At 43.5% G+C, this 144179-nt stretch overlaps 3 protein-coding genes across 3 annotated transcripts; 2 read left to right on the top strand and 1 right to left on the bottom strand.

Annotated features, from left to right (window-relative positions):
• Nucleotides 1-1735: 1735 nt before the first annotated feature.
• med18 (mediator of RNA polymerase II transcription, subunit 18 homolog (yeast)) lies at nt 1736-4567 on the bottom strand. The gene is made up of 3 exons (XM_084336144.1): nt 4258-4567; nt 3855-3965; nt 1736-3716 (listed from the first exon to the last, which is right to left on the bottom strand). Exons 2-3 carry the CDS (start codon nt 3925-3927, stop codon nt 3160-3162), a joined length of 630 nt encoding a protein of 209 aa, XP_084192270.1. The 5' UTR covers nt 3928-3965; nt 4258-4567; the 3' UTR covers nt 1736-3159.
• Nucleotides 4568-37299: 32732 nt separating this feature from the next.
• Nucleotides 37300-92768, top strand: LOC311246135 (cytochrome P450 4B1-like). Its single transcript, XM_084336244.1, has 12 exons — nt 37300-37596; nt 51996-52140; nt 52245-52289; nt 52419-52546; nt 52768-52892; nt 55610-55764; nt 56013-56119; nt 64210-64400; nt 78602-78735; nt 84439-84503; nt 84932-85014; nt 90696-92768. The coding sequence occupies exons 1-12, from the start codon at nt 37396-37398 to the stop codon at nt 90871-90873; spliced, it is 1557 nt and encodes a 518-aa protein (XP_084192370.1). The 5' UTR covers nt 37300-37395; the 3' UTR covers nt 90874-92768.
• Nucleotides 92769-112430: 19662 nt separating this feature from the next.
• Nucleotides 112431-142801, top strand: LOC311246504 (cytochrome P450 4B1-like; the record flags this gene model as incomplete). The annotated part of the gene is made up of 13 exons (XM_084336654.1): nt 112431-112560; nt 117238-117284; nt 122422-122566; nt 123319-123363; nt 123500-123627; nt 123780-123904; nt 124782-124936; nt 126118-126224; nt 127029-127219; nt 131615-131748; nt 133804-133868; nt 134290-134372; nt 141402-142801. 13 exons carry the CDS (start codon nt 112431-112433, stop codon nt 141577-141579), a joined length of 1533 nt encoding a protein of 510 aa, XP_084192780.1. The 3' UTR covers nt 141580-142801.
• Between the last annotated feature and the right edge of the window lie 1378 nt (nt 142802-144179).

The raw sequence follows: 144179 nt of genomic DNA, 5'->3' as shown, positions 1-144179 counted from the left end.
GAAATCTATAAATAAAACAATTAAATACAAATTGAATGCAGTATTAACAAAAACGTATTTCCTCATATTGAAAAGGCATTCAAATTGTACTACAAAGGCAGAGTGCAGTATCTGCATGTTTGGGGTCAGAGGTCAAATAATTGGTCATTGGCATAAAAACTACTTCATAAACACCTACTGTATGCATCACTACTTTTCTACCTACAACACCTTTGGCTGAGTAATTTTCTCTCAGTTCCAGTGTCAGTGTAGTTAGTGTGGTTAGCCTTTGCAGGGTAGCATACTAAGCACACATTTAAATGGAAGGAAGCCAGCAGACTGTAGTGTACGAGTGCTGGACATGTACAGCCTTGGGCAAGGAGGCATCTGCCTCTTTAATACATAATTCACTTACAGCTGAATCATTGTGCACTTGTCCCGAGGGCCAAAAGTCTGCTTTTGGTAGTTGGAACATAAAAACAGTCTCCATCAGATAATCTTCCCTCATTGAGTGTACTTGGCGGAGAACAGATATGCCTTTGAACAAGGGAGAGGGAAAGAAAAATCACAAATTATGCATATCAGCATATGCAAAGTGTAGCTTTCAAGGTAGATCTATGTTGGAAGCAGTAGTCGTCTCCTCACCTTTCCACCCCAGTGAGCTTGTCCTCATCAGCGCCGACATGCAGGTAGGTCAAGGAGAAGAGAAAGGCCACCTGCCCTCCGGCCGTCCCTTCAGACACGCGGGTCACTTTACATTACAATCCCTGCACATGCATCTCAGCAAAACACCTATTATTAGCAGCACTCGCAACATATGGCACTCATTATTATAATAACTGATAGGATGTGCATTAGATAGTTACTTCAATATTCTTCATCCTAGACTGGACATAATGACGACACGCCAGGAGGAAAAGGGGGCATTTCTTTTTATTCTGCATGAACAGTAAGCAACCTGAGGCGGCTGTGGTGCTTTCATGTGTAATGGCATCGGCTCAGGTTGCCGGGAAAAAAGGTACTAATGGGTTAACGTCGGACGGGAGGGAAAATCAATGCTTTTGTGAGGGGAAGAAAAGGCGGCTTTCACAGGTCTATGTATCATTAAGCAATTGAGAAAGCTAATTAGAGTGTGTGTGTGTGTGTGGGGGTGATGTGCAGATCTCGTGGCTAATTATTTCCATGGCAACTAAAGCTCATGTGTGGATGATCTGAGGTGGCTGATGGGCTGGGTTACAGCAAGAGCAAGGGAGACCCCTAGTGGGAATAGAATGGACTTGGATGTTCATAAAGGCCTGCAGTGCCAACGAATGACTGATGGGGAAAAAATACTTTGTTAGGAAAATAACCCTTTTTTTTTTTTTATAAAATTGGGGGGTGGGGACAACATAAACATAAAACTAAATCTGGACCGAGCTAAATGAGGCATATAGTATAGGTAATACACTAGTCAACGGGAACAGCTGTTGACTACTGTCTCATTCAAAGCCTCCTATTTACCACATAAAATCAATCCAAATAGAATATACTGTTTCAAAACTATTTAGTTTTACAAAATAATTTGCAATGTTGAAAGAATGCAGTAAGGGATGCATTCTACTTTTGTGTTTTTGCCAAGTCCAGTGACATCTCAGTTTAATAAAAACTCCAAATCCAGAAATCCTCTTTGAGGACAAGAAATGCACTCTCAGAATGAAAAGATTTAAATTCTGATTTGATGAATGTATACAATTAAGATACATGCACAGCAGCACACACGTGATCATTTCTGACTCATTAAATTACACAATTACCACAAACATCTTCTGGTGAATTGAATTTAGATGTTCCCTTCAGGTATTAGAACAATGACAATATTGGGGGGCCTGTTTCCAACATGCATCTGATCTGGGTCATCAAATGACAAGTGGACAGCTCCAAGTACAGGTTTGAACGCATTGGAACACATTGAGATCCGATCACTCAAAGTGATCAGAGGTGGTCTGGGCCGCATGTAGCCACATTCTGTTAGCAGTGTGTGCGTACACAAATGAGTCCTGAAGCATAACATTGAAGGACCATCTAGTCTAGTCAACTGTGTCCTGAAGCATAACATTGAAGGACCATCTAGTCAACTGTGTCCTGAAGCATAACATTGAAGGACCATCTAGTCAACTGTGTCCTGAAGCATAACATTGAAGGACCACCTGTGCATCACGTCCTCTGGGGTCTTATAGAATTATTTTCTATAATAATGAACACAGAGAAGGTGAAAGCCACTGCTCTCCCTTTCTTCCTACTTTTTCTCATTTCCAGTTGGTACTCAAATTGTGCAAGCTGGCTTTATTTACAATGTCTGAATTTTTCTAAACACCCATGTATAGGCTACATTTAAGGCTGCCACAAAAATCAAGTTGAACAAAAAGTAAAGGAGTTTTTATGTCATCAGAATGCACCTCTTCGGCAGCCCCACACCTTTTCATAATGGCAAGCATCCACAAAACAATCATTAGCCTAATTAAAGAAGTTTCAGCATGGGCTCCCACTGTTCACAAATTCCCAGAGTGATGTATTTTATAGATACATTCATTCATACAGGCACTACTATAACTATAATACAGCGAGTGTCATCACTGGAGACACTCGCTGTTCATCCTTCTAACTACAGTATTGCTTGAAAATATCATTCTGATCTTTCTGATGTTCTGTATTGGCATCGCCTGGAGAGTGGTTTTATTATCTGCATCGTGTTTCCTATGTCTTCCTAGCTTTCGGATCGTTTGGATGATGGAAAAGCTAAATTCATGCAGAATGCAGGCCAGGTGTAGGCTAATATCCACAATGAGGATAATGAGTGGATAGTCCACATATATGCATACGTAAATGGCACTATTGTGCGTGGATCATCTCGTTTGAAACGTGAAGGTAGTTGAGAAAGAGAGTCTTAATGTAGGCGTAGGCCTAAGTGTTTATTAGCATACTGAGCGTGGAAGCGAAACCTGATCACAAGCGGTCACTCGAGACGAATGTGTAAACATTCTAATGCCAGGTGTGAACTGATGTACTTCAGAGCTGTCCACTTGCGATTGGATCGCCTGAATCGCATCTTAATGCCAGGTCGAAACGGGGCCAAAGTAAGTTCTAATGTGTCCATAAAAGCAATAGGAGGCTGATGACTTCACCCAGCCTAGTCGATGCCAGTCAATGTCTCTGCTTGCTGGGGTCGATCTTCTCCAGGTGAACCAGAGGTTTGAGCTGCTCGGCGAAGCTGCGCATTTCCTCCGACATAGTGTCCTGGCCGGCAGGAGCCAACACACTCAGCTCCACCAGGTAGGAGAGCGACAGGCGCTCAGTGTTGTCCGTGTTCCCCGGCACCAGGATACGCGAGAGCTTACTGACCACCATTTTCATCACACCTTTGCGGAATATGTGCCCGTTGGCCACAAACTCGTGGTCCATGCGGAAGCCCATCTCATTGAGAAAGTCAGGCAGGCTGTGCGAGGCGGCCACATCCACACAGTTACGCACAAGGGCGTGGCGGCTCTTGTCTCCTACCTCGGGCTGGCCAAGGTAACGCAGGTGCCAAGGGGCCGTAGGCTGTGAGAGTGATCGCCGGGCACGCAGGATGAAGGGGTTGCCCTGTGGGCCTTTCAGCAGGTAGACCAGCTCGTGATCGATGAATGTCTCGGGTTCCATATTGTCACAGAGTCCACGGAGGCGATGCAAGAGGCTGTCAAGGGCCTGGTCTAAGACGCTTCCTGCAATGAGACAGTATAGAGCAACTAAGTTGTAGAACGACAGCAATAAAGAAAAACACAACATAATTGATCAAAATATTAATTAATCAATCATAACCTCACTCCACTTTTTGGGGGGAGTGGATATCCCTGTTTTACCTTGCAACAGATACTCCATCATGTTGACTGTGCCCCCAGTGACGGGCATTACTGAGACAGGGGGCGCCTCCATCACTTCTCAGCTCTCCACAAACCTTGCTGAATTTGAACCTGAGAATACAAATTCCTCATTATGCACAAAAACCCTGCTCCACATTAATAAATGGCTTAGACAGGTTAAACCCATATTAGTCTATAAATAACAAAGTAAGTTAATGAATGAATGAATGAATGAATGAAAAAAAACTTTATTTAACAGATTGCAGAAGGGTACACAATACAGTACGGCTCAAGGTACACACGTGTGCAACAAGGTATATATTAAACTAACGTATATTGTTTGTGCATTTGTTTGCAAAGCTAACCTTAATTCAGAAACACAGAAACGTAACGGCTCACTTACTTGTGAACAGCAGCTGTCGCTCGTCTCCTCTCCGGCAGTGGCTTCTCACTACAGACCGTGGATGTCCAGGCCCCACGGCTCTACCGTTCCGCAGATGAATGAATGGCGAGCTCGTAGAAGCACACGACGCAGAAGCTACGTTAGCTCTGCAAGCTGTCGTTGGTTTACAGGCTGAAGTTAAACGTTTCCTTGGGAAAAAAGTGGGAACAATGTAGCTAACAAAAAACAATGCAAGTATAATACAAACAAAGCGGATTCACAAGTGTCACTGTACAGACAGACCGCGAGTTATATTACTATTAAGCTAGTCCTGTTGTGTTGTGTCCAATCTGTGGCACGCATGTATACCAAACCCAGCCGCATTTCTCGGAGACGCTCTCTGATTGGCAATGACTGACGCTCTCTGATTGGCCACTGACGCGTTTGCCCAATCCGTGACGAGCTGTGTCTTTGCCCATTTCCACGTCAAACAGCCTGCAAACTACCTGGCGTTCTATCGCCATGCTCTAAGTCTAAGACAAACTATAACCTTAACCAACTTCGAAAGAGTGCCTAAGCTTAACCGTCGAAAGAACTTGCCGTCACGCTCTAAGACAAACTCTAACCATAATCAACTTCGAAGAGTGCCTAAGCTTAACCAGTGTAGAAACAGGCGTCGGCCAATCAGAGAGCGTCTCCGAGAAATGCGGCGGGTTTGGTATTCACGCATCTGGGCACTGCTTCCATATATCTAGAATAGACTGCTTCGCTTCCATCAGTGCGGTATGATGTAGTCATTTTAGTGGACGCTAGATGGTGCTAGGGTAGAGATTGATTGATTGATTGATTGATTGATTGATTGATTGATTGATTGATTGAAAAGTTTATTAACAGATTGCAGAATGGGTACAGTACAGTACAGCTCAATACATACAATTGTTAAGGGGGATGCAGACCAGAGAAAGACTTTCGTCTTGTTTACATCATGGTCCCCCATTTTCAATTCATCATAACATATATGACATACATGACATACAGATAGACAGTACTGCTACATGACATCTATACATTTATGACATATCAGATGTGCAAATACAGTACTGTTTGTGATACAAAAGTGTCCAGAAAAAGAGTGTATATACATTTGACGTAGAAACTGTACATTGGAGGACGTTGGGTGGGTGGGGTGGGGTTGGGTGGGTGGGTGGGGGCTGTACATTGGAGGTGGGGGACGGTTGGGTAGGGGGGGGTGGGGGGGGGGTGGCGTGTATAACTTCCGCAACGGATTTAGTCGGATTTCGGTTTCCGGGTTCGCCTGATTGGCCGCGACTGCCACGTGGCACGCCCCCGCGGCAGCAGCAGACTTCACTGCCGCTTTCCCACTTCAACGCCAGAGCAATATTGTCGCGCCATCTTCTGAGTGCAGACGCGCTGCTGTTTAATCACTTTTCCCACTTCAATGACAGAGCTGCTGTTTAATGCTCACTTTTCCCACTTCAATGACAGAGCTGCTGTTTAATGCTCACTTTTCCCACTTCAATGACAGAGCTGCTGTTTAATAATATTGTCGCGTTGTGGAAAGCAGGATGAGAGAGCGTAGATTTCAGTGTGTATCATTTAATCATTTAACATTTGAAAGGCATACATTGTTGTCATACAGAAGTACAGAATACTTTTATCCAAAATGCTTCTTACTGTTACTGTTAGAGACTGTGCTAGACAAGATAAGTATGAAATAAAATATCAATCAGACTCGATTCTGATTGACAAGCTAAAAGCAATTGATTTTGATAGTCTATCAGTGACCTGGATGCAATCCTACCTGGAGGGGAGAGAACAGATGGTGGAGGTAAACAGTACACTGCCCCCCCCCCCCCTCCCAGTGAGCTGTGGTGTTCCACAAGGAAGCATACTAGGACCGCTACTGTTCCTAATTTATGCAAATGACATGTCGTCAGCTTGTGACTGCAACTTCTTCCTGTTCGCGGACGACTCAGCCCTGCTGGTCTCTGACAAGAACAAGTTACAGGTTGAAAAAACCCTCAGCTCGGAACTAGGCAAAATCTGCATCTGGCTCGCTGATAACAAACTATCATTACACCTGGGTAAAACAGAGTCCATTCTCTTCGGTTCAAATAACAAACTCAGCAAGACCGACGGCTTCTCAGTTACAGTGGGTGACATTATTGTCACAAGGAAAGATGAAATTACATACCTAGGTTCCATCCTAGAGGCAAATCTTTCCTGTGACAAAATGGCATCCAATGTAATTTAAAAAAGTCAACCAACGAACTAGATTCTTGTACCGGATCTCCTCTCTGGTAAATAAGAATACCCTGAAGACTCTGGCAGGAGCACTCATTCAAGGGTACTACGACTATGCTTGCACCTCATGGTACCAAAGCACCTCAAAGGCGCTAAAAATAAAATTACAAACATCTCAAAACAAACTGGTCAGACTACTGCTTGACCTTACTCCTAGAACCCACCTCACCCCTGCCCACTTTGACAACCTAGGATGGCTTAGAGTAGACGACAGAGTTCAGCAACTTGCAATGGGCCTGGTCTACAAGATACACTACACGACTAAGGTACCCATGTACATGTCAAAATACTTCCCAAAGGTCAGTGAATACCACAACCACAACACCAGAGGGAGCTCCACAAAACATGTTAAACCCAGATTTGGCTCAAACAAGGGACTAAACACGTTTTGCAATTATGCCACATCAATGTGGAACGCCCTACCCACAGCTGTAAAGGAATGTGAATCACTACCCACTTTCGAAACCACTCTCAAAGAGCACCTACGAGAGACTGCAATTCGAAACTGGTCCCTGTAAATGTCCTAATGCAACCCCCTCCAATGTACAATAAATGTCCTATTAAACCCAATAAAACACGAGACCCTCTTCTTGGGACCTACCCAACCCCCCCACCACCTCCTATGTACAGTTTCCCCCCCCACCCCACCTACCAACCTTCTCCAATGTACAGTTTCTTCATCAAATGTATATACTCTCTTTTCTAGACTCTTCTTGTATCAAAAACAATACTGTATTTGTAAATCTGGTATGTCATAAATGTATAGATGTAGCAGTACTGTCTATCTGTATGTCATGTATGTCATATATGTTATGATGAATTGAAAATGGGGGACCCTGATGTAAACAAGACGAAAGTCTTTCTCTGGTCTGCATCCCCTTAACAATTGTGTGTATTGAGCTGTACTGTATTGTACCCATTCTGCAATCTGTTAATACAATTTTCAATCAATCAATCAATCAATCAATCAATCAATCAATCAATCAATCAATCAATCAATCAATCAATCAATCAATCAATCAATCAATCAATGGTTCTCACCCAGGCCTAGAAATGAAGACAAAGAGAAAGAATTAACTCCCTGAGAGAAGAAAGAACTATAAAGAAGGATTTTCGTTGTTCCCCATACTTAATACAGTCCATCAGGACATGCTGCACTGACTCCGCCCCCCCCCCCCCCCCCCACACTCACACAACCCAGAAGGATGTTTCCCTACTGTACACAACGTCTGATTAAGCCCACAGTGCCCCAACCGTAATCTACAGATTATAACAGAGTCCCTTCTCGCCCCCCCAAAAGGGAACATGTCTATGTTCCCTGGGTTCTATGTCCCCCGCTCGCGATAAAAAGGGTCCTATGTTCCCCGGGTTCTATGTTCCCCGCTCCCGCTACCCGCTCCCGAAAAAGCGACGAGTTGTGTGAGGGCCAACCATGTCAGCTTGCTTCATTCTCTGTCATTACGGTAGTGTTCTCAAACGTACACGTCACGACAAAAAAAAGGTCATATGTTCCCCGCTACTCCCGAAAAAGCGACAGAGTTGTGTGAGGGTGTAGAATGTAGATAGATGGTGCAACAGATTCGCACGTAGGCCTATCAAAGATTATATGTTCAATACACCATAGTATTATAAATGGGTCTTAACAAGATAGCCAACATCACATAGGCCTATCAAAGATAATATTGTAGCGTTCTGTCATACCGTCATTGAAGAATGAGGAGAGTTTTATGTTTCTTTTGTGTCGTTTAATTCCAGACTCAACTGTTACATACAGGTCCAAAACACTTCGCTTGTTATGTCCACACAGCTGTTCTCTCGGATCGCGCACAGGTTGGTGTCCTCAAACAGGCCGACCACATAAGCGATAATCAATTCAAAATAAGCTTTTATTGCTTACACATACACACACACACATACACACACACACACACACACGCGCGGCTCTCGGCTCTCTCTCGGCTCTCAACACTGGCCCCTGTAAATATCCTAACCCAACCCCCTCCAATGTACAGTCATTTACCTAGTATGGTTTTGTCAATAGTCCAATGTACAATTTTGTTTGTTTGTACAGTGTCCCCCCCCCCCCCTCAATGTACAGTTTTGCTTGTATATACAGTGTGCCCCCCCCCCCCCCAACCACCTCCAATGTAGATTACCCAGTATGGTTGTCAATATCCCAGTGTACCCAACCCCCCCCCACCCAACCTCCTCCAATGTACAGTTTCTACGTCAAATGTATATACTCCCTTTTCCTGACTCCTTCTGTATCACAAACAGTACTGTATTTGCAAATCTGGTATGTCATAAATGTATAGATGTAGCAGTACTGACTATCTGTATGTCATGTATGTCATATTATGTCCTGATGAATTGAAAATGGGGGACCCTGATGTAAACAAGACGAAAGTCTTTCTCTGGTCTGCATCCCCTTAACAATTGTGTGTATTGAGCTGTACTGTATTGTACCCATTCTGCAATCTGTTAATAAAGTTTTCAATCAATCAATCAATCTCGCTCTCTCTCGGCTCTGAGCTCGGCTCTCGCTCTTTCTCGGCTCTCGCTCTCTCGGCTCTCGGCTCTCGCTCTCTCGGCTCTCAGCTCTCGCTCTCTCTCGGCTAGAAATGAATTAATATGAAACTGTGGTACAGCGAGTGACTGACGGACATTTCCCGATAGCGTGATCTATCCAAGCCTGTATATAAGTACATTAATATGAAACTGTTGTTTCCCCCCCGGGATATATAGGAGGGGCACCGGAAGTTATGTTGTTGTCATGGTTACACGCAAGAGAACCGCTGTGTAGACATAACAAGCGAAGTGTTTTGGACCTGTATGTAACGGTTGAGTCTGGAATTAAACGACACAAAAGAAACATAAAAAAAAAAAAAAAAAAAAAAAACTCTCCTTCAATGACGGTATGACAGAACGCTACAATATTATCTTTGATAGCCCTACGAGTACGTGCGAATCTGTTGCACTGCCGGTAGCCGGTGCGCTCTTACGGGCAGCCTTGGTGGCGAGCTGCGGGGAATATAGAACCTTTATTTCAGCGGGGAACATAGGACCCTTTTTTTGTTCGGGAGCGGGCGGGACCGGGGAACATAGAACCTTTATTTTGGGAGCGGGGAACTTAGAATTTTTTTTTTTTTTTAACTGGGAACATAGAACCCGGGGAACATAGAACCCGGGGAACATAGGGATGACCCCCCCCCAAAAGGGGCCCCCATCCTCCTGACATATATGATTAATTGAAAATGGGGGACCCTGATGTAAACAAGACGAAAGTCTTTCTCTGGTCTGCATCCCCTTAACAATTGTGTGTATTGAGCTGTACTCTAGTGGTTCCCAAAGTCGGGGTCGCGACCCAAAGGTGGGCCGCGAGCAGCCACGGGTGGGCCGCGAGATGATTTAAAAAAAAAAAAAAAAAAAAATGTTTTATTTTTTATTTTTTTATTTTTTTTTATTTTTTATTTTTTGTCGGGCCACTGAACTTAGAAGCAGGCCAGGACAGTGTTTCTAGTTGTATTCTAAAATTCTATTCTATTGTATTCTAAAATGTGACTATATGGTTTTATATTAACTTAATAAATAAACAAAAACGAAAAATCTACTTATTTCAACGAACATTTCAAACTAAATAACAGATTATGCACATAAAACGCTGAAAACAACCGAAGCAACAATAGTATTTTAATGAGGCTATTATTATTATCATTATTATTTTGCAACAAGTTAGCCCTCTCATAAATAGCACATATAAATGAATAACTAACTTGAACTAACTTAATAGGATTGAAGTGATATTTGGCTTAAAAAAACGGTCGCCTGGCAAAAAAAAAAAAAAAAAAAGCCAGACGATGTGCATTGGGCCGCGGCTCTCTGACGCCTTATTTTCTGGGCCCTGGCCTGAAAAGTTTGGGAACCCCTGCTCTATTGTACCCATTCTGCAATCTGTTAATAACATTTTCAATCAATCAATCACAGAGGGCTGGATAGAATAAAAGTGCCTGCCCTTGGTCTCCGAGTCCCACCTACACTGCTCGGCCCCCCCTAACTGTACAGACAGATCAGGGGCCGTCCTATCTAATGAGCCTTTGGCTATGCCATCCACAATTTCGTTCTCTTCAACTCCTGAATGCCCTGGGACCTAGCAGAACTTTACCTCACAGCCAACCTTCTCCAGCCTAAACAACACCATCAAAATCTCTTGGATCAGGTCAGGCCGAGCCTTTGACTTGCCCTCTCTCAAGGCCACCAAAGCTGCTGCTGAGTCCGAGCACAGAAGCACCCTCTCCGGCTTGACATCCTCCACCCACCATAATGCGCAGAGGATAGCCAGCACTTCTGTCACAAAGACTGAGCTCCCATCTGAAATCCGAAGCCCAGCCCACAGATCCCACTGGGCCACATATACTCCAAACCCAGCCCTCCCAGAGACTGGGTCCCTGGACCCGTCTGTGAAGACCCCCAGGTACACCTCCAATTCCTGTTTTAGGAAGGATTCCACATCCGCCTGAATCCCATCCCTATCCACCTCTAAATAGGACAGGTTGATATCCAGCTCCTGTATCAGCCAGAACGGCACCAGAGTCCAGCTCCTACAAGGAGGCGGGTCCTCCTGAACCAGCCCCAATTTACCGGCCCACTGGTTCACCTCATCAAAGAAAGGCCTGCACTTGACCCTACCCCCCGACTCCCATGACCCCTGAAGCAGCCGCCTAGCAGGAAAGGCCGGGCCGGAGGCGCTCAACTTCACCCAGTACTGTAGCCCTAGCTCAACCCGCCTCAATGCCAAGGGCATCTCACTCATTTCAACCAGCAGGGCAGGGACCGGAGAGGACCTAAAGGCTCCACAACAAAGCCTCAGAGCCCTCGCCTGGAGAACGTCCAGCCTACGCAGAACCGTCTCAGAGGCCGCCCCTTAACCTTAACATAGCTTGATAAATTAGGGTCAAGGACCCCCTGTCCGCCCCCAGTCACACCCTGCCAGGCACCTCATGGTGTTAACGACCTTCTCACCCTTCTCCACTAATTTGCTGACGTGAGTGGACCAGGTCAACCTCTCGTCTAGCCAGACACCCAAGAACTTAAACACCTTCACCCTCACTCCTTAGCCCCCCCTCCGGCAGCTTCCTTCATAAACTTGGACTTCGGGGCCGAAAGCCTAAAGCCCCACTTCTCCCCCCAGGCTTCCACTGAGTCCAAGGCTTTTTGGACCTGCCTTATCACATACTCCACGTTCCTCCCTCTCTTCCACAAGGCCCCATCGTCCGCAAACAAAGACTGACCGAGCCCCCCCTGCACGTCACTGAAAATATCATTAACCATCACATTAAAAAGGACCGGGCTGATTACGCTCCCCTGCGGGGTTCCATTCTCCACCTCCACGGTCTCCGAGCAGACACACCCAACCCTGACCTGAATAGTCCTCCTTCTCAAAAAATCCTGAATCCAGTTGAGCATCCTGCCCCTGACACCCAGGTTGAACAACTTAATCAGTAGCCCTTCCTTCCATAGAGAGTCATACGCCTTCTCTATGTCAAGAAACACCCCCACCACAACTCCTCCTACCCCTCTCCTCCCGAGACTCTCAGAGCTATGAACAGCCCTGAAAGCCTCCACCAACATACTAGCCTTCTCCAAATTGGACACCTCCTCCACCCCCCCTGAGGTCATTACTGGAATAGACCTCTTTTTATAGGGTGTTTAGGGTGTTTCCTCAACCGCCTGTAAGCGAGATTCCGGTTCCTCACCGCACCATCACAATATTTATTCCACCAAGGGACCCTGCTTCAAAGGAACCGCCTTCTGAGCTGCCCTGTGAATCATATCCCCCAGGGAGGAGTTCCATGAGTCAATAGAGCTGTCACTGTCTACTTCCCCAACTAACTCTATGCACACCTGCTGAAACTCTTCCCATTTAGCAAGGGAGAAGTTATACCTTACTTTTACCTCGTCAACCTCAACTATCATTCCCCTGCCAAACCTACTATAGATTGGGTAGTGGTCACTCCCCATTGTATATCTGTCCAACACATTCCATTCCCCACCCTAGCTAAATTAGGGGAGGAGAAAGTGAGATCAATGTGACTACTAGAATTAGAGAGAATATGGAACCTGGTAGGTCTCCCATCATTAATCACCACCAGATTATTCCTATCCAGGAAATCCTCCACCACAGCTCCATTAAGATCCTTTCTCCCGCTGCCCCATAAAGGGTTGTGAGCATTGAAGTCTCCCACCCATATACATCCACCATCACACTGCCCCATAATCCCATCCAACCCTGCTGCTTCCAAACGCTCGCAAGGATTATAAAAATGTACCACTTTAATTGAACCAGATTCTGTCCATACCTCCGCCACCACACTCCAGGCTAGTTCCCACGTCCATCCCCCGATACTGAATCCCATTCCTTATAAATGTTGCACACCCCCCTCCTGATCTTCCAGGTCTGTCCACCCTCAAGCTGTCATACCCTGGAATGACAAAATCCAAACATGGCTTCAGCCAGGTTTCCTGAATACAAATTAACTCAGGCTTATCCCTAAAAGCCGCCACAAACCTCTTTAGCTCCTGACCATTTGCTGTCAGACTCCTAGCATTCCATTGAAGGATGCACAACATTGTAACTAGTCAGATTCACCACCCCCAACCGCCATCTCAACCGGGGCCTCTTTGCTCCCAAGCCGCAGAGTCAGCGAAAGTCCCCTTTTCTTCCCAGCTATCAAATCATACAGCTTCTCTGGACACAACTGCTTGACCCCCAAATAATTCTCTGCGGCATCCACCACCATCCTGATTGTGTCTGACCGAGACCCACTCACCTTTGCTCCCACCAGCACTTTGACCACGAAGGCTAGAAAGGACTCCTTGCTAAAGATCAGAGAATCTGGGGGAAGAACTGGCCCGGCCGGGGGAGAAGCACGCTGGCTCCCCCCGTCCACAATAGCCGCACTCACAATATTAGCCCCCTGAACTACTCTGATTGCATCAGCATAGGAAGTCCCATCCCGCTCCCTCACCATCACAACCTGCAGAGTCTTGCTGGAGGCCACACACCCACGAAAGCTAGCAGGGTGATCCCCGCTACAATTGCAAAATTTAGGAACATCCGCTTTGCACTCCCTGATGTCATGACACTCACCACACTTCATGCACCTCCGCTTACCCCTACAGGATCCAGCACTGTGGCCAAACCTTTGGCAATTGTAGCACCGCAAGGGAGGCCTAATATACTCTCTGACCCTATAGGACATGTGGCCAATAGTTACTCTCTCCGGAAGGGCACTGTCAGAAAAAATCAGCAGCACAGGGGAATCACCCCCCCCCCCCCCCTCCCTGGGCTTAAATCGCACCACTTCAGTCACCTGCCCACCCCTCACATTTTCCAAAATCTCCTGGATAGAAAGGCCCTCATATACTCCAAAAAGCATTCCCTTTAACCCCTGCTCCTGCCTATGCATGACACCTCCACATTTGCAACTACCACTTTGGTCACCTTAATAACTGCATCAAACTGTTTTTGGTCAATGCATACCAGCTTAAGCTGACCATCTGACTTCACTGTAGCCTGGAAGCCCTTTCCTACCTTACCCTCCAATGAGGCTGAGAGCCGCATCGGGTGGAGATTTTTAAACCCTCCATCCCCCAGCCCCTGGCCTCTAACTTTGATCAACACAGCTAGCTCCCCCTCCCCAACCTTCCTCACCGCTATCCCCTGGTATAGGACTGGACGCTAAGCGCTTACCCCCCTTGCTCCCCATCCCTCCACGACCCCCTCCTCCTCCTCCCTCATCCTCCATACCCTCCCACGCTGACCTCATAACACTTCTGCAAAGTTAACGTACTGTATAGCAAGTCCTAAAAATACTAGGAACATTAGCTGAAGAAGAAAAACAGACTGAAATTGAAAACACAGAGCAAGAAAAGTCAGGAAAGAAAGACCTAGAGAGAACCACCGACTGCCAGACCAACCTCAATACTCCTGATAGCTTCTTTGACAGCTAGTGTTCAAATCGCAATCAAAACACCACAGGGGCGGCTTCTCTCAAGACGTCACCACTGCAACGACAAAGTCTGTCGATTACAGTCAAGTGAGCACACTTTCCCCCTCCTGCTTCTCCGCGACTACCCAACAACCAACAGCTATATCCGAGTAGAAAGTCCCCGCTCTGTTAATTAGGTCCGATTAGAAATACGAGACTACTGTCAACATTGTAAACAACGCCCGACCAGTCTCCTAGCAACTCTCCCCAGTTCAACATTAAATTAATTGAACGTTTTAATAACAACACAAAGAGCATAAAAGCATAGGCTACTGTTTACATTTACATTTTGTCATTTAGCTGACGCTTATAGGGACTTACAAGTTCTGTACGACAAGTCAGCAGGAAGGGTACAACTCTATCAGCTGAGTAACAATGTTCATCAAAGTGTTGGTGGAAACAAATTAGTGCAATTAAAGCAATTCATAAAGTGTCTTTCAGGTCCTAGCAGGGTATTCTCTTGAGCCACTTGCTTTAAAGGTCCATGTTGACTTAATAGTAAATTAATATGCATGTAAAGGTGCTGCCTGTGATAAAGTAGAGCATCTTCTGAATTCCTGCCACACCACAAGTGTAACTAAGTGGAGAAGAAGGTGTGGTAAGGATAGGGCATGCTGCAAGTTTGTCACATACTCATCAGCCATCAAAGAGTATGACACGTATTTCCCTTCCAGTGTCGGCATTCCAAAAAGGCTTGCTGTTGCTTCTCCTTTTGATTTGTACACTCCTGCTAAAATGAGCAACCCAATGTAGGCTTGCAAGTGGGTCCCATACAACTCATTCCAACTGGCCCTGTAGAGCATTCACTATATGCCTTTTGATACACGGTTATAGCGGCCACCGTACCGACTACTGTTTAATGTGTACTCTCAGTAGAGCCTGTGTTAAGCCATGTCTCGTGGTAATAAACATAATACTTTATAAAGTATTCCCTCCGTCTGGTCATTCAACATGGTGTCAGGAGTAAAAGCGGACATACTGGATTATGCACGTTTCGAGAAAGACGAAAAGAAAAGAAAAAACAAGGAATGATTTCTTTTATCGATTGAGAGGCTAACAAGCTAACGTTGAACTTGTAGCCTACTAATTAGCCACGCACATTATCATACAGTGTCGTCATGGCAGATGGATTCCGCAGACCCGATCCCCTGGTATTTGATGGGAACATCGCAGAGAACTGGCGAGTGTTTGAACAAGAGTACGACATTTTCATTGTCGCGGCACACTTTGAAAAATCAGCACGCACACAGGAGTATATTCTACTCAATCTGGCAGGATCAGAAGCCATTGAACGTGAGAGATCATTCACATACGCAGCAGAGGTAAGAGCACCCGGTGAAGGTGGAAATGTCATCACTCCCGCGGAGTCTAAGGAGAACCCAGTATGTTTAAAGAGAACATTTCTGGGAATTTGCAATCCTCAAACCAACATTACAATGGAAAGGCACAAGTTTAACACAAGATGCCAAAACCAAGGTGAGACAATTAAATCATACGTTACTGATTTAAGGATCAAAGCTAAGAGCTGCGGTTTTGGAATATTGCGAGACGACCTCACCAGAGATAGACTTGTATGTGGCATAAGTGACGATGGTCTGAGAAAAGTATTGCTGCGTGATAGTGAACTGACTCTAACTAAGGCCATATCAGTGTGTCGAATACATGAGCTGTCTGACCAGCACACAAAGACACTATCTGCAGTACCGCAAATGTCCATTAAAGTTGACAGCATGCAACACAGAGTCTCAAGAAAACAGAGATTTGAGACAAGACAGAAACCACAGTCAGAAAATAACACGCATATCACAAATTGTAACAATTGTGGGGGCAGTCATGTAGCTAAGAGGGAGGTTTGCCCTGCATATGTCACACATGCAAGAAATGGAACCACTACAAAAACTGTTGCAGATTAACACAGCAACGCTCTAGCACACAGAGGCAAAGGAGATCCGTCAACCAACTAGAACCAGAACGAGCCACAAGTGGTAGCGATGAAGAATCATTCTATGTGGACGGAATAACACTGGAGAATGTTGACACAATAAACTGTAATGCAAAAGGGAAAAGTGAAACATTTACCACTGTTCATGTAAATAGCAAGCCTATCGAGATGAAAGTCGATACAGGAGCAAGGTGCAATGTCATGTCATATGATGCATTCAAACATGTGGAGAAAGGAGAAGAAATCGACCTTTCAAAAACTTGATTGCATATGGAGGAGATCAGATCAACACTGTGGGTTCAGTAACACTATCATGTCACCTAGCAGGCCAGCCATATGCACTGCAGTTCTACATTGTGGAGAGAAACGTCCAGCCACTGCTAGGCTTACCAGCATGCTTACGCATGGAACTAGTAATACTAAACAAGGAGGTTCACCAACTCAGTGTGAATGACAATGCTAACCTGCCCCATCAGATCTTTACAGACTATGCTGATCTTTTCCAGGACAAACTTGGCAAGCTACCAGTCAAATACTCCATGAAACTAGATCCAGATGTACAGCCTGTCGTCCGTCCAGCACGCCGTATTCCGTTAGCCATGCAGGACAGAGTCAAGGCTGAGCTTGACAGGATGAAGGACCTAGGCGTCATCGTTCCCGTCTCGGAGCCAACGGAATGGGTGTCATCCATGGTGGCTACAAATAAAAAGCAAACTGATGACATAAGAATCTGCATCGACCCCAGAGATCTCAACAAAGCATTAAAACATCCCCACCATCCTATGCGTACTGTTGAGGAGGTTGCATCACAAATGACAAATGCAACAGTGTTCTCAGTCCTAGACGCCAAAAGCTCTTTCTGGCAAATCTCTTTGGACAGTAAGTCATCACTGCTGACCACTTTCAGCACACCTTTTGGCTGCTACAGATTCCTCCGGATGCCATTCGGAATAAATGCAGCCAGCGAGGTGTTCCAGCGCTCAATGGAGCAGATATTTGCAGGATACCCCTGTGCCATCATCGACGACGACATCCTTGTCGGAGGCCAAGATGTAGCAGAGCACGACAGAAACCTGGTGAAGATACTGAACCGCGCACGTCAGGTGAATCTGAGACTCAACCCCCTCAAGTGCAAGTTTCGACTGGCTGAGGTCTGCTATGTCGGTCACGTGTTCACCAGTGATGGCCTAAAAGCAGACCCATCCAAGACCAAAGCCATTGCCGAACTGCTAATCCCAGAGGACGTCACAGCACTCCAGCGCTTTCTCTGCATGGTCAACTACCTCTGGAAATTTATCCCAGGCTTCAGCGAACTCTCAGCTCCGCTGAGACAACTCACACATAGGGACACAGTGTGGTGCTGGCTGAAGCAGCACCAGGATGCATACGACACTCTGAAGGAACGCATGTCTAGCCCACCTGTCCTGTCGTACTATGACGTTCATCGATCAGTCACACTCACCTGCGACGCTTCACAACACGGACTTGGAGCAGCATGCTTACAGGAAGGCAGACCAATTGCCTATGCGTTACGTACGCTGACACAGACTGAAACACACTACGCGCAAATAGAGAAGGAACTCCTAGCGGTTGTGTTTGCATGTTCGAAATTGTATGATTATGTCTATGGAAAACCAATAACTGTGGAAACCGACCACCAACCCCTGGTCACAATCATCAACAAGCCGATCTCCACAGCTCCAGCACGACTCCAACGTATGATGCTACAGTTGCAGAAATATAACATCAACCTCGTCTACAAGAAAGGGAAAGACCAGCCATTGGTCCTTTCTTCCCCTTCCGGGACGAGCTGACCATTGAAGGAATCGTAATGAAAGGTCACCAAATAGTCATCCCTCAGTCCCTACAGAGTGAATACACACAAATTGTACACAGAGGCCACCCGGGGGCAGAGTCAACCAAACGCAGAGCCCGAGGCATAGCGTTCTGGCCCACCATGAGCAAGGACATGCTCTGTGTGCAACACAACCAGCCGAACGAACCACTCCAGCCACACCCGGTTCCTGACCAGCCTTGGTCTACAGTGGCAACAGACATTCTGGAATGGAATGGGAAACATTATCAAGTGCTCGTGGACTCATATTCTGGATGGTATGAGATTGCCCAACTCAAGGACATCACGTCAATTTCAGTCATCACAAAACTCAAACGGCACTTCTCGGTCCATGGATCACCACACACACTCATCTCGGACAACGCTAGGCAGTATACCAGCCAGCAGTTCAAGGACTTCGCCACACAGTGGGACTTTAAGCATGTCACAAGCAGCCCAGAATTACCATAGAGCAACGGTCTAGCTGAGAGGGCAGTCCGTAGTGCAAAACAGCTGATGGAAAAGTCGAAAAGGGATGGAACAGACACGTTTCTAAACCTACTGAATCTGAGAAACATCCCTTGAGATGCACAGCTAGGTTCACCTGCACAGAGACTCATGTCAAGGCAGACACGCACCACCCTCCCAGTCAGCAAACAGCTACTGGAGCCTACCACTCGCGACACCCAACAAGTCAAAGCCCAGCTTCAAAAGAAAAGACTCTCAAAAGCTGATGTGACGTACATGGGTACGTGGGTTGGTCATTACCATTATTACTGTATTTATGACACCATCTGAACATCAGGTTAGTATATGTAAATATGATATGTGTTGGATGTGATGTGTGTGTGTGTGTGTGTGCATGATAGCTAATGCTGTCTCTTTTTCTCTTGTCAGGTGCCGCCCGTCCCTACACTGAAGAGTGCTGATTGCCTAATGAATGACAGCTGATGGCAATCACCTCAAGAGGGACGGGTGGACAAATGCCTGACAGCACACACACGTCCGGGCGCCTCATGGAGTCATTTGCCAGTGACCATAGAGTTGGAGGTTGCCATTGTTTACCACTGCTTGTGTGGAATAGTTATTACAACACTGCCCTTGAGTTACCACTGCTTGTGTGGAATAATTATTATAATACTGCCTTTGTTTCCACTGTTGTGTGGGACTGTTTCATTGTGTGTTCTTGTTGTTCACACCACTTACCTGGTAGGCATTGTATTTGTGTTGGTGCAGCTACCAGGTGAGTATATATTAGAGGTGGGCATAGATTAATTTTTTTAATCTAGATTAATCTATCTGCAATCCTGGATTTAATCTAGATTAATCTAGATTAAAATGGCTAAAAAAAAAAAAAAAAAAAAAACCTGCCGAAGGCATTCAAAATATGTGTGTTCTACCCAAATAATGACCAGAAGTAAGTCCTTACTTTTTCTTTCCTCCTTATGTTTCTCAGGCCAGGTGGCCCATTACACCATGAGCCCATCTCCCGTTTCCAAAATGCATTACAGACTGTTTGAAAAAGCTGTTTTGCTATGATAATTGGTAATGAAATATCAAAATAATGTTCAATAAAATGGTAAATGGTAAATGGCTGCTTTTTTATATAGCGCTTTTATCCAAAGCGCTTCACAATTTGTTACTTACATATTACCCATTCACACACCGACGGTGGAGGCAACCATGCAAGGTGCCAACCTGCTCATCGGGAGCAATTAGGGGTTAAGTGTCTTGCTCAAGGACACATCGACACGCTGCCCAGGAGTGGGAATCGAACCGGGAACCTCCGGATTGCCAGACGACTGCTCTACCTCCTGAGCCACTGTCGCCCCAATAAGATGTACTTGTGTTTAATAAATTGTTTTATTCAGAAGTTAACACAAATAAATAATATTACCAGTACAGTACAGTATCTAGCACTCTCAGGAGCAAAACAGAAAGAATCATTTCAAACTTGAACTATGTGACATGGCTTGAATCAACTGCTCCAGCGGAGTTGCTCAGTGGCCAATGGTGTCAACTGTGGTTGTACTGGGCAGCTCCCAGGTGTGAATGGAACTGTGTGAATGTGAAGCAGGGCGTTCCTTTTTTTTTTTAGATTAATGCGTTAATTATATTATCGCGCGATACTAGCAGTGGAGGCTGCTGACCAAATTTTTAGGTGAAGCACAAATTATTATATTATATTATATATTAAATTATATTTTTTAAACATCCCCAACGCTGCAACACCCCCATTCCTCCCAGGTGTCAGGCTCCTCATTCGCTTCCATTCATTTTGGGGACCATGTTTAAATATCATACTTCTGAAGTATAAACAAACTATATTGCTGTGACGATTTCAATAACACAGACCATTCTTAGAGTCAATGGTATGCAAAACTGTACATTGGAATATCTAACATGTCCATTATCAACCTAATAATATCAACCTGATAATATTGAAACATTATCAATATAACGTTAGCTACCAACTTTAGCAGAGCTCCTAATAACACAAGATACATTTCACTATGAATTGAAAATGGGGGACCCTGATGTAAACAAGACGAAAGTCTTTATCTGGTCTGCATCTCCTTAATAATTATGTGTATTGAGCTGTACTGTATATTGTACCCATTCTGCAATCTGTTAAATAAAGTTTTCATTCATTCATGCCTTTTGAAAAGTGACATGGTCGATGTAGGAGTTATGATGCGGTTTCAATTCGGTTACAGTAACGTTACACAAACTGACATTCTAAAGCCAAGAAGACACGACTTACCCATATCGTTGAATAGTGCAGCTTCTCCATGTGACGAGTCCGACTCGAGCCACTTGCATTAATCCCATGGAAAATGTAAACAATAGTGCATCGCGAGCCAGCTTGTTGCATCAAATTGATGTTTGGCTTTTGTCTCCCGAGTGACGTTAGAACTACTACACTTCGGCTGCGTCCAGGCTAAGCACTGCAGGCTTTCGTTTTACAACGACTGAGATAAAAAAAATATATATCATCAAACGATGCACAATGGAGAGGCATTGTTGTTATTGATATCATCTTCATCAATGTCATCAGCCCTGTTTAGACATTCACAAGACTTGCGTAACGACAAGTTATCTTCCTGATATAAAAATTATTTTGAAAACAAGCTCGCTGCAGAGCCACAGTACGGCACAAGAGAAACCATTATCTGATTGGGCCACAAGGCTGTCAATCATGCTAGCTGCAGAGCCACAGAACAGCCAAAGAGAAACCATTAGCTGATTGGTGGATTGAATGATTGACAGCCTTGTTATCCATTCAATGGCAAGAGTTTAACTGCACAGACCGTGCTTAGATGAAGTTAATAGCCTATTTTGATTCGCTGTTATTTATTATTTATTAACAATGGGTCACACCCGTGAAGTTTTCTTCACGAATAATTACTGCAGGCAATACTGCAGTGCAGGCCTGCTCAGAGCTGTCAATTTTGGCAATTTTTGAAGAAAAAAAAATTCACTGGAATTTTTTTTACAGAGGAAAACATTTATAATAAAAAAAATAATAATAATAATAATAATAAAAAAAAAATATATATATATATATAGGTATATGTAAATTAATAATAATTATGAATTATGAGTGAATTTGTATTTCACGTGTTGTCATAGAGAAACCTCCACTGGATACTAGTATAGCGTTAACGCAGCACGTTAACGCCGTTAACGGCCCAGCTCTAGTATATATATATATATATTGTGGCCTCTTGCCTTTTTGCCACTGCTTGTGTGGAATTAATATATATATCTATGTATTGGGCCTTCTGCCTTTTTGCCACTGCTTGTGTGGAACTATATTGTGCTGTGCACGTTGTGTACATTTGCTGGGGGATTCCCAGACTGCCAACCGCAGGGCTTGTGGTTGTGTCCTGTGACACTAGGTCACTAGGGCTTGTGTTGGCTCTTGTGCCTTACTTTATTATATTTGCTTGTGTGTTCTCCAACTACCCTTTTCCCTATTTGTTATATGTTTGTGGGATTATTTCCCCTCTTTCCTCATCCTAATTCAGTGGAGGTTTGAATTCCTGCCACAGCTAATAAATATAATTTACCTTTTGAAAGCGCGTTTGTGTTGTCTCCCGGGACCGTGCTTTAAAAGCATCTACTGAGGGGGTTGTTTTTGTTCATGTGCAGCCTGCTTCAGTTTCTATTCTATGTGGTCATTAGACCTTGGTACATGACATGGGGGCTCTATGCCGGTCTTTCATGTCCTTGTGACATGGGAGCTCGCTAGTTTGCACAATTGTATAGTTCCTTGTTGGTACATGACATGGGCATGTGACATGTGGACTTGTCGATTGGAGCGTGTCAGGTAGGTTGCGTCTTTTCATTTGGTGAGTTGTATTATTATATATCCATATTTTCGTGCTGCACACTTGACTGTTGTAAACCGTTGTTGTGAGTTATGCTCTTAACCATTCTATTTTTTTCCACATAGGTAAAGGGTGGATCACCTGCTTGGTTAGGGGGAGTGGGGCACGCGTCGTCTATTCCGGTGGAGTGCGCAATGAAATCTGTAAGCGACTGAAGATATGTGTAGTCCTCATTCCGCTAGGGAAGTAGTTTAGACGGGGTAGTTAGTGTTACCCAGTGTGATCCTAGTTAGGTGGTTAGAACCAACATTTATTGTTTTTATGAATGTTAGATGTGGACATTAAATCGAATTGGTTAGGTTGTCATACTGCATAATGTGGCTGTTAAGTGTTGCACAGGGACATTGTTGAGTACTATAGGTGAGTGGCTATTTTGTAGGGCTTGTTGAAGTCTGATTTGTGGGGTAGTATTGTGTGTTGCTACGGGAGTGTACTTTCTTTCATAACTGTATTCTGTGGTAGGGAGTAGAGCTATGGAGGTTTGTGATCAGGATATTGGTATGTCGGATCTTGATGGTGTTGACTCTGCACTAGGTTCAGAACATACTAGTGTTACTTCTGCTGGTGACTTGAGCGCACTGAGCGCTGAGCTGTGTTTAGCCTGTCTAGAGGAGAGGGCGGCTTTGCGCAGGGAGGATAGAGAAGAGAGAAAGGAGGAGAGGGACAGGCAGGACAGAGAGAGAAACAGAGAGAGAGACAGAGAAGAGAGAAAGGAGGAGAGAGAATGGGAAGAGAGAAAGGAGGTGAGAGACAAGGAGGAGAGAGACAGAGAGAGGGACAAAGAGGAGAAGGCGGCTGATAGGGAATTTCAATTGGCGATGAGGAAACTGGAGTTGGAGTGTGGTGACGCTAGGAGTAGCGCCACTTCCTCTCCAGTATTTTCCGACTCCCAAGCTTTGACGTTGAGTGACTCTGTCGGTGGCGAGGCTCTCGCTGAGGACAGGGGGCCATCTATTGGAGAGATGGAAGAGGTTGCTGTAAGTAGCGTTCAGGGGAATCTGGTAATTCCCAAATTTGCTGACGTATCACTACCACTGACTCGTCAAGCATTGATCACTGCTCAGCACAGTGATTCCTCCCTATCAAGTTGTTTTGCGGCAGTGGCCAGTGCTACTGCTAGTAGGAAACAGACTTTTGTGATAGAGGAGGGGGTGTTGCACACCTAGACCGGGTGTTGTAGATTTGAGGTGTGGAGAGGACTGGAATACAAAGCGTCAAATTGTGTTGCCAATGATATGTGGACATCACATGTAAATGTTGGCACATGACCATGTGTGGTCTGGCCATTTAGGTATTGCTAAAACTTGTAATAGTGGGGACGCCAAATCAGGGGGTGCATCCAGCTCCCCTGCGCTCCATTCCGGACATGGGGGAACCTTTTGAACATGTATCTGTCATCTGCCTAAAACGAGAGCAGAAAATCAATACATGTTGACAATTATGTGTGGTTCCACCAGTTTCCCAGAGGCGATACCTCTGAGGAAATTTATTGTTCCGGCCGTTACCAAGGTTCTAATTTGAGTGACACCATTTTGGGTCCTGTTGATGTTATTTTTACAGACACCATTTTGGATCCTGACAATGTTATTTTTGTGACGCCTTTTTGAAGGGAGATGGGCGCTGTGATGGTGCCAGGGAAATGTGCTGATTTTTGTTTCCCTGTTTGCTGTCCTGTTACGCGCAAGGAGATAATTTTTTATTTCTTTCCCAGGAAATGTTTCCAGTTTGTTGTCTCCTGTTGACAGGTTGGTATCGGTGGAGCGGCCTGTCAAAGTGAAGTTTGTTGTCTCCTGTTGACCGATTGGTATCGGTGGAGCGGCCTATCGAAGTAAAGTTTGTTGTTTTTTTTCACAACATTTGGTAATCCACGTGTAGACCCTTAAAGGGCAACACAAAACAGTTTAAGAAGTATTTCCAATAGTTCAAACTATTTGTGAACATGTTATTCTCTAGAGTTCTACACACCATGGGGAATTTTATGTGTGGCTACATTTTCTGTTCCTGAACTGAGAACACTACCAGTCTACCATATGCCAAATACTGTGTTGGTGAAGGTTGTGGTTTGGGGTGGGGCTGTGCCATTTGTTCTGTTTGTTATTAGGGATGCTAAACAGGAGTCAAAGTTGTGTTTAGCCCTGCAAAGCTGGTGTGGTCATGGTGTGCGTGGTCCATTAGCAATTAGCAATTAGCGTTCGAGCAATGCTCGAAGAGAAGCTGTTGTCTGGTTCTTCTAATTCAGGTGTGTTTGATTTTGTCTCCCAGAGTAGGGGGCACTGTGCGTCCTCGTTGGCTAGGGAAGCCCTCGCTTCTGTCCGGGGGAACATGAGGATATAGGATCCTATGAAGTGGAGAGAAGAGTGTCGGGCGCTACTTATGTGAGATGTACATTGTTGGTTTTGGATTTGATGTGCTTCATTGCTGAAGTTTACAACTTGAGTCGCAAGTTGCAGTACTGACGGCAATGTAAAGAGCTCTACCGGCCTGCGTGGACCAAATATGTATTGTTGGCCATTTTAGATTCATCCTACACTGTGAGCTATATGGTTAGAGTGGTGATTCATCCTACACTCTAAGTATTAGGGTTAAAGTGGTGTTCATCCTACATTGTGAGCTACATGGTTAGAGTGGTGTTTCTTTGTTTATCCAGGTGAGCTTGATTGTGTCTTATGGCACTTATGATTATTTGTGAGTTGGATCTCACCATGTTTTGAAAACAGTGTGCATACGGTGGCCAGTATGTACTACATACAGTTTTCATGGTTTGATGAACTCTGCCTTTCGTCATGCAGGCTTGTTTGCCAAGATGAGGTGACATATGGCCTCCGGTGATCCTGTGGTTATGCCCAGGGACGGCCTGGTGCGGCTTCTAGGTTACTTTGTTTATATGCCTTGGGGAAGTACTGTGTGTCCATTTTCCTTTTTGAAATTTGACTCAATATAATGCGCTGGTGTTTGCTGCATCGGCGGGCTGGGATTTGGATTATGTATGCTTTTCAGGATTCCCAGCATAATATTTTGAGTAGGGATTAGACCCTAATGGCCTAATTGACCCGCTGCATGTGGGTGACGTCACTGCGCGTCTATTGTACATATGTCGTTGTACATGTTGTGCATGTTTCAATTGTTATGTTGTCTGTGTTTTCCAGAACGACCATCCTGGAGCACGGTGTTCGTGTTGGGGGTGCGAACTCCCTTTAAGCAATACGCATATCAGTGTCCGGTGGCGATGAGGGAGGTAGTGAGAGGAGAGGCTCTGTGCACCCTGGACAAGGGGCTAGCTGAGCCTAGCCATGGTCCCTGGAGCTCTCCTTGCCTTCTGGCTCCCAATGCTAATGTGTCTCTCCATTTTCTGTACTACAGGAGGGTGAACGTAATAACGGTGCCTGAGTCGTTCCCGTTGTCCAGGATGGGCCCGTCATGGCCTTCGGGATAGGGATTGCACCGGCCACGTTCCGACGGCTGATGCGTCTGGTGTTGGGTGATGTGCCTAGGGGCATTGTGTGTGTTTTGGGTGAGGTGGTGGTCGACCGTGTGGGCCCAGAGCGGGGCCTGTGTGGTGCTGATGTAGCCCAATTGGTGGGTGATTTTGTGGAGGGAGAATTTTTTGTTGTTGTTTCTATTCTCCCTGGTATGTGGTACTAACCTCATGTTGGGTAATAAGTAATAATGTTTTGCTAACCCTGCAGGTTCGCTCTTATGGGGGAGGTGTGACGTACATGGGTACGTGGGTTGGTCATTACCATTATTACTGTATTTATGACACCATCTGAACATCAGGTTAGTATATGTATATGTTATGTGTTGGATGTGATGTGTGTGTGTGTGTGTGTGTGTGCATGATAGCTAATGCTGTCTCTTTTTCTCTTGTCAGGTGCCGCCCGTCCCTACACTGAAGAGTGCTGATTGCCTAATGAATGACAGCTGATGGCAATCATCTTAAGAGGGACGGGTGGACAAATGCCTGACAGCACACACACGTCCGGGCGCCTCATGGAGTCATTTGCCAGTGACCATAGAGTTGGAGGTTGCCATTGTTTACCACTGCTTGTGTGGAATAGTTATTACAACACTGCCCTTGAGTTACCACTGCTTGTGTGGAATAATTATTATAATACTGCCTTTGTTTCCACTGTTGTGTGGGACTGTTTCATTGTGTGTTCTTGTTGTTCACACCACTTACCTGGTAGGCATTGTATTTGTGTTGGTGCAGCTACCAGGTGAGTATATATATATATATATATATATATATATATATATATATATATATATATATATATATATATATATATATATATATATATATATATATTGTGGCCTCTTGCCTTTTTGCCACTGCTTGTGTGGAATTAATATATATATCTATGTATTGGGCCTTCTGCCTTTTTGCCACTGCTTGTGTGGAACTATATTGTGCTGTGCACGTTGTGTACATTTGCTGGGGGATTCCCAGACTGCCAACCGCAGGGCTTGTGGTTGTGTCCTGTGACACTAGGTCACTAGGGCTTGTGTTGGCTCTTGTGCCTTACTTTATTATATTTGCTTGTGTGTTCTCCAACTACCCTTTTCCCTATTTGTTATATGTTTGTGGGATTATTTCCCCTCTTTCCTCATCCTAATTCAGTGGAGGTTTGAATTCCTGCCACAGCTAATAAATATAATTTACCTTTTGAAAGCGCGTTTGTGTTGTTTCCTATCTGCCGGGACCGTGCTTTAAAAGCATCTACTGAGGGGGTTGTTTTTGTTCATGTGCAGCCTGCTTCAGTTTCTATTCTATGTGGTCATTAGACCTTGGTACATGACACTGAGCTATGATAAATCGAGCAGTCCACTACGGGCTCTTTATGAAGGTGAGGTAGTCAGGATGCAGACCCCCCATGGGTACAATTGCATGGGCATGATAAAAGAGGTGTGCAAAGAACCAAGATCTTACCTCATCCAGTCTGAAGGTAGGGAGTACAGGAGAAATCGCATATCATACATATCCTACCTGTAGCTGAGCCACTTCCAGGACAGTCCGACGATGCCGACCGGCTGCACTTCAGTCCAGCTGTAGAGGAAACTCCCACTCCCTTTGCAGAGAGACTTAAGCTCACAGACAGTGAGACACCCTTATCTCAAGAGCCTGTAGCTCTGATGCCCACACGCACCATTGAGAGCACATACCAAACACGCTCAGGTCGCAATAGTAGGCCAAACCCCAAGTATTTCGACTGAGTATGCTGAACTTGGTGTGGACTTTAAGCACCACACACTCATTGTTAACCCTCTACTGCATGACTTTTAATTTTCTGGGGGGAAAAAATATTGTGGATTATGGGTCCCTGATAACATATCAATAAAAGAATTTACCCCCACACCCCCTCAAACTGATATTGGTTTGTGTCTTCAAAGACACGCTGTGCAGTAAGGGTAGTAAAACACCAAGGTTTTCTATAACAAGTTTTATTAATAAAATACATAGAACATCATGTGAATATTTAAAGAGAATTCTATTTCCAAAAACAAATACCATGTAGTATACCCTGTACTACCATATAATACCATGTAGTACCCTGTACTACCATATAATACTATTTAGTACCCTGTACTACCATATAATACCATGTAGTACCCTGTACTACCATATAATACCATGTAGTACCCTGTACTACCATATAATACCATGTAGTAACCTGTAGTACCATATAATACCCTGTAGTACCATGTACTACCATATAATACCATGTAGTACCCTGTACTACCATATAATACCATGTAGTAATCTGTAGTACCATATAATACCCTGTACTACCCTGTACTACCATATAATACCATGTAGTAACCTGTACTACCATATAATACCCTGTAGTGCCATGTACTACCATATAATACCATGTAGTAACCTGTACTACCATATAATACCCTGTAGTACCCTGTACTACCATATAATACCCTGTAGTAACCTGTAGTACCATATAATACCCTGTAGTAACCTGTAGTACCATATAATACCCTGTAGTAACATGTACTACCATATAATACCCTGTAGTACCCTGTACTACCATATAATACCCTGTAGTAACGTGTACTACCATATAATACCCTGTAGTAACATGTACTACCATATAATACCCTGTAGTGCCATGTACTACCATATAATACCATGTAGTAACCTGTACTACCATATAATACCCTGTAGTGCCATGTACTACCATATAATACCCTGTAGTACCATGTACTACCATATAATACCCTGTAGTACCATATAATACCCTGTAGTACACTGTACTACCATTTATAATACCATGTAGTGGCATGTAGTACCCTGTACTACCATATAATATCCTGTAGTACCCTTTACTACCATATAATACCATATAGTACCCTGTACTACCATATAATACCATGTAGTACCCTGTACTACCATATAATACCATCATGTAGTACCCTGGCCTGTACTACCATATAATACCATGTAGTACCTTGTACTACCATACCATGTAGTAACCTGTACTACCATATACTACCATAAAGTAACCTGTAGTACCATATAATACCCTGTAGTACCCTGTACTACCATATAATACCATGTAGTACCCTGTTATATAATACCAGGTAGTACCCTGTACTCACCCTAACAGTCTGCTTTCTTCCATAAAACGTTATTGTGTCCATGTTCTGCAAGTATCGATGGATTGTAAAGGAAAAACATTCACTATTGCATCTGTTGTAAATTCCCCATTACTTGTATGTTATTTGTTATGCTGTGTATTATTATTTCCAAGGCACTTCTTTGGACAGCCCAGGGGTGTTACTATTTCTAGTCGGGCATCTCTCTGAACAGCCCAAGGGTCCTTAGTCTGGTAATTAAATGCAGTGGCCATCTTGCCGACCCATGTGTTTCCACTGCTGTCTGCTGTCACAGCAGTGTGTTCGTGAAGAAGTAAGTCATCAATAGCCTCCAATGTAATGTCTATGGTTGTATGATAGATAAATGTCATATGTAGCCTATATTATGCCGCTAAGTGACTTATCTATACGACTATGGCTTGGGTTTGCTAATTGGTGCTATGTTTGTTCCAAGCTGCTAATTGAGCTAATGCACTGAGCTAATGCTATGCTAATGTGAATATGTTATATAGCATTGTTTCAGTTATGTGTATCTTCTAGATGCCAGCATGTTATGACTACTAAGTATGTATTCTGCGAATTCCCTGTATATTCTGCTCATCTGTTGCAGAATACCACTCGCTCACTCACTCAATATCTCACTACTTCATCCAGCCTTACAACCTGGATGGAAATCACTCACTCAATTCCTCACTGTTCATCCAGCCTTACAAACTGGATAAAAACCACTCACTCAATAATTGGCTAGATTCACCCAATACCATTCTCATCCTTGTGTGGATGCTCATTGTTTCATTCAGCCTTATGAACTGGATGGAAATCACCTGTACTGAAGAAACCCTATCATCCTTTGATCCTTTGATACCAACATTAAACTACAAAGGACTGTTCTCTGTGTCTGTGTCCGCTCTCTGACCGGGGTGTGCCGTCTGGATGAAGTGGCTCCAGCAAACATTGCAAACAAACATTATATCTTCAATAGCATCACTTATTATCAGGTAAGTAACAAATACTATAGGCTAATAATACCTCAGTTATAACAGTACTATCATAGTAATAATATGTGTGTTTGTATGCAGAAATGACATATTGCTAACAACACACTCAATGATCATTCATGCAAACAAACACACGCTAATGCATGTTATTGCTACAGCATGTCCACACTAGTGCACTGCAACCTTGCCCAGGCCCGACGGGGCCCGGCCCGGCGGGTTCGGGCTGGGTAGGGCTTTTTTTTAAATAAATAATTCGGGCTCGGCCGGGCCCGGGCACCGCAGTTTTTTATTTTTTTTATTTTTTTATTTCGTTTTTTTTTATTTTTTCATATAACTAGGGTTATAGGATAACCTTCGTTTTAAGATTCGCTTTCTCTTTTGCGCCAGAGAAACATTTGGATGTCCGCAGCGCGCAGGGAGAACTCAGGGGACAAGTTCAACTCGATTGGTTGTGTTGGAATATAGCCAGTTGGCGAACGTTTTAATTTGTTCTTGGGATGTATGTAGCCGGTTCAACGCGTTGCTGACGTCGTGGTGAGTGCTGTTTATTATTTGCTGGGTCGACTCGCTACCTGTTTTGTTGTGCTTTTCATTTGTTGCTCTGCTCGAAATCTGATTTCTGTTTTCTGTTTGTTTGTTTGACTGAGTAGGCTATTGTGTGTCGTGTGTGTGTGTGTGTGTGTGTCAAAGAAGATTCTATAGCCTTCAATACGTTTTACGAGGCTGATGTGCGAGTCAGTCTATAAGCGAGCACTGGGAGAGACGGCATTGCGAAACAGGCTATGTAAATGCTTCTTAGTTTTGTTTATTTATTACGTTCATATAAAACCGTGTTTCGAATATTTAAAACAAATACAAAAAAATTTATATTTTAATAATAATAATAATAATTTTTTTCAGGTTTTCACGCGGGCTAGGGCTTAAAATATTATTTACAGTCAGGCTTATTTTCGGGCAGGGCCTGAAGTTCACGGGCTCGGGCAGGGCTCGGGCTTTATTTCAAGGCCCTTGCAGACCACTAGTCCACACACACACAGCCTAATTGGGAACCAAATTGGGCTAACTGCATGGTGTGTCTTTGAAGACACAAACCAAAATTAACAGTTTTACTCTATATATAAAAGCAAAATATGTATCTAAACTATAATATATGCTTATTTACATGTTCATAGTCATGAACATTTTTTTTTCTGCAGTTACTCCATTTTAAACAAGTTTAATAGTGATATTCATCTTACCTACTAGAGGTGAGCTGCTCCAGGTGGGGCTGCTTCATGAAAAGAGGGACCCTTCCCCCAAAAGAAATGACACACTCTCTTGGACTCATCATTTCATTGGTCAGATTGTCTGGTACCATTATTTGAAAAAATACATATGATTTCTCTTAAAGGGTCAGTGTAGGGTCTCCAAACGTAGTTTGTGTCTTCAAAGACACACTATATGCAGTAGAGGGTTAATTACAGTACACCTGTAGTGTTGTTTAAAAAAACTTTTTTTACTGGGTATCTAAAATAATTTGTGCATTGAGTCATTGGAGTTAAATGAGATACCATGTTTTTATTATTTTACATATTTCAATCAACATATTCGATGATTCTGTTCTGAAATGGCATTGTTGTTTCCAGTTAACCATATTCTATCTTGTTGTCAGGACTACAAGTTAAAGAGAGAGGATGTAGACTAGACAGAGCATTCACTATATGCCTTTTGATACACGGTTATAGCGGCCACCGTACCGACTACTTAATGACGTGCACTCTCAGTAGAGCCTGTGTTAAGCCATGTCTCGTGGTAATAAGCATAATACTTTATAAAGTATTCCCTCCGTCTGGTCATTCAACAGGCCCCATACACAAGCCTCCCCTCAAGATTCATCATCTCAAGTATATTCTTTTCAGTTAATGGTGTTGTGAATTGCTTGAATGCTGACTTCATGTCTACAGTCTTGGACATGGCTGACAACACATCTGGTGGGGCCTGGAACCATTCTATGATATTAACAGTGCTAAGCCTACCCTGTTGTTCCAGTACTAATTAGAGCTAGAGATTTAAATGCATTTTGGCTGAGTGTCAGCGACCGTAAAGTGTAGGGAATATGATGATCAAAATAGAACTAAAGGCTGTTTTAAGGGAATATGATGATCTAAATATAACTAAAAGCTATTTTAGGTATAATGGATAGTTAAAGTGAAAAAGCAACCAATGAAAATCTATCCTAGGGTGAAGTGGTAGCTATAGTTAAGGGTTATCATACATGATAGGTGTTCTCACTTTAAGAGTAAGTAATTGACCTCTAAGACTGCATTCACTTTATTCCTAATAAAATCAATATGAAACATAAACGGAAATTCTGAATCAAACCAAAGACCCTGTTGACAGAGTCAGCTATGGGGCGACAATATGTTCATGAGGCATGGTTTCTCTCTTTAGCCATTAAATGGTGTGGTTTATTTCACATTGGTACACAGCAGTACATGAGAGTCCTTCTCTTGTGAGAGCGACGGTGGAAGAGACAGAGGGGGAGTCGACATCTCCTTTTATACCTCTTTACCTGGCGGCAGCATTAGCAGCTCCGCCTATAGCGCCCTCTTGTGGAAACAGTTAGACACAGTTAGACAGTTACTTGCAATCATACATAACATCTAACTTTAACACTCCCACTTATGGTTGTCTAGTATACTGTACAACTCCTTCAAAAACAATTTACAAAGAAAATAATACAGTTCAGAGCATCAAAAAGGATATGGCAGTCAATACTACATAACAGTCAATATTTACACACCAAACATGACCTCTGCAAATCTTTTCAATTTCAGTTTGGAAACAGGCTTCGTCATAGCGTCTGCTACCATGTCGTCTGTTGGACAATAAATCAGTGTCATTCTTTCTTCTCTGATGACTGATCTGATGAAATTATATTTTATATCCACATGTTTACACCTCTGTCGGCACACAGGGTTTCTACTAGCAATCGCAATGGTTCCCTGGTTGTCTTCATAAACAACAGTTTTGTATATATCCATTCCTTCGAGCAGTTGTTCTAGATAAATACATTCCTGTATTGTCATAGCTAGAGCCATGTATTCGGTTGTCGTGGCCTTCAATACCCTCCTTGATTGAGTACACCCATTTCCCTCCCACTGTCTGTCTGCCCTCTGGTAACTTGGTTAGAGTAAAGGTGTGGTTGTCCTCTAGGGACCTCATCTCCTCATCCATTGCTCTCTCCCATTTACTTGATTCAGGGGACACTATGGCCTCTTTAAATGTCTGAGTACTTACTACTCTGTAGCAGTAATCAATGCTGGTAAGTGTACTGTCATCCTCGTCACTTTCTCTCCGGGCATAGTCTGTCAGATACTTTGGGGGTTTGTGTTCCCGTGAGGGATACCTCCCACTGCTTGGGGCACGTGACGTCACCCTCGGGTGCTCCTCGTCATCGTCCTCTGGGGGTTGCTGATTGTCTGTCTGCAAGACCGTGTACACTAGGCTGAGGTGTCTGTTTCTTCACACCTTACTCTGGAGTCTGGAGTCCAGCTCTGGCTCCTCTGTCTGTGTCTCGTTCTCACATGTTGTCTTTGTGACAAATTTGACTAGCCTGTGTGCCTGCACTTTCCCTTTACCGGGATAATAGACTAGGAACGCGGGGCTTCCTTTGTCGTGCCCTACAAAGAGTCCTTTTTCACATCTGGACTCGAGCTTTCCTCTGTCCTGCTGGTAAGCATAACACACTGATCCAAATTGGTGCATTCCAGCTAGATTACACTTCTTTCCTGTCAGTGCTGTATACGGGGTGGTGCCCGTGTGCTTATTAAAGCACCTGTTTCTGGTGTAAGTGGCTTCTTGCACCGTATAATGCCATAGGCTCTTAGGTAGGTTACCAGCTATTAGCTTACACCTAGCCATTTCGAAAAGAGTACGTCCTTCCCTCTCTGCCACTCCGTTCTGGTGTGGGGAGTATGGACATGACGTCTCGTGTCTTATCTTGTTCCTTCTCAACAGTGATTGGAAACTCTCTATTTCAAACTTGGTTCCGTTGTCGGACCTCAAGCATCTTATGTTACCATAAGGGGCTACATCTGCAAGGAATTTCTCCGTAGCCTGGAGTGTGTCACTCTTTGCTTTGAGAAAGTAAACAAACACTGCCCCTGTACACACATCTGTAAAAGACTGTACATATCTAAAGCCTCCTATGGACTCGTTGCTTACTGGACCGGCTAGATCTGTGTTAACTAGTGCAAGCGGTACCTTTACTTTTTCTGTGGGATTTCTGTTTCTCGATTGAGTGAACTTCCCCTTTATGCACACTACACATTCTTTGTCAGGTCTACGCTTTTCTTTTTTAAAACTTTATTTTTTTAGCGTTTATCGCTTTTTCTGGTCAAGCATGACCGACAGAAACAGGTTGAATGGGATGTAGAGTAGGGGAAGACACTCTGAGAAAATACGGCGGGTCCGGGAATCGAACTCGTGTACCCCAGATCCGTGACGAGCACGGTTGTCCCCGACGCCGAAATAGCGCCGAGATACGCGGTGAGCTACGGGTGTGCATGCCTTCTGTCACTGCTTGCAGTTTCAGTAAATCCTCGTAATTACAATGACCCATAATCTCATGCCATGTCTGAATATCGTGACTGACAGTCACATTACACATATCATTATTATTACACTTGTCGTTGTCATTACACTCTGTTTGTAGATAATACATTCTCTTGTACACCTCTATGTTAAATTGCGTACCGTCAGGCTCTACAAGAAAATGTTTACCTTCATTGAAGAACACTTTGGCACCGTTCGCAGTAGCAGATTTTACAGAGAATAGTTCTTGTGGGAACGAGGGTATGTAGAGAGCGTTCTTTAACGTCACTGTACGCCGGCGCCCCTCACTGTCTATGAGGCATACCTGTGCGTCTCCTCTCCCTTGCGCCAACCCGTAGGTGCGCTTCCCGTCTTCCAGCTCCATGCTGTGTCTCTCCGGGTCGAAGGTGTTGTCAAAGTTCTTGAATCGATTCCTGTCGTTGATGACGTGGGACAACGCACCTGTGTCCATGATCAGTCCCTTCCTTTGGGCCTGCTGCAGCTGCGTTGGCCGGGTGACGTACGCTGTCTACGCCCCGAAGATGAAGTCCTCTTGTCTCGCTACTCTTCGGGCGTCGTCTCGATCCGTCTCATGTCCACCGTCGTCGCCATCTTGTCCACTGCCGCCATCTTGTCCATGCGCATACCGCGCGCTCTGGTCGTGTTTCTTCCTGCACACTTTGTCTGTGTGCCCCGTGGATTTGCAGAAGCTACACCAAACAGTCTTTGTGCAGTTATCTTTCCGATGGCCTTTTTCTCTGCATCGCCAACACGCCAGCTCCGTCGTGGGCCTGGTCCTCTCTCTCTGCGTCGTTCGGGCCTTCAGCACCCTCTCTCCCGCCTCCGCGGCGGCTGGGTGGGTATCTTCCGAGGCCTCGAAATTTCGCAACTTGGCCTTGAACTCTCCCAGCGTCATGTCCGCTGAACCGTGTTTTACCAGTAGTGTGAACGGTTTGTACAGCTCCGGTAGTCCTCTCATCACCATCGCCATCATTAGTCCATCGCTTGGTGCTTCTCCTGCACTCTTCAGCGCCGTAATGATCTGCTCAGCTCTGATGACGTATTCGGTCACAGTCTCGGTGTGCCCCTTCTTCAGTGCTGTTAGGGGGTCTTCCTTGGGGTCTTCCTTGTCCGATATAATGTTCTCTCAACACTTTCAGGCTTTCTCTGCCTTTGTCCTTAGTGTCGCGGAATATCAGCCCCAAGCTGGTGTCGTCGAGCAGTGGTGCTAAATCACAGTATGCACCTGCATTATGCTTGTTGTCCAGGGCTCACGCGGCCGCCGTTACTTCTCCCGTGGGGGCCGTCAAGATCGTCGTCTTCAGTCCCACACCGTGCATGCAGCACAACATGCGCTCTTCCCAGAGCTCATAGTCCTCGGCTCTTCCGTTGAACGAGGGCCATTTGCTCTTTCCTTTTGTCGCCATCCTCTTGTTGATGGTAGGCGTAGCTTTAGCTCTTGTTGGCCTAACGTCTAGCCACGCGGTGCTCCCGGTGCTAACCTAGCCTATACTTCAGCTAAACTTGCTACCCTTTATTATTTCGCCCCTGCGTGATCTGGGCCCATAACCTGTTGACAGAGTCAGCTATGGGGCAACAATAATATGTTCATGAGGCATGGTTTCTCTCTTTAGCCATTAAACGGCATGGTTTATTTCACATTGGTACACAGCAGTACATGAGAGTCCTTCTCTTGTGAGAGCGACGGTGGAGGAGAAGGGGGAGTCGACATCTCCTTTTATACCTCTTTACCTGATGGCAGCATTAGCAGCTCCGCCTATAGCGCCCTCTTGTGGAAACAGTTAGACACAGTTAGACAGTTACTTGCAATCATACATAACATCTAACTTTAACAGACCCAAGTGTTTAAATTTGTCAACTTGAATAAGTAGAAACCTATCAGTAAAAAATAATAGCTAACTTCATAGATTAATAATTGAAACTATGGATTGTACCAAACAACTTACAACAAGACATCTGCCCTTTTACACAGAATTAATTGCACATGCATTTACAGTGGTAGCTGGTGGTAGGTTAAGGAAAATGTCATTTGTTTATCTCATAAAATGCATTATTTACAGAATCATGGTCTAGTCACTAGTGATTTCAGAACAAAATCTTAAATTCAGTCAAAATAATTGATTCAAATACATGAAATCACTCATGAAGATGGTCAATATGTTTGCCTATTTTCATTCGGAAGAGGTCATATTGGGCTACTTGTGCAAGTTGTGCAACAATCCCTGACCTATAAATTATATAATACGGGGAACAATGCAAATACTAGCATGGGCATTGGGCTCCACCCACAGTGAGCAACACTGACGTGATACTCCATTATAAATGGTTTGCGAACTCTCATTGTAATGATCGTGCAACCTACTATTTTTTGCCTTTCAAGCGTCCGTTAGTAGATGCGCACAGCCTCGCCGAGATGTCAATAGTTGAAAGTGTTAAGAACGTGACTCAATTTCCTCTGGATTTGCCTCGCATTCATCACTTGTTTGCACTAGTCTGTCTAATCGCTTTCACCTTTAAAATCACTAAACTGGTCATCAAAAGAAGGCAATGGATTCGACATTTAGAAGATTTTCCAGGACCACCGTCCCACTGGCTTTTTGGACACGTGAAAGAGGTAATTCGATATAGGCAATCGATCCGATACGTTGTAAAAACACTTCTTGTAGTAATGTACTGTACGATGCAGACTCCAACATTGTTGAGCTGCATTTTATCAGACTTACTAGAGTAGCCAGCTTGTGTATGCAGTATGCTACTTTTGCAACTGCATTCGTTTCCGTCTCCTAGATATATTTTTTATACTGATGCTCATTGTAATGTTTGTGGTGCACAATAATGAAGAGATGGTGGTTTTATATTGGAGCGTTTACTGAGTGTAGTTCAAGGTCACAACACAACTCTCAACTGTCAAACCTTCTCGTAACCTAGGCTACTGCCTATGAAGTCACTGCGTAGTACAGTAGTTTGGATTATTACTACACTCATGCACTTCATCTCGACTATAGTCTAGATATATTACATTACATACACTGTAATGATTGGGTATTTTCGTCACTCTGTTTTGTTCATATAATTCTGAAATTGTAAATAGAATGAATGAGACTGTAAAGTAAATTTCGGGTAATAATGTGTTGATAACTGCTCCAGAAGAGCTGCAACAGTAAGGTCAGGTTGTGTCATATCATGTGTTTAGAGACAACACATCTAAGGTTGATTGATTAAAGTTGATTAACTGGCTTTCAGGCTCATATGAAACTAGAGATAGAGATCTTGAGGAATATTATGTAGTAGATACCAATGGGCTCAATGGAGTCTTCATAGCAGCCATTTCTGTTACGGTTCAAAGTTGTACTGTACCCCAAAGCAGAGACGACACGATGAGCACAAAAGTTCACCAGAAATACGGAAAGTTCAACCCTGGTTACTCTACTGATGAGACGGAATTATCTGGCACTGGAGTGGAGGTCAAACCAGGGTTTTATTGTCTGGGAGTTTGGATGAGATGAGTGAAAGCCTGTCATGCTGTAGGAGAGGAGCTAACAGAGAAGGGAGGGGGAAGCCAGGAAAAAAACACACTAATACACAAAGGAACAAAACTACAATCATCACACATTTCAATGTAGTGACATACTTTATTTTAGGTGCACTTCGCATCTATGACCAGTATATGGTGTCCACTGGCGGACTCAGGGGGGGGGGGGGGGGGGGGGGGGGGGGGCAGATCGCCCCCCCCCCCCCCCCTGGTGCCCCCATGGTTGAAAAACGCACGCTAAAGTGCCCTTTTGAGTGGAAATAATTAGAGGATGTGCCCTATTGGTGCCCCTCTAATGGTTAAACGTGACCATGTGCCCTCACCCACAGTTGAAAACATTGCGCTAAAGTGCCCTTTTGAGTGGCGAAAACTAGAGGACATGCCCATTGGTGCCCTTCCAATGGTCTAAACTTGACCATGTGCCCCCACAGTTGAAAACATTGTGCTAAAGTGCCTTTTTGAGTGGCAAAAGCGAGAGGACATGCCCTATTGGTGCCCCTCCAATGGTTAAACTTGACCATGTGCCCCCACAGTTGAAAATATTGCGCTAAAATGCCCTTTTGAGTGTCGAAAATGAGAGGACATGCCCATTGGTGCCCTTCTAATGGTCTAAATTTGACCATGTGCCCCCACAGTTGAAAAACATCACGCCTGTTCGAATCCAGCTCAAAGCTCCGGGGTTGTCACCAGCTTGGCTGGCCGTTCACACTAATACAATTGGCTGTATTAGAGGGTGGGAGAAGCTGGCGGGGTGGGTCCGGGTCGTTGTAAACAGCGACTCCTACAGTTCGGTCGGGGCGCCTGCTAAGCGCGGATAGGACCTGAGTGGGATAATGTGATCCTTCCACACGCTACGCCCTCTCAGGGAGGATCCGCGCTGCCAGGTGAAAAGAAGCTGTTGATTGGCTGGACGTGTGTCGGAGGAAGCGCGTGATAGCCTCCACTCTCCCAGATGATCTGACTGTGGGGGGTAAGTGCGCAGCGACCAGGAAGGGGATTGGGAATTGGCATACGACTAACATTGGGATGGGAGAAAATCGGAGAAAAAATGGAGGGTGAAAAAGACCAATAAAAAAAAAAAGGAAAAACATCACGCAAAAGTGCCATTTGAGTGAAAAAACTATAGGGTGTGCCCTTCCAATGGTCTAAACTTGACCATGTGCCCCCACAGTTGAAAACATCACGCTAAACCTAAAGTGCCCTTTTGAGTAGCAAAAGCGAGAGGACGTGCCCATTGGTGCCCTTCCAATGGTTAAACTTGACTATGTGCCCCCACAGCTGAAAATATCACGCTAAAATGGCATTTTGAGTGGCGAAAATGAGAGGACGTGCCCATTGGTGCCCTTCCAATGGTCTAAACTTGACCCATACGGTTAAATAATGTCACGCAAAAGTGTTGAATGAATGAATGAATGAATGAATGAATGAATGAATGAATGAATGAAAACTTTATTTAACAGATTGCAGAATGGGTACAATACAGTACGGCTCAATACACACAATTGTTAAGGGGATGCAGACCTGAGAAAGACGTTTGTCTTGTTTACATCAGGGTCCCCCATTTTCAATTCATATAGACATTTATGACATACACAACATACATGACATTTATGGCATAGGGACATATAGGTGTTTAGTACTGATACATTTGTGACATAAACGGTATTCAAATATACAGTACTGTTACCCCTAGATCCTGACAGAGTATATACGGGGAGGGGACTGTACATTAGGAGGGGGTGGGTGGGTGGGTGGGAGAGAAATATACATACGGCGGGGAGGGAATATATACATGCGGTCATTGCGGTGGGGAGGAGATTGTCTATTAGGAGCTGGTGGGGGTTTTGGGCATTTACGGTGGCCAGTTTCGAATTGCAGCCTCCCGTAGGTGCTCTTTAAGAGCGGTTTTGAATGTGGGTAGGGATTCAAATTCCTTTACAGCTTTGGGTAGGGCGTTCCACATTGATGTGGCATAATTGCGAAACGTGTTTAGTCCCTTGTTTGAGCCGAATCTGGGTTTAACATGATTTGTTGAGCTTCCTCTGGTGTAATGGTTGTGGTTGTCAAAGTGGGCAGGGGTGAGGTGGGTTCTGGGGGTAAGGTCAAGTAGTAGTCTGACCAGTTTGTTTTGTGATGTTTGTAATCTTGTTTTAAGCGCCTTTGAGGTGCTTTGGTACTATGAGGTGCACGCATAGTCGTAGTACCCTTGAATGAGTGCTCCTGCCAGAGTCTTCAGGGTATTCTTGTTTACCAGAGAGGAGATCCGGTACAAGAATCTAGTTCATTGGTTGACTTTTTTTATTACATTGGATGCCATTTTGTCACAGGAAAGATTTTCCTCTAGGATGGAACCCAGGTAGGTAATTTCGTCTTTCCTTGTGACAATATTGTCACCCACTGTAACTGAGAAGCCTTCGGTCTTGCTGAGTTTGTTATTTGAACCGAAGAGAATGGACTCTGTTTTGCTACAACTCTGAGCAGCCCCGTCACTACAATCAATATTCCATCCATTTAAATGTTCAGTTTTAGACACAGAGGGCTTAATGCAGTCTGAGCTGTAACCCTGCATCCTACTGCTCAAGCTTTCTTTGAAGTAGCAAAGATTGAGTTTGTTTTTACCAATGATGCATTACTAAATACACGTAGTATTTAGTAATGCATAATTGGTCAAACAAACTCAATCTTTGTACACTGCAAGTGCTTTTATTGACGACAGTATGTTTTAGCCTAGTCTAGCTGTATTACTACTGTAGCTAGCTAACTAAACAGGTACCTTGCTTAGCTGATTCTATACTAACCTGTGTTCTCAATTTAGAAATAAAGTGTACAAATTATTTTAGGATTATTTGCACAAAATATACCCACTTTAAAGTCCAGTGTGAATAGCTTTTTAAAGCTCATTTAAGAGTGGTAGTAAACCCCAAAATTGGCAATTTTAGTTTTTGAGGACTGCATACTTTTTTTGCAAACCAAAATACTTTATACCCCATGCATGAGCCTGGTCTCTTTTGAAAGATGACATTCTGGAGTGTCTGATACAATAAGGAAGACTCACCTTTAGTGCTAATGAAATAGAGTAACATAGGTCTGAACTTGAGTTGTAGATAAACTTGTTACTCACGTTTTTCTGTAGTAGTCCAGAAGTAGTATTTCCCCAGAATGGCTGGAGGCTTAAAAAAAAAACGAGATCCATAGCCTGAAGTCTGTAGATCATAAAGATCCGTTCAGAAATGAGTGATTAGGAGTGATTTTGGTAAACTGTGTACAAAAGAAAAGCTCAGTTTTCTCATAGAACTAATTCTGCGTTTTTTCTCTTCCTGTTTTCGCTTGTGATTTTTCACCTAGATCCCTGATTCGTACATCCCCAGGTGGGGTATCATTGGAAAGCTACACTCATTGGATACAACCCTGTCCAATCATTTAATTCATTTTCGAGATCGCCAAATGATTGACGGAACTAGAGCCCCAAGAGTCAGGAGTAGTATTTGCGCAATACCGTGTACTTCGCGCAAGCCTCACATATGGGCCCCCACCTGATAAGAGGTTAAAAGTGGGTTTAGCATTGGCCTATATTCTATGATTACAGAATGCCAAGGAGAGAAAGAAATGGGAAGAATATTAAAAAGCAGCTGAGAAATGCTGCGAGAGGCAGCTTCTCTTGGGTACAGACGCTTCGAAAAATTGGGTCCAAAGCAACAATAGTAAGGGAGGAGATAAGGATACGGGTATGTATTTGTAAGTCCTCACTACTAGATACAATTACAAGCTTGTCTCACAGAGCCATAGCTTGGATTATAACTGAGAATCTGGTGCTAACATGGTCAATAATGCTTATTTTGGACAGAAAAATGTGTCTTAAACATTTAAATTGACCAACCATAGACCCTTTTTATTCCAATCAAGGCAAGAGGGCTAGTGGTGGTAGTGCTATATGACATATTATTTTATAATGCAATTATAACATTGTAGGCTACAGTACGAATATTATATACAGTACAATTATATTACTATTATAAAACAAATATTATTTGCTCCACCTTAGATAAAGACAGTACAGACAATGAAGGTGGAGATATTCAAGAGGGAAATAATGATATCAGGAAGAGAGATGGTGAAGAAGTGGAGGAAAGAGAAAATGCAGATGATTCTATGGAGAGAAATGATGAAGAAGTGGAGGAAAGAGAAAGTGCAGATGATTCTATGGAGAGAAATTATGAAGAAGTTGAGGAAAGAGAATGCAGATGATGCTATGGAGAGAAATGATGATGAAGACGGTCATGGAGATGCTAAAGAAAGCGAGGATGAAAATTATGATAGGGAGAGAAATGATTCAAACGACACAACAACAAATAACTTGAATGCTCTCCTGTTGCCATTCAAATATCCCACTGATCCAGCCAGTATCCAGGTACAATATATTAACTTTAATGGAGAGAATGGGGAAGATAGAGAGGGGGGAAGGAGAGATAGAAGAGAGAATGAGAGGACAGGATGAGAGAAGGAGAGGAGAGGACATGAGGAGAGAAGGAGAGGAGAGAAGGGGAGTACAGGAGGAGAGAAGGGGAGTACAGGAGGAGAGAAGGAGAGGACATGATGAGAGAAGGAGAGTTAGGAGAGAGAAAGGAAGAAGCTCAACAGCACTCAAATTAACTTTAACTGTTAAACTGTGTTCTGAAGGTCCAGATTAACACATAAAGTCCACGTTTATTATTTTGTATACCTTATATATTGTTTATATATATAAGAGATATATTTTCACGTTGTCTATTTACCTAACAGTATTTATCATTCGCTTCTTTGTATATGTTCCATTCTTAACGCCGTAGGCGCGCGTGCATGCACCTGTAGACAGCGTGAGCGCATGCGCAGGGTTTTAGAACATGCCCGGGCAGAGTGGGTGAGAGAGAAGAAACTTTTGGTGCAGCAGTAAACCAGACGGCAAGCAACGTATCTTGATAGAAAGCTGTACAGCTAATTAGATACCACTATAATATTGTCGAGCCACCATTCGCAAAGTAGAGTGACTTGTTCGAGCAAAGTGAAGTAAATAGCCATCTCTGTAGATTTGCAGACGGGCAAATAAGGAAGTAATGTTGAGAGACTTCTAGCTGAACCCAGCTGCGTTCTGGATTCAACAACATATTACGGACTACATGCGGGTTAGCCTTAGCATACAAGGGCTAACTAGCTAGCGACCATGCCAACAGGCGTTTGGAATATTAGCTATTAATCCTGCCATCGGGCGCTTGGAATACAGGAACCAGGTCCGTACGAGACCCCCCCTAACCAGCGACGACAGGATTATCCCACGTTGGTTTACAGCTCTCTGGAGTAGGAACTCAGAGAATATCGTCTCCATCCGCCATCTTGCTTTCCCCGTGCTGTTCGCTCCTTCTCACTCCATTCAGAGCTCCGGCGGTCGGGTACTAGTAGTCCAGGACTATACTTACCTCTGACATTATTGCATTGACATTAACTGTTTTATATCCTGTAAAATATATGTTGTAAATAGCTTTTAAAGAATAGGTTCACTATTTTTCAACCCAGACCGTTTCCCAAATATTTCACTGATATCTTTAGCATTGAGAAATGTACCACTGCAGCAATGGTTTAGGCCTTCAAACACCATAATCTACTTTTCAAACACCATGATAAATCTAAGGCCCTGTTTAGACGGAAACGCTAGCAGGTGAATCCGCAAAAATATTTTTTCGGATGTGCCTTTCGTTTATACGGAAACGGCGTTTTTACGGGGAGAAACCGCAAAAAAGTGAGACCACCTTCCTGGGTGGAATTCCTAGAAACGATAAACCTATCGCTATCATCTAAACTGTCAAACCGCATAAGACGATGACGAAAGGGTTGTCAAGGCTCTCGTGAGTCGTCGCGCGTACTGCTTACATCACAGGCATGCGCCAGTAGCCTAGAAGCGTAAACAAAGCATGTCTGATTCTATCCATGGCGATCACCTGAAGGCTACATTGGCAGTACTTTTAAATACACAAGAATCTGTCCCGCGGCTATCACAACTATTAGTGACTGGACCCACTGTCTGTGAGTGACTCTGCTTTGGTCCAATCACATTCCCCACCCACAGTCTGCGAATCAGAGGCAGAGTAGGGCGGGTCTTCACAGCACGTCATGTGACATATGCGCCAATCGTGTGACAGTGGGGCTCCGTCGTCTCGAGTCGTTACAGCGTCGTCTGCACGCAGAATTCCATCCCAAAACACTAGTCTAAACGCAACATTAAAAGTGAGACCGCAAGACGACTTTTGCGGTTTCTGTTCAGACTCTCTCCGTCTAAACATGGCCTAAGTTTCAAACACTATGATAAATCCACTTTTCAAACACCATGATAATTTACTTGTCAAACACCATGATAAATCTACTTTTCAAACACCATGACAATGAGGTGAAAAACATTTGAAAGGTGGATTGTTCCCTGTGTGTTTTTATCATAGAGGTGCGTTATCCTATTAATCTGGATTGTCTATGTTATTCTAATGTTAATCTTAATCAAGGATGAAGACTATCTCACCATACATGACGCATCATATCTTTTTGCTCACTGATGGGGTCCCATGTTGTGCAGTAGGTGCCCTTTTTTTCTTTTCGCCCCTGCCCTTCAAACAGCCTGAGTCCGCCACTGGGTGTAACGGTACACAAAAACCACGGTTCGGTATGTACCTCGGTTTTGAAGTCACGGTTCGGTACAGGTTTTCGGTACAGTGGGGGTAAGTTTGGCTTTCCATGTTGCACTCAGGGGTGATGTAGTGTGCAGTAACTAATTGTACTTGTAGGGCTGTCTGCTGTCAATGAATATTCTATATTGAAATTAATAATCGACTTGTACATTTTTTTTAAAGAAAATAATCAATTAAATTGTGAAAAAAAACAGCCCCCGGTGGCCGGTGGGCGTGGGCCTGAATGCGCTGCATGCATGGCGGATAGGAGACACGCAACGTCATTGACCTGAACAATGTGCAAGTTTAATCAACAACAACAACCGCAACCATCGGTCGCAAAGACAGTGATTTGCACTCTGAGTATCTCAAGCCCCGGTTGGAAATACTTCGGATTTTGATTAAATTGTGGAACCTCAAGACAGCTTGACTATGTAAACTACAGCTGGCATAGGGATGGGCATTTAAAAAAAATCCAGATTGATTGATCGCATGATCATGATGTACTCGAGTAGTGATCGATTACTCGTGGAGGAACACAAGTTACTTAACGTTACACAGGTCGAGCTATGCACGCTTAGCTTGCTAACGTTAGATAATAATAATAATATCTTAAATTTATATAGCGCCTTAGTGTTTATAAGGAGTCGTCTGCCAACAAATATGTTGTTTCAACAAATGTATTCCCAAAATGGATTACCGTCCAAATGTTATTGAAGACTCCTGTGACCAGTAAGTACTACATACGTCTTAACTTTTATTAACAATTTTTTACCGCAGAAATATGCGCAAATGTTCTACGTTATATGCGTAAATGTCCGCTATGTGTCTAAAATCAAGACTCGAGAGTGTGTGTGTCCCGACCCCACTTCTCCATGTCCACACGGAGACGAGTTTGGGTGTATCCGCCAAAGTATTTTATCGTATGCACGTTTCGTCCACACGGAACCTCAACATTTGTATCCTAGACATTTTCAACAAGTCAAAGGAAGACAAATATTAGCTAGCTTAACTAGCGTTAGCTCAAAGCAGCACAGAACCGGACGACACAAGTTGTCAAACAATAATACTTCCGGTCGGGGGGGGGGTTCAAAATAAAAGAGTGAAGTCTAAAACACAAATTTAAGATAGAGTTTTCTCATAGCCGCGAGTAATCGATCGATTGCCCAAGTGGCAAACCACGTAACGCGCTGCGTCGCGAAGCGGCCGACCCGAGTTCGATTCCCGGACCCGCCGTCCTTTGCCGAATGTCTTCCCCCCCGCTCTGTCTCCCGTTCTTCCTCTCTCTCGCTCTACCGGACTGCCCGGTAGTAAAAACAATAAAAAATCTACCAATAACATAATAAAAAAAAAAATTTAAAGAGAGTGATCAACTGTGTCAAATGCTTTTGACAAATCTAAAAACATGATGGCACAATGCTTTCTTTTGTCAGCGTTGGATACTACATGTATATAATTTACAACCAGAGTTGTGGATGTGATGGTGCTATGTTTTGTTCTAAAACTGGATTGATATGGGATTAATACACACTACACAGTAATCTAATTTAAAAGCTTTGCGTTGATTTTTTACCAATGATTCCAGATACGATAGCTTGGATATTGGTTGGTAGTTATTTAGATTACTTCTATCTCCACTTGTATGTAATGGGAGAACATGAACTATTTTCCATATGCTAGGAACTATACATGATGACAACGAAAGATTAACCTCTTATGCATCAGTAAAAAAATAAGGCTAGTTTTGCAAAACACACCTGACGATTGCATACCCAAAGTAATTTGCGATTTATTATACTTTATACTTATAGCACATGCATGAGTCTGGTCTCTTTTGAAAGGAAACATTCTGAACTTTCTTCCACAACAGGATGTTTCATTACAATTTACTCAAGCATAGTACACAATATTTCTGACACTGGGAATACAGTGCTTATTCAATACATAGGTCCATAGATGTTTATATGATACCAAGAACATGCAAATTGACCTTGGAGAAGTGGAGCAATCTTCTATTTACTTTTAGGCAGAATTTCAGAAAATATGGCTGCAGGTTAAAGTTCCTCAGATTTCTTTTGGAGATAGTATGAGATTGCATTACTTTAGCCGAGAGTTTCTAATACATACTGTAGGGACGTGATCGCTGATTCCTACCTCAAATACTCCACAAGCAGAAATGTTGTCACATCTATTTGAGAAAAGCAAATCAATTACAGTGGATTTAGCTAAGTTCTTCAGATTTGGTCTGGTGGGCTCAGTAATCAACTGGGTTAACACGCTGCCCCCGCTACTTCCTGTTTCCGCCGCACCGGCGTCACCCAACCGACCTGTAGGAGTCGCTGTCCACAACGTCCAATCCCCACCCACCGGCTTTCCCACCCTCTAACACTGCCAATTGTGTTAGTATGACGGCCGGCCAAGCCGGTAGCAATGCCGAGAGCTGGGTTCGATACCAGCGTCTCCTGCGTTAGTGGCGAGCGCTTTGCCCACTGCACCACTAAGCCGCCCCCAATATCGATAATTATAGATATCGAGTGATATGATATCGTTATCGATATCGTGATGTAATTTATACTTATAGCACATGCACGAGCCTGGTCTCTTTTGAAAGATGACATTCTGAAGTTTCTGATTCCAGAAAGAAAATTCACTTTTAGTAATAATGAAATATAGCAACATTGGTCTGAACTTGAGTTCTAGAAAAACTTGTTACTCAAGTTTTTCTGTAGTAGTTAGTAGTCCAGAGGTAGTATTTGTATGGCTTACAAATCCATACGGACCCATAGCCACAAATCATGTTAAACCCAGATTTGGCTCAAACAAGGGACTAAACACGTTTAGCAAATTATGCCACATCAATGTGGAACGCCCTACCCAAAGCTGTAAAGGAATGTGAATCACTACCCATTTCAAAAACACTCTCAAAGGGCGTTTTCACACCTAGCTCGTTTGGAGCTGTTGTTCCGGAACCTGGAGCGTTTACCCCCTATTTCGGTTCATTTGGGCATATGTGAACACAGCACTTCCAACCGAACCCGAAGCGACTCGTACGCTGTGAGAATGCAATCGACTTAACAAACCGACACAACTCACTTGCCGTACTGTATACGCCTTGCATGATGACGCTTTTGCATTGAATTGTGGGCGGGATCAGTTTGTAGTCTTTAGGCAGCTAGATCGGTAAAGTTAGCCACTTAGTTAGACCACTGCACTTCCGCGTTGCATTGGGATTGGGGAGGAGATAGCAGGGGGAGCATATGAATGAATGTGGATGAGAGCCGTGATGTAAGTGGTTGCAGCTACGGCTGTGGCCCGGGGGTGCTAGAGACATGATGCAATAGACTTTTATGCGCCTGAGTTTTCTGAACACGGCGCGAGCCATTCCTAATCGATCAGAACTAAATCGGCCGATTTACGTCGCGGCTCTCATCCACATTCATTCGTTTGCTCCCCCCGCTCTCTCCTCCCCAATTTCAATGTGACGCAGAGATTCAGGGTTAGGGGGGGGGGCACACCCCAAAATCTGACCAATGAGTGACAGTTTGCTCGCGCATGCGTTTGTTTTGGTCCGCTGTTAACACAGCCGTGTGAACACAAACAAACTAAGGGACAAGTGCAACATTGTATCATTATAGTCCCTGTGTCTCCCTGAATCGGAACAAAGCAAACAAACTACAGGTGTGAAAACGCCCAAAGAACACCTACGGGAGACTGCAATTCGAAACTGGCCCCCACAAATGTCCTAACCCAGTTGTACAGTAAATGACCAAGTATGGCTTTGTCAGTATTCCAATGTACAGTGTACAGTATTTCTGTATCATCTGTGGCAGTCATCCTGAAAAACTGTGGCCATGTAAGTTAGACCCAAGATAACCTTAATATAAGTTCTTATTCAGCAAGGTAGACCCAATAGAACCTTCATGTAAGTTCTTATTCAACAAGGTAGACCCAAGATAACATTCATTTAAGTTCTTATTCAGCAAGGTCAACCCAAAAGAAGCTTCATGTAAGTTCTTATTCAGCAAGGTAGACCCAATAGAACCTTAATTTAAGTTCTTATTCAACAAGGTAGACCCAAAAGAAGTTTCATGTAAGTTCTTACTCAGCAAGGTAGACCCAATAAAACCTTGTGAATGATTCTGCCAAGGGTTGGTCAGCAATTCATGTCATATTTACATGTAGGGGAGAGTGGGGTGAGTAGTGCCAATTTTTACTTAAAGTGCCTTTAAAGCAAGGGGATTACAGTAATGCCCCCAACTAAAATATGTACATATAGTTTAGGATGTTGTGCATCCCTGGGGACAATCACTTTGGATCTTAAATAAACTGTTTCAGAAATATAGCTTTTGAAAAAAAAGTGGTTTTGTGGCACAACTTGCCCCCGGGGTAAGTTGTGACATTAGAGAGAATACACTGGGGTAAATTGTGCCATTGATAATTTTTAGGGATGCCCCGATCGATCGGCCACCGATCGTTATCGGCCGATAATCAGTATAAATATGCGATCGGGGAATTCCGATAATTAGTCATATTCGCCGATCGCGGAAACTGATCAAGTGGATATCTCACTCGCTTGTCTCAGACGCACAGGACCTGCAAACTGCTCCTCCTCCCTAGCCCCGCCCGTACCCGTGTAGAGTTTGTAAACACAGAGGAGGCGGACCTCCTCTGCTGAGTCTAGATAGTGCATTCGACCTGAGCTAACGTTAGCTACCTAGCTATCGTTACTGTTTAAACAAAATTACCCAGTCAACTATTCACTTTTAGTAGGCATTGTCTAACGGTATTTAGCCGGCTAGCTACTGATAGCTCCGGATATCAACAAATGCCCCAGGAAGTCTAGTAGTCCATGTTGATATCTCCGTTAGCTTGCGTTAGCTTGCGTTAGCTGACGTTAGTTCACAGTTCAAAACGAAATGTCCGATTGAACTAAATAGTTGTCTTAACGTCATCTAGCCGGCTAGCAGTAGCTACAGATAGCTCCTGATATCAATGTCTTATAACATTGATTGAATGCGTATTCGAGCTGAGGGCTTGCTGAATGTGAAATGACCAAAGCATAACGTTACCAATAGGGTCCCGCTGCAGCGCCGGAGAATCCTTTTTGGAGCTGGAGGCTACTAGAGTACACACAGACAGTGGAGCTGTTTGCAGATAGCGAGCATTTTGACTTGTTGCGTGGTGGCGATGTCTCGCAGATAATACAAGTACAAGTCTAATTATATAATATATATATTTTATAAAAAAAAAAAAAAAACGATCGGTATCGGATCGGTATCGGCCGATATGGCTCACGACGATCGGTGATCGGTATCGGTGGCAAAAAACGTGATCGGGGCATCCCTAATAATTTTACGTAAAACAGATCATTTTAATCTCAAAAACGGTAAAAGCATCCTGCAGATCTTCATCTCCTTTCCAACCTGACGTATAGTCTTCCCCTGTTGCACCTTTTTCACTGCTCTTTCCAACTTCTCAAGAGGAGTTGAAACCCTGTCTGTCTTCCGTTTGTATATCTGCGTGGCATGATGGATTTTGGTCTAAAGAAGAAGAAGAAGAATATCACATAGTTTTAGTGATCAAATGTAAGAATACAATGTACAATAACAATAAAGTAATATATATAGTTAATAATTATAAGTTGGGCAACTTAACAAACAGAACACCTGGCACAACTTAACCTAGGCCCTTTGGCACAAATCACCCCAAGCCTACCATTTTGAATAAAATGCATCCCCCAGCTGTTTTGAGCAAGCATCATGCTAACTGTCTAGACTCATGGTGTAGCTTACTAAAGCACTAAAACATGTGTGAACTGTTTTCAAAGTTGTCTATAATTGTTCAAACACAGCAATAAAAAAACCTTGATCATACAAATTTTACTTTGGAGGGCAAATTTATTTATTTGAACTTAAATGTGCTTACCTCTCAAGCCAGGTCTCTCCCTTCTCTGCAGGTTGAGTGAAATGGATGCCTCTTCAAAAATATGTTGTCACATGACCAACTTCTTCTATGGTTTTCTAGATAACAGGGGTGGCACTACTTGCCCCTTGGCACAACTTACCCCACTCTCCCCTACTGTATAAATAGTGAGTTGACCTCTGGCAGCAGGTATGACGCAAGTGTGCAGGGTCACGGCAACCAATGTCTCCATATCTGCTCTCAATTCTAGGAAATAGACTCATGAAATTAGTTCCAAGGTAGGCTGACATACGTTATTTTAACTTTAGGTGAAAAACATCTAATTCAACACAAAAATAGCAGAAATATACTTGGTTTATCACATTCTATGACAAATGGTATTTCTGTATCGTCTGTGGCAGCCATCTTGAAGAATTGTGGCCATGTAAGAGAACCTACATGTAAATTCTTATTCAACAACAAGGTAGAGCCAAGAGAACCTTCATGTAAATTCTTATTCAGCTAAATAATCTTCAGGCCAAATATGGTGCTTGTAGTTAGTTACATGTGAATGATTCTGCCAAATCCTGCAGTTATGCATCTGCTTAACTAGTAAACACAGTAACTAATTGACAAATGTGAATTAGCTATGACGTTCACGTTTCATAAAAAAAAATTCCACTCCTTTTTAACATTAAGGGCAGTATGAACGGTAGGTTGATCTCGACCAAAACATACACTTCATACACCTAAGTCCACAAAATGAGTTAAAGACGGGGACAATCTCTGGTAATGGCCAGAAGTAAAGATGACACTGGTATGGTCCTTTTACGTAAGAGATAAAGGACCATGGATTCTCGGGTGTAAATAACATTTCTCTCTTTTGTCTTGCAGTTTAAACAAGATGGCACAGATTTGCAGAAAGGGGTGACATGGGGGGAGCAATTCCCTTACGCTTTTCAAATGTGGTTTGGTCCTTTTGTTTCGTTCCTCAACATTCACCACCCAGATTATGTGAAAACCATACTGGCATCAACAGGTGTGCATGTGTGTGCGTATCCGTGTGTTTCATCATATCTGATTCAGTCGGTTATTCGGAATGGAATACAATATAGCCAATATATTTTTATAATTTGTCAACAGAACCCAAAGATGACCTGGCATATAGGTTTCTGATACCATGGATCGGTGAGGCTGCCGATCATATTTACAAAAGCCTATTACTGAGTTGCTCATAAAACAGAGATCAAGGCTGATCATGAGCTACTAATCTGAATGATATTTTAGATATTAATTTCTCTCTCTCTCTCTTTCTAGGGGATGGTTTGCTAGTGTCAAAAGGCCAGAAGTGGTTTCGTCACAGAAGACTCCTGACCCCGGGCTTCCATTATGATGTTTTGAAGCCTTATGTAAAACTGATGTCAGATTCTGCCAAAACTATGTTGGTATGTTCTTGACATGTATAAATAATGTATATACTACTGAAAATATAATAATAATAACAACAAAAATAATGGTTATAACAACAACAATTATTACTATTATTTGATGCATTATTGTCAATGAGTTGACTATAATTTGTTGACTGAATTAATACTAACTGTATGGTTGAGTAATTTCTAGAAACTTCTTTGGGTCTCCTGCCTCTGTTCTTCCTCTCTCCCAGGACAAATGGGAGGGTTACGCCAAAACCAACGAATCATTTGAATTATTTGAACACGTGAGCCTCATGACACTGGATACCATCATGAAGTGTGCTTTCAGCTGCAACAGCAATTGTCAGACGGAAGGGTCAGTTGACGCCATGCCTAGATTATATATTTCCTCATTATTCAAAATACAGAAAAAGTACTATTTACAGTGCAGTTCCTTTGTATCTATCTAGTGTATGTCTTTATTTATTTAACCCTTGTGTGGTGTTCGGGACTGTGTGACCCATTTTCAATGTTTACTGAAAGAGAAATTATACAATTATTTTTTAAACCCGAGACTCATTGGCATTGGCTAATCTTCTGCCAAGAACATATAAAAAAACATTTTAATTGAGTGCACACTGCACCTCCTACACATTTAGCAAAGCACTTTAATTGATAAATGCGATCTAGCAAATATTAACTATATATGCTGTCTAGATTGCAAGTATTACACTTCCCACACAAGGGTTAATTATTTTATACAGAAGTAAGAGTTCTGTACAGAAAACATTCTCAATCAACTAGGGGTGTAACGGTACACGTATCCGTACTGAACCGTTTCAGTACTGGACCTAACGGTACGTTAACCACTAACGAACGCACAGAACTTATTTTTTTTGCGTGCAGAATTTAATTCAAAACTCCAAGTTCACCCCTTCCCAAAATATAATTTGCACAAAGGGCCGGTGTTCGTTCAACCCACACACAACACTGAGAGATTACCTGTAGTTTAGCATAGCCTCATAGTGTGGCGAACACACACACACACGCACACACACACTCTCTCTCTCTCTCTCTCTCTCTCTCTCTCTCTCTCTCTCTCTCTCTCTCTCTCTCTCTCTCTCTCTCTCTCTCAGTGCGTGAGGTGGGTGCTAGATTGAGAAGGGGCTGTCTCTCGGACATCAAATGAATGATATGAAACGGGACTTGCATGACGCTTTTTTCTCTATTCAATAACATTTTACCCGGAGCCTAGGGATTATTTACAATAAAGTGCTAAAACAAAGTGGGCTACTTACATTCTTGACGCTAGAACCGATGGTCGCGGTTGTTGTTGTTATTCATTAAGTTGCACGTTGTTCAGCTCAATGACGTCACATGGCTCTTATCCGTCATGCAGTGCATTCACAATTTAATAAAAAGTAAAAAAAAAATGTAACAAGTCTATTATTAATTTCAATATAGAATACTCATTGACAGCCCTACAAGTACATTAGTTACTGCACACATCACCCCTGAGTGGAACATGGAAAGCCAAACGTTCCCCCACTGTACCGAACCGTGACTTCAAAACTGAGGTACGTACCGAACCATGGTTTTTGTGTACCGTTACACCCCTACAATCAACTAGGGCTGTCCCCGACTAAGGATTTGGATGGTCGACTAGGATTGGCCAATTTTTTTTATTTTTTTTTATCATTCCATTTGGGCTGTGGGGGGTGCTTTATGTCTGAAGGAGTTGACTGAAGGCTTCTTGTCCTCTGCAAAAGCATGCAATTGGTCCACTGATGGATACATCTTGATATTTGTCTAGTCCAGTGTGTTCACTAGATGGGTGAAATCCTCTTTCAGTGCCTCTGTGCCTGTTTTCGTAGGCAGTTAGCCTCTGGTATGCGTGCCATTAGCATTAGCCACGCTTCTAGGCCTCTTTTCTTTTGGAAAGAATGATAAAAAAAAATATGAAAAATTTTATTAAAATTTTTTGACTACGGCTCCTTTCGACCGATTAGTCGACTAATCGATTAATAGGGGTCAGCCCTAGTACGTATGCACGCTATATAGGCGATCTTAAAAATCGATTCTCTGATTTCCTCAAAGCGATCGCCCACACACACACACACACACACACACACATAGGGCGAACGCTGAGATCTCAGCGAATACAACTCTGATTATCCCAAGACTTGTAAAATAGATTCCTTACCTCAGATCAGATGTTCTCCAAAACAAAAAGATCATTCCAATTCCTGATCGCCATTCCAAAAATCGATCGCTTTTATTGATCCAACGCTACATACTGTACATATGTATTCCACGCTGTTCTGAGGCTCCACAATGAATCCGATCGGCTCGGGTTACATGCCTGAGAAGTAAAATGTGGATTCCGGATTTTTCTTTTCTCATCCATTTTCATTGAGTCCATTCCAAAAGGGTGCATTACCATCTGGGAGAAGATAGGGGGCGGTTTTTTCACATCTGAGCTCCTACAGGGGCTGCATACCAACGGGAGACTCGGTTGATGAAATATGAATTCAGATCGCTAATAAAAAAATAAAACGATAATAAACGTCGTGGGCATTCAGGCATTGGGCTGATAAAACGTGATATGACGTTTTGGGCATTCAAAGTGTTAAGACATGTTTTTATATGGGTCGGGACACTATAAAAAAGACTATAGAGAATTGTAAAGTTTAAACCTTTTTAAATCTTAGACAAACGAAACACTTTGCTTTTATGAAATATTGTAAGCCGTCATTTGAGGCTTTATAAAAGCAGCACAATGAACACAAATCTGTCAGTGCCGAGTCCGACCTCATCAAAAATAACAAACAGCACTGCTTGTTGTAGTTAACAAAGAGAGGCAGGGTTAATGAGGCGTATGACGTTCGTTCCATTGGAGGCGCAAGATTTTGCAGGTGGGAGGGGGGGATAAAAGAAAGTTATTAAAAAGATAAATGTATTTCTCTTTTAAATATATATATTTTTTAATATATTCAAATTAGATTTTCCCGTTCGAATCTCGTGCTCATCGAACGAAGCTTCGAAGTATTTAAGACAGCCCTAGAAATCTCTAATATTGTTCTCACATTTCAGGGGGACAAACACTTACATCAAAGCAGTGTACGAGCTCAGTTATCTGGTTAACCTACGGTTCCGGACCTTCCCATACCACAACGATATCATCTTCCACCTCAGCCCACACGGCTTTCGCTACCGGAATGCATGCAAGGTGGCTCACAGTCACACGCGTAGGTTATTTTCTTTTTATATATATATACATTTATATATATTTATTTTATTTTTACGCATAGGTTCTGACATCACCAGGGACATCATCCCTGCATGTATGATAATGACTCTAATAATGATGAGCTGGTTGTTACCAAATCTTATATCATTATCATACTTAATCATAGAACACTGTACATATATATTTTGAGAGGTGTCTCACTACAGTGCACCTCCAATGCCTCTAATATTCCAATTTTCTTTGCAGATGAAGTCATAAGGAGGAGGAAAGAAGCACTAAAGGATGAGATGGAGCTTGGCAGGATACAAGCTAAGAGAAACTTGGACTTTCTTGATATCCTTCTTTGTGCAAGAGTATGTCACACATCATCACACCCTCAATACCTTGGTTTAGGTAGAACTCACCATACACCGTTGTCATTTCAGTGCTGCTGTTATGCAGCCATTCATCTGGAAAACCCAGATACTCTTGCAGCTAATTGTGTAGTGTGTGTGTGAGAGAGCTTCCGGGTGCAGTTTACTGACTCAAAGTCGAAGATTATTGGCCGCTAAACCTCTTTCCCTTTCCTGAAATGTCGACGGTGAATGCTCTAGAGCGATTTGGTGTTCTGGTAATAAATGGCTCTGAGTAGGTCTACCTACCCACTGCACAGCACCACAACCTGCATTATGCTTTACTTTACTGAAAAAGTTGTAAAGTTGAAATGCTTTCCTCATGTGGAAAATATGTAAACAAATCAGAATCTTACCATGTTTTTATATGTAAAACATGGCAGTTATTCCACATATATTATTCTTATACAGAATTTAGAGTATCCTCTGTATATGACTGGTAGGCCATAAGGTGAAGCCTGAAAAGTGGCTAGAAAATGATTTTCGTTCCCACGTCTGGGAACTACATTCTGAATGCATTTTTCCATCATGGACATTGGGTTAAAAGTTATCTGCAAGATATCCTGCCGAATTTAGTCAGGGGCCATAAATGTATATGTATGGAAATTACGAAACATTTGTTGGGAAGACAAATCTCTCTGAAATTGACATTTACACATGTACCTAAACATCTTGAGTCAAATATTGGTGCATTAGTATACTTGAATGTGAATTTATACCATGATATGCAGCTCATTTGTATAAAAAAAACGCTTTACCTTGTGATTCCCAACCTGCAATATTTAAGATGCTGGTACAATTTTCTAAAGATTGAGGTTGTACACATAAAACAGTTCAGTGGATAGTACAAAAATAGTACAAAAATACAAACAAATCACACTATACCTACTGTATAACCATAATCCCCTCACCACATACATCCCAACCCCAGTCCACACCCTCATCCACCACTGCACTTCCCAGGCAACACATGTTAATAATCCTCACCACTATCATCTGAGTCATCATCCCACATATCTCTATCCTCAGTTTCCTTATAAACATTTGCACAGTTTTGGCATTGACATAGATCTGTCCATGGCAGTTTGCAGAGACACAGGAACATCTTCCTGTCTCACATTTGCCTTGTTTGCAACCGCAGTGGACTACCTGCAACACACTACCAGGGGCCGGATTTGTAGTCATCCAGGTCACTGTTAACTGCCCATCCTCGACGTGCCACCCATTGCCAACCGGTGAAGGGGCACACATTACAGCTTTCAATGAATGTCTCATTATAGCTGCTTGGTAATTTGCCATTTTGCAGTGTTGGTACAAGGCGTCACTTGTCAGGGGCATAGAGAGTTCTGGCAAAGCCGATGACACCATGCAGAATGCTTTGTATCTTGCATCATTCACATTCTTAGCTGATGGCTGCCCATACAGGTGGCACACATATTTGCTAAGACCATCAAAGGTAGACTGGTGTAGGGTAAAACTGCTACCCAGTTCTGTAAATGCAGTCAGGTACTCCTTTTTCTCACAAACAACAGAAAATGTTTGTGCACACTTTCTTTCTGAACGGACGTAAGATGCATATAACATTGTTTAGAAACCTTTTGCGAACTTTAGAAGATATTTTTTGTCCATTTTCGTCCTCTTCTGTACTCGCCGATATGTACTCCGTGGATTCCATGCTACTGCTAGACTGTTTACACAAATTTGTTGTCATCCCACGTCCGTAACCTGGCAACAAAGCGGCTGCTATTGGTCGAGTGCAAGACACGTGACAGAACTCGCACCACTTACATCAAATATATCGAAGGTTATCCTATAACCCTAGTTATATGAATACTGGCTGAGCGTCTCGCTCTGCCATTATGAGATGTCATCTCATGCACCTATTGTGCGCATGAAAAAATTGCACATGCACGACACTTGCACGTGACCACGCCTACTCCCGTGTGTGCCTACAAGACACAGGGAGTGGTCAGTCACGTCCACGCCCTTCCAAGTCTGAATTCCATGCATGAAAAACATCCAAGGGTCCTCAGGGATTCGCGTCCACCCGCCCGTCCTAACGAAGGGGGGGAGGCAGTCAACTACAACCAATGTGCGAAAAAGTAAACCAGTCACCCTAGAACGCACAGTGCAAGCGGGACCACGTGTGACATAGCACTCCGCGGTCCACACCCACACACACCTGCTAGCCCACTTGATGGCGGGATGCAGGAGAGGTCCCGGAGCCCCCCGGTCATGTCCATGAGGTAAAACCTAACAAAAGAGCCCGGGGAGGACCAGGAGGCCGCAGCACAGATGTCCCCCACCGAGGCCCCCCCAAACAGGGCAGCGGAGGCCACCACTCCACGAGTGGAGTGTGCCCCGACGCCTGCGAGGGGAACCTGTCCAGCCAAAGTGTAGCAGAGGGCAATGCCCTCGCACAACCAATGTGACAGGCGTTGCTTGGACAGCGCCTTAAGGCCTCTGCATGCTACAGAAACTTCAAAGCAACTTCAACACAACATCGACAAAGCAACGGTGTTGCAGACACATTACCTTTATACTTCTGCAAAATCAACGCGCAGCCTATGATGCAACAAAATGTACCCCGGATGTGCGGCTCGAGCGCGCCCAGCCCGCCTGAATACTTTGGGCAGCCGAAGGTGCGCACTCTAGCAATTACAAACGGATTTCCCTTCTCAACCATACATCGTTAGTATAATAATAGCCCTGTTTATGTTTGTTTTCGCTTGTGTTCTTGTATATAGTGTAATATAGTTATATCGCCACATCAACCCAGTCCATCCCCATTGTTTCCCCAATCTCCTTCCACGGATTCATCGTCATAATGCTATCCTTGTAGTCTTTAGACCCGCTATTATATAAATGTTGGTACTTTCGGACCTCCTCTGCAATACGTTCCTGCATTTGATTCATTTTAAACAAACAATTAAACAAGTGTAATGAAACAATACACTAGCTATCAAGCTCCTGTCAGAAAGTTTTCTTTTGGTCTCGAGCCAGGAAAACACTAGAAGTGACAGACAGCCCCGCCCCCATTCACTACCAACCAATCACTGCTACGCAATACCAACGCAACGGGTCTTTAGATTAGATTTTGGAGACAGGTACGCAACGTCCTCGCAACACAGTCTACAAGACTGTCTGCAACAAGCGCGCTGAAATCGCGCCGATGTTGTGTTGAAGTTGCTTTGAATTTGCTGTAGCATGTAGAGGCCTTTACCCGCGTGAGAGCCACTGTAACAAACAACAGTTGATCGTAGCCCTGAGATCCTGCGTGCGACTAAGGCAAACCTTCAGCGCACGGACAGGACATAACAGGAGAAGACTCGCCTCCAACTCACTAGTGTGAGGAGGAGTAAAGTAAGTAAGTAAGTAAGTAAACTTTATTTGTATAGCACCTTTCTCAGATAAAATCACAAAGTGCTTCACAGAAGTAAAACATAGCAACATAGAGATGAACGCACTACACATAAAACAATTCTGACACATCGTAAGCATAGTTACAATTAAATAACTAAATATGAGTGCAACTAAAAACAAAACAACAATTATAAATAAATAAACAACGTATACAACCAGGAATTATTTAAAAGCCTGTCTGAATAAAAACGTTTTCAACTGTTCCTTAAAAGTGGATAGGGAGTCAAGTGAACGCATAGAAAGGGGGAGGGTGTTCCAAAGGGTAGGGGCCATAAATTGGAAGGACCGGTCACCTTTTGTTATTAACCGGGTCCGTGGGACAACCAGGAGATTTTGGTGGGAGGACCTAAGTGCACGACTGGGGGAGTAGGGGCGCAGTAAATAAAAAATGTACACAGGGGATCTACCTTGGAGGGCTTTAAAAGTTAAAACAAGAATTTTAAAATGGACACGATAATTAATGGGGAGCCAATGTAGAGTGGATAAAATGGGGGTGATGTGGGCACGCCTACTTGTCCCAGTTAAAAGCCTTGCCGCTGCATTTTGAATGATTTGCAAGCGGTTTAGCACAGATTTATCCAGACAGGTAAAAATTGAATTGCAATAGTCCAGGCGTGATGAAATAAAAGCATGGATGATCATTTCCATTTCAGCTCTAGAAACAACAAATCTTAATTTGGCAATGTTTCTGAGCTGATAAAAACATGACCGTGTGAGCTGGTTGACATGGCTGTTAAAAGACAGAGAGTCATCAAAAATTACACCTAAGTTCCTCACATGAGGTTTGACACACTGACCTAAGGGTCCAATAGAATTTTTTATAATGGGGATGATGTGGTCGGGAGCAATAATGAGGGCTTCTGTCTTACTTGCATTAAGCTGAAGGAAATTATCAGCCATCCAGCTCTTGATGGCATCGATGCATTCATTAATAATGCAAAAACGATTACACTCACTGGGCTTAAAAGAACAATACAATTGGATGTCATCCGCATAAAATTGATAAAATATTCCATTAAAACGTTTAATAATCTGGCTTAGGGGAAACATATATAGGGAGAACAGCATTGGCCCTAGCACAGAACCCTGCGGAACCCCACAGGACAGTGGGGTAGAGTCCGACATGAACTGACCCACTGACACAGAAAAGCTTCTATCAGCTAGGTAAGATGAGAACCATCTCAGTGCTGACCCAGAGATCCCAAACACATCATTGAGCCTACGCACCATAACCACATGATCAACCGTGTCAAAGGCTGCGCTGAGGTCCAATAAAACTAATAGTGAGTGTTTACCATCATCTGCAGCCATTACAATGTCATTGGTAACCTTAAGAAGGGCTGTTTCGGTGGAATGAAATTTCCGAAAGCCTGATTGGAATGGGTCATGCAGGAGGGTGAAACGCCTGAAGCACAATATCCCTGGAGCGATAAGAGCACCGGATATTCTTTGGCACGAAGGCCGGATTAGGCCTCAGAGTCGCACTGCTATTGGCCCGAATAGACAGGCACTCTGACCGCACCGAGAGAGCACACAGCTCACCCACGCGTTTAGCGGAGATGATGGCCAAAAGGAACGCGGTCTTAAAGACAGACGATCCAATGGCTCCTGCTCAAGAGGCTCAAACGGGGCCCCCAACAGCCTTTCCAGGAACAGTTGGAGGTCCCGACTCGGAGACAGAGCACGTTCCACAGGCTTGAGACACCGTGCGCCAAGCAGGAAACGTCTCATGAGAGGGTGGCTGAACAGTGTTCTGCCCTCAAAGCCCACATGACAAGAAGATATAGCTGCGGCGTATACCTTCACTGTCGAGGCCGATCGCCTATCCAGGATAGACTGGAGGAAGGACAGAACCGAGTCCAGGGGGCATGACACCGGGTCCAGGCCCCCAACCTCACACCATTCTCGAACCATACGCCACTTCCCTGCATAACCGCGGTAGTGGACGGAGCGCGCGAGTTCTGGATGGTGTTAACCACAGTAGAGTTAAGACGCATCCCCTCCAGATTCACCCTTTCAGCAGCCAAGCCATTAGAGGCTGCCCCAGAACAGGAGGCAGAAACAGTGTTCTGCGTGCCTGAGAGAGGGCCCGCAGTGACCACGGAACAGGCCACGGCGGGGCCACCAAGAGCTGAATCAGGGCCGGGAACCACACAGCTGTGCCCCGGTCCGGCGCGACCAGGATCAAAGTCCTGCGCTCCTGACGTAACCGCTCCAACAGCTGAGCTATCAGGTGTATGGGGGGGAACGTGTACAGAATCCCGGGCGGCCACGGACCGAATCGGTCGCCGCCCGGTGGAGACAGGGGGGAGCGTACTCCTCCCTGTCTGTTGATATACGACGCCGACGTCGTGCTGCCCGTCCTGATCAGAACATGCTCGCCCATCACATGATGGCCGAGCTGTCTGAGGACTAGAAGCACTGCCTTCAATTCCAACACATTGATATGTAGTGCAGACCGGGCAGCATGGTCCTTGCCAGCTGCCCCCTACTGCGTCGGTCCGACACGTTCCCCCCCATCCCGTGAGGGAGGCGTCGGTGAAGACCGTGACGTGTGACAGCCTGCTGCCCATGGGGACCCCGCCGGTGAGGGCCCCAGGCCCCCCCCAGTGGGCGAGGTCCCCCAGTACTGACATGGGAACCTTCAGCTGCTTCCACTTGACTCTCACAGGGTCTATTTTCATACTGAAAAACCTACCTCTGTATCCTCCTCATGAAGAGGAGGCCAAGAGGGTGGCTGCACGGTGGGGGGCGGCGTGGGGCCCCAGTCAAATACCACCTGCGCCTCCGTGGACAGACCAAAAAGTCCATCCACGGAGAGGGGAGCCCTGAGGAGGAGAACCCTCCTCTCCTCCTCCAGGGGAGATTGCTCCAACCAAATATGTCTGTGAACAAGAGTCGACAGCATCCTAGCCCTCCCTGCGGTTATTGCCTGCGGCTGGGTCGAAAGCTGAATAACCTCAAAACCTCGCGCGATGGTTTTGACGTCGGCTAGTCCTAAGACCCCATCACTCGACACCATTTTCGACAGAAAAACAGCAAATTGAGTTGCTGCTAAATTCTGTACTGCGGCGGTATAAGCTTCAACAGCCCACTCAGCCACCTGCCGGGCCGACTCGCCCCTTGGCGTCGGCTACCGGGCGGGATACCGCTCTACCATGTCAGGACAAAGGAGCACGGCACACCAGTGGCGGCTGCTGACCAATTCTATTTACTAGTGAAGCACTGCCTCACTAGTAGTTATGCAATAACCTCCACTGCGGCACACCTGTCCTGAGCCCCGTCGTCAGACCGTCCACCCGTGCAAGGGATGAATGAATGAAAACTTTATTAACAGATTGCAGAATGGGCACACTTACCATGGCCCAATACACACAACTGCTAAGGGGATGCAGACCAGAGAAAAACGTTTGTCTTGTCTACATCAGGGTCCCCCATTTTCAATTCATAGATTCATAAATGCATAGGGTAGACAAGCCTCAGATACCGTTTGACCTACAGCAATGCAATGGTTAACAGTGGGAACTGAACGCAGCCCCGGTGGGACAACACGTGGGAGCAGCGTCCCGAAAGGCAACAGAATTAGTAGCAGCTGCGCGCGCCATGATAAATGGAAAAACATTTAACAACGTGTCACAGTCATCCAAATACACAGCCCCCCGCGCCATCACACTGCCCGGTCGTCACACGGGACAACAAGCAGTAGTGAAAACGCTAGTACTAAAACTTGCCGTGTCGGCCCCCCTACCTGTGCGCGGCGTAGCTCGAACGCCGCGCGAAGTCCCTCGGTTCACTGCCAGAATCGAGGACAGACCAGAAAAGGGCCGACGTTCCATCCGGACGCGCCGAGGAGGGTCCGGGGGCTGGCGAACCTCTGGCGAAAGTCCAACATTGCTTAATTTCTCTTTTCGCTTCATGATAACGTTCCACCTGGTTGAAGTGCATATGAACAAATCCACGGATGGAAAAAGACAAGGAGTAGGCGTGGTCACGTGCAAGTGACGTGCATGTGCAATTTTTTCACGCGCACAATAGGTGCATGAGATGACATCTCATAATGGCAGAGCGAGACGCGATTGGCCAGTATGAATATATAACTACGCGATGACCAAAGTATCCGTTCGTAAGGAAAGATCTAGTCCCGACTTTAAAAGTATAATTGCGCAAAACCGGCAGGATAGTAGATGGAGAACTTTTAATTCCTAAATCTACACAAATAGATCTTTCACCCAGAGTGAACATTTCGTAGTTCCCAATGTGGGAACGGGATGAAACGATAACGGGGTTCACCTTAATATGGCCTATGGGCAATCATTTATAAAAATAAATGAATACAAAATAAATAAATAAAACACATACTGTAGCATTTGATGAAATTAGTAAAGTAGTGATATCTGAAGGCGGAAATTATGCCACAGTACTTTTAGTAGACAGTGGAAACACAGTACCTGACGTCAGACTCTTGACTCCAAAGAGTCTGTATGTGTGATACTATGCAACAAAATAAACCTAAACTCATATATTCTTGAACTTTGATTTGCTATTGCACACTACTGTGATGGCATCAACAAAGAGCACATCAGATTATTTACTATATTATTAGTTGACCTCTTCTATCTTCCTGTCAGGATGAACAGCAGCAGGGTCTGTCAGACGAGGCCATCCGAGCAGAGGTGGACACCTTCATGTTTGAGGGCCATGACACCACAGCCAGTGGGATCTCCTTTGCCCTCTATGCTCTGGCCTGCAACCCAGAGCACCAGCAGATCTGCAGGGATGAGATCATCGAAGCCCTGGATGGCAAGGACACCATGGCATGGTAGGAACTGTGTTCAGACAGATCACCATCTTGTGGAAGTCAGTGATTCGTGTATGCTCTCTTGTTTGGGTTAGCTAACACATTGGTTCCCAGATATAACCCATGGGCCCTTGAGGTTGTTAATGTTTGACAACGGTAGTGCAGAGAGATGAGCAACACAACTGAATGGGTTCCAAGGGTGTTTAACCTCTTAACGTGTATATGTCCCGACGTGCCAGTGCGCGTAACGCACAAAAGTCACGGCACTAGCGGATCTGGGCTTCATTTTTCGCCAAACATACAAATTACAGTTAGAAAGATCTATTTGTTGCCGTTAGAACTCCACCTCACTCGACCAAATCCGTGCCTCGGTCCTCGTGCAAGGATTCGATTCCAACGAAATGTGAGGGACTGCAACATACTATGTTTCACGGAGACATGGTTGAAGCCAGCAACACCGGATTAAAACATCATCCCATCGGATTCCTTCTCTGTCTTCCGAGCTGACCAAACTGAAGAGCCAGGAAAGTCCATTTGTGGAGGGGTTTGCTTCCTCACTAACAACGGCTGGTGTAGTCCCAAGGAGGTGAAGATTCTTTCCCGCTCCTGCTCGCCGGACCTTGAACATTTGTCCATCCTTTGTCGCCCGTTCTATCTCCCCCGGGAATTCACAGCCATCATAACAACTGCCGTTTACATTCCACCGCAAGCCGACACCGCCAGAGCTCTGGCCGACCTACAGGACTATTTGAATCAACACCAAAACAAACATCCGGACGCGGCTATGATCGTAGCCGGTGACTTCAACAAGGCTAATTTGAAAAAAGTTATGCCAAACTTTTACCAACATATCAAATGCACAACTAGGGGCGGGAATACGTTGGATCACTGCTACACCCCTTTCAAACAGGGCTATAAGGCAGTACCAGCGCCTCCGCTAGGTAAATCAGATCATGACGCCATATTTCTTTTGCCAAGCTAGAAACAATGAGCCCGAGAGGCTGTTGTGTCACGAGAGGTGAAGCAGTGGTCCGAGAGCTCAGAGGCCACGCTACAGGACGCACTGGATGACGTCGACTGGGGGATGCTCCGGTCGAGCTCCAGTGACGTCAGTGAATATGCTGATGTTGTTGTTAGCTTCATAGCAACATTAGCTGACGGTATTATCCCCACAAAGAAGGTGCGGGTTTTCCCAAACCAGAAACCGTGGGTGGACAATTCCATCCAAGTGGCCCTGAATGCTCGTACCGCTGCTTACAACTTGGGCCGAGCATCGGGAAATATGGAAGAGTATAAGGTAGCAGCCTATATGCTACGCAAGGAGGTGCGGGCTGCAAAACGGCGATATGCGAACAAGATGGAGACACAGATGGCACAGAACGACACGAGAGGCTTATGGCGGGGAGTACGAACGATAACTGATTATAAAGTCAGCCCCCCCTCAATAGTGAGTGCCGATGCCTCTCTCGCGGATGAACTCAACTCCTTTTACGCCAGGTTTGGAGCGAGCAGTGGGGACGTTAGCTCACCGGCTAATGGCGTCACTGACGTGCCAGCTGCCGCGGGAGGGGGGGGCTCATCCGCGGACACACACACACACACACACACACACTCATTGACGGAACACAGCATGATATTAATGTTCATGGGTATAAAATACTCGGAAAGCGGCTGGCCCAGATGGGATAACAGGACGAATACTTAAGTCCTGTGCAAACCAGCTGGCCCCAGTATTTACATCCATATTCAATATATCCCTGGCTGAGTCCGTGGTCCCTGCCTGCTTCAAAATGTCAACTATAATCCCTGTGCCAAAAAACTCTTCTCCAACAGGCCTTAATGACTACAGACCGGTGGCACTCACCTCTGTGGTCATGAAATGCTTTGAGAGGCTGGTCAAGGATTACATCTGTGCCTCCCTCCCTAGTAACATGGACCCACTGCAGTTTGCATACAGGGCAAACAGGTCCACTGACGATGCGGTCTCCCAAGTACTGCACAACACACTATCTCACCTTGACAGTCAGAAGGGGGGCTATGTGAGATTGCTGTTCATTGACTATAGTTCAGCTTTCAACACCATAGTCCCCACCAGACTGGTTGACAAGCTGATCGATCTGGGTCTGAGCTCCGCCATGAGTGCCTGGATCCTGGACTTTCTAAGTGACAGGCCCCAGGCGGTTAGGGTGGGGGGTCATACCTCCAGCAAAATCACCCTGAGTATCGGGTCTCCCCAGGGCTGCGTTCTGAGCCCCCTGCTGTACTCACTGTACACGCATGACTGTGTGGCCAGTTTAAGCTCCAACTCCATAGTGAAGTTTGCAGATGACACAGTGGTGGTGGAGCTGATCTCTAACAATGACGAGAAGGCCTATCGGGAGGAGGTTTACAAACTGGCACGCTGGTGCCGGGACAACAGCCTACTCCTGAACATTGGTAAAACCAAAGAGCTGATCATGGATTTTAGGAGAATACAGCAGGGGACACACGCCGTTGTGGATAAACAGGGCTATTGTGGACAGGGTGAGCAGTTTCAAGTACCTGGGAGTCCACATCACAGAGGACCTGACATGGTCTACACACATAGATTCTGTGGTGAAAAAGGCGAAACAGCGCCTCTATCACCTGAGACAGCTAAGGAAGTTCAGAGTATTGGGGAAGATACTCCACTCCTTCTACTCAGGGCTGTAGAGAGCATTCTGACTGGAAACATCACTGCCTGGTTTGGAAACAGCACGGCACAGGACTTTTTTTTACCATGCATATCTTTTATCTATTTAATTTTTTCAATTTAATTTTTTTCTATGCCTATTTTATTCTATTTTATTATTGTATTTTGCACAATCAATGCGGACATGACTACCCGCATTTCACTGTATGCCCTGGTATGTATGTGACAAATAAACCTCTTGATTCTTGAGTTACATGACGATATGTCAGGCAAGCGTCTTTTTACGCGGCGCACGACAGATGACCACCCCGGACTCCCGACGGTCCAGAATTGTATTCACCCACGTGGGGGGGGGGGGATTTAGTTGAAAGTTGACAAGCGAAAACCAGAAGTCAATCACACTTCAGAATGAACGGCCGTGGATGAGGAAATGGATTTTAGAGAGCCTTTCTTTTTTGTCGCACGGTTTACCCGGATCTCTCTCAAAGACCCATTTCTGAACAGATTTTTATAAGATTTGGACCTGAACTACATAAGACTTCAGGCTATGGATCCGCTGTGTTTTCCAGCGTATACCTATTTTTTAAATATATATATTTCTTTATATTGTGAGTACACAAGTTCAAGTTCAGACCAGTGTTACGTAATTTCGTCAGCTATTTTTTATTTTAGTTTTAGTCTTAGTCATGTCTCAAATGCACTTTTTCATCATATTTAGTCACCTTTATCTATTTTTCATTTAGTCAAGTTTTAGTCGACTACAGGTCTGAGTATTTTCGTTTTAGTCTTTTGTTTAGTTTCGATTTAGTATTTTTTGTTTAGTCTCGCCACTCAGTTACAGCCTCATAAGTTGGCGTGAGCTTTTTCTAAACAAAAAAAGCGAATGTTAGTGCTAGCTGATTAGACTTATGTAAGCTATTTAATGTGTTCTATTGTGGTGGATCAACATAATGTAGCGATCCGTCATGCAGTACTGTAGGGAAGAAAGAGGATAGTTTCCTTTTCTGTATGGTGCTTTATTTACAGCTCAATATGGGGTTTTACATGTTAATACTTCCCTTCTCATAAACAACACAGCTACCTGCTAATACGCTAGCTTCACAACAACAACGTAACATCCGGTCCGTCCTCCCATATCTCCCGGGGGGAAACAACACCCCCAGCATAACCGTGGTGCCCCTAAGACCATACAACTAGAGCGACACACAAAACCCCAGAACATTATAATAATTCACCCACGGAACGATGTGTTGGGGTTAACACATTCGGGGCCATTGGGATCCGTCTAATCCCACTCTATACGGCCAGCATATCAAAACAAACTTTCATTGTGCGTGAGGCTGTTTGTAGAGCTAAATCTATACTTTATATTATTGCTATCTGTCCATTCTCATTGTCAATTGACACTATAAACCAGGGGTCAGCAACCTTTTTGACATGGAGTGCCTGTTTGAAATATAGTTGTAACTAGTGTGCCTCAACAATATTCCATGCATCGTAATTTTTTTTCTCTCATAATCAGGTATTTTTTATGAAATATTTTACATTATTACATCATTATTGTTATTGTTATTATTAACAATATTATTATGATGGTTGTATCAACCCTAAATCTGAGTTTGGGGGGGGGGGGGGTGAAATGCAGACAAACAGCTGCATACAGTGCGACCATTTCACTCACATTTGCCCGTTCATTTTTGGACACATCACCCATCGGTGTGTGTACTGTACGTGTGCTGTCATAGCTCCACCTACAGGCCTAATGGAGAACACCAGGAGAACACCAGGATGTGAATGGAGGGTGAATGTGAGGTATATCGTGTAAATAAGTTTTGATTGATTGCAAGACTACACTGTAAAAAAATTTATTATAATAAGTTACCAGAACTTAAAAATATTGAGTTCAGTTACTGTGCATTAAGGTTTTCAGTTTTCAATCCATAATAAGTTAACAGAAAAATAAGTACACAACCACATTATTTCAACCTAATAAAACTATGTTTATTGTCATTGTTTTAAGAACACAAGTTGACTTGGTAATACTCACATTTTGAGTAAAAGAAATGGCTTTTAACATGACATGTGCAATGTTCAATGAAATAGAAAAATAAATAATAAAATGTGTTGATTAATCCCACTGGTCACAATGGTGACCGTAATAATGTTTTTGTTATAAGGCTCTACAAATGTTACTGAATGATGTAGCAATGTATTTCCAGCTAAATTGAAATAATAAACAAATAAAGGGTCTCAATTAAATATGTGGTAGTAAAAATAACCTGTGGGAGGATTTCAACAAGATAAATGCGACAACAGTGCAAATTTAATTTAACTATGCAGGCACGCGTGCCTAGGGTTGCCTACCCCTGCTATAAACCGTCCCTTCAATATGCCTTAAATAAAAAAAAATTTCATCAATACGTTCCCATTTTATAGCGTCGTGAATATGAACGTTATAGCTGAATGTTCTGGGGTATTTCCTGGAACGCGAGTTACAAGGCGCTAAGCTAATAACGTTAAATTGAATGGCGTTTCGGCTATAGACAAGCTAGAGCTAAAACTCAAAATTAATATTGTCGGTATCATGGTCCACCATGAATGCATGAAAGGGGGGGGGGGGGGGGGGACGTCGTTTCTGATTATTGATTACCAATAACGGCATTAGCCTCAGTAGCCTTATTCGCTGATCGGCTGGTTGGGTATGATAACAAGGCCTGATCAGCATGTAATTTACGTGAAAAAGCTCTTACCTGTGGCCGGTTGGACTGCAAAAAGGATTTCCCAGTTATCGATCGCCATCTGGTAGATCCATATGTCCATTGGCTGATGATATATTCCTTTACTGCATACTGAATTCAGCGTCCCAAAAACTATTCCAGGCCATCGGCTACACGCATAGCTTTAGGCTAACAGAAGGCGGCTACGTGGCGTAGTGGGCAAGGCGCTCGCCACGAAATCTGTAGACGCTGGGCTTGCCTGTTCGAGCCCAGCGCTCCACATTTGCTTTCAGTTTAGCTGGTCGTCCGTACTAATACACATTGGCCGTATTAGGGGGTGGGAAACTGATGGGTGGGGATCGGGCGTTGTGGACAGCGACTCCTACAGGTCGGTTGGTGCGCCTGCGCAGTAGAATCAGGAAGTGTCGGGGGCAGCGTAAGCCTCCCACGCGTTACTCCTCGCCACTGAGAGATCGAGCTGCGCAGGTGAAAAGATGCGACTGCTGTTACCTCAAGTACCGGAGGGGACTTGTGCTATGTATGACTTAGTCCACATTGCAGCCGGCTTGTGGGAGGCAAGAAACAGCGTTCGTGACAGGGGAGGGTTGAATTGGATGATACGAAATTGGGATGGGAGAAAAATATAGAAAATGGGAGAAAAAGTGGATAAAAAAAAAAGCTTTAGGCTAACAGAAAAGCCCATTAATAATTTTTTTTTAAAACACCGGTCTGTAACAGCCTAGGGAACACTGCATTATCAAGACAGCGCCCCTACGAGGATCTGGCCGTTAATGCACTTTTCCGAATTCCAAGAGTAGGGTAAATCTGCAGTGCCACTCGGTGACATTAAGTAGGATATTACAATGGAATAAAAGCTAAAACAACCTTACCACCAGGGCTTGACATTGACACCTGCCCACCCGCCCAATGCGGGTAGAATTCGTCATTGGCGGGTAAATGCGTCATTCTTCCCGCCAACAGGGCGGGTGGCTTTTTTTTCTATGAGAAAAAAAAATTGTAGTCTACAAAAGGCATCTGGAATAATTAAGTCAATCCTGGTGATACTATAGAATACTACAACTCCCACGATGACTGGGTGGGCACAGTGTGCTCATTCATTGGTCCATCCTCTTCGCCCTATCGCGCGTGTCATGTTGCTTCCGTGTGGTGTGTGTGGCAGCTGACAGCTGAACGAACGCTGTTAACATTAATAGCTCAACTGGTTAGTACAGACAGTTAGCTAACTTAACGTTACAATGTGGCAGCATATTGTGGGTGTGAAAAGACCGGGTGAACCAAACCATCAACAAACAAAAAATAGAAAAGATAATGAGGCAGAGTCCGAAAACACGAACAAAGTAGAGGAGGCGAATAAAAAAAAAACTGGTGTTCATTGAAAAGTGGCGCTCAGGTCGCGAGTGGCTAGGATATGATCCACAGCAGAAGTTCATGTTCTGCATTGATTGTCGTATGTATATGGCACTGACAAGTCCAAAAGCTTGTCGTTTGTTATTGGCACAACCAATTTAAAATTAGAAACGATAAAGGATCATGAAATATCAAACGGCCACATACATACTCTAGCTACCAAGCGGGCGAAGACTGGTCTGTTAGAGGAGAGTGTTGCGGTCAGATCCCTGGTCTCAATGAACTCAGCTCAGATGGACAAGTTGAAGCTGCTGTTCTGCAACGTTCACGCAATCGGGAAGAAAGGAAGACCCTTCACAGACTATTTGTGGCTGTGCGAGTAAGTATTAGACAAACTAACATGTATTATGTAACGTGTTTTATTAAACTAATATTACTGTGTTTGTTAGTTAGCCACATTCATTTAACATTAAGAAGCATAGGGGCTCCAGACTAACACAGCCCCATCGCAAATATTCAGCACCATGGACAGCTGCCCCAGATCTCTCTCTCTCTCTCTCTCTCTCTCTCTCTCTAGTCTGGAGCCCATTTTCACATGACCATTTTAATAATAACATTATTACCATTGTTGGGTTATGATCGGCGTATAGTGTGCATGTAAACGCACTCAGTGTTAACGTTATATGAAAAATACATAGCTAAGTCATACTGTTTTTTCTTCAGGGTAGATGAGCAGAAAGGCTTGCATGTTGGCAATACATACCGAAACATAAACAGAGCAGAGGAATTTATGTTCTACATTGCTGAGGCTGAAAGGAATAAACTTAAACAAACTATTGCCAGCACAAAGTTCCTCTCAGTCATGAGTGATGGCTCTACAGACAGTGCTGTGATGGAGGAGGAGCTGGTGTATGTGAGATGTGCAAGAGCAGGGAAGGTGGAAGTGTGCTTTGCTGGGATCCAGTCAGTTATTGGATGTTATTGGATTAGATGTTATTTTATCACACACCACACTACTGACACTTTGGATTAGATATTATTTTAGCACACACCACACTACTGACATTTTGGATTAGATGTTATTTTAGATGTTTCTGTTCAAATAAAATCATATGTCCAAACAAATGCTTGCAGTTACATTGTCCAATTACCTATATTTATAACTTTTTGGGTGGGGGCGCGAGTGCGGGGATTTTTGGCTGGTGAAAATGCTGAGTGGCTAGTGACTTTGGAAAACCACTAGCCACATTGCCAAAAAGTTAATGTCAAGCCCTGCTTACCACGTATATATACGTGGTTGGCCGTCAAGCGTTAGATCCGAAACACGTATATATATATGTGGTTGGCCCCGAATGTGTTAAGGGTTCCGCACGGACAATTATGTCGGCAAACGAGTTCCTGTTAGCTAGCAAGTAAACAGTGTTGAAGTTGATGTTGAATAAACGCTTAGCAAGATTTTATTTTGCAAACTACATTTTGTGTCATAGTTTTTAGTCAACAACATTGCATGAATAATTTTGTCACGTTAGTGTCACATGATCTCCATTAACTCATTGGCTGCCAGCTATTAGCCTTGGCCCTGTGGTAGCGCTGCCACGCTTTAAAAGATAGGAGTGAGTCACCTTGTTTGTAGAGCTATAACTATATTCTATATTATAGCTATGGATACAATACTATGGCCCATTTGACATGGAGTATCTATCGTTCAATATGTGAAAAATAAATATTTTTTTCATCCATACATTCCCGTTTTATACCATGGTGAATATGAGTATGGTTTTAGATTGGTCTGAGGAATAGCCTTATGCGGGTATTATACTATAATCGTTGCCGTTTCTTGCCTGGACCCGCTGTTATTCTCAAATCAAATCTATATCATAGGTATTATGTTTCATCATGAAAGCATGAAAGGGGGCGTTTTTTGATGCTTTGATCGTCACCAACGGCATACGTTGTGGAATAACGTTACACACACACGTTCGGATCGATATGAAGACATGGTTGGGTCAACGCAAGATTGATATCATATAGCCCTTACCTTGACTAGGATGTACCCCAAAAAGAATATTCGAATTATCTGATCGCGATTCCAAGTATTGATGTCCATCATGTCGCCAACATAATCCACCACACATCATGCATCAGGAGCATTTGATCCTTCTCACTCTGACCGTTATAACCGCTCAGCTTGTCAGAAAAAAAAGCCGACCCGGAGACATTTGATCGACGCACAGGCCAAGATACAAGGTTTCAAAGGGTGCTCGATACCACCACCTGGGAGGATCTGGCCGGTACTGCACCCTCTGCGTCGCAGTATGCCTTCTACCGGCAACATACGGGTCCCTGATATTGAATAGGATATTAAAATCGAAAAAAAGGAAAAACGATCAAATAACGTATATACGTGGTTGGCGTTCAACGGTTGTCCACCAAACACGTAAATATAAACGTGGTTGGTGTCCATTGAGGTGACGTCTTGTCTCGTTTTCATCAGGGGGAAAATCTTCGTTGACAACCATATTTAGTCATAATTTTCATTGACTAAATTAACACTGGTTCAGACCTCTGTTACTCTATTCCATTAGCACTAAAAGTGATTTTCCTTTTTTGCATTAGTAACTTCAGAATGTTATCTTTCAAAAGAGACCAGGCTCATGCATGTGCTATAAGTATGATTGATGAAGTATGATTCTCTTAGCCTGCAGGGGGAAGGCTAAGAGAATCATCAAGGACTCCAGCCACCCGAACAACTGCCTCTTTGAACTGCTGCGGTCAGGCAAGCGATACCGGAGTCTTAAGGCGAGCACAGAAAGACTCAGAAGAAGCTTCTATCCCCAGGCCATCAGGCTGCTAAACGAACAATAAACACTATGCAACAACCATCAAATGCACACAGCACACACACCCACACGCACACACTCACTTAAACAAACAACACACTGCAGCACCGACTCTCCACACTTTAGATCACACAAACACACTTTATATTTATTGATAAAGGATTTGCACTACAACTCGTACACCTACTGTAAATTGTACCTAAATTGCACCTCATCCCATTTCTGCCTTGCACTATATAGTATTGTATATTAGTACACTGCATAGTATATTGTATATTATATGGTAACTCAGTTACGTCTATTCTGCATCGAACATTGTACATATGTCTATACTGAACACTGTGACCTCATTTTTTTTACTTCTAATTTACATGCTATACTATGTTATTTTATTTCATACTTATCTTGTCTTGCACAGTCTCTGGAGCGTAACAGTAAGAAGCATTTTGTATAAAAGTATTCTGTACTTCTGTATGACAACTATTAAAGTAACTTGAAACTTGAAACATGCGTGAAGGAAAGGGGGGGGGGTCGTTTATGATTCCTTGATTGTCAGTAACGCTTTTCTTTAGTAAGATCAGATGGATTGCAATGTAATAAATGGACAATCGAGCTGGAAATAACGTTAGATTCCTCTGGCCGATGCGTCTGGAGAATTATTTTTCCAATTATTTGATGTTGATCTGCTAGAGCCATTTTCCGTTTGTATGACGCAATAAACGCCGAAAGCATATTGATTCTTGCGTCTCGAAAGCGATCCCATGCACTCGAGGTGTGTATATTGATCCACGTTACAAATATCTCTGGCAGAGCTTTTTCCCCGATGCACAGAGCGCCACTTCCGGTTTAAAGTGGAGTGTAACTCGCCCGAAATCCACCAGGTGGCGGTATTGAGGCGTTGCAATATCAGACAGGGTACAGCTGGCTCCCGGAGGCTTCCTGGATGAATTATGAATGCCAATAGCGAATAAAAGAAATAACGATCATAAAAACGAGTTTACTCGTTGTTGGCACTCAACGCATGGCAGCCAATAACGAGTAAACTCGTGATTGGCAATTCATGTGTTAACGGCCAATAGTTTTCCCTTTTTTTTTTTATCCTATTCAATGTGTATGTTGCCGTTAAAAGGCATACTGGGACTCCGAAGGTGCAGTACCGACCAGATCCTGCTAGTAGGCAGTATCGAGAGTGCAGTAAACCCTGTTCCAGACCGGGTGCTACGTTTAAACCGTTCCGGACGGACTTTTCTAGTAATGGGAAACCTAGGGCTTCACCCGATTGCATTGAATCGTTTTCGGGACCCCCGATCCATATGTTGTGGTGGGTTATGTCGTGGACCAGATGGACATAGGATGGACCAGATGCAGATGAAATAATTGGAATATTCTTTTTGGAATACCACCGAGCACAGGTAAGGACAATCTGACGTAAATTTCAGCTTGATCGTGCAAGGTTATCATACCCATCCCCCTGATCGGCTGTGTTGTGGTAATAACGAATGACGTTACTGGCAATCAAATTATCAGAAACGACCCCCCCTCCCCCTTTCATGCATTCATGATGAAACATGAATTTTGATGTTTTGATTGTTTTTACTACCGGGCAGTCCGGTAGAGCGAGAGATAGAGGAAGAGCGGGAGACAGAGCGGGGGGAAGACATTCGGCAATGGACGCTGGGTCCGGGAATCTAACCGGGGTCGGCCGCTTCGCGACGCAGTGCGTTACATGGTTCACTACTTGGGCGCCCCTATGATATAGATTTTATTTGAAAATAGTAGCGTGTCCCGGATGCGTCTATGCCAAATACAACGCAGTTCGGTTTCCGGGTTCCTCTGATTGGCCACTAAGTCCACGTGACCGCGCGCTAGCATGCCTCCCTTATCGCCCGCTGTGTATGTCATAAATGTCGATATGAATTGAAAATGGGGGACCCTGATGTAAACAAGACGAAAGTCTTTCTCTGGTCTGCATCCCCTTAACAATTGTGTGTATTGCGCCGTACTGTATTGTACCCATTCTGCAATCTGTTAAATAAAGTTTTCATTCATTCATTCATTTCTCCCCCACTACTCCCAAAAGTAACACTAAATAGATAAAGTACAACAATGCCAGACTCAAGAAACTGTGTTCCCTTTGGCGCAATACACACAATTGTTAAGGGGATGCAGACCAGAGAAAGTCGTTTGTCTTGTTTACATCAGGGTCCCCCATTTTCAATTCATATCGACATTTATGACATACACAACATACATGACAGCTTTGGCTGTTTGTACGATGAAACAAAGAACTTCTAAGATATACATTAACTTGGATTTCAGTGATATTCAGCGGTTATGTCAGTGTTCTTAAAAGCTTGTAGTTGTGCATGTCATAAAAAAACAAACTCGCATCATTCGGGTATTTCTGAATGTTTTGGCATATGAGTCTATATAGGATGCATTTATGTGTAATTGTTTGATCATAATACAGGACTAAGGAACATAGTATTTTTTTATTTCAAATTATATATATATAGGACTATGTATAAAGAAAACATTTCTTCTTTCAGAAAGGCTGATATAAAGCTAATGTTTTGTGTAATTGTTATACTCATTGAGGACCATTACATTTGTAGTATTAATCGTAGAATCATATCATATCAGTACCTTCAATAAAGAGTAGATCTGACTACTTTACTGAATTAACAATTACTGTGAATATCTCCAAACCACGCTCACAAACATTGAGTAACAATACCTTGGATGATGTAACTGATATGGATATTAGTCGCGCTACTGGAGAAAAAGACGCTGGTACCCTTGACAGTTAAAAAAAATAAATCACTTTATTCATTCCAGATGTAGCTTATTTTTCCAATAATTTTTTTTTATCCACTTTTTCTCCCATTTTCTATATTTTTCTCCCATCCCAATTTCGTGTCATCCAATTCAACCCTCCCCTGTCACGAACGCTGTTTCTTGCCTCCCACAAGCCGGCTGCAATGTGGACTAAGTCATACATAGCACAAGTCCCCTCCGGTACTTGAGGTAACAGCAGTCGCATCTTTTCACCTGCGCAGCTCGATCTCTCAGTGGCGAGGAGTAACGCGTGGGAGGCTCACGCTGCCCCCGACACTTCCTGATTCTACTGCGCAGGCGCACCAACCGACCTGTAGGAGTCGCTGTCCACAACGCCCGATCCCCACCCATCAGTTTCCCACCCCCTAATACGGCCAATGTGTATTAGTATGAACGACCAGCTAAACTGAAAGCAATGTGGAGCGCTGGGCTCGAACAGGCAAGCCCAGCGTCTCCGTCATTCGTGGCGAGCACCTTGCCCACTACGCCACGTAGCCGCCACGCTTATTTTTCCAATCATATTGTACTGAACAAAGATTAGCAACACATTTTCTTGCGGTGAATTCCTGCCTGAACATTCAAGACATGCTGTATTGCGTGGGGCTTTTAGAGAGGAAGATCCGTAGGACATCACAACGTCGATTCCTGAACGCAACCTCTTTGATAGAGGAGAGATTACACCCATGCAGCCTCGAGTGTGGTGTGCAGTGTAAACAAACATTGTTTATGAGAACACATCCAAAGGGAATGAACTTTATTTAACAGATTGCAGAATGGGTACAATACAGTACGGCGCAATACACACAATTGTTAAGGGGATGCAGACCAGAGAAAGACTTTCGTCTTGTTTACATCAGGGTCCCCCATTTTCAATTCATATCGACATTTATGACATACACAACATACATGACATTAGGGATTAATAAGAACGAGCCGCCTCGGAAGAAGACGGCCGCTGCTGCTGAAACCACCGCCTCGCGTCGCCTCGCTGGCTCTTCCGCTTCACAGCGCGGCAGCGGGCGATAAGGGAGGTGTGCTAGCGCGCGGTCACGTGGGCTTAGTGGCCAATCAGGGGAACCCGGAAACCGAACTGCGTTGTATTTGGCATAGACGCGTCCCGGATCATTCCGAAATTACACTCGTATTCACCACGGGATAACGCATGAAGGTATTCATGATCAAATTAATTATCTTTTGCATCTTGAACGGAAGATAGTTACTGTCAAATGACCATGGTATTGTATCCATAGCTATAATATAAAATATAGATTTAGCTCTACAAACAACGTGATGCACAGTGAAACTTTGTAATGGAAAGCTGGCCGAGCTATAGCTAGATGGGGAAATCGAATGGCCCTGAATGTGTTAAACGGAAGGTTGTGTACTGTAGATCAGTACTGAATTCCGGACACATGCAACTTGAAATATTATTATAGAATATAGAATATCAGGCCTATAAATCACCTTATTATAGCCAACTTGCACATATATGGATCGGGCCAAATATACTCTTTCCAATCGCAGAGTTCAATTTGGATTTAGTATCACCAGGCGTGCAGCAAGAACCATGAATGAAATCTACTGTAAGTACAGTTATTTTGAATCGGGTTGCAACGCGGATTTTTGCTAAACGTTCACAGAAGGTAGACAAACTAACTGCGCTAGTCTGTAGAGATGGATTTATGGCTTGGTCCGGTACCGGACCCGTCAGGCTTAAGAGGTTAACGCAGTGATCACAGTGTGTTCGCCCCAAAGGCATATTAATTGTGAGTGTTATCTTGTTTTTAGGGAACACCTCAGTAAAATCTCGTACACCACCATGTGCATAAAGGAATCCCTTCGGCTTTACCCCCCTGTCCCCGGAATGGCCCGGAAAATCACCAAACCAATGACCTTCATCGATGGAAGGACTGTGCCAGAAGGTACCTTGTAGTGTTGTCACGATACTGGAATTTCAAACTTCGATACAATACCTTGAAAAGTATCGATATTCGATACCATTTTCAATACCACAGGGGAAAAGGTTCAATCTTAAAATGTAAAAAAAAGATATATATATAAAAATATTTTTTAAATACATTTTGCTTTTGTTGCTGGTTGATTCTCCTCAGCTTCTCTCTGGTACTATAAGATAGGATAAATATAACACTTTTAAAACAACTGTTCATCTCACTTCAATCATTTTTATTGCAGAACATGGTATTTTCTCAAGCAGACAGATGTAAACACTGTAATCTGTGTTGCATGTACCTGTTTGTATTACAGTCATATTACAGTCATATTCCGACTTAACTGAATGCACATGTGTGTGTGTGTGGACTACTGTACTATTACAGGTATTGAAATGAACAATGTAACTTCCTTATACAAAAAATAAAATAAAAATTATGAATATTTAAATATCGATATTTTGGGAAATGAGTATTGAAACCGTTTTAAAGTTACATTTTTGACAACACTAGTACCTTGTGTATTTGTGTCTAACTAAAAAAGTAATGAAGTGCGCTTGATAGGGTTGGGTACTGTTCACGTTTGAACCGATACCGGTACCAGTACCAGTTCCTTGAATTCGGTATCGGTACCCAACGGAAGAATTCCTTGGTACTTAACTCTCTTTTTTTCAGTTGTAAAAAAAAAATAAGTACAAACTTCGCAATTTCAACATTGTTACTTATTTAGAACATTTTGTTATTCATTGTTGTAACCAGGGCTTGACATTAACACCCGCCAAATGCGGGTAGAATTCGGCAGTAACTCCGTCACTCTTACCAGCCACTTTGGTGGGTGACCTTTTGGTAGCATTTTCTATGAAAAAAAATCATTGTAGTTTACAAAAGGCATCTGAAATAATTACGTCAATTCGAGGTGATACTACATGATACTACAACTCCGATGAGCACTGGGTGCTCATTTCATTGGCCCATCCACTTTGCCTTCTGGCGTGTTGCCAGTTTGGTTGACTAAGTTATGACCATGAGATCGACCATGTTATCCTACAACAAAGGAAGATGGACTTAACTTAATGACCAGGACTGGTAGGCTAAACGTTTTACTTATTTTTATATGGCTCTGTCTTTGGCCTCACAAGCCAGAAAACTATATACTGAAAGATTAGCTTGTCAGGCTAATGGAAGCTACAGTAATGGCTCTTTGCTTGCTGTGTGATGTTGTTGCTGGCAAGACTAAGTTGGTCTGATGTTCATATTCAGCAGCCTGGCTGAATGTGTTGTGTGTGTGTGTAGTCCCAGTAGCCATGCTGAATGAGTTTGTGTGTGTGTAGTCCCAGCAGCCTGGCTGTGTGTGTGTGTAGGGATGGGAATCGAGAATCTGACTCGATTGGGAACCGGTTCCTAATTGTCCGATTCCTGGAATTGCATGCCTCCGTGACTATCGATTCCTCTTATCGATGCCATGTTTTTCCGACAGTTGTGTATTTAAAAACAATAACGTTAACGCCACGCATGCAGCCATAGCAGACTATTTGATTCCTTGACTAGGAAAACCTAAAGGGCTCGATATTGCGACCGTTTTGTGTGTGCAGTGAAAACTGAAAGTGCTTTGCATCCTAGTCATTCATTTACATGGTAAAGTAATGTTAGCCGCTAGCTAGCTAAATAGCCATGCTCATTGCAGAGAGAGACAGAGAGAGAACACTGAGCTGGCATGGGTGGGGGCTCGGGGGGGAGGGAGCCGTCTCTGTGTGTGTGTGCGCACACACGTGCGGCATCAAAGGAGGTAGAAGTCTCGGAATTTCGGTAGGTGAATTGCTTTCCTAGATGTTACTTATGTGTCAGTTATGTTTTAACTTTTAACCTTTATTTATACAGGTAGGTTATTGCTAACGAATTCTCTTTTGCAATAACGACCTGTTGAATGCAACTACAGTTCAATAGATTAAATTAGTTCTCAAATACATTATTTTATTTAAGTGTATAGTTAATTTATTTTTTACAGTTTTTGTATTTTTATGACATGGGGGCTCAACAATAAATGATAAATGACAATCAGAAATGTCAAGTTGCATGTTGTTATTCTAACCAGCTTAGTTCTGTTGCATTTCCAATTTATTTATTTAAATGAGAAATGTATCAGGAATCGATAAGGGAATCGATAAAGATCGGATCGATAAGCAGAGTCGATAATGGAATTGTATCAATTCCCATCCCTGTGTGTGTGTGTGTAGTCCCAGCAGAGTGTGTGTGTGTGTGTGTGTGTGTGTGTGTGTGTGTGTGTGTGTGTGTGTGTGTGTGTGTGTGTCAGGCCACGTGAGCGGATCGGCGCGGCCGAGAAATCCGCTCTTCGCTCTTTAAAGGTTGGTCCGCTCCGCTAATCGCTCATGTTGACCCCGCCCCCAAGTCGCTCTCCGCTCGCTCACCACTCACCTTGAATCAAGCGCTCCCCGCGCCAGATCGCTTGGCAGATTTCTTATTTTTTTTGGAGCATGGTGTAAATTAGCTCAAACTACAACAGTCTACACCCCCTGGGCCCCTTAACAATTGTTTGTATTGAGCCGCATTGTAATTGTACCAATTCTGCAATGTTAAATAACGTTGTTTATCCATTCACTAGCTCTATTAAGCGATGATAGCTAGCCGAGCCACAATGCTATGGTCGCTGCCATTAACGTTAGCATGTAAGCTAACGACAACAACAATGGCGTCGATACTTTTTCTAACAGGAGTGAGTGACAAAGCCTGAACAGGATATCACAGGTTCACCCTTCTCATTGGTTGAAAATGGCCTTCATGTTTGTACATCGCCATCTGTTGCTTTGGCATTGTACTACATGTATATTAACATAAGTGTTAAACCACTGTGAGCGGCCTGGAGTGGATTGGAGCGGAGGAGAACTCTCGCTCCGGACGTCGCGCCGACACATTTTAAAACCCACTCCTCGCTCACGTCAAAACCGCCCGCTCCGCTCCCCGCGCCTCTCGCGCTCCGATCCGCTCACATGCACTGGTGTGTGTGTGTGTGTGTGTGTGTGTGTGTGTGTGTGTGTGTGTGTGTGTGTGTGTGTGTGTGTGTGTGTGTAGTCCCAGCAGCCTGTGTGTGTGTAGTCCCAGCACCCTGGTCGAATGTGGTGTGTGTGTGTAGTCCCAGCACCCTGGTCGAATGTGGTGTGTATGTGTGTGTAGTCCCAGCAGCCTGTGTGTGTGTAGTCCCAGCAGCCTGGCTGAATGTGGTGTGTATGTGTGTGTAGTCCCAGCTACACAGATGTTAGATGTTATTTTAGATGTTTCTGTTCAAATAAAATCGTATGCCCAAACAATTGTTTGCAGTTACATTGTCCAATTACCCATATTCATTTTTACTTACTTTTTGGGTGGGGGCGCGAGCCCAGGGATTTTTGCTGGTGAAAATGCTGAGTGGCTAGTGACTTAAAAAACCACTAGCCACAGTGGCTGGTGAGCCAACAAGTTAATGTCAAGCCCTGGTTGTAACACACCACACAAAATAAATCGCATGATCATGTATTATGTTTTAAAATGGTTAAATATCAAATCTGGCCATCCTCAGTAAATACTATCAACCTCCTCTGACCTCGTCTTGTCTTTCCAAAGACCCAAGTGATGGAACAGTAATATATATATTTGTGGAAAAGGCTCCTTCTTGTTTAGTATATTACACTCTTGTACTTTATACTAAAAATGTAAAGGTATGGACATTTGGTACCAATTGAACTAGCGTGAATCGGTACTCGGTAGTATCGATGTCATTCGGTCTCTACCCTTAAAAGTACAGAGTTCCCAACCCTAGCGCTCGATGAGTTCACCTCCATGTGGACACAGCTTATTGAAGTTCTTCTGCCCTAGAATAAATGCACACAATAGATTTTACAATGGCTCCCTCTGTGACCTTTCCCTCACTACCAGTACCAGTTGGAAGATTAACTTGTTTGTTTTGTGTCCACTAGAGCTGTACTCTACTTCACCATGTCAGCCTTGTGCTTCGTATGAATATAGACCACTAACAATGACTTTGCAATATGCATACTTTATTGTGAACTGTTTACTAAAAGAGAAATTATATAATTTTCTGAGAAGAACATATAAAAAAAAAATCATTTCACCCCACCTACACATTTATATATGTGGTGTTTGTAATATAATTAGACACTGGATAGCGTCATGAAGTGTGCTTTCAGCTGCAACAGCAATTGTCAGACAGAAGGGTCAGTGGACGCCATGCCTAGATTCTATATTTCCTCATTATTCAAAATACAGAAATAGTACTATAATACAGTGCAGTACCTTTTTCTGTCTTTCTTCCTTGTGTGGTGTTCGGTTCTGTGGGACCCATTTTCAATGTTTACAAAAATATAAATGATATAAAAAAAGATGTACCTGAGAATCATTGCCCTTGGCTAATTTTCTGTGAAGAACATACATTTTCATTGAGTGCACACTGCACCCTCCGACACATTTATATTACATACGTGCTGTTTGGACCCTAAAGTGTGGAAATTGTAGGTGAAAACAAGTAAATGTGGTAAAGATTTTACAAAAAGGTTCACCGTGTACCTTTAATGTCTGCCGCCACCTTGTTTAATTGATATGTTTCAAGATAAACAGGATTTAGTCCATTCATGTCTTGATTATAATGGATTATTTTTTTTACAGGCATTACATTGTATCAATAGCACTTGTATTGATAAATGTCAAATATTAACCATATATGCTGTCTAGATTGCTTGTAATTTAGATAAGTTAACATCTGTATTTTTACATTAATTGTTATGGCTTCATTGTAAAATCGCAATAATGTCGTGGGTCCACCAGACCTGCAAACATTGGGTGAGTAACACAAATGCAAACACCACACAAAAGTAATCAGGAGCAAGTGCTATCATGCTATCATCTGCATTAAGGGTCCCCTAAGTCTTCTTTTATTATTATGATTTGATCATATACATATGAAAAGTACTTTTCTCCTCAGATATTCAAAATGTATTTATGTTTTATTATTAATATTATATAATTGACTCATTATTTAATTTTCTTTTTGATCTTTTTCCCCCTTCTTTTTCCTCCGCTTTTCTCCCATCCCAATGTTAGTCGTTATGCCAATTCCCAATCCCCTTCCTGGTCGCTGTGCACCTACCCCCTACAGTCGGTCTGGGAGAGTGGAGGCTATCACATGCTTCCTCCGACACATGTGTAGCCAATCAACCGCTTCTTTTCACCTGGCAGCGCGGACTCTCACTGAGAGGGTGTAACATGTGGAAGGATCACACTACCCCCCTTAGATCCTTTCCTCGCTGAGCAGGCGCCCCGACCGATCTGTAGGAGTCGCTGTTTACAACGACCAGGACCCACCCACCGGCTTTCCCACCCTCTAACACTGCCAATTGTGTTAGTACGACGGCCGGCCAAGCTGGAAGCAACGCCGAGCGCCTTGCCCACTGCGCCACCCAGCCGCCCGATGATTGACTCATTATATGAAATGCCCTAGCGTTTGCTTCCCTGCTAGCCCACAAAAGGCCATCATCATAGTGCTTAATGCATTGGAAGCTATGGATTTTTCTACAATGTCAACATCATTCTCATTGTTTGTATGCCAAACATCACATCCTTTGCACAAGCTTAAATCAAAATCTAAATAGTTTTTCTTGCTCACCACAGGCTGTCTTGTTGGAACCAGTGTGTATGGGATTCACAGGAACGCATCTGTCTGGGAGAACCCCAATGTAAGCATGCCTACAGTGCATACAATGCTTTCCTGGTGACCAGTGCTCTCTTATGTTAATTGTACACAACTTTAAATGGATATTTCAGTAGAACTCGTCAAGTTTCAGAAATCTTACCTCTATGTAAGTGCATCTACAAGTAAGCTAGCAACCACTGCTGCAACCACCCCCATCCCTCCCAGGTGTCAGGCTCCTCATTCACTTCCATTCATTTCGGGGCTTATTTAGATGATAGTCTAAATATCATACTTACTAGCTTACTTGTAGATGACCTTTAATGGGGTGTTAACGTAAGACTACAGAATTGACTACTAAAGTGAAATATCCCTTTAAGACTCACTCAAACTGTAATACTATAAAACTGTGCATTTCAATGATGTTACAACACAATGACGTTTCCCCCTTTTTGTTATCCTGCATCGTCAAAGGTGTTTGACCCTCTTCGTTTCCTGCCTGAGAATTCTTCAAAGAGGTCTCCCCATGCATTTGTGCCATTCTCAGCTGGTCCCAGGTCTGTTATGTATTACAGCAACTTAGTATAGCTACTCATTTACCGGGCTGGAGTTTGGAGCCATTGTAACCCGACCTCAACCCTTTCTTTGTGACTGAAATGGTTAGGTTAGTTTTTTATTAGGTATTTGCAAACAATCCTGGCCTGCCCCTGTGAAACGACTGAGCCAAGTGTGTAAATATTTCACAGAGCCAATGGAAATCTGCCAAATGGATATCCCCTCTTACAGAATTGTATCTTGTACTGACAAAACATCTGCCAATGTGGTGTGTGACCATTGTACTTTCAATAATTAGCTTGTTTCCAGGAGTTTTTCAGAACCTAATTTCTCAAAGATAATCCCGTTGGCAAATGTTTTCTTTTTTCTTTTTTTACATTTAGGACTTGAGATCGGAATATGTGACTCTTGCTGCAAATAATAGAATAGAATAGAAAGCTCCAATACAATGAAATTAGGAGTGCTACTCAGTGCAGTTAAAAACAAGGTAAACGGGACAACTACAATACTGTACATATTCATCCCTCCATGCTACACATATCATTCCCTCCATACTAAAAGCATCACTCACACAGTCCCCATAGTTCCTCACAATACACATGTTATTGCTAAAAGTGATTAAAAGTGCAGATCAGTACAAAACAGTGCAGAGGTATAAAAATGACTATATATTAGGACTATATTAAAAATAATAATAATAATCCAACATCATAAACTGTTGAGTGTTGAACTGTTGAATAAACTGAGTCTGGAGGAGCTCTGATGGACTTGTAGCGTCTGCCAGAGGGCAACTGGTCAAACAGGTGATGTGCTGAGTGGGAGGAGTCACTCTGTTGTTATTGCATAATTTATTTTCTTTGTTGACAAAACCTTGCTTGCTTTAGCTCTGTCTACTATTTTATAATATGCATATTAAAAAAAAATTCAGAATCTCTTAATTACATCAATATTGTGTTGTCAGAACAGTATTATGTTTTTTTGTATGAAAAACACACAAACAAAAAAACTAAAAAGAAAACGCATTATGTATTGCCTTTCTCTGCAAGGCAAAAAAAACACAAAATACAAAAAGAAAAACAAGGTTGGACAGGGACAGATATATCCCTTGAATATACTGCAGAAGTCATCAATAACATCAAGCAGGAATACAGTTCAATCACTGAAAAGGAAAATCTTCAATAAAGTCTATAAAAGGACTCCAGGTCAAAGCAAATGTAAAGTGGGCTTTAGACACTTTATATCTAAGCTTTGCTAAAGGATAGGAACTCCCTTAACTCTTTAATTGCCAAACCCGAGATAAGTTGGGTTAACTCGACATGCATTGGCTGCCAGACCCGAGATATCTCGGGTTTTGGTCGTTTATTCTTTTATTCGATATTTTTATTCATTATTCATCCAGGGACCATGGTGTTACCATAGGGAATGAGTCTGAGATCGCCAAAGTGCAATACCGTCCGCATCCAGCTAGACGGCGGTATCGAGCACCCTTTGAAACCTTATATCTTGGCCTGTGCAACGCTCAAATGTCACCGGCCATAGTTTTCTGGGTCAGGCCAGTCGACCGGTTCTCCCGGTTCCATTGAAGCGCGTCAAATATCCCCGATCCATATGTTGTGGTGGGTTATGCCGTGGACCAAATGGACATCGGATGTACCAGATGGCGATCAAACAATTGGAATATTATTTTTGGAATACTCCCGATTGCTTGATCATGCAATGCTTTTATACCGATCGGGCTGATAAGCATTTTTAGTGTTCAATACGAATGCCGGTACTGGCAATCAAATAATCAGAAACGACCCCCCTTTCATGCATTCATGATGGAACATAATGCCTATTATATAGATTTTATTTGGGAATAGTAGTGTGTGCAGGCAAGAAACAGCAACATTTATAGTAAGATTCACGTAAAAGGCTATAACACAGCCTTTCGGGAATTATTTATAAAAAAAATGATTTAACCTTTATTTATCCAGGCAAGCAATTAAGAACAAATTCTTATATACAAAAGCAGCCTGTCCAAAAAGCAAAGGCCTTTTGTGGGAAGGGGGGTGGGAGGCTGTAACAAAAACAAGGTTATGTACATGCATACAAGTAAATAAAATACAAAATGACAGTAGCAATAGTATACAAGGACAACAATAAATAAGGGAGAGAGAAGGAAAGGGAGAGAGGGAAAAAGAGAAAGGGAGAGCGAGAACCAGAGGGAGAGAGAGAGAAGAAAGGGGGAGAGGGAGGGAGGTAGGTGAGGGGGCTTAGGGGGAGGAGAGAATAGTCTGAGGGTTATGCGTGCGATTGGGAGGCAGTCAGCAGGTGCAACAGTCGGTTAAGATCTGTTGCAGATTTTGTTTAAAAGCAGTGAGCGATGTGAGGGCAGTGAGTTTAAGGGTGTTTTGTAATGTGTTCCAGTCAGATGCAGCAGCAAATCGGAAGGCGTTGCGTCCAGAAACCGTGCAGGCTTTGGGGATGGTGAGTTTGATGAAGTTGCTGGACCTTAGGCTGTAGTTAGAAGTGGAGACATGCAGAAGGGAGGAGAGGTAGAGAGGTGTTTTACCAAGTAGGGTTTTGTAAATTATTTGAAGCCAGTGAAGAAGCCTTCTGGTGTGAAGAGATGTCCAGTCCACCAGGTTATAAAGGTCACAATGGTGAGTGGTGAAGGGTGCACTAGTGGCAAAACGGATGGTGATTACCCCAGACCACTCTAAAACCATACTTATATTCACCACGGTATAACAAACGCATGGATTAATTCTTTTTCACATACTGAACGATAGATAGTTGATGTCAAATCGGCCATAGTATTGTATCCATAGCTATAATATAGAATACAGTTATAGCTCTACAAACAAGGTGACGCACTCCTATCTTTTAAAGCGTGGCATTGCTACGACGGGCCCCGTCTAATAGCTGGCAGCCAATGATTTAACCACTGTAGGAATGATGGGGCTTTATTCGACTTCCAATCAAAAATAATAAGTCTGTGGGCTAGCAGGAAGCAATCGCCAGGGCAAGGATGAGCAACCTTTTCCGGTACAAGATCCACTTTTCCCAGGCTGGAGAGATCTACCATCACCAAGTAGACAGTGAGAATGACCACTGCTTTTAGGTGTTATTATAGGCTGCTGCTATATTATATTATATTATATTATATTATATTATATTATATTATATTATATTATATTATATTATAGGCTGCTGCCCCCCCCCCCTCCCCATTTAACCCAATTTATAGGTTCTGACTACCTGGGGAGAAAAGTATTTTAAAGGGGAACTATCTTATAAATGGCCTTTTTGAGTGTTTAGCATTGTTTCCTAGCTATGTGAACTTATATTAATATGATCTATGTCTCTAATTCTCATATTGGCGCATTCTTCCAATTCTCCTCTCACAATATTCACCCTCACTGAACTGAGTCATCTGAAAATGTGCTGATTTGTGATGTCAGAAAGACACCGCTGCATGATAATGGAGAGGTGCAGGATGAGCTGCACACAGTGGTTGCAGCCCAGGCTCAAAACGGCTTAAGATCTTAAAGGGGAACTATCTTATAAATGGCCTTTTTGAGTGTTTAGCATTGTTTCCTAGCTATGTGAACTTATATTAATATGATCTATGTCTCAAAATTCTCATATTGGCGCATTCTTCCAATTCTCCTCTCACAATATTCACCCTCACTGAACTGAGTCGTTTGAAAATGTGCCTATATGTGATGTCAGAGAGACACCGCTGCATGTTAATGTTCAGGCGAAGACGACGCTCCGCAGTGGTTTAGGAGCCCAGGCTCAAAACAGCTCGAAATCTTGAGGTAGAAAAATGCTGTTTTTGAGGACTTGATTAGAAATACAAAACAATGAATAAAAAAAATATATATATTACAGAGGTGTTCCATAGACTCACAGGAATTGTGTAAAAGTGCCCAAATAGTGAAAGAAATAGTAAAATAGTTCCCCTTTAAGGTAGAAAAATGCTGTTTTTGAGGACTTGATTAGAAATACAAAACAATGAATAAAAAAAAATAAGAAATTACAGAGGTGTTCCATAGACTCACAGGAATTGTGTAAAAGTGCCCAAAATAGTGAAAGAAATAGTAAAATAGTTCCCCTTTAACACAATAGCTGCCACGCAATATAAGCATCATTAGCAGCTGACGCCATCACTGTAAACGGTGGGAATCGCTCACCTTGTTTGCAGGGCTATAACTATTTAAATATTATAGCTATATCTGCAATACTATGGCCCATTTGACATCAGCTATCTATCGTTCAAGATGTGGGAAAGTAATATTTTTTCCATTCATACATTGTCGTTTTATACCGTGGTGAATATAAGTATAGTTTTAGAGTGGTCTAGGATCATTCCTAGAACGCTAGTAATAGGCCACGATGCATATTATACTTAATCCATTGGCATTTCGTCTCTAAAAATTCAAATACATATGATCGGTATATATTATGTTGCATCATGCATGCAGGAAATGGGGGGGGGAGGGGGTCGTTTATGATTAATTGATTGTCAATAATGGCATTTGTTAGTACAACAGCATACAATCAATTGCAATTGCAATGGACAATCAAGCTGAAATTAACGTTAGATTGCTCTTACCTCTGGCCGATGAGACTGCAGAAAGAATATTCCAATTATTTGATTGCCATCTGCTAGATCGTATTTCCGTTTGGCCGATGCCATAAGCTCCAAAAACATAATGATTCTTGCGTCTCGAAGGCGATTCAATGCACTCGAGTCTGTATCTGGATCCATGTTACAAGAAAACTCCGCCTGGACGACATTCACTGACGCACAGAGCCAAGCTTCCTGCAGAAAGTAAGTGCAACATCGGCAGAATACCACCAGGCGGCGGTATCGGGCTGTTGCGATCTCAGACAGAGTGCCAGATCTTCTCACAGCCTTGCTGGATGAATTATGAATGGAAATAGCTAATAAAAGAAAAACGGATCCAATAACGAGTTTACTCTTTGTTTGGCGTCCAACGATTGGCAGGCTATAACGAGTTTATTCGTTTTTGGCGCAGAAAGGGTTAAGCATTGATATGATCAAACAATAATAATAATAATAATAATAATAATAATAATAATAATAATAATAATAATAATAATAATAATAATAATAATAATAATAATAATAATAATAATAATAATAATAATAATAATAATAATAGTAGAACATAAGAAAAAATACTTATGGGACATTTAAATAGCTGATGATAGCACTGACTGATCTGGGGAGAAATGTATCAGTTGACAGTTAATCATTTTGTATGGCTGATTGCATTTAAATTATTCTACAAAATCACATTTTGCTTACTTTGCTTTAAAATCCAAGACTAAGAAAGAAAGAAAGATGTACATCATTTGTCAATATGTTTATTTGAGAAGAACAACACAAAATAATCAATATATTGCAGTAATTTTCTCTTATTTGAGAGGCAGAAAAAGAATATCTTCTAATATTCAGGTCCCTCCAGGGATCAAAAAGTGCATAGGTTTTTATGAATGACTGAATAACAGCACCTGCCTTTGAGACCTTATTATTCCGTCATGGTTGTGATCGATCTATACCCATATTTGTCCTGTCCAGGCTTTCTTTAGTTTTGTATATTCGCTTGATCGTAGATTAGTTTTCTGCAAAAACATGACAATAATGTACCTTCCTCTTCTCTCACAGGAACTGCATAGGTCAGAACTTTGCCATGAATGAGCTGAAGGTTGTGGTGGCACAGACACTAAGGAGGTATCACCTGATTGAGGACCCAACTACCAAACCAAAGTTGCTTCCTAGGCTGGTGCTTCGCTCGCTCAACGGCATCCACATCAAACTCAAGCCTGTGGAACTGGAACCTTAAAAGGGAGAAATGTAGGGAATTTCACCTCAAAGGGGAAAGTTATCAGACAATCTGTGCATTTTGATCAGGGACATATTTGTGGAAGTTGAATATTTGAAGATGCAAAAATGCCAGTAGCTTACATTGACACAAAAATGAATAGATGAGAATCAATAATGTTCCATTCATGTCATGATTTCGAATGGAATAGTCTTTTTTGTAGAATAAGTTGCTTTATTACTTTTGTAGAATAAGTTGCTTTAACAAATGTGTATATATATCATTTTTAGTGCTGTCAGGATTTGTAATTAATCTAATTAATCGTATTTTAATCGCATAACCATTTTAGGCCTGATATTCTATATTCTATAATCATATTTCAAATTGCATGTGTCCGGATGGCAGAATTCAGTACTGTATCTACAAAACCTTCTGTTTAATCATCTTCCTTTTATTCATTTGCTTAGATTTTTCAGGTCTGGTCAATTTTAGCATGGTGTTATTCACAGTCAAAGATAATAAAAAAAAAATTATTGATATTCTCATTTGGTTCATTACAATTTACTCACGCCTAGTAACAGACACAGTATTTCTGACACTGGGAATACATTCCCTGAGATCCATAGATGTCCCTAGAATCAGATACCAAGAACATGCAAATGGAAAATGGATGAGATAAAAAAATATATATATATTAAAAAAAAAATCTTTTTTTCATAAATTTTCATAACGCGATAATTTGCTGGGTAATTCATCTAATTAACGCGATAAACTGACAGCCCTAATAATTCCATATTATTGATCAGACACTCACACTTACATTGTCAGATACTTATGTATAACATGTAACAAATAAAATCTGTTATTAAATTATTTCTGTCTAAAGGCATAGATATAGGAACAAATAGAGTATTGGAAGAACAATGTATGGGAATTACAGGCAGGAAAGGCATTGTCTCTGCAATGTATAGGCTATCATGTTCAACCACCCCTGACAGCAATACCCAAACTAAAATCCAATGGGAGCGAGACATGGGTATATTATACCCATAACTGAAACACAATCGGAAGCAGCCGACGGGCCCGGTACAGGGCCGAGATTCATATCGCACCATACATTTATCAATACAGAACATATTAATTAATGTCGCGTTTTTTTCTTCTTCAAATGTAGCCAAGAGTAAAGACCCTAACCCTGTCAAAACAGCAGTCAAAGTGTATATTTTCAGCACTGTTTGTTTACTAATGATTTTAAGTGTTATTAGTGAAATATGATTGCATCGAGTCGGTAAAAGGCGGAGGACTTGGCGCAACCTAACTTGAGTGTAGTCTTTTGAGAGAAGAGACCCAGGGCTTTCGATGGGCTTTTGAATTTCATAAAACTACACTTCCCAGCTCAGGCCAGGTTTTTGCTGCCCTGTCAGGGGTGCCTGGTGGTACTAAATCCAGATTGAACTCTGCCATTGGAAATAATTGATTGATTGATTGAAAACTTAATTAACAGATTGCCGAATGGGTACAATACAGTATGGCTCAATACACACAATTGTTAAGGGAATGCAGACCAGAGAAAGACTTTCGTCTTGTTTACATCAGGGTCCCCCATTTTCAATTTATCATGACATTTATGACATACACGCAGAGTCGGCGCTAGAACCAATCTAACGGGAGGCATAGGGTAACAACGGGGGGGCATAAATTCCCATTCAATAACACAAACAGTGACATAAAATATAGGCTTCAGAAAATGAATTTCCCACAAACCAACACACAAATTTCAAAACATGAGTGCACATAAGAGATAAGACAGTCTCTCTCTCTCTAACACAAACACACTCACGCACACACACACTGAGTAGCATTGAGTAGCACTGAATTTCATTGTATACTTGTATGCCGTGACAAATAAAACTCTTGACTTGACTTGACTTGACTAGCCTACTGTGCACCGTGCGTGTCAGAGCATCGGCGAAACGAAACCACAAGTGACAAGCCTACGGATATTTAAGTAGGTACAGTATAACTATCACCATTGCCATCAATAAATATATGACCACAGTCAGTGCAGCCAGGTTTCCAATAGCGCTACAAACCCCGATCTCAAAACAAAACGTGCGCACAGTGGTATCTCTTGCTCTCTCTCACTCTCACACACACACACACACACACTGTCACTGCAGCATTACGTCACGGTGACCAAATGCGTCCACATTTTTATAGGATTCTATCACATTTTCATAACAATAGCGAATATAACTTACCCTGCACCGTTTTCATTGAGGTTTCTTACAAATTTACAATGTTTTATTTGTCCTTTATATGCGGATAACATTAAAATCTTAAATTGTACCATTATGTTCCCCTTTAGACAACAAACATAATGCTAATGATGCACTTTTGTTAAGATAATTAGGTGACCATTCTCGGTCACTATATTCAGGTCGCATTAATAGTTTAACGCTGTTCAGATCACGTTTTCCTAATCCGGTGCTGACCTGTGAACTAGGTGATAAATGTCTTGGGATTTGTAGTCATTTTGTAGTCATAACATTTTCACCTTTTAAACCAATGCTGCCATCTACTGAAAGTGTTGTGTAAGTTGATTAGGAGAGGCTACCCGCACACTTGTAAACACCGTCGCCCAAAACACATTCTAGAGATTCCCACTTTTTACTGGTACATACGTTCATATCTAATAGTAGATGCGAATAAGTATAATTTCACTTCACCTAGCTGTCGACATGAAATTCCCAAATGCTGACAGTAAAAAAAGCCTAGATGTCGCGCAAAATGGGGCGTGACCGAATTTGGTCTACAGACAAAGAGAGTGACCGAGATTGGTCTACGTTACGTTACGTCAAACACTATACACAAATTAGGCGAAACTGCAAATGATTAGGCCTATACAGTATATACCAAGAATAACTTCAGGCTGGCTTATGTAAATTATACATTATGACTTACCATCAGAAGAGTTGAAGGCGGCGAGTGGCACTGAACCTCCTCAGGATGGTGTCCTTCCACTCAGTTGTACATTTTCGCGTGATGTCTTTCTCAAACTCCAGCTGAACCAATTGGGCCTTTCGTTTGTGGAGCATTGTCCATCTATGGTCCGAAAAAACTTTCTGTAACGTTGAGAACGAGTTCTCGCACATTGCTGTGGAGGCGCCAAAGGTTAATGCGTGCTTGAACGCAGTCAGTGGGGAGACCGGGGCACAGTGGATCAGAAATCTTATATTTCAGCTTTTTTCCTGGCTTGATGACAGCATGGTTCTGGTCTATTGTGGAATTGATAGCAGAATATGTTCTCTATAAAACATGTCTATCATATCCTGCCAACTGCCAAATATGAGATGCTGAGATGGGGTTGAATGTAAAAATATATTTGATCCACTGTGCCCCAGTAACGGGGTACAGTGGATCGCTACCTGGGGCACTGTGAATCAGTCCAGATATGGTACATTATTTTTTCACAAACAGCATCTTTATTGTGTGAACGAAGCAAAACTTTCATGTACAAATAAGACATGTCAACAATAGACATATCAACCACACCAACAGTTGAAAATACTGAAACAATATGAAATGTTTTGCTATACTAGTAGCCTATGTAAAACCCAGCGTAGTGCTGGGAACTTTCGCACACGCATCTGACACATCCTGTACATTTGGGAAAATTAATGTGAATGATACATCATGGTCTCTGACTTCTGTCTGTCCAGGTTTACTGATGTACAAAGGACCCCTACTGGCTACATTCCTATCTGTGAACAAGATAATCACGGCAACACCTAACATTGTATTATTTTCATGGTTATAATAAAAAAAATGCATCGCAAACTAAACGCACAACAGTGCTTCAACATATTATTCAATATTGAAAACCATCAGTTGCAGATGCTGAATTGTTTTACAATACCTAGTGCAGCATATTTGAATACAAGGAGAAATTGACTGGAAATATCATATGGCGTGCAACACGTGCTGTCCCACCCCACCATGTTGAATGGGGTTGGGCAGCTTTGCTACAACATCTTCAAACAAAACTTCTGATATGTCATCGATATTTGGGAAAATGAACATGGTTTCTCACGTCGCATAAACTTCACTTCAAATGTGGTTTCATCAGCATGCACAATGTGGCTTTGGACCTGCCCTACATACATTGCATTGGTTTTCTTTGTTGCAAACTTTGTCAACACAAAATCTGTTGCATTCAGAGCATTGCAATCCGGCAATTCTAAATCCTCTAGTTGGCCATCATCAAGGTCATCATAATCTGATGCGTCATCACAAAGTCTTCTCGCATCAGCATCCGCGTCAGAGTTTGACGTGTCTCCCTCCATATCATCATCGAATTGCAGCTTCCGCTCCTTCTTTTTAGCTACTTTTGGCTTTTTAGACTGTTGACTGCCTTGTTTATTCTTCTTCCTTTTGCTCTGCTCGTTGGCTGCCCTGATTTGTTCTTTGATTGGAGTGTCTGTCAGAACAAGGGTTTTTCCCTTATTTTTTCCACCTTTGTTTTTGCGTGGTGGTGCCTTTGTAAAAGGGCTGATTTCTTCTGGTGTGATGATAGGCCTACGCAATTCTGTTGAAGTTGAACCAACTGCTTCGAGTGCCTTTGAAGATGTTGCGGTGTCATCTGGGGCTTCATGTGAAATTTCTGGTGCAGGTCGATGAAGTTCTTTGGCTGGTTGTGGAGGTTCTGGATCTGGGTCTGAAAGCTCTGGTGCTCTCTGTGGAGGCTGTTCAGCTGGATGAGGTGGTTCTGGGACTTTAGCAATTGGCTCTGCAGATTCTACTGCAACAGGTCGATCTGTTACATATGAACTGAGGAAATCATCATCGCTGAAGATATTGGGGTTGAATGGATAGATGCCAGATACTCAAAAACCGGATGTGATATTCTTTGGAGTGAAGGCTAACGGGTAAGCATTGCCCACTATCTGAGCGATATCATGGATTGTGATAGCTTGACCGGGGTGGTTGAGCATGAAAGCATTTGCTGCCTGGTTGAAGAATGCCTTGAAGGGTCCGTACACAGATCGATCCAATGGTTGCATTTTGTGGCTGCAGTGTGGTGGCAGAGTTAGCATAACCACACCGTTGTCCTTGGCAAGATCAATGGTTTCAATCGATAGATGGGTGTCATGGTTATCCAGTATTAGCAAAACTGGACGCTCCTTGGAACACTTGGTTGACTGGATGAAGTGTCGCATGAATGCTGTGAAGTTCTCAGTAGTCATCCATCCTGTATTATGGGCAGCTCCAACAGTCCCTGGTGGAGCACCATGGATCATTGCATCTTTGAAATGCACTCGGGGGAATACCATAAATGGAGCAAAGGAATTTCCAGCAGCATTTATTGTACCAAGCATTGTTACCAAAGTACCTCGCTCTCCTGAGGTAATCTTCCCAACTTGCTTCTCATTTTTGCAGGCGATCACTTTTGTGTTGCCAACTTTCTGGACGGTCATGCATCCAGTTTCATCTGTATTGTATATGTCATTTGGGCCGAACTTATGTCTCTTCATAAGCTTCTCCAAGTTGTCAAAGAAATCTTTCACATTCTTTTTGTTAAAACTTGTTGCCCGTGATAAACTGGTAGCCTCAGGACGACGTAGCGAAAGGTTCGGGAAGCGCTTCATGTACCCTGAAAACCAATCTTCGCCAGCCAAACGATTTGTACTCCAGGATTCTGGGAATGTTTTTCCATTTCTAGCAGCAAATTCATACACCAGCACACGAACTTGTTTTCGCGTCAGTCCATACTGAATTTTTGATGCTTTGATCAGATAATCCTGCAGAAGTGTCTCTTCGGCATGCGTCAAAACCTGGCGGCAATTGTACTTTGGTGAGTATGCCATTGAATCTTTGCTTTCAGCATCTCGTGCTTTTTCCACGTATCTACGTAGAGTTGAGAACTTTATATCGTCTGTTTTACAAACATTGCGAATACTTTGTCCCGTGTCAAGTACTTTCTTGACGGCCTCTTTCATTTTTTCATTGTCGGTATTCCCAATTTTTCTGGAGTCCAGTTTTCTGTTGCGTACCATTTTTCTGAAACCAGACAAAGCACGCAATAGTATGGCAGAGAATTTATATATATACTATATACTATAACTATATACTATATATATATATATATATATATATATATATATATATATATATATATATATATATATATATATATATATATATATAGTTATATTTGGAATAAAAAATAGTTAAATTGAGGAGTTAATATTGCCGTTAGTCAACAAACAAAGCGACCTCCTTTTACCGGGGCACAGTGAATCACTTGAAAAATTGATCCACTGTGCCCCGATTCACTGTGCCCCGCATGCACTATGTGCAATCATGTGACATTTTTTCAATCAAGGCCATTAGCAGCAGAGAGGACACATGCTCATAAAACTTCATTAAATATCCCTCAAATTACCAACATGTGCTTGGTTTCTTATTCCTGGATGATCTATACTAAATCACAAAAACAAAAGAAACCCGAAATTTTACATTTGATGGTACAAAACAGGGATTACCTTTCAATTCTTCACAAAGGTGTGTTGCCTGGAAATTAAGCAAGTTTTTAGCTATGGATTAACCAGAGGCACACACTGATGACATCACCAAGGCGTTCCTGTGTACAAGTTTCTATAAATAGCCACTGATTCACTGTGCCCCTTGAGCCACTGTGCCCCGGTCTCCCTACACTGGGCATTGCCACGAAAGATTTGTGGTAGTGTGACAAAATGTACTTTGTGGTCCAGATCCCCTCCTCGATTGGCTGTGATTCCTTTTCCGTCTTGAAAAACTCTTTTGCTCTTTTCAAACTGCCTGGCGATCGTGACAGGTCCATGATATGCTTCACAGCTGTAGCATCTAGAAATGTATCACTTTTTGGATCGAGTGCAGCAAGTGCCCTAGCCAGTTGAGTGTTGCGTTCACTAAATCTCTGATCCATTTCTCCAACAACTGACTCAATAATGCTGTAGTACAGTCTCTTGAGTTCTGTTTTGCAGTCAGCATTCCTCTGTCCTGTAGTTCCCTCAACCACATACCCATCCATATTCGTGTTTGTTGTGTATTTTCATTTCAGAGTTTCTGTTTGTCTCAGTGATGCACTGGTAGCTGTGGCCATGTCCCACACCATGTCAAACTCCTTGTTACGTTCCAGCATGTGGCTGTTGTATGTTGTTTGTACTTTTGTGTCTCCCCCCTTTCTCTCTCTCTCACTCTCTCACTCACTCCACCTGCTACTCTGATCCAGGTTCCTGTCATTCATCAGGACACTAATTGGAAACCAGCCAGTCATCTCAGCCATCAAGCAAATCACCAGTTGGCCAATCAGAAGCCCTCCTGTTTTAAAAACCCATGTGGCACTTCCTGTTGGCAGCCTTGCCTTTCCCTTCCTTTTTGTTTCTGGTTTTGCTGTTGGTTAAATGTTATGTGACTTAGTTAGCCAACTCTGTACAAGTGTGTGTGTGTGTGTGTTGGGAATTGGAGCAGGTAAGGGGCCCAACACAATTGGTGCTACACGTAGTGGTATTATTGTCTAGACACACTAGGTCATGGGTCGGCAACCTGCGGCTCCGGAGCCGCATGCAGCTCTTTAGCCAATCAGCTGCGGCTCCCTGGCCCAAAAAGAGTTTTTATTTTTTGCCTCTTTTTTTTTGTTCTCTTATTTTGGAGATCGATGTCATACTGTGACACTGAAATGAACAAAGATTTCATCAACTAAAATATTTAGTCAACAAAAATATTTCATCAACTAAAATATACAGTACGTCACACCCGACGCCTCTCCCTGCCGTCTGCAAGTGGCTAATCTTGAGTTTCCGACCCCCCAGTAAGCTAACCATGGATGAATCCAAAAAAAGGAAAGTCTGAGGAAAATAGAGGGTTTAATTCAGCGTGGACAGATTAATTTGCTTTCACGACTAACGATGCAGGCTTACCTGATATGTGGTGCGAAATTTGCGAACAACGAAAAATTTACTTTTTATTTTATAGATTTTCCACAAATAAGGGAAGGACTCAAATAGAGCTACATAGTTCAGGGTTTTATAAGTAGGTCTACAGATGCCAGTGTTTTTTCTCCTTTTCTGTGTTTTATTTTAAAGTAGGTCTACACATGGTAGTCTTTTTTCAAAGTGGACTACTTTTTTTTTTATAAATGTTCCACAAATAAGGGAAGGACTCAAATAGACCTGAATAGTTCAGGGTTTTATTTCAAAGTCGGTCTACAGACACCAGTGTTTTGTCTCCTCTTCTGTGTTTTATTTAAAAATAGGTCTACACAGCCAGTATTTTTTCAATCAACATTTTTCTTTTTGTTGCTTTATAATTCCATTAATGCAACAAACTGTGTGCTATACGTATAAAGTATAATAAATCGCAAATTACTTTGAGTATGCAATTGTCAGGCGTTTTATGCTAAATGTGGGGTATGCTTGGGGTTATATAAAACGTTATACACTGTTATCTTCATTTTAAGGGTAAATAGGTTGTGCGGCTCCCTGAGCATTTTATTTTGTGGGAGGGGGGAAAAGTGGCTCTTTTGATAGTAAAGGTTGCTGACCCCTGCACTAGGTGATGCCACTCATTGTATGTTTTGGACATATGTTTGGTTAGGTAGTGTATAGGCAGTGAGGAGTCGTTTTTATTTGACCTTTGTGTTCGTGTATAGGTAGACAAGATATTCCTTACTAAGTTAGTTGTGTTTTGTTTTACTTAGTTTGTTCCTTTGGCATCATTTATGCTCCTTTTCCCTTCCCCCTTGGTTGTGTGTCTCAAATCCACCATTGTCATTGTATATAAGTTTAGGTGTTTTTGTCTGTATACACTGTATATATAAGGCACAATATATTACTTTCTTTCACCTAAAACGTGTGGGCATTGCTTTATTTTTCCTTTGGTTCATTAATCACAAATTACAACACAATCATCTTTTATGTTATTCACCCCTTCCCCTAGACATACTGGGGGTGTAAAGGCCTCTGCATGCTACAGAAACTTCAGAGCAACTGCAACACAACATCGGCGCGATTTCAGCGCGGTTGTTTTAGAGGGTCTTGTAGACTGTGTTGCTTGGACGTTGCGTACATGTCCCTCAAATCTAACCTAAACAACCGTTGCGTTGATATTGCGTAGCAGTGATTGGTTGGTTAGTGAATGGGGGCGGGGCTGTCATAGAATAATATTAGTCCCGCAGAGAATATCATCCTCCATTGTTGTTTCCAGCGTTGACGCTAAATAATTAGCGTCACATAGCTCGCCTTTTTCTGAAAACCCAAGCACATATTGTTCCATAGCATACGCCTTCAGTTGATCATGACAAATCCTCTCTTACCTTGACGATTAAAAAGCCTCCATAATTTAGTAAATAAAGCTGTATCCCCCACCCACCCCTCCTACCCAACCTCCTCCAACAGTTTCTACGTTAAATGTACTCTCTTTTCTGGACTCTTTTTGTATCACAAACAGTACTGTATGTTACGATACCTCCACCAGGCCAGGAGAGGGCGCTCTCCACCTGAGAGAGGCGAGTCATATGTAGAGGCTGTAGAAGGAGACGGAAGGATATGCATTGTATGCTAGTAGCTGGACTTGATGCAAGTGTTCAATAAAGTACTTAACTGAATACCATCAGTGTCATACTTGATAGCGAACACCAAACATGGTGTCAGAAGCCAGAACCATGCCAAGAGGACAAGTAAGACAAGGATAAAGATGAAAAAAAGAAATTAAAAATACGTCGAACGATAACCTAACCAGTAGCCGCACGAACAGCTAACTTGCTAAGGTAACGACACGGACAGCTAAGTGGCTAACATGACGACGTACAACATCCCAGTTCCAGAACCAATGGACATGAAAGGAGACGTCTACAATAACTGGACGTTTTTTCGCGCACAATGGGAAAACTATGAAATAGCCACGGGACGAGATAAAAAGGAAATGAAGATACGAGTGGCTACTCTACTAACTATTATGGGTAAAGAATGCCATCAGCTACAACGACACCTGCACATGCAAGATGAAGACAGGGCTGACGTAGTGAAAATACTACAGGCATTACAGGCACATTTTGAACCAAACAGGAATGTAATATATGAACGATTTCTGTTTAATGACTGTAAACAAAGCCAATGTGAAACGTCAGACCAATATGTAGCCAAATTGAGGAAGCTAGCAGACACATGTGAATTTAATGCACTAAAAGAAGAGCTCATTCGAGACAGGATAGTCATGGGCACCAAAGATTCCAGTGCACAAGCACGAATGCTGAGAGAACCAAAACTCACACTAATGAAAGCAATAGACACATGTAGATCCAGTGAACAGACACAAATCCAAATTAAGAAAATAGGAGGAGAACAGGAGGCTGTACATTACGCTTCCCGGGGACGCAGCTTTGAATCAAGCTATACCTCACGAGGACGTCAGTCAGAACCACGTACCCAGAAGACGTATAGGCAACCCAATACTTACAGTGACACCAAACACAGACCACAAAAAGACTCTCTCTGCCACTACTGTGGATCAATGCATGAGAAGGCCAAATGCCCAGCATATGGGGTCACCTGTAAAGCATGTGGCAAACGGAATCACTTTGCCCGAGTGTGTAAGAAGGACCAACACAAACCTCAACTACACATGATAGACAAAGAGGGAGACTCGGATGAACAATCAGAGGAAATGTGGTATATCTCTCAAGTGAACTCACTGGAAAACGCTACAAACAAATGGTTCATTAATCTCAAACTAACAGCACAGACGGATAAACCATTGAGTTATGATCCCAGCGAGACTCTGAAGTGTCAGCTTGACACAGGGTCTACAGTCAATGTAATGGGCTTCACTGACCTACAACGCATCCTACAGGACGGGAACCCGAACCTACTACACAGCGAAGCCACACTGAAGCTATATGATGGCACACTGATAAAGCCCAGAGGAGAATATGAACTCAAAGCGGATCACGAAGGGACGATATACAACCTCAGATTTCAGATAATGGATACAGAGCAGACCCCACTGCTCTCAGCGGAAACCTGCATGAGACTGAACCTGATCAATGTGAATCATAAACATGTAATTCACAGTGTTGACATCCAGAGCCAGCCGAACACAGATAATCCCCAGACAGCAGAAGAGATTATTTCTAAATATGAAGATGTCTTTGAGGGGCTTGGCTGTCTACCAGGAGAGTTACACCTGGAAATAGACCCCAAAGTGCAGCCAGTACAACAACTGCCACGACGGACGCCTATTCCAATAAGAGAGAGGGTAATCAAAGCCATAAGAGCAATGGAACAGGGAGCCATCATAACCAAGGTCACAGAGCCGACGCCATGGATCAGCAACATGGTGGTCACAGAGAAGAAGGACAAACTACGCATATGCCTTGACCCAGGTGCACTAAACAAGGCTTTGTTGAGGTCACATTACCAGATGCCCACGGTAGAAGAAGTGTTACCAGACATAGCAAATGCAAAAATATTTTCAGTGCTGGACGCCAAAGATGGATACTGGCAGGTGAAGTTAGATGAAGCAAGCAGTCATCTAACCACATTCTGGACTCCCGAAGGACGATACAGATGGCTGAGGATGCCTTTTGGTATAAAACCAGCAGCAGAAGAATATCAAAGGAGGCAGCATGAAATATTGGTGGGCCTAAAGGGGGTGAGTGTGATAGCAGATGACATTTTGGTGTACGGATGTGGAAACACCAATGAAGAAGCGATGGCTGACCACGACGGAAATCTCAGAGCCCTGCTGCAGAGAGCCAGAGAGTCCAACTTGAAACTCAACAAGAAGAAACTCAGGCTGAAGCTTCCCAGCGTGACATACATGGGTCATCGTCTCACGGCAGAAGGTTTGTGTCCAGATCCGGAGAAAATCACTGCCATCCAGACCATGCAGACGCCGACAGATGTCAAGTCACTCCAACGGCTGTTGGGGTTTATTAACTATCTGTCAAGGTTCCTACCTAGTCTATCAGACGTATGCGAACCACTGCGACGACTGACCGATAAAGACATAGAATGGACATGGTTACCGAAACATGACGCAGCACTAGTGAAACGGAGGGCTAGGGCCTCCACAGGGTGCGTTTGATGGAACTGGCGGACACTATGGGGTTGTAACACCCGTTAAAGAATTACACAGAGGCGTGCTGCAGTTGATAGATTTCCAGGTGTGGTTGTCTACAGAGGAATACAATACAGTATACATTAATAACACAGTAGTGATGTACATAAACAAGAATATCCATTAGTAGTAGAGTGCAAATAGTAACTAGAGCATTCACTTAACCAGAGTTAATATACATAACCTACATAACCTAGGCAGGGAATTACTCCTTCAGTGCATGTAAACAGTATAGGTAGGTGGACTGTAAACCAGGTGTAAGATACATTCAGTTCACTAGGGGTAATGAGTGAGTTATAGTTATAGCTTAGGCTAGCTAACGTGCGTCTAAGCTAGCCACGCAGCTCAGCAGCATATCATAGGAGGGGGAACGTAGGTTGGCTAACGTGTAGCTAAGCTAACGGCGCAGTGTTTCAATAACGGGGGGAATGACGTCAACAGGAATGGATCAGCGGGGACGCACTAAGTACAGAGTAAAATGAATGAACGAACTAAACACAGGTAAAGTACTCACGTTCATTGACGCACACGTTATCCCAAGGGGACAGGGTAAACTACTACAGCACGTCGTTAGACGGTAACACTGAGACCGGCTCGCTCACGTTAAAGGGGAGGAACTCTAGAGGACCGGTACAGAACAAAGTAGTCGTCAGACAATAACACTGAGACCAGCTCGCTCACATTAAAGGGGAGGAGCTCTTAAAGGGTCAGTACGGAACAAAGTAGTCTTATTAGCAGGGCTTTCCTACACAGCCGCACCCAAAAGTCTACTTAGACCTTTTGAACTAAAACGGGAAAGTCTCTGGGGTCCTCGGTATCCAGGAGGCTCGGGAGCTGCACCAACCGGGACACAGGGCGCAGGTATGTTCGGTCCTTCACTTGGACAGCGGCGGTGCGGATGCGCCCGTCAGCTCCAGGGTATGTCTGAGTGACCTTCCCGACAGGCCAGAGTGCCCGAGGGAGCTGTGGGTCAACGATTAGGGCCACCTGGCCTAGTGACAGTTCCTTGCCGTCCTTCCTCCACTTCTGCCTCTCCTGTAGACCCGGTAAGTAGTGGCGAATGAATGCAGACCAGAAGTGGTCGGCCAGCACTTGACTATGCCTCCAGCGACGTTTCCCAAGGAGGTCACTGGAGTCGTAAACTGCTTGAGGTAGAGACGAGTCACGGCGTCCCATGATGAGGAGGTTCGGGGTAACGGGATCAGGGTCTGCAACGTCCGAGGAGAGGTAGCCCAATGGCTTTGCATTCATGATGCCCTCCACTTCGATGAGGACTGTGTGGAGGACGGTCTCAGACACTATCTGATCTTTCAGGATGACTCTGAGGGCAGTCTTCACCGACTTCACCTCCCTCTCCCAAGTTCCACCAAAGTGCGGTGCGCTCGGCGGGTTGAAGCGGAACGTAATCTTCTGCTTAGCTAACTGTTCCTTCAGTCTGGGTTCCATCTCGGCAAAGGCTTCCTGCAGCTCTCTGTTTCCTCCGACAAAGTTTGTGCCATTATCGCTGAGGAGCTCGAAAGGTGTGCCGCGGCGTGAGATGAAACGCCTCAGGGACATCAAGAAGGCGTCAGAGTCCAGGCTTTCTAGGAGGTTAAGGTGTATGCAGCGTGTAGTCATACACTTGTAGACGATCCCCCACCTCTTCTCATTCCGGCGCCCTATCTTGATGTGAAATGGCCCGAAACAGTCTACTCCTGTAGAATAGAATGGGGGCTTGTAGAGACGCAGGCGACAGGGCGGAAGGTCGGCCATTTTAGGCATGTCGGGTTTTGCTCGCCACAGATGACATTCTCGGCAGGTGTGTTGATGCTTGCGGATTGCTTCTCTTCCTCGTAGAACCCAGAATCGGGATCGAAGATCAGCGAATACCCTCTCAGGCCCGGGGTGGAGAAGGGTTTGATCATAGTCTTGGATGATCAGCCTTGTCAGGGGGTGATGTGGGTCCAAGACGATTGGGTGAATGGCATCCATCCCCAAGTTCTCGGCTCTGCGCAGCCTACCGCCTACTCTGAGGAGACCTGTAGCCTTGTCGTACTCCGGAGATAGGGAGCTCAAACGACTGTCTGAGGGAAGAGGTCGGTCAGACTGGAGGGCCTTGATCTCCTCGGGGAATGAGTCCAGCTGGGCTCGTGTAAGGAGGACCTTCTTGGCATTGAGGACGTCAGCTGCTTTGTAGGGCTGATCTGTAGTCTGGGCGTCAGCCGCACCGTGAAGGGACCTGGCTGTTGCTTGGACGAGATCCTTCCATGAAGTGAAGTCTTCAACGGCAGGGAGCAGAGGACTGGGAGAGGTGGTTACATGACAGATTATGGCAGACTTCTTCATCTCGTGGCCGTCAGACTCGGGATGAGCAGAGGGCATAGTAGGCCACTGGTCTTCAGGTAGGTAGAGGAACTCTGGACCTTTGTGCCATCGATGTGGTCGTACCAGTTCCTCCAAGGTTAGGCCCAGAGTGATGTCATCTGCTGGGTTTGAGGCAGAGTTCACGTATCTCCAGTTATCGGGCTCGGTCAGGTTCTGGATTTCCGCAACTCGTGTGCCCACGAAGACCTTATATCTACAGGACTCTGACTTGATCCAATGGAGAACTGTGGTGGAATCCGACCACAAGACGACCCGTTGGATGGGGACGGTGAGCTCGGCTTGAAGTACATCATTAAGCTGGGCACCTGTGAGGGCAGCGCTCAGCTCGAGTCGGGGCATCGACAGCTGCTTCCTGGGGGCCACCCGAGACCTAGCGAGCACAAAGGAAATGTGGACTTGCTGTTGGTCATCCATGGTCCGCATGTAGGCGACAGAGCCGTATGCACGCTCGGACGCGTCACAGAAGATGTGGAGGTCCCTGGTCGAAGTAGAGGTGTTCGCATGTGGTGGAGCGTAGGCTCGGTGGAACTCCAGGTGTATGAGGTGAGGGATCTCTTGCTCCCAGGTGCGCCATCTGTCGAGCAGGCTTTGGGGTCAGATTGGGTCGTCCCAGCCGACCTCCTCCTTCCAAAGGTCTTGTATGATGACCTTGGCTCTTGTGGTGAAAGGTACAATGTAGCCAAGGGGGTCGTACTGGCAGGCAAGTACTCTGTAGAGATTCCTCATGGTAGGTGCTGAGGTCTCCACAGGGCGATGCTTATAGCCCAGGGAGTCATTGAGGCAGTTCCAGCGTAGGCCCAGTGTAGGCTCCTGAAGATCACTACTACTCTTGGAGAGCCACAGTTCGCTGCTTTCGGAGCGGGCTTCGGGCGGAAGGTGCTCGATGACCATAGGCACGTTGCTTGCCCACTGGCGGACCTCAAACCCTCCCGTCTGTAGGTGATGGCGGAGTTCATCGACGAGACGCTTGGCCTCTTCGGCGGAGTGTGTGCTATGCAGACAGTTGTCGACATAGAAGGACTGCTCGACTGTCTTTATCAAGTTGGAATTGCCCTCTGTGTCGTTTTGGATGTGTTGCTGGAGGGCGTAAATGGCACAGCAGGGGCTACAGGTTGTCCCGAATGGAAGTACCTGCCACTCATAGATATCCGGCTCCTTCTCCCTCTCCATGTTCCTCCAGATGAAGCGCAGCACTGGCTTGTCGGTAGGCAGCAGGCGGATCTGGTGAAACATACCTTTGATGTCGCCACTGACTGCCACGGCATGCTGACGAAACCTGAGGAGGACACCGAGCAGGGTTGGCCCGAGTGTAGGTCCAGGAAGCAGAAGGTCATTTAGGGACAGGCCTTGGTACTGGAATGAACAGTTAAAAACGATCCTGTCCTTACTGTTGTGGGTCACCATATGGTGCGGGATGTAGTAGGATTCTGCAGACTGGTCGGCTTCTGCCGGGGTTATCCTTGCCACGTAACCAGCCTTCTCCAGTTTCCGTATCTCATTACAGTAGACCTCGGCTCGTTTGGGGTCCTTGGTAAGTCTTCTCTCTATGCTGCGGAGGCATGGCAGCACAGCTTCCTTAGGGACATGTAATGGGGTAGCATTTGCTTGCCGAAGCAGGGGAGTAGCGTAGCGCTGGACTCCGTCGACCTTGACCCTGGTAGTGAGTGCTTGGAGCGCGACCATGGCTTGCTGATCTTGCTTGGAGCGGGTGACTGCCTTCGTGCTGATGTAAGGGAGAGTGTCGACTTGCCAGAGGCGCTCGACATTCCTGAAGAGCTCTGTGGCTGGAGAGGCAGTGGCAGTGTGGAGGCACTGTGAAGAAGATGTAGTCTGGGCAAGGTTTGTAGGGCCCTGGAGTGACCAACCTAGTCGGGTGCAAATACCGACGGGGCCGCCTGGTGGGCCTGCGCGTACAGGCTGTACTGGGGTCAGAAGGTGTGGCATATCTGAACCAATCAGAAGTAGTGGCTGGGCATGGTCGACTGGTGGTAGGGGCAGGCCGTGGAGGTGCTTGTAGCGTTTCTGTAGTGCGGCCACAGGATAAGAGTGTTCGGCCAGGCTGAGGCCTTCGGCGGTGAAGGCCTGGTGGATCCGATACTTCTGGGAAGGCGTGCACCATGGAGAAACGTCGAAGGAGACGGAGCTGCCCTGGAGCTGTTCGACATTCTGCTGGACGGTTTGTAGATGGAGAGTCTCTGGCGTTCTGGTTAGGTTCAGCCGCCGCACGGCTTGAGGCAGAACGATACTTCGTTCAGAGCCGTCGTCCAACACGGCATAGGTCTCCAGGGCTTGGTCCCCGTTCCTCAAGATGACCTTGATGACCTTTAACATAACCTGTTGTGGACGGTTGGGCCGGTCGAGGTATACCTTAGTGGGTGGTGTAGTGACCATACAGACTGTGGTTTCACCCTGCTGTATGGAGTCGTGCAGAATGGTAAGGTGCTGTTCTTTGCATGTATTGCATGGGCGCGTCAGAGTACATGCTTCGGCAGAGTGTTTGCGGCCACACTTCCAGCACCATTTCTCCTCTCTGATCCACTTCACGGCCTGGCTGGTAGATAGCGTCTTGAAGTCGTCACAAGCATTCAAGAAGTGCTCCTTGTTGTCACAATAGGGGCAATACGGTTTGGACTTGAAAGGGGTTTTGTAGCGAGTAGGCTCTGGGGTACTAGCGACTTTCCCAGCATTGAGGAGGATGGTTGTGGTCTTCTCCTTATAGTGGGTGACACGTTGGTCTTGCTTGGTTGGCTTGGGTGCGTCGCACTGATAGAGCGCTCCGGCTCGACTTGAGAGGCGCTTAGCCTGTGACTTCATCTGGAGCCAGGCTGCCAGGTCGGGCAGGGTGTATGTCAGGTCTGACCCTGTCCGGAGAATGCCGCGGCTGAGGCAGTATTCGATGAATCCGTCCCTGACTGAAGGGGGCATCTTGCTCAGGAGCCGGTCGACGTGGGATCCGCATCTCAACTCGTACCCGTTTTGACCTTCAAGTGTCCCGAGCATGCCCACCAGAGACTGGATGGACAGGGCGAAGGAGTCGAAGGCTTCAGTGTCACCGAACTTGATGGGAGGTGAGTTGAGAATGGCGCCTAACTCTGATTGGACGAGCTGTCTGGGTTGGCCGTACTTGTCTTGCAGGGCTTGCAATGCAGCGGTATACGGTCGAGGGTCATACATGTAGGCTCTGGCAAGGTGGAGAGCACTGGGGAGTTTCAAGTGGCCGAGGAGCACCTGGTACTTATACTGTTCAGACAGGTGCCCGGTACTACCCATCAAGTTATCCAAGGCTATCTTGAGTAGGGCAAAGTCACTTTCGCGGTCACGTTCAAAGACTGGCAGTATCGGCTGTGGGATGCCGTAGGGAGAGGTAATCAGCATCTCTGATCCTGGGTGCTGTAAATGCCCCGATATAACCTGTGGCGGGGTAAGAGCCATGTGAGGTGCAGCAGGACTCGCGTTCTGGTATGGTGGGGCTGCAGTAGAGATGGTCGCACCGTAGGTAGGACTCTGGGTACTGTGTGTAGCTACAGAAGGTTCGTGTGAGGTCGTAGGTTGCTCAATTGGACCAGGCATGTTAGGAGCTGGGTACCATGACACAGGGGGAGCGGCAGAGCGAGACGTCGCCTGTGCTGGATGGTGCATCACTGGGGTGATGGCGGCTGGGTTAGCCGGCAGGGAATGCATGTTCTGTGGTATAGTAGGGAGTGCTAGAGGCACAGGGGCCACTACGTGGTGCTGTAGTCCAGGTGGTGGATAGGTCGGCTCAGATACTGCTGCGGGCACAAGAGGGGGTGCAGGGTGTAGGTGAGAGATGGGTTGATGCGGTGAGCCTGCGGGAGCGTTGGCAGGTGGGGCGTGCATCGCTGGTAGGGAGTATAAGCCCCGGGGGGACGATGCACCGCTACGTGGTCCCGTCTCGGACTCTTGAAGAAGTGAGGTGACAATTTTGGCTAATTGAAGTTCCTGCTCCTTCTTCTTAAGCCGCCTCTGCCTGTCGAGGCGTGTAGCGATAGCTTCTCTTGCATCTTGTGCTTCCTGCTGTATGCGCTGTAAGCGTTGGCACTCCAGGTCGGCGTTGCCGTCTTCTTCTACCTGGCGCTGTAGCTCCTCGAGCTCCAGGGAGTGGATGTGCTCCTGGAGGATAGCTTCCTGGACTGGTGAGAGAGCATGTTGTGTGTGTACGCTCCCGGATGAACGATGGGGACCAACGCCTGACCTTATGGTGGGTCTAGGAATTGACCGGTATGAGGACCTACTACCTTCGGACGGGTCCCTTGCCTCATTCGCCGGGCATGAGCGATGGGAGCAGGCACCTGACCTTATGGTGGATCTATGAGTTGGCTGATGTGAGGGCCTACTACCTTCAGACGGGCCCCTTGCCTCGCTCGCCGGGTATGAACGATGGGAGCCAACACCTGACCGCTCGCTCCTCGTAGATGGGTTCCTCGTCTCGCTATCCCGGCGCTGTGATGCGTGGGGTAGGGCCTTTGGGGGTTCATCTTGTGATTGAGTACGGAGTTGAGTACTAGGTTGAGTACTGGGTTGAGTACTGGATTGAGTACTGGATTGAGTACTGGGTTGAGTACTGAGTTGAGTACTGGGTTGAGTACTAGGTTGAGTACTGGGTTGAGTACTGGTTTGAGTACTGGATTGAGTACTGGGTTGAGTACTGAGTTGAGTACTGGGTTGAGTACTAGGCGGGGTGTTAGGTTGAGCGCTAGGTTGGGTACTGAGTTGAGTACTGGGTTGGGTACTGAGTTGAGTACTGGGTTGAGGTTCGTATCCCACTTCGAAGTCACGTAGGTGGCTTGGTAGGTGGCGCTCTCTCTGCGGGTGAGCGGTGGTCTCTGTGTTGTCCTGGTCTGCCATAGCGTCTTGAAGGAGCTCCATCCGGCTCGAAGGACCATGAAACGGAGGGCTAGGGCCTCCACAGGGTGCGTTTGATGGAACTGGCGGACACTATGGGGTTGTAACACCCGTTAAAGAATTACACAGAGGCGTGCTGCAGTTGATAGATTTCCAGGTGTGGTTGTCTACAGAGGAATACAATACAGTATACATTAATAACACAGTAGTGATGTACATAAACAAGAATATCCATTAGTAGTAGAGTGCAAATAGTAACTAGAGCATTCACTTAACCAGAGTTAATATACATAACCTACATAACCTAGGCAGGGAATTACTCCTTCAGTGCATGTAAACAGTATAGGTAGGTGGACTGTAAACCAGGTGTAAGATACATTCAGTTCACTAGGGGTAATGAGTGAGTTATAGTTATAGCTTAGGCTAGCTAACGTGCGTCTAAGCTAGCCACGCAGCTCAGCAGCATATCATAGGAGGGGGAACGTAGGTTGGCTAACGTGTAGCTAAGCTAACGGCGCTGTGTTTCAATAACGGGGGGAATGACGTCAACAGGAATGGATCAGCGGGGACGCACTAAGTACAGAGTAAAATGAATGAACGAACTAAACACAGGTAAAGTACTCACGTTCATTGACGCACACGTTATCCCAAGGGGACAGGGTAAACTACTACAGCACGTCGTTAGACGGTAACACTGAGACCGGCTCGCTCACGTTAAAGGGGAGGAACTCTAGAGGACCGGTACAGAACAAAGTAGTCGTCAGACAATAACACTGAGACCAGCTCGCTCACATTAAAGGGGAGGAGCTCTTAAAGGGTCAGTACGGAACAAAGTAGTCTTATTAGCAGGGCTTTCCTACAACTAGAGAACATAAAACACTTGGTCACACACCACCCAGTACTCAAATACTACGATCTCAAGGAAGAGGTCACCCTCCAGTGTGACGCCAGCGAGACAGGCCTAGGAGCAGTCCTCCTACAACATGGACAACCTGTAGCATTCACCTCCAGGACGCTGACGCCCACAGAACAAAGGTATGCACAGATAGAGAAGGAATGCCTAGCCATTGTGTTCGCGTGCGACAAGTTCGACCAGTACATACATGGCAGAGACTATATCACAATACACACTGATCACAAACCACTGGAAATTATCTTTAAAAAGTATTTACTTTCAGCACCCAAGAGGCTACAGAGGATGCTGCTCAGACTACAGAGATACCAACTACAGGTGATATACAAACAAGGCAAAGACCTACATGTGGCCGACTTCCTATCCAGGGCGCCACTACCCAACACGGTGCACACAGAGATGCAGACACCAACCACGATCTACGCCATGGGCCTCACTACGAAGGAAATAGAACACGTAGAGCACGCAAGTAACATCAACATCTCCACACAGACGCTGAAAACCATCAGAACTCAGTCAGCACAAGACCCAGTGTTTCAAACACTACAAGCGAGAGTCATCAAGGGATGGCCAGAGTACAAACAGGACGTAGGCCACTTACTACATCCATTCTGGACCTACAAAGAGGAACTCACGGTCGAAAATGGACTTATTTTTAAAGGGGACAGAGTACTCATTCCTACAGTGTTACACCCCATGTTCTTATCAAAGATTCACACAGGCCACTCAGGCGTAGAAGCCAGCCTCAGGAAAGCCAGAGAGACCGTCTTCTGGCCAGGCATAACGAACGACGTAAAGAACTTTGTCAATGACTGCTCCACATGCAACGCAGTCCAACGAAGACAATTGTCAATGACTGCTCCACATGCAACGCAGTCCAACGAAGACAACAAAGGGAAACACTGATTCCCCAACCAATCCCTCACATCCCATGGTCAAAGGTGGGAATGGACTTGCTCACAGTCAACAAGTCCACATACCTCATCATGGTGGATTACTACTCAGATTACTGGGAACTAGACGAGCTGGCAGACTACACATCATCTACCGTTATGGAATGCTGCAAAAAGCACTTCAGCAGACATGGAATCCCTCACATTCTGTTCACGGACAATGGGCCTCCGTTTTCAGGAATAGACTTTCAATGTTTTGCGCAGGAATGGGATTTCAGCCACAAGACATCATCACCCTACCACAGTCAGAGCAACGGCAAAGCAGAGGCGGCAGTGAAAATACCAAAGACTCTGCTGAAGAAGACCATCCTGGATGGAGAAGACCCATGAAAAGCCATCCTGGCATGGAGGAACACTCCAACAGAGGGTCTAGGGAGCTCTCCAGTGCAGAGACTCATGTCCAGGAGGACACGGACACTCCTGCCCACCAGGGACACGCAGATGAAGCCCACCGTGGTGAGGAATGTCATTGAACGGAAGCAAGCCAAAACAGTGACAATGAAACGCCAATATGACACACAAGCACGGGACATGCCTGTGATCATCCAAGGACAAACTGTGAGAGTCCTGCTTCACCCCAAAGACCCAGACAGTAGATGGTCACTCGGAACATGCATCGATCAACACAGTTGAGAGCGTTGAACAATGTTATTACAATGTTAAGAGTTTTCATCAAAATGTTAGTGATGTATAAGTTCAAGGTTAAGGGCATAGGAAGTTATCATAACCCAGTAGTACACTTTGGAGTTAATCTAAGTGACACAGATGTGGGTAGTCTAAAAGACACATTTATGCTTTCAATTTGTTATGTAAAGAGAGATGTTACGATACCTCCACCAGGCCAGGAGAGGGCGCTCTCCAGAGAGGCGAGTCATATGTAGAGGCTGTAGAAGGAGACGGAAGGATATGCATTGTATGCTAGTAGCTGGACTTGATGCGAGTGTTCAATAAAGTACTCAACTGAATACCATCAGTGTCATACTTGATAGCGAACACCAAACACTGTATTTGCAAATCTGGTATGTCATAAATGTATAGATGTAGCAGTACTGTCTATCTGTGTCGTGTGTGTCATATATGTTATGATGAATTGAAAATGGGGGACCCTGATGTAAACAAGACGAAATTCTTTCTCTGGTCTGCATCCCCTTATGTAATTGAGCTGTACTATACTGTACCCATTCTGCAATCTGTTAATAAAGTTTTCAATCAATCAAACAAAGGTCTGTCCCATTGTATACCAATCAATGGGATACATTGCATGTTGACCTGCATTCTTTCAAATGTATATAATTAATCATTAAAACAGATGTGTAACAAATAAGAAATACAAATTCCACAGAAGGCATTAAATAATTATTATTATTTTTTTTTTTTTTATTGGTCTTTTTCCCCCTCCATTTTCCTCCGATTTTCTCCCATCCCAATGTTAGTCGTATGCCAATTCCCAGTCCCTTCCTGGTTGCTGCGCACTTACCCCCCACAGTCAGATCATCTGGGAGAGTGGAGGCTACCACGTGCTTCCTCCGACACACGTCCAGCCAATCACCGCTTCTTTTCACCTGGCAGCGCGGATTCTCATTGAGAGGGCGTAGCGTGTGGGAGGACCACACTATCCCCCTCACGTCCAATCCGCGCTTAGCAGGCGCCCCGACCGAACTGTAGGAGTCGCTGTTTACAACGACCCGGACCCACCCCGCCAGCTTCTCCCACCCTCTGATACAGCCAATTGTATCAGTGCAGACGGCCAGCCAAGCTGGTGACAACCCCGGAGCTGTGAGCTGGATTCGAAGAGGCAAATCCAGCTCAGCTCCGGGGCTGGTGACGAACGCAATCTCCGCTCGGCCACCTAACCGCCTTAATAATTATTATTATTTTCAATCATTTCACAATAATTGCATAATGTGTTTGAATATCTGAGTAATTAAAGTAATTATACATTTGTCCAAAATAGCTGGTTCAGATATGGTTAAGCAGCTGCCCTGTGATCAGATGAATCCATATTATTTATTTTTCCGACATCAAATGCGTAATTTCTTATCGTACAAATATTGTCATATTTATTTTAATTATGATTAAGTAATTAATTCCAAGGAGGCCTGTAGCGTTGACGTGAAGGAATCACTATGAGAACACAGTCTGTCAAGTTATAATGAAATTTTAAATTAGTCAATCAATCATGAGATTTGATCGTGGCTGAGAGCAGATTTAAGAGTGCTCCTCAGCACTCTTAAATCTGCTCTCAGCCACGATCAAATCTGATCTCAGTAAAATTTGGGGACTCCCACTCCCAGCCCTAATATGTCTTAAATGGGCCGAAATCTGGCTAAGACGAAATTTTTTGTCGTAACTTCGTTCGGGAATGAGACCCACTATCTCTTCATACCATATAACCCCTGTACTCTGTTGCCTACAGTATACTTGCCTATGCAGCTGTGACCGCGTCCCCGACCGCCAAGAACCGTGGTGTTGTCCTCGACGACCAGTTGAACTTCTCCGCTCACATCGCAGCGACAACCAGAACCTAGTAGGGGCGACAGTGGCTCAGGAGGTAGAGCAGTCGTCTGGCAATCCGGAGGTTCCCGGTTCGATTCCCGATCCTCCCGGGCAGCGTGTCGATGTGTCCTTGAGCAAGACACTTAACCCCTAATTGCTCCCTATGAGCAGGTTGGCACCTTGCATGGTTGCCTCCGCCGTCGGTGTGTGAATGTGTGAGTGAATGTGTGAGTGAATGGGTAAAATGTGAGTAACAAATTGTAAAGCGCTTTGGATAAAAGCGCTATATAAAAAAGCAGCCATTTACCAACCTGCAGATTCCTCAGAAGGACAAACATCAGTCTTCCTTCCTGAAAAAAGAAGCCACCCAACTCCTCGTCCAATCAACAGTCATCTCCCGCCTCGACTACTGCAACGCACTGCTTGCTGGCCCCCCGGCCACTGCCACCAAGCCTCTTCAACTCATTCAGAACGCAACGGCCCGCCTGATCTCAAACCTACCGAAGTCAGCCCATGTCACCCCACTTCTTAGGGACCTGCACTGGCTCCCCATTGCTGCACGAATCCGCTTCAAGGCCCTCGACCTGGCATACCGTGCGGCAAAGGGAACCGCTCCCGCCTACCTCCGGTCAATGGTCTCTAACTACACACCCTCAAGACCCCTACGCTCTGCATCTTCTGGCCGTCTCAGACCCACTCCTATCCGAGCTCCGGGAGGGTCATCAAGGAGAAGCCGCCTTTTCTCAGTCCTTGCCCCACAATGGTGGAATGAACTGCCCATCCCAGTTAGGACAGCCGAAACATGTCCAATCTTTCGCCGTCGACTAAAGACGCACTTCTTCAACCATTATCTGAAATAAAATTAAAAGTCTAACCCTAACTAACCTTACTGTCATGCACTTGTCCTAATAATAACCTACACTGTAGCACTCAACACTTTGATGAACATTGTTACTGCAGCTGATAGAGTTGTGCCCTTCCTGATGACTTGTCATACAGAACTTGTAAGTCGCTTTGGATAAAGCGTCAGCTAAATGACTAAATGTAAATGTAAATGTATACTTAAGGCTCTGTTGTCTATACTCAACCTATACCATATGAACTATGAACTCTGTTGCCTATAATCAATCCATACTCATCTACCGCCTAAACTGTTTTACACTAGTTAAACCACTGGTTAGTATAATTTATTACCGTAGTATGGGGGTGGGGGGAAATATCGATACGTAGTAGTATCGCGATACTTTGCGTAGCGATACTGTATCGATACAGGGACGCCAAGTATCGATATTTAAATATTTATTTGAAAAAAAAAGATTGTATAAGGAAGTTGCATTGTTCATTTCAATACCTGTAATAGTACAGTAGTCCACACACACGCACACATGTGCATTCAGTTAAGTTGGAATATGACTGTAATACAAACAGTTCAGTTTGTCAGGTAGGCCTACATGCAACACAGATTACAGTGTTTACATCTGTCTGCTTGAGAAAATACCATGTTCTGCAATAAAAATGATTGAAGTGAGATGAACAGACTGAACTTTATTTTATTAGATAAAACATGTTGACAAAGTTTTACTTTGCAGTTGAAAAAAGGTAATACATCGCAATATATCTCAATATTAATATCGCAATACTCAGCATATCGCAATATATTTAGTATCGCAATACTATCGTATCGTGATAGTATCATATCGTAAGGCCTCTGGTGATTCCCACCCCTAGTAGTATATTCATACTTATACTCCACATACTGTATGCACATGCTATAGTGCAATGCACTTTACTACTTTGCATTCTCGTTAGATGCCAACTTAATTTCATTGTACTCTGTACTTGTATTTATGAAATTACAATACACCCAATCTCATCTAATCAATAGTAAACAATAAATCTAAAGTAATTCAACTGTATACGTTTTTACCTATAGGTTCTGTTATTAGATTGCTTTACCCTGAACACAATAGAGAATCAATGTTTGACATCTGAAGCTTTGGTAATAAGCATGATTTCCAAGTTCATAATGAAACAGGAAGTAGTTCAACAGCCACCCTGTGGAAAACCCGAGCTTTGACTGATTGTGATGCATGTAAGGCAAAAGTGTCAAAGTGTTGGTGATTAGTGATGTTTAGACCATAGACATAGGATATAATCAAAAGAGTAAGGGGCAAAGACATCACCACCATTCTGATCAAGTGTCTAATATTATATTACTGAAAAGTGAAAAACCCTTTCTCATGATTTCTTATCAATAATTTCAATTCCCTTCATTACTGTGACTTGCTGAATGCCAAGTGTCATAAAGTCCTGCTCTGAGATTATTATGGCAGCGGTGGCCTAAAAATAAGAGAAGCTGCTTTGTGACCGGAAGGTCGCCGGTTCGATCTCTCAGACCAGCAGAAGAAATCTGCTGCTGGTGGGGCGGGGAAGTAAATTAATAACTCTCTCCCCTCCCTCAATATCAACCTCTGAAGTGACCTTTTTTTCTTCATTCTTTTCAAACATGGTATTTCTGTATCATCTGTGGCAGCCATGCAGAACATTGTGGCCATGTAAGTTCTTATTCGTCAAGGTAGACCCAAGAGAACCTTCATGTAAGTTCTTATTCCTTATGAGAACCTGTGTCCCCATCAGGGTCAGAGTCATATCAGAGTTCTCACCCCTCCCTGTGTTGCATCAATGTCAGGAAACATGTGGTCCGGGGTCCCATGTCTCACGGGTAGTCTCCCCTTCCCCATGTGAACTATGAGTCGTTCTCGCACTGCAGGTATGGTATGATAGGTTAGGGCCCTAAAGAAGAGGGATGTTTTTATTTATAACACCCCTGTTATCATTGGGGTCAATTTACAACCTTCATGTAAGTTCTTATTCAGCTAGGTAGACCCAATATAACCTTGTGAATGGTTCTGCCAAGGGTTGGTCAGCAATGTATGTATTATTTCCAAGTAGAATAGTGAGTTGACCTCTGGCAGCAGGCCATGGCAGCCAACTTCTCCATCTCTGCTCTCATGATAACTTCACTTCCTCTCCTATGTTGCGTAAATTACCAATCCTTACGGGAACCTGTGTCCCCACCAGAGTCCGAGTCATATCAGTGTTCTCATTCTCCCTGTGTTGCATCAATGTCAGGAAACATGTGGTCTGGAGCCCCATGTTGCGGGAAATATCAGAGTTCCCCTTCCCCATGTGAACTATGAGTGGTTTGCTTATTATTTCATTACTTTTCCTAATTTAATGAGGACAAATGGGTAAACATTCAATTTAATGAGGAGGTACTACCTGCAGTGGAAAACGAACGAAGTACCAGTACCAAAAGAGAGTATACAGTCGAGTCGTATGTACCATGCAGTGGAAAAGCGGCATAAGGGAATATGATTATCAAAATGGAACTACGCTGTTTTGGGTATAATGGATTGTTAAAGTGAATGCATTTGAAAACAAAAAACAACCAATGAAAATCTATTTTAGAGTGAAGTGGTAGCAAGTTAAGGGTTATCAGAATCAGAATCATGTCTTTATTGCCAAGTATAAACTTGCACATACAAGGAATGTGTCTTAGTCTTTTGGTGCATCAACATTAACAGACAATTAAAGTAGAATACAATGAAATGGAATATATAAACGAAATGATAATATACACGTGTGTGTGTGTGTGTGTGTGTGTGTGTGTGTGTGTGTGTGTGTGTGTGTGTGTGTGTGTGTGTGTGTGTGTGTGTGTGTGTGTGTGTGTGTGTGTGTGTGTGTGTGTGTGTGTGTGTGTGTGTGTGTGCGTGTGTGTGTTTGGGTGCGTGTGTGTTGTGTGTGGTAATTGCTAATTGTATTGTATCATATGTTGTGTATTGTAAATTGTATATTGTACTTGCTGAAATATATGTAATCTTGCCATTAGTTATTTGATGGGGGATGGATAAGCCTTGCTTCTTCCATCTCCTTTTCAAACAGTATACAGATTCTGGCTTTTTAGGGGGCGAGGAGAACACTCGGACGAGGAGCGGCATGGTTGCAGGCCTCTTATCCTGACTCGGTGATGGTGAGATGAGTCTCTGGTGTGTAGACCGGCCCAGGTAGACAGAGTGGTGATGAGGTGGAAACAGGAAAGAAGCCCATATAAGGGCGTGGAGACCTGCTGCCAGACAGGGGAGAGGAAGGCCCTGGCTGTGGCTGTAACAATTTTTTTTTATTTATTTCTTTTTATTTTTTGTATCTCTCTTTCTCCGATTTTCTCTGTTTTCTCCCCGTCCCAATTTAGTCGTTGTGCCAATCCCCCCCCCCCCCTCCCCTACCTGGTTGTTGTGCGAATGTTCTCCTACTGGTCGGTACAAGGGAACCCTGAAGTATCCGCACGCTTCCTCCGACACGTGCGGCGACAGCCAGTGGCTCTCTTCTCACCTGGCAGCGAGGGCTCTCATTGGTGAAGTGTAACGCGTGGGAGGTCACGCTGCCTTCCTCAAGTCCTGCCTCCGCTGAGCAAGCGCCCAGACCTGACCTGTAGGCGTCGCTGTCCACACCGCCAGTTTCCCACCCACGGCTTCCCTCCCCCTAACCCAGCCAAACGAGTTAGTATAGCGATCAGCCCAAGCCAAGGCAATGCTGACTCCGGGAGTCGAGACCGCAGTCTCTTGCATTGGTGACGAGCGCAATCTCCGCTACGCCACCTGGCCGCTCTGGCTGTAACAATTCTGAGGTATTCTGATATATGATATCACCATAATCAATAATAGGAAATAAAAGCTGCTGAACAATACATTTTCTCACTTTAAGAGTAAAACAATTAATTTACCTGTATAGTATTCTAAGACTGGCATTTACTTTATTCCTAATATGAGACCTAAAGGACCATTTAGAATCAAACCAAAGACCCAAGTTGACATTTGTCAACTTTAATAAGTGGAAACCCATCATTAAAAATAATAGTTAAATTAATTTCAATCTTTCAAAAATGTTCTTATGTACCCCAGTTGCTATTGCATGTACATATTTGTGTGTTATTACACGTATATGTACATACATACCAACTATTTATTTTACATGATGTTTTTAGTTTTGTTCTTGATTTATTGTGATGTTTCTTCTTGATTTGTTTAAAGAAGATGTGTCCGGTCAATAATGTTGCCTATTTTTATTTGGAAGATGTCATATTGGGCCACCTATATGGGGAACATTGCAATACTATCATGGGCTCCATCCACAGTGAGCAACACTGACATATTGAGCCACCTACTGTATATGGGGAACATTGCAATACTATCATGGGCTCCATCCACAGTGAGCAACACTGACATATTGAGCCACCTACTGTATATGGGGAACATTGCAATACTATCATGGGCTCCACCCACAGTGAGCAACACTGACGTGATACTCCATTATAAATGGTTTGTGCGTAATTATCCTCCAACCTACAACCTTCTTGTCTTTGAAGCATCCAGTAGATGCGCACAGCCTCGCCGAGATGTCAATAGTTGAAATTGTTAAGAAAATGACTCCATTTCCTCTGGATTTGCCTCGCATTCATCACTTGTTTGCACTAGTTTGTCTAGTCGCTGTCATCTTTAAAATCACTAAACTGGTCATCAAAAGAAGGCAATGGATTCGACATTTCGAAGATTTTCCAGGACCACCGTCCCACTGGCTTTTTGGACAAATGGATAAGGTAATGGGACTGCAACATTGTTGAGCTGCATTTTATCAGACTTTATCAGACAGGTATTAGGCCATGTCCACACTAAAACGGTTTTGGTAGTTTTAGGCAAAGTATTTGATCGTTTGCAGGCCATGTCCAGTCCACACTAAAACGATTTTGGTAATTTTAGGCAAAGTATTTGATCGTTTGCATCGTTCTGCCACACGGAACTGCATTCTGGCAGCCTGAAGACGGTACTTATTGATACCAGCCTCCAGAGTGCGCAATTCTGAAGACGATTTCGTGTTTACGGAAAACTTTTTTTAAATGAAAACGAAACAGACCAAAATTGTTTTAGTGTGGACATGACCTTAGAGTATAGGCAGCTTGTGTATTTAATTAATTGGAAACATCAACTGCACCAATGCTACTAATTTTTTTTTAGAATTCTGTGGAATTCATGTCCCGTATGCAGCCTATTATTTAAACATATACGTTTTGATTATACTCAAACACATTTACACACCGCGTGTCGCAAAATGTAATTTGTATTCAAGCATATGTTAGAATATTGCATGCAGAATTGTTTGCCCAAGGTTTGGTGAAGGTTTTTCTGCCATTTTCAATGTAATGATGGCTCATGCACTTTGTCTCTACTGGATATATTACATACAATGTAATGATTGGGTATTTTTGTCCCTCTGTTTTGTTCATAACATTCTAAAATAATTCCAGAATTTGCAGGAGTGTGTTTAGCATTAAAGGACCACAAAAGTGTAATTTTCACTTTCATTTTCAATCAGAGATTGTCCACATTGCTGTTGTCTTTATACCTGTATCACTGAACATATTAATATTACAACTCTGTACATACATCTTATTATCACTATTCAGTAGTAATAATTTATATAATGAATGCCCAGTTTAATCGCCTACATTGTATATTACTATTGCACTTTCACAATCACAAGGGTGAATTAGCTATGACTAGTGACGTTCACGTTTCATTTAATATGTGTCCACACCTTTTTAACACCAATGGCAGTATGAAAAACATACTTTGTTAGGGATCGTGTTGGTAGAGGACCCAATAGCAGAACAGAACAGGTGAGCACAGGCAGATAGGCAGACGAGACGTGGAGCCAGGGGTGAACTTGAAGTGTAACAAAAATAGCTTTACTTCGAAAAGGAGCAGTAGCAACAAACAAAGGATTCTCCAAAGGACAAGAACAAAACTCAGCTACAAAATAAACACTAACCAAAAAACCGAACTGTAAATGCAAAAACAAGGAAAGTAACAAAACAAACACTAACACTGGGAACACTTACTATGAGGCAAAAACTGGCTCACGGGAGACAGGGTGAGACAGAGAGCAAAGCAACATCAAACAGCAAACAGGAATCTCAAACATTGAACCCACAAAAAAGGTTAGGGAACACACACCAGATATAGGGGGAACAATTAACACTAGAGAGACAGCAGGGCAATTAGCAAAACGAGACGCACATGAGAGGGAAAGCAGAACTAACACACAGGGCTACAGGAAAACACAAGGCCAAACACACTTGGGAAATAAACTAGACTAGAACACAATACAACACAGGGCTAGAAAAGAACATATGAATATACTGGGAACACACAGAACAAAAGACTGAACACTAGACAGAGTAAACATAACAATCAACAAGGGAACAAGAGACAAAGTAGCAGGGGAAGGGCACAGAGAGACATGTAGACATTAAAGATACACCAGTGCACCAGGAGGGTATGCATGAGGGAGATAAGGGGAAGTTCAGATGAATTTCCAGCAGGGGGAGGTACAGATGGGAAATGTCTGTGCAAAGGTGGGGGTAAATGTGGGGGTTGTTGAGGAGTACAGACAAGGGGGAAGGGTCCTAGAATAGGCGGAGGAATATTGTTCATGAGTGGAGGGAGACCATGGGAGAGAATGTGAAAAGGTGGGGGCTCTTGAGGAGTACAGACAGGGGAGAAAAGTCCTGGGAATTGTGGACCCTTACACACTTCATCCAAAAACCAAAAAAAAATCCATCCAACGTCCAAAAAACGAGTTAAAGACAGGGACAATCTCTGGTAATGGCCAGAAGTAAAGATTACACTGGTATGGTCCTTTGACGTAAGAGATAAAGGACCATGGATTTTCAGGTGTAAATAACCTCTCTCTTTTGTCTTGCAGTTTAAACGAGATGGCACAGATTTGCAGATGTTGCTGAACTGGGGGAAGCAATTCCCTTACACTTTTCCACTGTGGATTGGTCCTTTCGCTGGATACCTCCACGTTCACCACCCAGATTATGTGAAAACCATACTGGCCTCATCAGGTGTGTGTGTGTGTGTGTGTGTGTGTGTGTGTGTGTGTGTGTGTGTGTGTGTGTGTGTGTGTGTGTGTGTGTGTGTGTGTGTGTGTGTGTGTGTGTGTGTGTGTGTGTGTGTGTGTGTGTGTGTGTGTGTGTGTGTGTGTGTGTGTGTGTGTGTGTGTGTGTGTGTGTGTGTGTGTGTGTGTGTGTGTGTGTGTGTGTGTGTGTGTGTGTGTGTGTGTGTGTGTGTGTGTGTGTGTGTGTGTGTGTGTGTGTGTGTGTGTGTGTGTGTGTGTGTGTGTGTGTGTGTGTGTGTGTGTGTGTGTGTGTGTGTGTGTGTGTGTGTGTGTGTGTGTGTGTGTGTGTGTGTGTGTGTGTGTGTGTGTGTGTGTGTGTGTGTGTGTGTGTGTGTGTGTGTGTGTGTGTGTGTGTGTGTGTGTGTGTGTGTGTGTGTGTGTGTGTGTGTGTGTGTGTGTGTGTGTGTGTGTGTGTGTGTGTGTGTGTGTGTGTGTGTGTGTGTGTGTGTGTGTGTGTGTGTGTGTGTGTGTGTGTGTGTGTGTGTGTGTGTGTGTGTGTGTGTGTGTGTGTGTGTGTGTGTGTGTGTGTGTGTGTGTGTGTGTGTGTGTGTGTGTGTGTGTGTGTGTGTGTGTGTGTGTGTGTGTGTGTGTGTGTGTGTGTGTGTGTGTATGCGTGCGTGCTGTCTCATCACATCTGATTCATTCAGTTATTCAAATGGAATACAATATAGCCAATATCTTTTTGTAATTTGTCAACAGAACCCAAAGATGACCTGACATACAGGTTTCTGTTACCATGGCTCGGTGAGGCTGCCTATCATATTTACAAAAGCCTATTACAGAGTTGCTCATAAAATAGAGATCAATGCTGACCATGAGATACACATTTTTATGATATTTTAGATATTAATTTCTCTCTCCTTTCTTTCTATCTTTCTAGGGGATGGTTTGCTAGTGGCAAAAGGCCAGAAGTGGTCTAGTCATAGAAAACTCATAACCCCGGGCTTCCATTATGAAGTTTTGAAGCCTTATGTAAAACTGATGTCAGATTCTACAAAAACTATGTTGGTATGTTCTTGACTTTTATTATTATTATTATTTGATGCATTATTGTCAATGAATTGAATTTTCTTTTGACAGAATTAATACGAACAGTGTATGGTTGAGTAATTTCTAGAAACTTCTTTGGGTCTCCTGCCTCTGTTCTTCCTCTCTCCCAGGACAAATGGGAGGGTTACGCCAAAACCAACGAATCATTTGAATTATTTGAACACGTGAGCCTCATGACACTGGATAACATCATGAAGTGTGCTTTTAGCTGCAACAGCAATTGTCAGACGGAAGGGTCAGTAGACGCCATGCCTAGATTCTATATTTCCTCACTATTAAAAATACAGAAATCTATCTATCTATCTATCTATCTATCTATCTATCTATCTATCTATCTATCTATCTATCTATCTATCTATCTATCTATCTATCTATCTATCTATCTATCTATCTATCTATCTATCTATCTATCTATCTATCTATCTATCTATCTATCTATCTATCTATCTATCTATCTATCTATCTATCTATCTATCTATCTATCTATCTATCTATCTATCTATCTATCTATCTATCTATCTATCTATCTATCTATATCTATCTATCTATCTATCTATCTATCTATCTATCTATCTATCTATCTATCTATCTATCTATCTATCTATCTATCTATCTATCTATCTATCTATCTATCTATCTATCTATCTATCTATCTATCTATCTATCTATCTATCTATCTATCTATCTGTCTTTATTTATTTAAAGGGTTCATTATTTCATACAGAAGTAAGAGTCCTCTACTGAAAACATTCTTAATCAACTAATAGTCTAATAGTATTCTGTCAACTAATTGATTAGTCCATTTCATTTACAAATCTGGATAGTTGTGTGTCCCAAATTATTATGATATGATATACTTTATTGAAACTGCCCCAAGCGGGTTGATGTTGTATCACATGGTATCATGGTAACGTGATGAAACACAATTTTCCCAGATTTGTCCATTAAAATGGAGTCATTGACTAGTCAACAAAATCATTGACTATAGTCAATAAGAATATCTTTGGCAGAGGACAGCCATAGTATAGTGCAATATTTGAACTGATCTCTCACTTCATCCATATACGATTTAAAAACTGTGGGAAATCTCTAATATTGTTTTCACATTTCAGGGGAACAAACACTTACATCAACGCAGTGTTCGAGCTCCTTTCTCTGGCTAATCTACGGTTCCGGACCTTCCCATACCACAACGATATCATCTTCCACCTCAGCCCACACGGCTTTCGCTACCGGAATGCACTCAAGGTGGCTCACAGTCACACGGGTAGGTTCTGACATCACCAGGGTTATCATCCCTGCATGTATGATAATGACATTAATAATGATGTTACCAAATCTCAATTGTACTTAATCATAGGACACTGTGTACATAAACTCCTCAAAAAAGGTCTGGAAACGTTATTTCGGTCTATTATTCCTCCCCTTTAATAATACCAATTGGTATTGTATTTTATATAGTTGGAAAGCCTGATTAGTCACCTTTACAATGAGGTACAACTTCTAAGCATGCATTCCTGGAATCAGCAACACAGCTAACCATGTGTAGCGGCCCAAAAGAATGTGCCAAAATCCCCTGCAATATTCTTCTGTTGGTATTCACTCTTGTTTTGAGTTGCTTGGTGGATTGGATGAATGCACTCTCCCACAGTAATAAGGAAAAACAACACATATTGGCCATTTTTACACTTTATTAATTTTACACCGTCAGAGAACTCAGTAGCGTGTGGAAGATCCATACAGTCACAACAGCTTGGCACCTCCTCCTCACACTGGTCATCAGCCTGGTCACACACTGCTGTGGGATGGCATCCCATTCCTCAACCAGGATTTGCCGCAAGTCAGCCAACATGGTTGCGTTGGTCACTCTAGCACATACCTATTACAGTGGGAGAGTGCAATCATCCAATCCACCAAGCAACTCAAAACGAGAGTGAATACCAACAGAAGAATATTGCATAAATAGTTTTTAGGCCGCTACACACACTGTGCTATGTTGCTTATTCCAGGACTGCACGCTCCTTAAAAGTTGTACCTCGTTGTAAAGGTCATTAATTTAAAAAAAAAATCCATCTTCTCTTAGTGTAGTGCAGGGTACGAAACAGATTTTATGGCTTGTTTTGTTGTGTTTTTATTGTGTTTGTTTTTTATGTGTTTGTTTTTATTGGTATTGTGTTTTTACTGTGTTTTTATGTTTTCCATCGAGGACCACTTTGGAAATAAGTGTTTTAAGTTATGCTTTTTAGTGCAATCCTCTGGAGTGCAGGGTCATGATACTACAATGTTGTGTATGATACTGTGGTTTTCCTAATAAAATCTAATAAAATCAAATCAAATTAGGCTTTCCAACGATATAAAATACAATACCAATTGGTATTATTAAAGGGGAGGAATAATCAAGTTTATATATTTTGAGAGGTGCCTCTAATATTCCAATGTTCTTTGCAGATGAAGTCATACGGAGGAGGAAAGAAGCACTAAAGGATGAGAAGGAGCTCGGCAGGATACAAGCTAAGAGAAACTTGGACTTTCTCGATATCCTTCTTTGTGCAAGAGTATGTCACACATCATCACACCCTCAATACCTTGGTTTAGGTAGAACTCACCATACACTGTTGTCATTTCAATGCTGCTGTTATGCAGCCATTCATCTGGAAAACCCAGATACTCTTGCAGCTAATTGTGTAGTGTGTGTGAGAGAGCTTCCGGGTGCAGTTTACTGACTCAAAGTCGAAGATTATTGGCCGCTGAACCTCTTTCCCTTTCCTGAAATGTCACGGTGAATGCTCTAGAGCGATTTGGTGTTCTGGTAATAAATGGCTCTGAGTAGGTCTACCTACCCACTGCACAAAACCACACCCTGCATTATGCTTTACTGAAAAAGTTGTTAAGTTGAAATGCTTTCCTCATGTGGAAAAGATGTAAACAAATCAGAATCTTACCATGTTTTTATATGTAAAACATATGCCAGTTAATCCACATATATTTTTCTTATATATGACTGGGCTGGGCAATTATTTATAATATATATTTTTTTTTTTATTTGAACACATAGCAGCATGCATTAGATGAAATTAGAAAAGTAGTGATATCTGAAGGTGGAAATGATATGTTTCTTATAATACTTTTCTGTATATAGGCCGCCACAGTACTTTTAGTAGACAGTGGAAACACAGTACCTGCTGTCAGACTCTTGACTCCAAAGAGTCTGTATGTGCGAGACTATGCAACCAAATAAACCTAAACTCTTGAATTCTTGAACTTGGATTTGCTATTGCAAAGTACTATGATGGCATGAACAAAGAGCACATCGGATTCTTTACTATATCATTAGTTGACCTCTTCTATCTTCCTGTCAGGATGAACAGCAGCAGGGTCTGTCAGACGAGGCCCTGCGAGCGGAGGTGGACACCTTCATGTTTGCGGGCCATGACACCACAGCCAGTGGGATCTCCTTTGCCTTCTACGCTCTGGCCTGCAACCCAGAGCACCAGCAGATCTGCAGGGATGAGATCATCGAAGCCCTGGATGGCAAGGACACCATGGCATGGTAGGAACTGTGTTCAGACAGATCACCATGTTGTGGAAGTCAGTGATTCGTGTATGCTCTCTTGTTTGGGTTAGCTAACACATTGGTTCCCAGATATAACCCATGGGCCCTTGAGGGGGTCCCTAGCAAGAAAATTACATTTCACTATTATTTCATTCACTGCAAGTTAGGACAATTAGAGAATGTATATGAATGACTATTACATTTACATTTGTCATTTAGCTGACACTTTTATCCAAAGCGACTTACAAGTTCTGTACCACAAGTCAGCAGGAAGGGTACAACTATTTCAGCTGAGTAACAATGTTCATCAAACAGTGCTGAAACCTGGATGCTGCAGTGTTGAGTGCATAGTACTAAAGACATATAAGTATAGTAGGAAGAGTGCATGAAGGTATAAGTATAAGACAGTAAAAAGGTTAGTGTTCAGCCGGTCAAGGAGTTCACAAAGGTTATTGGCGGTCGGGGACTACGGCTACATTTTCCACTGTGATGGAAAGGTCAGTCAGCGGGGAGGATTTGGCCGGCAGGTGAAGCAATTCTGTTTTGCTTAGGTTCAGTTTGAGGTGGTTGGTCGTCATCCAGGCGGAGATGTCGGACAGACAGGCCGAGATTTTCACTCAGAGACATGGATATCTGAGGGAGGAGAGGAGAGGAAGAGTTGAGTATCATCGGCTTAGCAATAATACAAGAAGGCATGAGACATGATAATGTTACCCAGATATTTGGTGTAGAGGGAGAAGAGAAGGGGTCCAAGGACCGAGACCGATCGTCGAGGTAGGATGTCAGCCATACCAGCGCAGAGCCTGCCACTCCCATTCCTGCGAGGGATGCGGGGAGGATCTGATGGTTGACTGTGTCGAAGGCTGCCGACAAGTCCAGGAGAATCAGGACAGAGAAGAGGCCCTTTGCTTTTGCTAAGTGAAGAGCCTCTGTGACCGCTATGAGGGGCGTCTCTGTGGAGTGACCAGTCCTGAAGCCTGACTGATCCAGGAGGTCATTCTGTAAAAGATAATCAGTAAGTTGGTTGGATACAGCATGTTCAAGTGATTTAGAAAGGAAGGAGAGAAGAGAGACTCTGGCTTGTTTTAGGGAGGTGGGAACCACCGCCGAATTGAGGGAGGAGTTGATGGTTGCCGTTAGGAATGGGAGGATGTCTGGTGCTATGGTCTGGAGGAGTGGGGAGGGTATCGGGTCCAGCTGGCATGTAGTGGGACGGTTCGATGTTACCAGTGTCAAGGCCTCTGCGTCTGTAATGGGAGAGAAAGATGACAGAGTAAAGGATGAGGTTCTCGATTCAGCATTTGGAATGGGCGGGGGTTGGGAGAAGCAGCTGCGGATGCTCTCCACTTTGTACACAAAGTCTTCGTCAGAGAGAGAGGAGGTAGGACATGGTGGCGTGCAGTTTGCGAAGGTTCTTAGCTGAGGCCTCGATCTTATAGGTTTTGGAGAAAGCAAACAAGATGTTGTGATAGGTGGTGATGTCACCAGGTGTGACTTTCTATTAGAGCTGGGCATAGATTAATTTTTTTAATCTAGATTAATCTACCTGCAATCCTGGAATTAATCTAGATTAATCTAGATTAAAATGGCTCAAAAAAAATGTCTGCCGAAGGTGTTCAAAATAGGTGTGTTCTACCCAAATAATGACCAGAGGAGGAGATTTATCCTCTCCTCTTCATCTGAGGAGTCACTAGGTGTTCTATCTCCTTGTTCAACAGCATGAACATGTCTCTTCTTTTTGTAATTTCCAGTGTTTCTTTTAAAACCAGATTTATCGTAATTTTCTGTGCCCTTCCTTTGATGCCATTAACATTGTTACACTGATATTGACAGCTCTCTCCAGTGTCAAATCACTCTCTGTCAGTAGTTTCTTCTGTGAACCTTCATTTCTTAATCCACACACAAACCTGTCTCTCAATGTGTCTTTTAGTGAATCTCTAAATTCACAATGCTGCTGACTGGTTGCTCACACACAGACTGCTGCAGAAGCAGGTTTCTCAACAAATTCAGTGCAAGCTCAGTGTAACAGTTCCATGAATGAATGAAAATGTTATTTAACAGATTGCAGAATGGGTACAATACAGTACGGCTCAATACATACAATTGTTAAGGGGATGCAGACCAGAGAAAGACGTTTGTCTTGTTTACATCAGGGTCCCCCATTTTCATTTATTTGCTCCACATTGTCATTAGCCCCTTTCGTGACTGTGATGCACTGAGTGAATCCACAGTCACTTGCTCCTCAATAGGAAACCAACCTAGATTTACCATGAAGGACTGGTTCTGGCCGAATCGTTCGTTATACAAGAATCACAGAGAAATTACAAAGGTACTCACAGTTGCACGAGGATTTCGGACAGAGATAAGGGATGGTGCGCATGCGCTGTGATCACCCAACGGTGGAAATAATGCCGTTTTGAGCAGTTTATCAAAATTATTTAAAATGTTTATTAGCAACGCAGAGCTTTCAAACCATCCCGTATCTCTGTCCGAAACCCTCGTGCAACTGTGAGCACCTTTGAAACGTCTCTGTGATTCTTGTATAACGAACGGTTCAGCCAGAACCAGTCCTTCATGGTAAATCTAGGTTAGTTTCCTATTGAGGAGCAAGTGACTGTGGATTCACTCCGTGCATCACAGTCACGAAAGGGGCTACATTGTCATCAAACGGTCCAATATTTCCAATAACCCAAGCCATTTCTGTTGTAAACACTCACGATAGTCCAGTCGATCCTTCCTTTAGTGTGTAAAGTGGATTTCCTCCTCTTGTAGATGTTTCCCAGTGCCGCCCGTATCAACGTGAGCTAACATGCTAACTTGCGTCGTTAATAATGTAAACAAAGCTTGCAACGGACTTCTCTTTTCTTGCATTGCGCAGATTCAGACGTCCTCATCGCCGAATTGTGTTATATCCTGAGGACTTCTTAACCTCACCTGTATAACAATGATTACCGGACCACTACTTTAGTTTAACACATTATTCTGACTACAGCTCCGGTAGTGCAATCACTTCCTGGTACCACAGCTGGGAACTACGGCAAGTATTTAAGGACAATACAGACCCAACGTTGAGAAAAAGATTAACGGCGTCAATTATATTATCACGCGATACTAGTCTCGCGATAACGCAGCACGTTAACGCCGTTAACGGCCCAGCTCTACTTTCTATACTTCCTCTCAGCCGCTCTCAGGACCTGTCTTTCTTCTCTCACTGCATCCGACAGCCATGGACTGGGTGGGGAACGGCGGGCAGGCCTCTCGGTGAGGGGACAGAGCTTGTTGAAGGGGGTTGAGAGGGCTGAGAGGAGGGTGGAGGTTGCTGTATCTGTGGGGAAAGCAGAGAAAGTCTCACTCAAAGGTAGAGCGGATAGGATGTCGGAGGAGAGGGTGGAGGGGGATAGGGAGTGTAGGTTGCGTCTGACTGAGACGTTGGGGTGGATGGTTTTGGGTTAAGCATAAGAGTTAGTGAGAAGGATATGAAGAAGTGGTCAGATATATGCAGGGGAGTTACCATGGTGTTAATGATGCTGGAGTTACAGGAGAATATGAGATCCAAGGAGCTGCCTTCTTTGTGAGTGGGAAGCATGACAGTGGGAGTCAGGTCAAAGGATTGTAGGAGAGAGACCACTGTGTCTGACTGAGACGAGTCAGGCAGGTTGAAATCGCCCATTAGAAGGAGGGGAGTGCCATTTTCTGGGAAAGAGCTTAGAAGCATGTCCAGCTTGTCTGGGAAGTGATTGAGGGGACCTGGAGGGTGATAGAGAGTAACAATGGTGAGATTGAATGGATTAGAGACAGATACTGCATGATAATCGAAAGAGGTGAGTGACAGAGCTGGAAGTGATATTGAGTTTGTAGACCATGATGGAGAGGTCAAATACCAGTGCATCCACCAAGTCTGGAAGGTTGTGGTGTGTGAGAGAAGTTATAGTTTGTAGATAAAGCTGCCGGTGTTGTCGAATTATCTGGCGTTATCCAGGTCTCAGTAAGGGCCAGAAGCTGGAGGTTTTGACTATGGGCATAGGCAGTAATGAAGTCTGCTTTCCTGACAGCTGATTTTAAGATTAACTAGCTGGAACTCTGTTCCAGTTTAAAGCAATGTTTCTCAGTAGCTGTCCTTATCATTCAGGCTGTTGTCAGCACAGAATGACTATCCTGATCATAGCTTACACTCTCCCCCAACACAAATCCCCCCCAAATCCCCCATTGAAACAAAGTAAACCAATCTTTGTACGGTAAAGGTGGTGGGAGCACAGCAAAAAGATGATGTCTGGTTTCAAACAGTGCTCCAGCGATCCAGTTTAAACAATGAAGACGAACAACTCTTAACACAGTGATCACAGTGTGTTCGCCCCAAAGGCATATTCATTGTGAGTGTTATCTTTTTTTTAGGGAACACCTCAGTAAAATCCCGTACACCACCATGTGCATAAAGGAATCCCTTCGTCTTTACCCCCCTGTACCCGGAATGTCCCGGAAAATCACCAAACCAATGACCTTCATCGATGGAAGGACTGCACCAGAAGGTACCTTGTGTATTTGTGTCTAACTAGAAAGTAATGAAGTAAGGAAGTGTGTGCGATGAGTTCACCTCCACGTGGACACGACTTATTGGAGTTCTTCTGTCCTAGAATAGCCATTTATATTCAACACAATGCATTTTACAATGGCTCCCTCCGTGACCTTTCCCTCACTACGTACCAGTTGGAAGATTAACTTGTTTGTTTTGTGTCCACTAGAGCTGTCCTCTACGGGTCCTACTAATCACCATAAAGTACCACAAAGATCCACAAAGTACCCCAAAATATACCCCAAAATACCCCAAAGTACCCTAAAAATACCCCAAAGTACCACAAAATACCCCAAAGTACCACAAAATATCCGAAAGTATAACACAAAATACCCCAAAGTATACCCTAAAATACCACAAAGTATCACAAAATACCCCCAAATAACCAATGTACCACAAAATACTGGCTCAGAGGTAGAGCAGGTCAACTAATGATCATAGGTCAATGGTTTGGTCAGTGGTTTGAATCCCAGCTCCTTCTGTTCCTTCTGCCCGAAGTGTCCTTGGGCAAGACACTGAACCCAAAATGTAGTGAAGGAGAGGCAATTATAAAGCTCTTGTGTGCAGGTAGGAAAGCGCTATATATGTGCAGTCCATTTCCCATTCCCAAAGTACCACATAATCAAAACAAATGTTTATTCATAATATTATATTATTATATTAATATTAAATTATAATATATTATAATCTCCAAATGTAATAATAACATCTGTATTGAACACTGAACAAACAGTATAACATGTTTGAACAAATTCCAGTAATGATGGAAGAAAAGAGACAACAGTAGGCTATAATACATGACAACATAACAGGACATTCTAACTGTGTTATTACATTACATTCTATACTTATTATATATAAGAGGGGCATTCTGAACCGTGCTGATATTCATGATATATGAACGGTTAAATCACTTGTAAAAGTATCACTGTGCCGCTGACTGTATTTTAGATTGTTACAATTTAACTGGTATGAGGTTGCTTAGCAATGATAAACATTGGGGCAAACTATTGTGTGATGCAGAAGGCTGAAAGCAGCACATTTGAGTCAACTATTGTTTTCAGACTTTGTTTCAAACACTTTGGGGTATTTTGTGGTACTGTGTGGTATTTTGGGGTATACTTTGGGGTATTTTGGGGCATTTTGGGGTATTTTGGGGTATACTTTGGGGTATTTTGTGGTATTTTGGGGTACTTTGTGGTATTTTGGGGTATACTTTGTGGTATTTTGTGGTACTTTGTGGTATTTTGGGGTATACTTTGTTGTATTTGGTGGTACTTTGGGGTATTTTGGGGTATACTTTGGGGTATCTTGTGGTACTTTGTGGTATTTTGTGGTACTTTGTGGTATTTTGGGGTATTTTGTGGTAATTTGGGGTATTCTTAGGGTACTTTGGGGTACTTTGTGGTTCTTTGTGGTACTTTATGGTGATTAGTAGGACCCTTATCATGAACTGTTGTAGTAAGTAATCAGGAGCAAGTGCTATCATCTGCATTTTACAGGTCCCATAAGTCTTTATTTATTATCATTATTTGATCATAGATTCAAGATTCAAGAGGTTTATTCATCACATACATACACAAGAAGACATATAGTGAAATTAAAGTGGCCATGCCCGTATTCGAAAAAATACAAATAATAATAGAATAGAATAGACATGAGTCACATGAATAGTCACATCATACCTTTCTCCTCAGAATGCATTTAAAATGTATTAATAATATGAAATGATTGACTCATTATATGTTTGCATAGCAGCAGCCTATAATAACACCTAAAAGCAGTGGTCATTCTCACTGTCTGCTTGGCTGGTGATGGTAGATCTCTCCAGCCTGGGAAAAGAGCAAAGTAGATCTCGTACCTGAAAAGGTTGCTCATCCTTGCCCTAGCCTTTGCTTCCCTGCTAGCCCACAGCAGGTAAGCAAAAGGCCATCATCATAGGGCTTAACGCATTGGAAGCTTTGTCTACAATGTCAACATCATTCTCATCATTCTCCCCCCCCCCCCACAGGCTGTGTTGTTGCAACCAATGTGTTTGGGATTCACAGGAACGCATCTGTCTGGGAGAACCCCAATGTAAGCATGCCTACAGTTCATACAATGCTTCCTTGTTGACCAGTGCTCTGTTATGTAATTATACACAACTTTAAATGGACATTTCACTTCAGTAGAACTTGTCAAGTGTCAGCAGTCTTACCTCTATGTAAGTGCATCTACAAGTAAGCTAGCAACTTCTGTCCCTGTCGTCCACCGTCAACACCACCCTCCCTCCCAGGTGTCAGGCTCCGCATTCAATTCCATTCATTTTGGGGCTTAATTAGATGATAGTCTAAATGTCATACTTACTAGCTTACTTGTAGATGACCTTTAATGGGGGTAAGACTACAGAGTTTTGACTACTAAATTGAAATATCCCTTTAAGACTCACTCAAACTGGAATACTATAATTTACAACGGAATGATGTTTCCCCCTTTTTGTTATCCTGCATCGTCAAAGGTGTTTGACCCTCTCCGTTTCCTGCCTGAGAATTCTTCAAACAGGTCTCCTCATGCTTTTGTGCCGTTCTCAGCCGGTCCCAGGTCTGTCCGCACACCAACACATAGTTCCTCACAATACACATGTCATTGCTAAAAGTGATTAAAAGTGCAGGTCAGTATAAAACAGTGCATAGACAGGTATAAAAAGTTTAAAAGATATCAATATATATATAAAGAAATAAATCCAACATCATGAAAATAACATATCAATGTGAATATGAATATAGAGGGATGATTATTGCACAGATATGTGAGATTATTACTGCTGGTGTTTAGAGTTATTACGTTCTGATTACCTGGGGATAAAAGTATTTTAAACATTGATATGATCAAACAATAATAATAATGATAATAATATATCTTTTCTTTCTCTTTTTTTCATGAATAAATAAATAAAATTACTTATGGGACCTTTAAATTGCTGATGATAGCACTTTCTCCTGATTACTTTTTAACGGTTAATAATTAATTAACCCCATTTATAAAGTTCTGAGTATCTGGGGAGAAAAGTATTTTAAACATTGATATAATCAAACAACAATAAAAATACCGTTAAAATGCAGATGATAGCACTTGCTCCTGATTACTTCTTAACAGTATAGCATTCAAATAAATGTTTGGCTATTTTGCTTTAAAATCCAAGATTAAGAAAGAAGACAAAGTCCTCATTTGTCAAGATGCTTATTTGAGAAGAACAACACAAAATAATCAATATATTGCAGTAATTCTCTCTTATTTCAGAGGCAAAAATTATAATATTCCGGTTGTTACTCCTCCAGAGGTCAAAAAGTGCATAGGTTTTTATGAATTAATGACTGAATAACAGCATCTGCCTTTGAGACCTTACTATTCCGTCTTGGGTCAGGGTGTGACCGATCTAAAAACACAAAAACACCACCCAATATACGTTGGTAGTCATTGAGGTCTGGAAGGGCTACTATGAAACTGGTCATGTAATTTGGCCCATATATACAGTACATGAACTAAGGCCACCCTGGGGCCATAGAGGTTATCTGTTACTATTACATACCTTCATTTGGGGTCAGCTATAGTCTGCAGTGGGATGAATGGAATACTCTTTCTAATCAATTGATTGATTGATTGATTGATTGATTGATTGATTGATTGATTGATTGATTGATTGAAAAGTTTATTAACAGATTGCAGAATGGGTACAGTACAGTACAGCTCAATACAATTGTTAAGGAGATGCAGACCAGAGAAAGACTTTCGCCTTGTTTACATCAGGGTCCCCCATTTTCAATTCATCATAACATATATGACACACACGACATACAGATAGACAGTACTGCTACATCTATACATTTATGACATACCAGATTTGCAAATACGGTACTGTTTGTGATACAAAAAGTGTCCAGAAAAAGAGTGTATATACATTTGACGTAGAAACTGTACATTGGAGGAGGTTGGGTAGGTGGGGTGGGGTGGGGTTGGGGGGGGGCTGTACATTGGAGGTGGGGGGGGGTTGGGTAGGGGGTGGGTGGGGGACACTGTACACTGGAATACTGACAAAGCCATACTTGGTAATTTACTGTACAACTGGGTTAGGACATTTGTAGGGGCCAGTTTCGAATTGCAGTCTCCCGTAAGTGTTCTTTGAGAGTGTTTTTGAAAGTGGGTAGTGATTCACATTCCTTTACAGCTTTGGGTAGGGCGTTCCACATTGATGTGGCATAATTACGAAACGTGTTTAGTCCCTTGTTTGAGCCGAATCTGTGTTTAACATGATTTGTGGAGCTCCCTCTGGTGTTGTGATCCTGGTATTCACTGACCTTTGGGAAGTATTTTGACATGTACATGGGTACCTTGGTCGTGTAGTGTATCTTGTAGACCAGGCCCATTGCAAGTTGCTGTACTCTGTTGTCTACTCTAAGCCATCCTAGGTTGTCAAAGTGGGCAGGGGTGAGGTGGGTTCTAGGAGTCAGGTCAAGCAGTAGTCTGACTAGTTTGTTTTAAGATGTTTGTAATTTGGTTTTTAGTGCCTTTGAGGTGCTTTGGTACCATGAGGTGCAAGCATAGTCATAGTACCCTTGAATGAGTGCTCCTGCCAGAGTCTTCAGGGTATTCTTGTTTACCAGAGAGGAGATCCGGTACAAGAATCGAGTTCGTTGGTTGACTTTTTTTATTACATTGGATGCCATTTTGTCACAGGAAAGATTAGCCTCAATGTAGCAGGGTGGATTATCCCTGCTTCGTGGGAACGGTTGCTGGCAGTCACGAGGTAGCTGGACACAGTAGAACTCTGTCTGACTGCACCCTCGTCTTTGGGCCTGGGGCGTCGACTGGAGGCTGGTAGTGTGAGTGGATGGGGCCCGGGATTTACCAACCTGGTCTGGTACTCTGGTCTTCCTTCCCTGCAGCAGGGCGGTCAGCAGTACTCCCCAACACGCTCCCACTCCCCCCAGTTGCTCCTTAAACCCTCCCACACCTCGTGACTGAATTGTAATCAAATACTCTGAGTTCCCCCTGCAAGCAGTACCCTCCCTCAATGACCCTAGAAACCTTACAATGAAGAGGGAACGGTGGAATAGGAAAGGGTTAATTATATTAACATTACCCACACCAAAAGGATTGTCAACCGGCCCATGGATAGACACACACACCAAATCTCCCATCCGATTCTTTAATGTTATGTACTGGTCAGTTACAATGATCTACTACTAGTGGCCAATTGGACGGAAGTCCCACTATAGTACCGTTGGTAACTCCATACCTCCTAAACACGTATATTATGCACCCACCTCTGGGTTAATATCAGGGATAATATACTTCACTGTGTTTGACTCATCACCCACGTCTGGGTAGTTCACCCTGTATAATACCTCAAAAGGCTTTAATTATACGGCCAGAATAATACCTCTCTAGGCTTTATTTATAATACACCAGTCTGTAACTTCCCCACAGGGAAAGAGTTAATTGGATGGGAAAATATTATTAAACACACATGTTATCACGCTCAAAGGAAAGGAACGAAAAAACAAAAGTGTGGGCCCACTAATACCTTGCAAAAAGCCCTATTCTAATGCCGGCATATATAGTCTGGGGTACCCCTTAGACACTGGTTGTTAGCGTTCACTTCGCCCGCAGGCCGCAGCACACTGTGTAACGTGCAATAGATCCTGGGCACCGAAGCCCTAATGTTACTCTACCAAAATGGCGGCCGCGCCGCTCCACCACCGTCCTGGTGGCAAGATGGCGTCGAACGCTCTCGTCGCAGGTGCTAGCAGGCGGAGCTGGGCAGAGAGGCAGTGCTGGCTGAGAGTGTGTGCTGGGCGATGACGACCTCTGCTGGACGGGACGACTCCCGTGCTGGCTGCTCACAGCCGGTGCAGAGCTGATGCAGAACGCCGGTGAAGACAGCTGCTGACGGCTGGAGCAGACTGTTTGTAGGTCCACGCACACGTATCTGGGCTCGCACTCTATACCGACACAGTAACTGCTATAACCCGACTACTAAGGACTCAGATATGTTATTAGCCGCACGCTACTTATACTACTGTAACCCGATAATGTTAGTACCTTGTTCTGTACCGTTTGCTCACACACTATCGCTGGTACTCCTAGGATGTCACGTCAACTAGCAAGTACTTCCTATCACCCGTCGCTATCCCACGGGGCTCTCCAGCTTCACTTCTTCAACGGGGCTATTCCAAAGCACACGCCCGTTGTGGCTGCGACCGTTCACGGTCAAGTCCAAAGCCAAAGAGGTTCTCTTTCCGTCTTCCGCTCCCATATATCACGTTCCATCTCTCTCCAACACTCTCTGTCAGACACCGCCCCCTGCTGGTCCCGCCTACTAGTCACACAGGGAAGGATGTTGATTATGGTCCAGCGATACTGTGTATGGTCCATACTTCAGTCGATAGAAGGAAGAGAAACTCATATCATTGCTCGTGGGAATATCAATGATGTCTTTGTGTACAAAGGGGATATAAAACACAAGTCAGCAGTTCTGAATAATAGACAATATTTTCAGACTGCTACATCTAGGATGGAACCCAGGTAGGTAATTTCATCTTTCCTTGTGACAATATTGTCACCCACTGTAACTGAGAAGCCGTCGGTCTTGCTGAGTTTGTTATTTGAACCGAAGAGAATGGACTCTGTTTTGCCCATGTGTAATGATAGTTTGTTGTCGGCGAGCCATATGCAGATTTTGCCTAGTTCCGAGCTGAGGGTTTTTTCAACCTGTAACTTGTTCTTGTCAGAGACCAGCAGGGCTGAGTCGTCCGCAAACAGGAACAAGTTGCAGTCACAAGCTGACGACATGTCATTTGCATAAATTAGGAACAGTAGCGGTCCTAGTATGCTTCCTTGTGGAACACGAACAGCTCACTGGGAGGGGGGGGGATAGGGTAGCTGAGAGGGGGGGGATAGGGTCAAGACAGCTGTGCCCTGCGTCCTATCCCCATTTCTTGAACAATAAATGTGTCCTGTCCAGGCCAGGCTTTCTTTAGTTTTGTATGTTTGCTTGATCGTAGATGAGTTTCCTGCAAAAACATGATATCAGAGCCTAAATCTCTTAGTTACAACAAGATTGTTAATAGTGACAAGGCATTCTTTTGTTTACAGTGGGGATTTGCTGCCCTCTAGTGTCTAGTATTTTTTTGTTTAGAGTGCTCAATCACCATAGTTCACACTAGAGTACAGTTTGGAGTATATTATCTGCATACTGTATCCCTGACATAATCCCACCAGGGTCGTGGGAAATGTATAGAAAACACAGAGACAGTACCGCTTGTGGTCAGTAGCTGCTTTCTGAGTTAGAAAGGCAAGAAGACCACAACAAGAAGATTCAAGATTCAAGGGGTTTATTCATCACATACATATAAGACATATAATGAAATGAAGGTGGCCATGCCTGCTTCGATTGTGCAAAAAATACAAATAATAATAGAATAGATAATAAAATAGACATGATAAAAGTACTAAGATAAAATACAATGCTAAGCTTAGGTAATGAGTCCTATGTACACTACTATACAATATACAGTTTGTGTGTGTGTGTGTGTGTGTGTGTGTGTGTGTGTGTGTGTGTGTGTGTGTGTGTGTGTGTGTGTGTGTGTGTGTGTGTGTGTGTGTGTGTGTGTGTGTGTGTGTGTGTGTGTGTGTGTGTGTGTGTGTGTGTGTGTGTGTGTGTGTGTGTGTTCATGTGTGCTTGTGTGTGGAGAGATCAGTGTTCAATGTTCTGATGGCCTGGGCAATAAGCTGAGCCTGAGTCTCTCTGTTCTTTCTGTGTGTATGCGAAGGCGCTTGCCTGACCTCAGCAGCTTGAACAGGCTATTGTTGGGGTGGTGAGGGTCCTTCATTATTCTGCAGGCTATGGATTTGCACCTCCTGTTGTATAAGTCCTGCAGTGGTGGTAGTGCAATACCCGTAGTAGTACGCTCTGCTGAGCACACCACTCTCTGTAGTAGAGCCTTCCTGTCCTGGGCAGTGCAGTTTCCAAACCAGGCAGTGATGTTCCCAGTCAGGATGCTCTCTACAGCCCCGGAATAGAAGGAGTGGAGTATCTTCCCCGATACTCTGTACTTCCTTACTTGTCTCAGGTGATAGAAGCGCTGCTTTGCCTTTTTTTACTACAGTGTCTATGTGTGTTGTCCATGTCAGGTCCTCTGTGATGTGGACTCCCAGGTACTTAAAACTGCTCACCCTGTCCACGATAGCCCCATTAATCCACAGTGACGTGTGTGTCCCCTGCTGTGTTCTCCTAAAATCCACGATCAGCTCCTTGGTCTTACCAATGTTCAGGAGTAGGCTGTTATCCCGGCACCAGCGTGCCAGGACATCAACCTCCTCATCGTTGTTAGAGATCAGCCCCACCACCACCGTGTCGCCAGACTCGCCACTTCATTGTTTATAATGTCACTGTCATGTTATCCGGACCTTGTTCCTGCAGTGGCACACCTCTCTGAAGAAATGCACATGTGGGGAACTATTTGTGTGTTCGGCCGGTCTTTGTCATTTCATAAAGTAGAACATTTCAGAGTTTACCAGGAAACAGCAGCCAAAGTTTTATGAGTTTAAATGAGTTGTGATGTATCTGTGACCTATCACCTTTCATGGTGCAAACATGCACATGAAGTATCATGATATAATAATAATACATTTAATTTATAAGGCGCCTTTCAGGACACTCAAGGTCGCCGTACAACAATTAAAAACAGTTCATTTACAATCGCAATAAAAAAAATTATAAAATCAGACATAGGCCTGCCTAAACAGGTGGATTTTGAGGTGGGTTTTAAATGGGATAATGGAGTCAATATCATCAAAAATATGATGTTGACATACTGGGATTCCTAAGAGTTGATCAAATCACCTGCATCAAGAAATGTTGAATAATCTGGCTGAATCTGCTGCCTTGGATCCGTTTGGTCCTGACTTTCTGACCTAACACACCTGAACGCCATCACCTCGTAATTGCCATTGATTAACAGATTGCAGAATGGGTACAATACAGTACGGCTCAATACACACAATAAGACCAGATGCATTGCAGACCAGAGAAAGGCTTTCGTCTTGTTTACATCAGGGTCCCCCATTTTCAATTCATAACATTTATGACATAGCCTACACGACATACAAATATACAGTACTGTTTATTTAGAGACAGACAGTTTCTAAAAGAGAATATATACATTTGAGGGGGAGGAAACTGTACATTGGGGGGGTTGGACATTTACCAGGGCCAGTTTTAAAATTGTGGCCTCCGGTAGGTACTTTTTTAGAGCAGTTTTGAAGGTGGGTAGGGATTCACATTATTTTACGGCTGTGGGTAGGGCGTTCCACATTGTTGTGGCATAATTGATAAACGTGTTTACTCCCTTGTTTGAGCCGAATCTGGGTTGGACATGATTTGTGGAACTCCCTCTGGTGTTGTAGTCGTGGTATTTACTGACCTAAAAATGCCAGTTGGTCACATTTACGACTTGACAGGGACCAACCAAGCACACCATGAGTCTATCTAGGAGGGATATACAGAAAGACAGAATTTCAACTGCCGTTTGTGAATGGACAATAACGTACCTTCCTCTTCTCTCACAGGAACTGCATAGGTCAGACCTTTGCCATGAATGAGCTGAAGGTTGTGGTGGCGCAGACACTAAGGAGGTATCACCTGATTGAGGACCCAACTACCAAACCAAAGTTGGTTACTATGATAGTGCTTCGCTCGCTCAACGGCATCCACATCAAACTCAAGCCTGTGGAACTGGAACCTTAAAAGGGAGAAATGTAGGGAATTTCACCTCAAAGGGGAAAGTTATCAGACAATCTGTGCATTTTGATCAGGGACATATTTGTGGAAGTTGAATATTTGAAGATGCAAAAATGCCAGTAGCTTACATTGACACAAAAATGAATAGATGAGAATCAATAATGTTCCATTCATGTCATGATTTCGAATGGAATAGTCTTTTTTGTAGAATAAGTTGCTTTATTACTTTTGTAGAATAAGTTGCTTTAACAAATGTGTATATATATCATTTTTAGTGCTGTCAGGATTTGTAATTAATCTAATTAATCGTATTTTAATCGCATAACCATTTTAGGCCTGATATTCTATATTCTATAATCATATTTCAAATTGCATGTGTCCGGATGGCAGAATTCAGTACTGTATCTACAAAACCTTCTGTTTAATCATCTTCCTTTTATTCATTTGCTTAGATTTTTCAGGTCTGGTCAATTTTAGCATGGTGTTATTCACAGTCAAAGATAATAAAAAAAAAATTATTGATATTCTCATTTGGTTCATTACAATTTACTCACGCCTAGTAACAGACACAGTATTTCTGACACTGGGAATACATTCCCTGAGATCCATAGATGTCCCTAGAATCAGATACCAAGAACATGCAAATGGAAAATGGATGAGATAAAAAAATATATATATATTTAAAAAAAAAAATCTTTTTTTCATAAATTTTCATAACGCGATAATTTGCTGGGTAATTCATCTAATTAACGCGATAAACTGACAGCCCTAATAATTCCATATTATTGATCAGACACTCACACTTACATTGTCAGATACTTATGTATAACATGTAACAAATAAAATCTGTTATTAAATTATTTCTGTCTAAAGGCATAGATATAGGAACAAATAGAGTATTGGAAGAACAATGTATGGGAATTACAGGCAGGAAAGGCATTGTCTCTGCAATGTATAGGCTATCATGTTCAACCACCCCTGACAGCAATACCCAAACTAAAATCCAATGGGAGCGAGACATGGGTATATTATACCCATAACTGAAACACAATCGGAAGCAGCCGACGGGCCCGGTACAGGGCCGAGATTCATATCGCACCATACATTTATCAATACAGAACATATTAATTAATGTCGCGTTTTTTTCTTCTTCAAATGTAGCCAAGAGTAAAGACCCTAACCCTGTCAAAACAGCAGTCAAAGTGTATATTTTCAGCACTGTTTGTTTACTAATGATTTTAAGTGTTATTAGTGAAATATGATTGCATCGAGTTGGTAAAAGGCGGAGGACTTGGCGCAACCTAACTTGAGTGTAGTCTTTTGAGAGAAGAGACCCAGGGCTTTCGATGGGCTTTTGAATTTCATAAAACTACACTTCCCAGCTCAGGCCAGGTTTTTGCTGCCCTGTCAGGGGTGCCTGGTGGTACTAAATCCAGATTGAACTCTGCCATTGGAAATAATTGATTGATTGATTGAAAACTTAATTAACAGATTGCCGAATGGGTACAATACAGTATGGCTCAATACACACAATTGTTAAGGGAATGCAGACCAGAGAAAGACTTTCGTCTTGTTTACATCAGGGTCCCCCATTTTCAATTTATCATGACATTTATGACATACACGCAGAGTCGGCGCTAGAACCAATCTAACGGGAGGCATAGGGTAACAACGGGGGGGCATAAATTCCCATTCAATAACACAAACAGTGACATAAAATATAGGCTTCAGAAAATGAATTTCCCGCAAACCAACACACAAATTTCAAAACATGAGTGCACATAAGAGATAAGACAGTCTCTCTCTCTCTCTCTAACACAAACACACTCACGCACACACACACTGAGTAGCATTGAGTAGCACTGAATTTCATTGTATACTTGTATGCCGTGACAAATAAAACTCTTGACTTGACTTGACTTGACTAGCCTACTGTGCACCGTGCGTGTCAGAGCATCGGCGAAACGAAACCACAAGTGACAAGCCTACGGATATTTAAGTAGGTACAGTATAACTATCACCATTGCCATCAATAAATATATGACCACAGTCAGTGCAGCCAGGTTTCCAATAGCGCTACAAACCCCGATCTCAAAACAAAACGTGCGCACAGTGGTATCTCTTGCTCTCTCTCACTCTCACACACACACACACACACACACACTGTCACTGCAGCATTACGTCACGGTGACCAAATGCGTCCACATTTTTATAGGATTCTATCACATTTTCATAACAATAGCGAATATAACTTACCCTGCACCGTTTTCATTGAGGTTTCTTACAAATTAACAATGTTTTATTTGTCCTTTATATGCGGATAACATTAAAATCTTAAATTGTACCATTATGTTCCCCTTTAGACAACAAACATAATGCTAATGATGCACTTTTGTTAAGATAATTAGGTGACCATTCTCGGTCACTATATTCAGGTCGCATTAATAGTTTAACGCTGTTCAGATCACGTTTTCCTAATCCGGTGCTGACCTGTGAACTAGGTGATAAATGTCTTGGGATTTGTAGTCATTTTGTAGTCATAACATTTTCACCTTTTAAACCAATGCTGCCATCTACTGAAAGTGTTGTGTAAGTTGATTAGGAGA

The sequence above is a fragment of the Notolepis coatsorum genome (genome assembly GCF_963971535.1).
Source record: "Notolepis coatsorum genome assembly, chromosome: 19".
NCBI lineage: Eukaryota > Metazoa > Chordata > Actinopteri > Aulopiformes > Paralepididae > Notolepis > Notolepis coatsorum.
The sequence above is the reverse complement of the archived record's forward strand: the minus strand, read 5'-3'. Positions and strand labels throughout refer to the sequence as shown.

What these genes read in the sequence shown, in the direction of transcription:
- med18 (XM_084336144.1), bottom strand. Translation starts at nt 3,927, where the DNA reads ATGGAGGCGCCCCCTGTCTCAGTAATGCCCGTCACTGGGGGCACAGTC. An exon ending in GATGGAGTATCTGTTGCAAG is followed by an intron (nt 3,717 to 3,854) that starts GTAAAACAGGGA and finishes GTCTCATTGCAG; the next exon opens with GAAGCGTCTTAGACCAGGCC.
- LOC311246135 (XM_084336244.1), top strand. Translation starts at nt 37,396, where the DNA reads ATGTCAATAGTTGAAAGTGTTAAGAACGTGACTCAATTTCCTCTGGAT. An exon ending in ATTCTGCCAAAACTATGTTG is followed by an intron (nt 52,547 to 52,767) that starts GTATGTTCTTGA and finishes CCTCTCTCCCAG; the next exon opens with GACAAATGGGAGGGTTACGC. An exon ending in AGCAATTGTCAGACGGAAGG is followed by an intron (nt 52,893 to 55,609) that starts GTCAGTTGACGC and finishes CTCACATTTCAG; the next exon opens with GGGGACAAACACTTACATCA.